Genomic DNA, 132,301 nt, shown 5'->3' with positions numbered 1-132,301 from the left:
TTAATACAGGTATCCAAAATGATTGCTTCAGTTACAGAGTGTATTCAGAAAGTATGTATGACACATACTTATCTATACCTCAAGAGACAAGAACCTCTCACCTTTCATTTCTGTTAAATAGCATTATTGTCTGGAGAGATTGTTATCTCTAGGAATTTAACGTTTTCTAAGTGAAATATTCAGAGTTAATAACTTTTATTAAATAATGTTAAATATAGTAAGTTTTAACACATTATTTTTAAAAGTAAAAGGAAGCCATAGGATCGAGTGAGCTACCTAAGATAAGAATATAAAGAAGGGATTCAAGACCTGAGCTCTGAGTAACTCTACAATTCTGAAATACGAGAGCTGGGGGATCCCCAGATGAAACTGAAGATAGATGTTCAGAAATATAGCAGGGGAACCAGGAAACTGGGTGCCAGAGATGGATCACAAAAGTCAGGTGTGAGTACTTCAAGGAGGGAACTCTATCTAACGTTGCACAGAATTCAAGTGAAATCAGAAATACTGGTTTTAGCAGCACAGAGATCTACTGACTTGGAACAGAAGAGTCTCAGTGGGGAGTCAAGAGGAGACAGTAATACATTTGGGATGGTTTGAGTTAAGGCACCAGGAGGAAGAGGGCAGACGCGCTTTCCACCAGGCTGGGTTGTGAAGAGATGAATAGAAGATGGTGCCTGGATGGGCAAAGAGTTCATTGGGAGGATGGGAGTTCGGGAGGCTTTTGTGTGTGGTGTAAGAAGAAGAGAGGAGGGGAAAGTTAAATCCTCAGATCCGATGCTGATATGTCAGTGAACAATTCCTTAAACTGAAACATCAAGGAACAAATATTTAGAGACATGGAGAGAAATATCAAAATTTAAACACTTAAATTTACCTACAAGAGAAAATCTAATGCATAAACAAAGGAATTTTAAACTACCAACGAGGAGCAATTTGCCCTATCAGATATTAATGCATTCTACAAAGTTAAAGTAGTTAAAACAGTACGTTTAGCACCAAACTTGTTAAAATATTTCACTAAAACAATAAGGACCCCAGAAAACATAGTCAGGTATATACGGGAATTGAGTATTTGATTAAAATACTATTTGCAATCAATATAGAAGGAATGCAAATTTCATAAATAATATTGGGGGAACAGTATAATTTCTTTTTTCCTTATTTTTAAATTAAATTTATTGGGATTACATTGGTTAATAAAATTATATAAGTTGCAAGTGTACATTTCTGTAATACATCATGTGTATTTTGCATTGTGTGCCCATCACCCAAAGTAAAATCTTCCTCTGTCACCATATATTTGACTCTCCCTTTACCCTTTACTATCCCTCCAACCCCCTAAATTTCAAAAAATGAGGTCCTAACCATACACCACACTCTCAAAATATCAATTAAATCCATTTGATCTGGTGTATCATTTAAAGGCACTGTCCTCCTTGTTGATTTTCTATCTGGAAGATCTATGCATTGATGCCAATAGGGTGTTAAAATTCACTGTATTTGTCAGTCTCTCTCTTTATGACCACCGAGGTTTGCTTTACATATTTAGGTGCCCCTATGTCGGTATGTAAATGTTTACTAGGGTTATATCCTCTTGTTGGATTGTTCCCTTTATCATTATGTAGTACCCTTCTTTGTCTCTTACTATAGCCTTGGTTTTCAAGTCTATTCTGTTAGATATAAGTATTGCCACCACAGCTTTTTCCCCCATTCTATTTGCATGAAATGTATTTCTCCATCCCTTTACTTTTAGTCTGTGTGTATCTTTCATTCCAAGGTGGATGTGGTTCTATCTTTTAGTTTCTAATTTAATTTGTTTCTTCTGATTATAAAATAGAGAGGGGGTTCTTGAATAAAGTCACTTAAATATGAATTTATAGACTTAAAATTTCACCTACTGAATATTCTAATAATAAATACTGTTTTGTTATAAAAGCAAGATGATAACTGATGCGAGGAGGGAAAGAAAGCGTGGCCAGATCCCACACCCCCTCAGTTTTTTTTCCTGCTTTTCAATCTTTCTGCTGCTGCCATCTAGTGTTCTGTGTGTATTATTGCATTTGATTTTTAGCATTAACTGAAACATCTCGGTATTCCTATACCGACAAAAAAAACAATGATAAAGGATCTGGATATTCCAAGACTTCCCTGTCCAATGTTCTTTCTATTGATACTTCATCACATTGGTGATAAAGCAGCATATAATAACCATAAGAGTAGCACCTATTCATGATCGTATTTGCAGTTCACAAAGTGCTTTCACGCGCATGTCATCCTAAATTGTTCCTAATAGCAGCATTTCAACGATCCAGAGATTACAAATTCTCTAAGGCAAATAATCAGAATGCCAGAGCTGAAAAGGCTATGAGAGGACAGCTAGCCCAGTGGGTTTCTGACCATGTTATTCTCTGCCCTAGGTTCCCTGGGAAGTGATTTGGAAGTAGGGATAGAAGTAATGAGATTTCTTCACCCCACCCCACCCCCACAAATGCAATGCCTCTTTTACATATAGCTTGTTTAATTGCTTTTATATGTGTTATCTCATTTTGGTTACATAGAAGATTATTTTCCATATAAGAGTTTGTCCACAGCAAGGATTCTACTCCTTAAAAGTTGAAAATCCACTTTATGGGTGAGAAAATTAAAGCTGAGAGAGGTTCAGTCACGAGTCAAAAGATCACACAGCTGTGATTAACTGTAAGTAAGAGCATTGTCTGCCTGATTCCAAGGTCCAACTTGGCTTCTCAGACTAGGAAGTTGCTTATAATAAAAAATTAAATCCAGGTAGTTAAAAAAAATGAAAGATCAGGCAAGAAAACAGGGCTTTTAAAAAATTGTGGTAAAGAATGCATAGCACAAAATTTAGTGCTTTAACCAGTTAAGTGTACAATTCAGTGTCGCTAAATACATTTACAATGTGTATCCACATTGTATTCACCACTCTGTATTTCCAGAAATTTTTCATCATCTCAAAGAGAAACTCAATACCCATTAAACAGTAATTCCCTGTTCTCTCCTCTATTCAGCCCCTGGAAACCAATATTTATTCTCTGTGTCTATAAACTTTGACTGTTCTAGGGACCTCATATAAGTAGAATCACACACTCTCTGACATTTTGTGATGGGCTTATTTCACTTAGCATAATATCTTAAGATTCATCCTTTGTTTTTAAGGCTGAATAATATTACCATTACACACACACACACACACACACACATATAATTACATTTTGTTTATCTGTTCTTCCATCAATGGACACTGGGTTGTTTCCACCTTTTCAGTACTGTTAATAATGCTGTTATAAATATGGGTGTACAAATATCTGTGAGTTGCTGCTTTCAGTTCCTTTGGGTATATACCTCAGACTGAAATTGCTGAATCATATAGCATTTCTATTTAACTTTTGGGGGAACTATCAAACTGCTTTCCACAATGAAGTCTTTTTAAAGCATTGAATTATAAATTCAGACAATAGGCTTTCCTAAAAATTTATCTCCCACTACCATACAAGATTTTCCTTCTATGCAAAAGTGGTTTTTTCCATAGATCATTGCTGTCTATAATCAAGAACACCTCATGAGGTTTTATCACTACTTATATTGTAGATTCTACTGCTCTCCACATGTTTACAATGAGTTGTTCTTACTGAGAGATAATACTGAGATTTAGATGTCCTGTGTTGCCTATTCCAAAGGCACATTTCTTTGGGATCTTTTCCTTTTTGTGTATGTTCCCTAGCCTATTTAGACAAGATCCTAATCTAACAGCAATTCTGACATTTAAGTACATTTGCCTACAAGAGGTCGAAGAATAAGACTAATTTTTCATGCTATTTTCTTGGAGTTGTTCCTGATCTATTAAATGCCTTCTTCTCAGTGTTAAGTCCTCAGTTTTACTGAAGCAAGGTTTTCAACATCTAAAATTTTCCACTTAATTAATAGATTGAACTGAATGATCAACTTATAGTATCATGTCACAATGCCTCTTTTACCTGAAGAGACTCAGTAATAAAGATAAAATGTCAGCAGTGTGAAGAGGTGGCGAGGCGACTCCTGGACTGGCCAAAGTCCACACACTGCTGCATCTCTGCATCCAGCCTGAACATCCCACCACCGTCGCCATCATGCCTTAGAAAAAGGCTGAGGGGGATGCTAAAGGAGATAAAGCCAAGGTGAAGGATGAACCACAGAGAAGATCCACCAGGTTATTGGCTAAACCTTCTCCGACAAACCCAGAGCCCAAGCCTAAAAAGGCATCTGAAAAGAAGGGAGAGAAGGTACCCAGAGGGAAAAGGGGGAAGCTGTTGCTTGCAAGGATGGGAATAACCCTGCAGAAAATGGAGATGCCAAAACAGACCCGGAGCAGAAAGCTGAAGATGCTGGAGTGTGTGTAGTTTTGATAACTGTGTATTTCTGTTGACTGTACAGTTTGAAATACTACTTTTATCAAGTTTTATAAAAATGCAGACTTTAGTTTCCCTTTTTTTTAAGCTGTGTTATTAGTACACAGAACATGTCATTGTTGTTTTGGGGGGAAGAACACAGAGGACAAATAGAATGTCTCCAAAGCTATACTGATGAGGGGAAAAAAGCCCTTTCCCTTCTAGTTTTGAGAGACTTCCTCTGGCTCCTGGGAGGAGGGAACCTGTGGCATTGGCACACATAGCCCCTCAGCACAGACACCTTGTGGTGTGGGGAAACTATTCATTTTTATGTCCTTTGTCCCTCTCCACTTTAAGCATAGACTTGACTCCCTAAAGCCCAGAGACCTGTTGGGACCTGACCCCCCAAAAATTGGTCACCACTATGTTGGGCAATCTGGGCTTTCCAGTGTCACCATGGAGATGGCATCCCTCAGAAGAGCAGAAGTTCCCTTTTTAGATTGTGGACCTACAGACTGATAATTCTGCCATTTTCATTTCATTTCCTGAAAGTTGGGGTCAGCTTGTGAAAAGTTGTTAAACCACACGCCTAATGTGAAATGTCAACCCTCACTCTAAACTCTCCCTGTTCAGAGCAGCAGATGAAGCTTTCACTGGGTTTTATAGTGGCTTTCTGATTTTGGCAGTCCATGGAAGAAGAGAGTTTGAAAGTTGTTGTAGACTGCTAATGACTGTCTGCCCACGTCCTGCCTGAAATCCATGATTGTTTATGAAAAGCACCTTTAATAAACCCGGATACAGTTTGGCTTGGAAAAAAGATAAAATGTCATCTTTATTTTTACCTCCACCACAGAATGTGAGAAGGATCCAACAGATACATAACGTGACATGAAGGTGACTTGGACTGTTCTGTTATTATTGCTGATATCAGTGAGTATGACACAAATATGCTAAGAATGAAGTATTCGTAGGTGTATTGGCTTCTAAAAGATAATATTATGAATGTACTGACAATTTCAAGAATTTAGTTAACCAAATATTACTTGCAAACCTCTATATGTCAATTCTGCTTCTAAGTTAATCAGAGAGAAGATCTATTTTCATGGAGCAACGAGACAGACAAAACACATATGCAAAAGTTAATTCAACTGGTGATAAGTACTAGATGGAAAGGGCTGTCCTTTCGATATGGTGGTAGGAAACACTCTTTCTGAAGAGGTAATGTTTGAGCTGACACCTGAATGACAAGTAGGAAGCATCCACACAAAGTCTGATCCAGGCAGCGGGAAGAGAAAGCAGAGAAGCCCGAGGTCAAAGAGGAAAGGTATTCATATACCAGATGATGTAGATGTTTCTAAGTCACAGTAAGGAGTTTAGACTTTATCCTTAGCTCAATTCATATCAATGCAGTTGACGTACCATGTATAACCTACTTTGAAAGATTCTAAGTCTTGATTCAGAATTTCACAGAATTAAGTAGCAATTCCCTCATTTCTGTAATGGAGGAATGGGCCATTGGCAGTAAATTCTATTACAGATTCAATAAGTGATCATAGCTCAGTGCCTTTTTTACTACAAATTCATGGTTGGAATAATGACCTCAGACACTACTGATAAGAAGGAAGGAAAGTGGTTCCATGGTATTATTGCACTTTTGCGATGCTTTGAAGTGCAGTATGTTGCAATAGCACAAAACAGGGAATTTGATTTTTAAGAATTTTAAAAGCATATGGTATTTGTCCCTCACCGCCTGGCTTATTTCACTTAACTGGAACATAATGAACAAAAGAAAAAAGCAAACAAAATATAACCATAGACATTGAAGTTAAGAACAATCTAACAATAGCCAGGGGGGAGTGGGGAGAGGACAGTGGGGAGAGGGGTTTACAGGAGCTACTATAAAGGACACATGGACAAAATCAAGGGGGAGGGTTGAGGTGGGGGAGGGAGATGGGTTCGGCTGGGGTGGGGTGGAGGGATGGGGAGAAAATGCAGACAACTGTAATTCAATAACAATAAAAATTTAAATAAATAACTAAAAGAATTTTGAAACCATATGCTTTATGGTTTTACGGGTCAAGTCTGAGACACTTTGGGCTAGGGGGATGTTGTAAAGCATTTATGAATTGCAATACAAACCTAAAGGCCTCACCATGTCCCAGCTAATCCTCATGCTTGGGTACAAATGAGGTTTGCAGTCCGAGAAGGGAATCTGGACAGTCACATGGGTCTTGCCATGTTCGTGGCCACTTCTCTACTCTTCCACATACTTCTGCTTCCTGTATTGCTTCTGGACAAGGATGGAACAATGAGACTTGATAGGTCAAATGTGACCTTAGAAAAGGGCCAGAGTTCCTGAGAACCAGAGGGGTTATGGAAGTGTACAGGCCTTGAGGAAATGCCACTTCCTCTGTTCGATGAGGTGCATCAGCAATCCCACATTGCCATAGTACATAATGAGAGACAAAACACACTCCTCATCCAATACTTCCAAAGGGTGGGATATAGGAGTGACCCCTCTAAGACAGCCTTGGTGTTGTTCCAGGTGATGTCCCTGATGGATTCCCCAGGAGGGTAGAGATGGCAAAGGCTCTTGTCACCACTCAGGATGACCTCCTACTCGAGAGACTAGGCCTGCATTGTACGACTAATTGATGATATCTTTGCACTAATACCTCATTCTTCAAGTCATTCTGCCCTGAATTTGAACTTGCAGGGAGAAGTCTCCTTCAAGACATTATTTGCAGTATCCAGGGTCTCATCACTATGTTATACACACCTGTCTCTGGGCACCACACACATTGCTTTCACACTGTTACTGGTGGTGGATTCAGACCTGGAGGAAGATGTGGGATTGGGGTGATAGTGGACAATTATCAGCAGGAAAGGACATTCTCCTCACTCATTTTATTTTGTTTTGAATATTCCATTTGTGAACATGAGAACAAATATTAAAAGATGCTAGAATTGTGATTTAATCCAATTAAACAAAAACACTTTAACTTAATTTTCATAAAAAATCTGATTTCAGTAGTTTATTCTCATTTAAGGCAGGAGACGTTTTTCTCAACAGCTTTTTAAGAAGTATTTTATTTCTTTATCTTTAGTGAGAGAGAAAGAGAGGGAAATATCAATGTGGAAATGAAACATTGATCATTTGCCTCTCATGCTCATCCTGACCTGGGACCGAACTCAAAACCCAGGCATGTGCTCGGACCAGGAATCAAACTGGTAACCTTTCGTTTTGCAGGACAACACCCAACCAACTGAGCCACACAGGTCAGGGCTCAACAGATTTTTTGAGATATAATTTACATATGATAGAGTTCACTGTTTTAATTACATGCATAATTGTTCACTGTACAATTCAATGGGTTTTTTTAGTGTGTGTACAGAGCTGTGCAACAATTACCATTATTCATTTTAGAGAGAGTGGGAGAGATATTGATTGGTTGCCTTCCATATGCGCCCTGACTGGGGATTGAACCCATGACCTAGGTATGCACCCCGACTGGGAATCGAACCTTCAACGTTTTGGTGTATGGGATGATGCTCCAACCAACTGAGACACACTGGCCAGAGCAAGCTATTGGTTGTTTAAGAGAGTATTGTTTAACTTCTACATAATTGTACATTTTCCAATTTCCTCCTCTTGCTGGTTTCCAGCTTCATTCCACTGTAATGGGAGAACATGCTCTGCATGATTTCAATCCTTTTACATCTATCAGAACTTGTTTTATGGCTTCGCATAGAGTACATTCTGGAGAATGTCCCATGTGCACTTAAGAATGTGTATTCTTCTGTTATTGGATAGTTTCTGTATATCTTAAGTCTAGTTGGATTATAGTGTTGTTTAAGCCTTTTATATCTTTGCTTTTTCTTCCTATTCTACCCATTATTAAAAATAGAGTATTGAGTCCCCAAACATTATTTGCTAACTGTCTTTATCCCTTCGAGTCTGTAACTTTTTGCTGTATGTATTTTGAGCTGTTCATATGTTTATAATTGTTCGTCTTCCTGAGGGATTGACCCTTATAAGGTGAACTTCATCTCTATTAACTTTTTGTCTTAAAGTCTACTTTTGCTTATATTTACTCTAACTTCACCTTTAGCCATCTGTGTAGTTTGTTTTTGTTCAGCATATCTACCTTTTTTCTTAAACCTCCCTTGAGGACATGCTTATTGACTTTACAGAGAGGGGAAGGGAGGGAGAAGGTGACATAAGTGCAAGAGGGAAATATCAATTGGTGCCTTTCACATGTGCCCCAACAGGAACCAAACCTGCAACCCAGGTGTGTGCCCTGACCAGGAATTGAACCTGCGACCTTTCAGTTCCAGGACAACGCCCAAGCAAGCCACACGGGCCAGGGCAGCATATCTACCTTCTAACTGTTTTGTTTGATGCATTCACATTCAATGCTATTTATGTGGTTGTGTTTACTTTCGCCATTTTGCCTTTTCTGGGTCTCATGACTGTTCTGCAGGAACCTTACACGTGTTAAATAATATTTTGCCACTCTGGGTACGGACCCCTCCAACCCAGGGCCTGTTACTGCTCTTTGCTTGTTTGTTTACTGTGACTGGCTGGATTATTGTAGTGAGGTCTTTCTCCCCCCTCAGGTGAAGAGTCTAATGTTGCTCCTCAGGGGGGTTCAGCTTTGGTATGCCCACTGTCACCTGGGATGACAGGTTTGGAAAGGGAACTCCGCCTCTCTCTCCCTGACTGCACCCAGCTGTGAAATCACTAATGACACACTGACTGATTGCTCAACTGTTTTCCACGGTGCTCTGTGCCATACGTTGCTCTACAAACGCAAGTTTTCGAGGCCACTGCTTGATACTCATTCTGACCTTGGGAGGGGTCCTCGCAAATGTCTTACTCACTGGCTCTGTCCTGCAAACGAGCCTGTCACGGTGCAGCCTGCTTCTCGTGTCTCCTCTGTCTTGCCTTTGACCACAGTCACCACTGTCCTTAAGAGCATTCTTAGCTCTACCACACATTCAGTTCCTTTGGGAAGAGACTAGCAGCTGCTTCTGCCAGGAACAATGGGAGCCAGTGCTCTGCAGCACGTGGTGGGGCGGAGCTCAGCACTCGGCGGAGGGAGTGGCAGCAGCCTCAGCAGCCTGAGGTCTTCTAGCTTAGAACCAACACTTTATGAATGGGGTCGACAGTGATTAGGGCCTCAGCCTTCCCGGCCCACAACACCCAAGTAGAGCCTCCATTCCATGAGAGGGGCTAGAGAAAAGAAGAGAGCCCCATCTGTCAAATTTACTCACTGGGGCTTAGCCTCAAAAATAGCCAGGGAGGCTTCCAGTCAAATGCTGACATAGGCAGACATAGCTCACCTCCTCGCACAATCGCATCAACATTACAACTTAAATATAGAACCATCACTCAGGAACATCAGAAATCGAGTTGAATGGAAATCTGACAACTACAGAATTAAAGTAACCACATCCCTCCAGACTGGTATGAGGGGGCGGAGACACAGAACGGGCTGGCCCCACACCCACATGGATAAAAATTCAGGAGGGACGTCGCAGGAATGAGGAGACCCAGACCCAAAACAAACCAGGCCCCCAGCCGAGGATTCCAGTGACAAGAAGAGAAGCCCCCACAACTTTTGGGTGCCAAAACCAGCGGGGATTAAGTCACTGGAGGAGGCTGCTGGAGCCCTAAGCAGTTCCTCTTTGGGAACCCACACATGGACTCACCTACTCTGACTCGCTCCTTCTGAGCTCCAGCACCAGGATGGCAGCTTGAAGGGCACCAGTGGTGTACGGGGAGAGCCTGAAGTGTCTGGCTTCAGGGTGAGCAGAGCCCATTGTGCCTTTGCTGAGCTCTCCCTCCACATAGCCAGTAGGCTAGTGCCCTATCTGAGACTCCATCAACCTGGCTAACACCCATATGACCCACCCTGGAGATCTCCAGAGGCTCTGCCCCACCCAATTTATGGGCCCAACCAAGCTGCTTTTCCACAATGGCCTTGGCTCCTAAATCCTATCAAACAAGCAACAGCTGGCTGGCTTCAGTGAGCCCTAGCAACAGGCAAATTAAAGTTACAGCTTGGCTTCACCTGGGAATCTGCAAACCCAGCACAAGGAGCAGCCATCTCAGATTGCTTTACAGCTCAGGCAAGGTGGCCCCTGGCAAAACACAGGTGAGGGCTGACCTTGGCCTACAGCACCTGGGAAACCCCAGAGCCTGTGCACCCAGTGGACAGCTACAGACCATGTCAGAGCACCACCACCCTGCCCCTGCGAAGCTGATCCTCCACAGAGAGCAGAGGTTGGTGGTCAGTGGTCACAGCCAGTCCTTGCAGCTGACTGGCCTGGGTAAATCCCTCCCATTGATCTAACAGCAGCAACCAAGGCTCAACTACAAGAGGAAGGTGAACTCAGCCCACACAAAGGGCTCATCTTCAGTACCCAACTTGGGTGATAGGAGAGGCTGTGCCACTGGACCCTACAGGACACCAAGCACATAAGGCCACACTACCAAGACACAGAGTCAAAGCAGCTCTACCTAATACACAGAAACAAACACAGGGAGGTTACCAAAATGAGGAGACAAAGAAACATGGCCCAAATGAAAGAACAGATCAAAACTCCAGAAAAGAACTAAACAAGATATAGACAAGCAATCTATCAGATGCAGAGTTCAAAACATTGGTGAAAAGGATGCTCAAGGAACTTAGTGGGGATCTCAGTAACATAAAAAGATCCAGTCAAAAATGAAGGATACATTAATTGAGATAAAGAACAATTTACAGGGAAACAACAGTAGAGTGGGTGAAGGTGAGAATCAAATCAATAATTTGGAACATAAGGAAGCAAAAAACAAGAAGAAGAAAAAAGAACCCCCCAAAATTAAGACAGTATAAATAGCCTCTGGGACAAGTTTAAGAGGTCCAACATTTGCCTCATAGGCCAGAAGGAGAAGAGAAAGAGCAAGAAATTGGAAGTCTATTTGAAAAAAATAGTGAAAGAAAACTTCCCTGATTGGGTGAAGGAAATAGACATGCAAGTCTAGGAAGCATAGAGAGTTCCAATTATGATGGGTGCAATGAGGCCCACTCCAAGACACATATTATTAAAAGGCCAAATGTTAAAGGTAAAGAGAGAATCTTAAAAGCAAGAGAATTTAGTTACTGGAAGGTTGCCAGATGGGAGATGGGAGAGGGAGAATGGGTGAAGAGGTGAGGGGATTAAGAAGTACAAATAGGTGGTTACTTACAGAATAGCCCTTGAGATGTAAAGTACAGTATAGGAAATGGAGCAGCCAAAGAACTTATACACAGGATCCATGGACATGAACAATGGTGGGGGGATTGCCTGAGGGAGTGGGGGGTGCTAGGTGGAGGGGGGCAAAGGCAGGAAAATCAGGACAACTGTAGTAGCATAATCAATAAAATATAACTTTTAAAAAATAATGAGAAAAAATAGCTAGGGGAAGGATTAGAAATGCTGATACCCTCCTCCACCTGCAAGAAAGCCCTTGGCCTGGGAGCTGGAGAGGGGGAGCCTGTGCTCTGGGTGGGCTGCAGCAGTTAGAGTCTCTGACTTGCTGACCTAATGCTGTATTCATCTTGGCTCAAATACCATCGATCCCTGCAGAATATTCATATGTTTCTTGAACAGATTTTTTTTCTATCTTCTGTTTTGCCTGAGGACCATTTCCAGAGCTTTTAATAGTTTTTTTTAAAATAGTTTGAAACAGTTCACTAAGACATGAGTCAGTGGAGATTCTCATTGTCACGCTAGGAATTTTTCTAATTACTTTTTTTAGCACTTCCTAAACTACATTTTGTAAGCCTTCCATAAAGCAGTTCACATAGGATCCAAATAAGTAACTTTAATCAGTACAATATAGGGTTTATACAGATTTTAAGAAATTGAGCCTCCAATGGAAGTATGTTTTAGAGATTGAGAAAATGCATGAAGAAAGGAAAATGAGAAATTTAAAAGAATAGAATAAGCATCATAGAAATAATTTAAGTGAACAATTTCAGCCTTGTACAGCTAACGACAGCTGAAACCACGTGTGATCTTGAGCAACTGTTTTTCTATACCTCAGCTATCTCATCTCCACATCGGGGGTAATATTTTCCTAATAGGGTTGATCTCTCAAGAAAAGTAACTATTATTACTAATACAGCAAATCTGACGTTAACATCCCACCATCACCACCAACAATCCCTCAAAACCTCTGTATTCCCCCAAATCAAAACTTAGGTGGGGCTTACCCTAACCTGTTTCTGAGACTGTTGTGCTTGAGGGTATGACACCCAAATCCTGGAAACTAAGGGATTTAAATTCTCATTAATTCTCCAAACCCCATTCTTCTCTGTCCTCTACTTAAGATGGATCTTAGAAAGACCTTAAGTTACCGCTTAGCTTTCCTTTCTCCGGTTACCCTCCACCGTAACCGCAGTACCTTACTCCAGGTCAGGCTGCTTCCATCTAAATACAGATTGTCAAGTAAACAGGCCAGGCCACAGAATGGCGTCTGTCCACTGCACAAAGCTCCAATTCATATTTCTAAGTTATATTCTCCTAACATGAATGAAGGATTAGTGTACTTATAATCAGTTAGCCAAACTTGACTTGTTCTGTCTAGCTCAAAAAATGAATACTCCTATTTTAAAAGTCAAAATAAGGCAGAAATGATTTACTGGAAATTAGGTAGGAACACCAGAGAAAAATAAGGAGGGTCCCCAAAACACCTGGAATTATCTTTTGGAGGGCGGGCCCCTTGTAGTACAGGCTTCCCCTGCTAGGCCAGTGTTCTAGGAACCCATCTGCATCAGTGGACCAGCTGCTGTTATTTTGAGAGGCTGCATTCACCTTCAGTGAATTTTTTTAAAGACCGTTTTTTTATTAAATTTATTTATTTATTTATTTATTTTTAGACAGAGGGAAAGGCAAGAAGAGAAGCATCAATGTGTGGTTGTCTCTTGTGCACCCCCTAGTGGGGACCTGACCCAACTCAGGCAAGTGCCCTGACTGGGAATTGAACCAGTGACCTTGTGGTTCGCAGGTCTGCGCTCAATCCACTGTGCTACACCAGCCAGTGCTTGAAGACTGTTTCAACATGTTTGTCCATTTCATGATGGGTGATTTATGAGTACACATGCCCACACCGTGCTGAGCGTTCAGCAGTTTTTGACCAAAAAACAGCATGACTCCCATGCCCCACCCTCCCTACTATCCCCATATTGCCCCCAGTGACTTTCTTTTGTTCCCTAGATGAAAGAAAGCCCTTAAAGGGAAAGGTTTTGCCGATGGGGAAGGAGTGAAACAAAAAATGGCAGAAGCGCTAAAAGTTTAGTATCAAAATCAATGAGTTCAAAAACAGTTTTGAGCAGTGGAAAAAACATCTCAATAGGTGTGTTACATCAAATGGAGAATAATTTGAAGGTGACTGCAGTTTAAACGTGTAAGAATAAACAACCTTTTATAAATAAATTCCATTTTTGTGGGTCCCCCCTCACATACTCTATTTTCTACTCCATGTCGATTTTATTTTTACATCAATTTTTGCTGACATAAGAACTCAATACCCTTATCTGTTAGAAACCAACATTTTTGTTCCTTGGATGATGATCAGAATGAGTGGGAGGTGATTTGAAGAAAAAAGATGACATTGTAAAATATGAGTAAGATCAATGTAAATACTATGAATCAAATTCGACTTGGGCAGTCCTATTGGGTTTTTAAGGCCATTTGCAGAACCTATTCCTTAAGAATAAAAAGGGGAGCCTTGCCTGGTGTGGCTCAGTGGATTGAACACTGGCCTGAGAACCAAAGGGTTGCTGGTTCGATTCCCAGTCAGAGCACATGCCTGGGTTGCAGGCCAGGTTCCCGGTGGGCTCGCTCAAGAGGCAACCACACATTGCTGTTTCTCTTCTTCTGTCTAAAAATAAATGAATGAAAAACTCTTTAAAAAGGGAAAAAAGAATAAAGAGGGTAAATCCCCCATGTAACAAACACATGATTTCTTAAATTACTTAGTGCTTCCCCCTAATTACCACACACACTGTAACAGAACTGTTATAAAATTCAAATTACCAGGGGTTGAAATTAAGGTTAACTGCATTTATCGGGTTAATCAAACCCCATCAACCACCACACCACCCCAGTCTTAATTAGGAAAAAAATCCAAATCATTAAAATGATACCAAACAAGGATTAGCATATGAAAGTTGAGACTGAGACAGTAAATGCATTCTTGTTGAAATGGTCTTATTTTCCATGGACATTTTGGATTTAGGGCAAATTTTTTAAATGAGGGTGCAAAGGAACAGTGACAAGTTAAATAACAAGTAAAACAAAGAGGAAATTCAAAGAATGATTGAAAACTTTCCAAAATAGCCCTGGCTGGTGTAGCTTAGTGGACTGAGTGCTGGCCTGTAAACCAAAGGGTTGCTGGTTCAATTCCCAGTCAGGGCACATGCCTGGGTTGTGGGCCAGGTCCCCAGTAGGGGGCACGCGAGAGGCGGCCACACTTCGATGTTTCTCTCCCTCTCATTCTCCCTCCCTTCCCCTGTCTATAAATAAATAAGTAAATAAAAACATTGTTTTTAAAAGTTCCCAAAACAAGAACCATAGACTAAATTAAACCCATGGGTTAAATCAGGAAGCCTGAGCCATTCTCTAAAAACTGTACCTGAAACCCACTGAAACTTGGAAGAGAAAAAAGTTCTAGAATTTGCAACTGGCAAGACAGCATACATAGTATGTGGAAGGTAGCAATAACTAGTAAGTTTTCTATCATGCACTGTAAGCACATTATTAGCAGAATGAATCCTCACGTAAGATAGGAGGAAATTCTCTACATTTTTCTTGGGGACTAACCCTTATGTTAGTTTGCATAAGAAATGCACTTAAGAGCTCCATTCATTTTTCTACTTCTAAGTCTGAAAACTTTAAAAAATTTAGCCCCTAACTAGAACCTCCCTAAAGTACCAAGAGGCATAAAAATACACATTTCAAAGTCTTCTTGGGGTGTCCAACCTCTTGGCGTCTCTGGGCCACACATTAAATACCATGCAACACATAATCACAAAAAAAATCTCATCATTTTTAAAGTAAATTTACAATTTTGTGATGGGCCGCATTCATAGCCATCCTGGGATGCATGCGGCCCACGCACAGGTTGGACACCAAAATGATCTTACCCAGAATCAAAAGGAAATGCGATCCTCAAAATACACATGCATGACTTTGGAGTTTCCATTTCGTGGAGAACGGGAAGGAGTAAAATGGAACCAAACATCATCACCCCATTGACAAAATATAGGAGCTAAGATCAGAAAACTACAGGCAGCTAATTCTGGATGAAATCAAGGCTTTTGTTTCCGAACTGTGTGACATACGGCAAATGAGTTGATTTCATTGAAACTCATGTTTCTGACACGAAAACTTAAAATGTACTGCTAGTGTTATTATGGTGCTTGTGAATATATGCAGTGTGAGTAGCCCTATCAACTGTAAAGCTCTTTTTAAAATTCCAGTGCTTGTCACATCGAAGGGACTTAAATTTTGAACAGATGAATACACAAATAAATAACTCTGGGATGAAATCAACTAGTCTTCCTTTAGCCATCTCTTATGACTAATATAAAAAATATATATATAGGCTAAAATTCCTGCTTGGAAACATCTTCTATGAAGGACATCCCCGTATGTATCTGAAGAGTATGACTCATTGTTTCACATTGTTCTCTGATAATCTCTGTTTGAATAATTATAAGCCAAGCCAGAAAAGGTATTTTTACAGTGTTGAAACTTGTCGCTGTATTTGCCAGTCTTATATTTTTGAGTCAAAGATGTACTTTATTATTTTTCCTTAATAACTATTTTTTTCCTTGAGAACTACTACCCACAATTATAACAAAATGACCAGCAACCCCTAAAACTGAAAGGATTACTTGGTAATATGAGAATCTCAAGGGTGCGATATTTTTTGTTCCATAGGATCAGACTAGACAAAATTAGCTTTTTTTATATAAAAATCTTGCTCTACTTTATAAATTAAAATTTAACAAAACAATTCACAACCACCAGCACGTCATTATTAATATTTTAGGTGAACAATGCCCAAGGTAACAAAAAATACCCTAAAAATGACCAAATTATACAATTTGGGCTTCAAAACTGTGATATTGTAAATTTTTTAAAAAGCAAAACAAACAAACACCTTAAGGCAGACTTATTGCCTTAAATTACTTGACAGACATGTCAATTCTACTTAGAATTGTAGCACAACAAAAATCAGGGTTTGTTTTTTTTTTCTTAATCCCTTCATCTTTGTCACCCAAATAAATTCAATAAAAGATTTAAAAAAATGAAACACAGAAACATCCCTAAGATGAGTAAATTCCACCAAATTATAATGTCCTAAATTAAGCAATTTAAAATGTTTTGACTTCATATATTTACTATGATTCTCTGTAGAGAACATAAAAGATACTGAGAAGGCAACTTAACAATTCAAAACTTGCAGATTAACGAAAGGTTATTCACTTCGGAAGGTTGCTTTTAAAAAATATCGTTTTAAAAAACGTGTAAAAAATTTAAAAATTAAAAATTAAAAAATCCAGTATCAAATTTAACTTTGTTAATAATTAATAACTTAGTTAACATTATCTATTACATGTTCATAATTTCCTGATGAGAGGTAATTTTGAGGCAACTGCCACAGCTGGCAAAGAAAAACATACTAAAGTTACAAAGAAAGGGAAGAAAAAGTTTCCTTCAAACTTTGGGAAAAGATTGACAACATAAAAAGTTCATTTTATTGAATGTTGTACTTGGTTTTTCAGTAATATGTAGCATAAAAAATCCTTTATGTATTTACATAAAAGACCTAACATATCAACTGCAAGTGTATGGGCTTATCTATCCCAGGAAAACCAACTTATAGGCTCCATACACTGGTTTCAATTTATTTTGTGCATGTTTGGAAAGTAGCTTTAAACTGTCAGGGGCGTGTAATTGAGAAAGGGAGTAGAGAGTACTTTGTTCTTACCCTTGTCGGCTGGGAAAAAAATGGATCATCTGAATACTGCTCTAATATCTGTTACAGAAGTTATTTACTTATTCTATTTTAAAAACCTAGCAGATAAAGTCGGAAGACATCAAAGCCTGCTGAGAAGGAATTTTAACATGCACTGTTCTATCTTTAAAGAGAGCTACGTTTAATCCATCATGCAACTCAATGGAAATACCAGACTGTAAACATATACCCACTTGAATTTCCAAATATTGTGAAACTTTGGGCTACTGTCATAGACAAAGGATATGCCAGAAGACAAAGGTGGTTATTTTTTTCCTAAGTAACTTCTTTCTTGGTTCTAAATACACAACACAGACAGTGTATATATAAAATATGCACTTGTCTCTGGCCAACTTACGTACCTTGAACTGAGTGAGGTTCTTGCAGTTGGGAAGGAAATTCTGTGAAACCACACAGGTGCACAGTGTGGGCACTTATACTACAAAATAAAAATGGCTGCGGTACATAACTCAGCTGTTAAAACTTATAAGCCATAAAGACATTAGAAATCTATTCATTTCAAAAAGCTCTACAAAGTGAAATGTTGACTAAAGCTTTGCAGGCTGTTATTTAATGCACCAAACAGCCCACATTTAAATTTTTTAACATATTTATTACCTAAAAGTGACCCAGAATATCTGTAATGACAAAGACAAAAAAAAAAAAAAAAGCCATAGTTTTCTTTGATAGTAGGAAGTACCTAGTTCCTCAGATGAAAAAATCATAATAAAATATTACATGACAAACAAGAATGGACCCAAGAGTTACATGTTGTAATCTCTGAAACTGGATCATGAAAAGGTAGCCCCGTTTTTCCTTCTTATTGTTAATTTCTCTCCAGTACCTGAGTTAAGGCACAAAGCAGCAAGACTGCAACTGATTCCAAACAACTTGGAATTTTATTGTAAACATCCCATAAAGAATGGCAACAAATCCAGTTTTTTTTCCTTTGAAGATAATTGCTTATAATGACTTATAACTGCCAAACAAAACATCTTTTATAAACCAAGCCATTCTAGTTTACCTTTCTGTACTGAATTTTAGTTTAATGGACATTTTGCCCATATACAACATCACATCAACTATTAACTGAATGATTTTCCATCTTAAAACTTATGGATACTAAAGAACAAACAGAAGGTACAGTTTTGTTAATACTTTGTAAGGGATTACAAAAGACAAGGATGATAAGTTACAGGACAAAGAAATAAATTACTGATTGCCATCACCACAGTATTGTTTAAAGAACTAACATTTGCAGTACTGCCTAATGTGTATCTGGTGACATGTGAAAACACATTTCCCAAATGCATTTCTAAATATTTTTGTATGTGAATTTAAAAGTCAATTACCAATGGCGACTTTAATATGTATCAATAGTCTTATTTTTTAGAAAATACTTATCATGCTTTTATATGTCAAAGTCTCATATTCTAGATTTAATTAAGATAGGAGTAACAAATGAGTATACATATAAATAAACAAACACACCTTAACTCTAAACTGCAGGGCCTTTCTACTGTACTTCTGCCATCAATGAATCATAAATTACCAGTCTCGTTGAAGTGTGCTAAATTAGGTAAAGTCTTCATTACAGAAAGAGAAGTGAGGATAAAAGAAGCAGGAGAGGAATGATGAAAAAAGAAACAATCAAGAATAAGGCATCTTAAACAAATGTCAAGAAATAAGAGGGCCATCCACATTCCCCAAAATACAGCACCATGAAAAAAAAAACTTTATATTAGAATTTAATCAAAACTTCATAAACTTGGTAAAGCAACTTCACTAAGAGGCAGAAAGCAAAAGCATGAAAATATTTTCACACTATTTTTTAAAACAAGCCTTAAAAGTGATCTTAGAATATTCTCTATTCAACAGAACTTTTACATAGCCTTATGTACCACGAAAATGTTGGGGATGGGGTTAACATTTAAAACAATGAACTTGAAGTGTCAAAAGTTTTGTTCCTTTCCTCAGAACTAAAAGGCTACCAAAAATTATACAGGATGCAAGTCTCCTTCTTGTGAATGTGAATATTCCAACTTTAAAGTACCAGTTGGTAAATGTGCATAAAATAATTTCCAAGATATATAAGCATGTTTAATACAAGGTTTTTAATTTATCACTACCACGAACATACAAATTTTGAAAAATGTTCAAAAAAGTTTTATCAAAAAGTTTGAAGTGGTATTCACATCTGTTTATCACTGTTATTGTCTGATGACAATCTACAGGATTACAAAAAAAAAAACCAACAAAAGATAAATCACTCAAATTTATTTCCAATTATTTGAAGGCTGCGTTAGATATCTGAGCACACAGTTGCACAAATGAGATTTATGCATTTTACTCTGGGAGAAACAAAGTGCTATATGGAAGAATTCCAGCACAAGTCTGATCTCTGGCAAGGGAAACAAACAAACAAGAAACAAATGAAGGGAGGGCAAATTAAATGAAAAAAATATAGGGACACATGTACACAACAAATCCTAGATTGTTTATCTAGAAGGCATAATGAAATGAATGATCAAGCAGTATATATATATACAGGCTAAGCGCTTTATAACAGAGGCAAAGAACTGGTAGACAGTGAACAGGACTGTCTTCCATACAAAATATTCTTTTTTTTTTTTGTCTGAGATAAAGTGTGCCAAGTTGGAAAAAATCTACATACACACTCGCACGCACACACACATATAAACAAATTTAGTCACTAGGCTAACAGACTAGTGAATGTTTGAGAGCATCTGATTGCTGGAAGAGATACACATAGCAAGCCATAGAAAAAAACACACAATTCAGTTTTCATAAACATATACACATGCTAAGATCTTAAAGCTGGGAATTAAAACATTATTAGCATTCATGAGAAATATTACAGTTCACTGACTATTAATATCTAGCATAGGATTAGGCCTATACATCTGAGAGCTCTCATGAACCTAAAAATAACAGTGGTTTTTCTCCTTAGCAACTCTTTTAAGATTTAGACTTTTCTCCAACCATCTTAGCCCATTTTCTACTTGCTTTGCTATGGCTGAACCCAGGTCTTATTTAGGTTTAAATGGCCTCTAAAAAATTAAAGCAATAAAATATTCCATGTGATACAAATTACATCACATTCACAGGAGGCAGCGTTACAAAAAGAGCAAAGTATAAACTGTGGGGGAAAAGTCCAGATATAAAAGTAAAAATACATCTTCCAAACTTTTATTCTCACAATTATTAAAATAATTTGCATGCAAACAGAAATGATCTGTTTGTTTTGTAATAAATGATAACTATGCTCATCTAACACACCCTGGTGACTAGCTCTTTAAATCCTAGTAACTGAAATCAACATTACAGCAAAATGCTGTCACTATTATCTTCACAGTATTTCACTACATATAAAATATGCTTAAAATGTCTTTAGCCTTGTCATCCTAAGTATCTAAACCTAGAAAATCTTGACATCTGGGGAATAAATGTGGCATTTTTTTTTCAAAATAAATTATAAATAAAGCTTCAGACAGCTAAAATCACACAGATGGTAATTCTTCTACATTTCAAGAGGTCAGCTCTTCATAGAAGAATGTCAACAAAAAATTTCACACTAAAACGATACACATGATACTATTTGGGTATATCCATGAATTTAAGTAACTTAAGTTACTTTGAATAGGGTAGGCCAGAGTGTTATTGATTCCAGGAAAACACAGGCACAAATTTAGTCTAAATGTCCAAGAGATGAATAACTAAAATAGTACATTTTAGCAAAACCCAAATGTAGACTTTCAAAACTGAACAATTTTGAATCTCTATTATGGTAAAAGTGGCAGTCGAGTTACAACCAGTAGCTTTGATTTAGTGGAGAAAAAAGATGACAAAAAAAAATCAGGTTGATCTACTTGTCCAGTGACAGAATTTAGTGCCATTAACAATTTATAAAAATACTTTCTTCAAGCCTGAACATTTCTACTGCAAGTGAAAATTGCTTAAAGATGTTAGTCCAAGAATAACCCCCACCTGACCCAACAAAAAAAGCAAAGTTATGTGTGTACTCCTTCCTCTGCACTTAAGGATTTTCAGATGCGTGAAATGATGGAAAGCGTGAGACAGACACGTCAGCTTAAGTATCCTGGGATTACTAGGCAGAACATTAAGAAATTTTCTTTATCCCCACAAGTCTGATCTAAGCGCAACAAGTCTGCTGTTACAAAAACAGACATCAATATATATTCATTCCCTCCCACCTCAAAAATCTAGGGATCTGACAAATTAGCAAATTTGCAATCTCTCAAATCTGAGGAATAAAACTGATCTGGGAACTCAAGCTCACTTACGGAACTATGTGCACTCTACTGCTGTAAACAAGGTCATAAGGGTTTAAGTTTTTTCTTCTACAACATAGTAACTCAAAATATCAGTGTGCAGTGCAATGAGGTTCTTTTCTGAAAGACTAACAGAAGAACCTTTTGGAATGGTATGAGCAGAACCTTTTGCTGTTGATTCGAAATATTAGCTAGCCAAAACATGCCAATTCAAACTAGGTGTTTTGTTACATTTTGAAATTCAAATGAAAACCAGCCACTCACAGCTGCTAAATAGTAAGTGGTAGCAGAGATACGTAAGCGGTTGTCCAAGTCTACTTACATAAATATGTTCTAAGAAAAGTCTAAAGTAGAGCATACTATGCTTATAAAAGTTTGTTAATTACAATCATTAATTTGAGAGCCAATATGATTATTAACAATCTCTCAGCTTATAACTTATGAATATTCATTCCCACCAAGCTTGTTCTATTTCTCCTTAGTCAGTAATGAATAACAGCATCTATTTTTCTTAATGTTTCCAGTAGTTGTAGTTAATAGAGGTAGCTGAGCTACTATTCAAAGAAGTTATTCTTTGTGGATGAGGATTTTTCAAATGTTTAAGTTATTCTTTAAGCTACAGAAGTTCTATTAATGCAATAAAATATAACAGGAAAGGAAAATGGATGCAAGAAACTTTTGCATTTGGCACCTTGTCTAGATTGATACCTCAAGTATTCTTTTTTAATAAAGTTAATGCACACATCAGAACACACCACAAAGATTTGCTACATATTTACAAGGCACCAACCCTTTCTCACCTTTAACATGAATTAAGCAAATCAATGAAAAGTGTATCAAGATCCCCCCACCCCCCAAAAAAAACTGTAGTATAAATATATACTTCAGTTCAGTACAATTATTGAAAGTTTGGCCTGGGAAGAGTAAAATAATCCAGATCGTTCTTATAATATAGAAACTGTAAACATTTAATAGCTGCCTTTAGGATTGGTGTATTGTGCAAAAGTTATTATTACTGGGTACAGGAATCAAAATGGCAAAAACAAACTATATAAAACTCTGTAAGAAGGTGCTATACTTCTGTGATACAAAAGCAAAAGAGGGATATTCTGTTGAGATAAAAATGTCATGCTACTCTTTAAGAAGCTGAATGCTCCTTTCATGTAGTAAATCTGTAGTGTGTCTGTGGTGTGTGTGTACGTGTGTGTGTGTGTGTGTGTATGTGTGTGTGGGCAGATTTTTTTAAATTTAAGGCCTAATGAGTAAGGCTTGTTTGAACAAATGAAGTGTGGAGATCAAAAGTCTTGAAACAAATGTATACTGGCAAAATGGAAAAGCACCAATGTGAAAGGAAACATAAGTCCCCACACAACTTGCTTTGTAGATTTCCTGGTAAATTCCCTGCAGTAGAAGGCCATTGAATTTTTAGAATTATTCTAAATTTATTAACTGTTAATAATTCCATCCCATGAGATGGCTAACCCTGGCTTTTTCGGTCATTTTACGCACTCTGCCTGATCTGGATGTACCAAGATTCAGAGGATCTTCAGTGGACACAAAATTGTCATTATCAGAATCATCATTATATAAAACGGTCCTCCTGCCTTGGTTTCTCGTTTTAATTCGAGGCAGTCTACTGAAGCGTCCTGAAAACATGGTATCAAATTCATCATCTGCAATACGTGCACGTTTGGCTCTGGTGGCTCCTCTAGAAGCACCTCTTCCTCCTCTCCCTCGCCCTCGCCCTCTAGTGCCACCTCCTCCTCTTCCTCGACCCCCTCGTCCCCTGCCTCCTCTTCCTCTGCCTCCTCTACTCCATCTACCCCATCTGCCCCATCTACCCCTTCCTCCCGTGCCTCTGGTCTTCCAGTTTCTTTTTCCATTGGCATATTGCTTTCTGAGTTTTCTTTTAGGCCTAGTTTGTATGAATTTGCTATAGTCATGGTCTCCATCTACATAATCTTGATCTGTCCTGGAAGTTGATTCAGAGTCAGAATCAGAACCACAGGAACTTTCAGAACTTAAACTGGATCCTAACTCTCCACTTTCTGAGGAAGATAAATGTGATTTCTCTTTTGTTTCTTTTTTCTCTTTCTCTTCTCTTTCCACGCTTTCATCTTCTTCCGATGCACTAAGTAGCTTTCTCTTGACTCCTGTCCGGGGCTCTCTGCCGTCATCATTTGTAAGGGGTCCATCAACGGAGTGATCTAAATCAAGATGAATGATTTTTTAAAGTTAAGCTTTGACGTTGGCAAAATGGTTATTTAGGTTTGAAAGTAACAGTAACAGTCTATAAAAAATATTTATACTCAAAGATAGATGGGGTAAAGCCATGGAGAGTCTTGGAGTATGCATTTAAAATCTGTTGGAAATAGAAGATAGTAGTTTTGATTTTCGTCTGATCACTTTTTTGGCAGGGAGGGGAGTGTAGAGGGATGGTGGAGGTGAGATAGCTGGGCAGGAATTTCAAGGGCTTGAACCCTAGGGAGAATGATCTGAGAACATGTATCTGAGTAATTTCATTCATACACTAAATGAACATTTACTGATGATCTACTATGGGCCAGCCATTTCTTGGAGCTTGAAATATGGCAATTATGAGATAAAGTCCTTGTTCTTTGAAATTCTATTTTAGTAGGAAAAGCTTGCTTGACATGACGTGAACAATTTATAATATAATTTTAAGTAATAAAATGTGCTATAAATAAAAGAGGGTAAAAAAGAGTGTGAATATATGCTTGGGGAGTACTTTATTTAAGGAAAATGTTTCCGCAGAGGTTGTACATAAGGAAAGAACTGAATGAAGTTAGATCTGGGGAAAGAACATTCCATCAGAGGATACAGAAATGCAGTGTAACTAGAGTGGAAGAGAAAAGCGGAGTAATGGGAAACAACTTCCAGCGAAGGGTTTTACAGCTGAAGAATGACGGGATCTGATTTACATTTTTAAAAGAGCACTATAGTTGCTGTAGAAAGAATAGATTATAGAAGAGATTGGAAGCAGCATTCAGTTGGGAAGCCACTGCACCATGAGGGATGGGGCAATAGAGGTGTTGAGAAATGACTGGATGTGGACTATTTCCTTCTAGAAGGAAAATCTTTACTTTTAAAGTCCCAACTGACAGGAACAGCTGATGGACTGGATGTCAAGTGTTAAGCAAAGAATGAAGATCAGCTACTAGGTTTTATAGCCTGCAACTGGGTGAAGGGTAGAGATATTTGCTGGGTTGGAGAAAACTAAAGGAGGAATAGGTTTGGGCAAGCTGGTGAGGAAAAAAAATAAAGATTCCAGTTTTAAATACTACTAGACACACAAGTAAAAACATTTAAAATAAGGAAAAGAAAAAAAAAGCAGGTGAATATATCAGTGTAGAGGTTCAGGGGAGACTTGGATAAGGCTAAAGATATCATTTTGAGAATTTTTGGTAAAGAGACGACATTTAGTGTCAAGAGAACTGAGAGAGCTCATTGAGAAAGCAAGTACCTCAGGTAGCTGAGGACTGAGACTTGGGATATTTCAACATTTAAAAAGAAAAAACAGGCAAACATAATTGAGAAGGAATAGCCAGTAGGTAGGAGGGAAACTGAAAATAGTGGAAAAAGCAAAGCCTAGGTTTGTATGCTAACCAGGGTTAGTCTAATAGTCTTGGTGTTAGGGACTAAACTGCATTACCCCAAAATAAGTATATGGAAGCCCTAACCCCCAATGTGTTTTTATTTGAGGATAGAGCCTTTAAGAAGTTCTTAATCAAAGTGAAGTCACAAGGGTGCACCCTAATGCATAAGGACTGGAATTGTTATAAGAAGAAGACACACAAATGCTCGCTTGCTCTCTCCCTGGGTGTGGATGGGACAGAGAAAAAAGCCACATAAGGACACAGCGAAAAGGTGGCTCTCACCACACACCAGCCCTGCCGGCATCCTGATCTTGGACTTTGAGCCTCCAGAACTGTTGGAAAATAGATGTCTGTTTTAAGTACATGAAAAGCTGCTCAACATCTTTATCCTTAGGGAAATGCAAAACAAAATCACAGTGAGATATCACCTCACAACTGTTATAATGGCTAGTTGCAAAAAAATAAAAGATAAGTGTTGGCAAGGATGTGGCCAAAAGGGAACACGTTTGCTGTACACATTTGGTGAGAATGTAAATTAGTACAGCCACTATGAAAATCAGTATGGAGTTTGTTCAAAAAATTAAAATAGAAGTACCATAGAATCCAGCAATTCCACTACTGGGTACATATAAAAAGGAACTGAAATCAAGAAATCTGTACTCCCTTGTTCATTGCGGCAGTATTCACAATAGCCAAGATAGGAAACAACATATATATCTATATAATATAAAATAAATTATTTAGCCTTAAAACTGAAAAAATCTTGCCATTTGTGGTAAGATAGAAGGAGCCGGAGGACATTATGCTAACTGGGCAAAATAAGCAGGATGCAGAAAAAGAAATATTGCATGATGTCACTTATATGTGTAACCTAAAATACAGTCATGTGCTGTGACAGACATATATGACGGTGGTCCCAGCACATTGTAATGGCACTGAAACATTGCTCTCTACTGCCTACTGATGTCATAGCCAGAGTAATGTCATAGAGCACACACTAGTCCCGTGTTTGTGGCGATGCTGCTGTAAACAAACCTACTGTGCTGTCAGTCATAGAAACGTGTGGCCCGTCAGTTATGCACACTACATAATCCTGGACAATAATAACCAGTGGCTATGCTACTGGTTTATGTATTCAATATACTATGCTTTTTATGGTCGTTTTATAGTGTACTGTTTACTTAAAAGACCAAAAGCTCGCTGTAAAACCCTATGCCATGTTAAGCTAGCAGCAGTCCCGTACATCCCATGTTCATTGTGTTTATTGTTATCTTTTTCTCTTGTGTTTGATTTAATCTCGCGTTGTTTTGTACAGTAGCATGCTGTACAGGTATGTAGCCTATGCCATACAGACTAGGGGTGTAGCAGGGTATACCATCTAGATTTGTGTGAGTAAATTTGATGATGTTCACATGACCAACTAGCTAAACATGTGTTCTCAGAACATCTCCCTGCCATTAAGCTCGTAGAAGCAGCGAGTGATAGAGTGGTCGCCATGCGTTGCGGAAGGGGAAACAGGGAGCTGTTGGTTAAAGGGAACCAAGATTCAGATACTCAGGATGAGTAAGTTCTAGATAGCTAACGTTCACCATGGTAACTATAGTTAACAGTACTGTATATGTGAAATTTGCTAGGATAGATCTTAAATCTCAACACACACAGTAATCATGTAGAAGTGATAGATACCTTAATTAGTTTGACAGTGGTGACCATTTCACAGTGTATGCATATATTGAAACATCAAGGTGTAACTTTAAATATGTACAATTTTTATGTCAATGATATCTCAATGAAGCCGCTCATAACAAATATTTGTTATTGAAGCCACCTACTCTGTGGTGTCTTGTTGCGAAAGCCCAAGCTGACTAATGTAGTTAAGTGACAGCAATAGAAACTGTAGATAAGAGATTTAGGTGGTATTAAAAAGTTATAGAATTCAGAAAACTGAGCAACTGACTGGATATGAGGGGCAAAAGGAGAGCCAAAGAACACTAAAATTTTAAACTGGATGACTAGGAGGAAGATGGTGGTGCCATCAACTAAAATAGTGAGGGCAGAAAAATAAGCAAGCTTGAGAATAATGAATGATAAACACCGAGTGGAAGTTATTTAGGATGAACTTGGAAGTGAGACTGGTACAAGAGAGATACTAGGGCTAGACACATGAATTCGGAGACTCATCAGCATAAAGATGATTGATGTAGCTATTAGATTCCTTTATTTGTAGAAGACAAAAGGAAAAATCCAAACCAAAACAAAACAAACAGAGAATATATGAATATACTAGAAACAGAGATACAAGAGAAGCAGTACTGGAGCTCCTTGGAGGGGGTACGCAGCAGCCTGCAGTGATGCAGACAGATCAGAGACAGAGGGACTGAGACGACGACAGTGACTGGAGATCACTGCTGAATCTGGAGAGGAAAACTTTTGTACAGTGGAGGAGGCAGAAGCCGGACTATAAAGGATAAAGGAATGTTTAGATGGAAAGAAAATAGTGGCAGGAAATATAATCTACTTTTTCTAAATGCTTGATAATGAAGGAAAGGGCAAAATGAGAAGAAAGTGCAGCTGCTGCAGAACAGAGTAAAGAGAAAAACTGGGGGAAATAAATGCAGTAACTATCTTAAAGTAACCAATTATGTAACAATATTCCTCACATCATGAATAAAAAATACATCTTCAGAAAGTCTATTTTTGGGTTATTTGATATTTCAGTAACAATGGAGAAGCTATTAAATCTTTCATTAAAATGTATATGAAATAAAAATATAGAGTCTAATAAAAATATTTCTAAAAACATGGTAACTATTCTTCACAAACGTCAAACAGATGAATATATTAGAAGTTTCTTTGAATATGTTCAAGGTCCATAACACAGGGCTAAGTATAAGAAAATCTGCATAACAATAACCTAACCTTCAAGTATTTATAATTGAAGCTCGTGACCGTGCAAAAATAAACCACATGATGATGAATGATTAGCTCAGGGATTTCTTTTTAGCCAGTGAAATTTTTTTCTACAAATAAAAGTTAGATGGAAGCTCATAAAGTGAATAATAATAAGTTGCTTTTGTTGAATGGAGAAGGCTATTCTGAGAATTCCTGAAGTAGCTCTGAATTACTGAAAAGAGGCAGAGAACACAGACTGAAAACCACTCAGTTATTGAGAATACCTAAACAAGGTGGTAGATGTAGGTGTTGATGAAAAGAAGGCTCATTAAGTCAACCAAAACCCTTTTTCTAAATTGGGATGGGCTTTTTAAAAAATGAGCCCTATTTACAGATGATTTTGGAATTTTATTTGCCTTTCTTATTAATATGGTTAATATGTGTCTAATACTCTGGTTTTTATGTGCTTGGGGAAAGAGCTCTTCATTTATTTGTTCCTCTCTATTCATTTTACATTTTATTTCATTATATTATTGAAATATTATTGAAAATCTGCTAATAGCCTGTTCTTAGTCATGGGTATGAAACCCTGTCTGAGTCAAATTCAACCATACAAAATCCTCATTAACTAGAAGGACATGCTAATTTTTACTGCATAAATACACCAGCTTTTAAATAATTCATTTGCCATTATAAAGGAACAATGAATAAATACTGTGTCCATATTTATTCCCTACCTTGTTTAACTGGCAAAACTCTATTCCGAAATGATTTGGCTTTCCCTGGGTCATGGCTATTTCCACTTCGGGTATATCCACTCAAGCTCGATGAAGACAATGGTCCATCCAGCTCATCATCAAGTAAATATACTGAAAGCCCTTCAGCAGCATCTGAAACTGACATTAAAAAGACCGTATTGTTAATATAATTATCATGCTGTTCGGAAAACTCTCTCACTCAGTTATTCTACTCTAACATTACAATTGTGCAGTGTTTGAAGGAAATATGAATATTTTGACAACAAATGTTTCATCACATTGTTAAGCTTTCAAGGACAAAATTTCAGAAAAACCTGTCCATGGAAACCACTCCCCCACACAATAAATCCTCAATTCTTCCACTGGCGAATATATTATTGTACACAGTGCTCTAAGATAGTATAGATGTTAAAAATCATGAAGTTACAGAATTTTAAAACTAAGAGGCTTTATAATTCATATAGTCTTAACACCTTCATTTAAAATACAAACACACTTAATCTTGTGGCCTGATGTGTAACCTAAGACCACACAGAGAAAATAATTGGGAATAAAACACAACTCTCTACACTTAAATCCATGGCTCTTTGTACTATAAACCATGCTGCCATTTCTATAGCCTGAATATCAGCATTAAACTGAAATATATAAAACCAAAGACAAAAGACATATTTACCAGGAGACGAGAAAGGAGAGCTGGTCCTGGCATAAGACACTGAGGTATTCTGGTCATTTTTAGGCTGCAACTTCATTTGTTTCTGTTTCCCTTTTGGACTACAAGTACAAATATATAACAATTCAGATTTTTTTCTTTCAGCAACATATTATGATAGACAGTACATACAAGATGTTTTAGGTGACCAAAAAAAGAAATGTCTGATCATTTAAGTGAAACACTTCAAATTGGTAATGTAACGAAGTTAAATTTAAAGCATTCAAATGAAAAGTTTTTGGTATAACAAAATCCACATAAACAAAGCTTTGGATTACCACCTCCATCTTTATACAGGTGCATGATTTCTTTAAAAAAAAATGTCTTGGGTCTTGGGATCCCCTCAAGCTATTCAATAAACTTTAAGGAATGAAGTAATATATACAAAGTGTTGCAACAAATACAATACTCCATCACTGTAATATACCTGGGAGCTCTGCTACTAGATAACGAACTGCTGCTGCTTCTTAAACGTTTTCTGTACCGCGGCCTTCTCCTCTTCTGACTCTGGATTGCTGACTTATATTCAGAGATGATATTTTTAATTCGACTTTCAAATAAGGCAGATAACCGTAGCGTCATGCTGTAGATCTGAAAAGGAAGAAATTGGTATTGTTTTAGCAGCTACTTCGATTATATAAAATATAAACAGTAAAAACATGCCTGGACCACTATCAGTATCATCCTTTCATACAAAATATAGACATTATATCATACATTAAAAAAATTATTCCTGAAGAATTAAAGCAAGTTACCATTTTAAACTAAAAATTAATAAAGGTTTTTAAGAGAATATCCAATGTTGGGAAGGGTAGCAAAAAGCATTCCAATATATTGCCAGTGAGGTTTTTAAACTGGAACAGTAATTCTAAAGGGCAATGTGTAATGGGATTTAATATAAAAAACTTAAAAATATCCACATCCTTTGGCTAATAATTTTACCGGTGGGAATTTATCCTAAGGAAACAGAGAATTGCGCACACAAAGTAATTCTGTTCAAGGATGTTACAGATGTTAGCCACAGCTTTATGCATGTAAAGTGAAAACCTAGAAACAGCCTAAATCTCCAGCACTAGGACACTTGTGAATAACATAAAACCACCATTTAATAAAATGCTGTGGAGACATTAAAACTTTTGTTCTCAAAGAGTAATAATGTCATGAGAAAATGCTCATAATATCTAAGTTTAAGAAAGGTTTCAAAATAATAAAACCCACTGTTTTAAAAAAAATGTCTGGAAAAAGTCCAGCCATTGTTAATATAATGAGGACAGGTTGCGTGGCATCCATGTAACCTGGCAGCCAAGGAGAGTGGACTGGAATGTGCATGTGTGAACAATGACAACTTCACTGTACTAGTCAGCTTTGAGTGAGCATGTGTACTGTGTGGCCATCACATTTAAAATGACTGACCAAGTAGAGCAGTGAATCTGCATCAAATTTTGTGTTAAGCTTGAACATTCCTCCACAGAAACTATTGGGATGATTCAGAAGGCCACAGCTATGGGCAACTGGTGATTGGCAGCTTCATCATGACAACATGCCTGCTCATGCATCACGTCTCATGCTGAGTTTTTTGGCAAAACATCAAATCCCCCAGGTTACTCAGGCCCCTACAGCCCAGATATGGTGCCCTGAGACTTCTGGCTTTTCCAAAACTACAATCACCTTTGAAAGGGAAGAGATTTCAGACCCTCAAAGAGATTCGGGAAAATACGATGGGGCAGCTAATGGCAATTGGGAGAACTGTGTGAGGTCCCAAGGTGCCTACTTGGAAGGGGACTGAGGCATCATTGTCCTAGGGACAATGTTTCTTGTATCTTCTTCAATAAATGTCTCTATTTTTCATAGTATATGGCTGGATACTTTCTGGACAGACCTCGTATAAACATATGTAAGTATAAGTGTAGTCAATAAATCAAATGTGAAAAAATTATGTCTCCATAGATTGGTGAAAATTCTTATTATATGAGTTGAAAGTGGGCAAGTTGTGTACATACTGTGCAACTTATTTAAAAGTTAATCAGATACCAGGGATCACAAAACACAAAAATTATTACTTTTTTGTTCTCAAGATATTTAAATTCTGACAAAACATAGGGAAAGTATTAAAAGTAAGTATGAATAGACAATGAGCCAGTGAATAGACATAGTGAATAGACATATGAATAGACATAGTGCCCATGCAATTCACTATTTGTTATGATAAAGGGAACATAAATATTCAGAGCTAATCCAAATATTTATATAAATTAAGTTTTACCACTTTTATTTATAAAATTATTCATAAATAAGAGACACATTAAAGTGTACTCAAATTACTACTTCTCTGTCCCTTCACCTCTCTCTAGCAGACATAAAACATTACTAAAAAGTAAAGATGAGGCAGGTAGAGGAAAGAAAGAGGTGCTTAGATTCAGAAGGACTATGCTCAATGTACTTTATGTCCTAATAACTGTCGGAGAGATACCAAGAATGAAACTTCATTAGTGATGTCAGAATTGTAGTATATACTTGTTTAGCAATTTTAAAACTGGTAAAAGAAAAAGCTGATATATGTGTAACTAAATGCTTAGATGATTAATCCACTTAACATAGGTTTCCATACCCTTGACTTTTTATTGGAGGTATAAGCTTTGGAGTTGCTGAATATTTGGCGAACGTCCTTATAAAATTCCAGAGGACTACCATAGTTTCCTGCTTCCAAAGTTTCTTTCACAGTGCTGAAGTCCATAGGAGTGTCCGTGGCACCTTGATGATCCTACAAAGAAGAATGTGTTATTAAATACGTAGGCTAGGTAAGGCTCCTACATAATACAATGAGACAAGATTTGCATCACCAAGTCACCATGAAATAAACAGACTGCTTTTCAGTCTGCTAACTGCCTTCTCCAAACAGCAATACATTTAAGAGCTGTCTTTTGGTGGCTTAGGAAAACAGCAGAGGTGTATGGGAGGGTCCTTAGCCCTCACCCTGCCATCCAGAACCATAAGAGAGTCAAGAACCAGAAAAGAAATTCCATAGCCACTGGCTTCATTCCTACAGAGTTCATAACACGAGATTGCATTGCTTGCTTAAAGGCTGAAGTAACCAATTCCTTGGCAAACTGCTCAATGCAAGTATAAGATGGGAGAATTCACATACAATTAAATAGTTCCATGTCATAAATTAGCTGCATATTTCCAAGACATTCCCAGCTATGACCACATTGTACCTAACATGTTATTAGTTGAAGGGCTAGTCAGCTTGGCCATATCTGTGCCTTTCTCCTATCATTTTGATTTTAATAAATTTGACACTTTTGCTTCATCTAAGATCTTCACTTTCATATATTAAAAATTAGTTTGATTTTACCCTGGCTGGTATGGCTCAGTGGATTGAGTGCCGGCCTGTGACCCAAAGGGTCGTGGGTTCAATTCCCAGTCAGGACACATGCCTGGGTTGCAGGCCAGGTCCCCAGTAGGGGGCGCACAAGAGGCAACCATACACTGATGTTTCCCTCTCTTTATCCCTCCCTTCCCCTCTCTCTGAAAATAAATAATCTTTTTTAAAAATTAGTTTGATTTTGATTAGAGGGAGATTTTATTTCAACCCAGATCTTTCAAATCCAGTTAAGCTATTTCTAGGGTTGTCCTACAGAAGTGCATCCGAAATGTATATATTCCTGCACATATCACAATCATGAATTAAACAAACATATTTTGGAGTAAAAGCCATTGTCAGTATTAGATCTCTCACCCTATTTAGAAGCATTAAGAATTAACATTACCACATTTCTCTCACAGGAGAAGCCAAAGAACCAGAGGAAGGGGCAGAGGAAGGAAGGATATAAAGAGAAAAATAATCCAGGTGAGCTGTGGCCAGAGCCAGGTCGTGGCCTCCCTGCCTCCAGGACAGTGCCTGCTATCCACAGTGGGACATGCGGGCACCTTCTGCAGCTGCCCGCCTGTAGGCCCGTTTTTGTCATCACAGCTGCTGGCTGTCCTCAATGTCAACTAGGGGAGGGTGGATCATGGCAAGGGGTCCCTGGAGATACCCTCAAGTGTCAGGTCATAGGAGAGAGTGAGGAGCGGCACTGCCAGGGCATAGGGAGCCCTGGCACAGAGGTTGGGGCCAGACTGGGGCTTTGGCCTCCAGGGAGAGGCTAAGGTCAGCGCAGGAAGGGAGCCAGTGGCCAGCCCTCCAAGCCCACGGGTGACAATGTCACTGAGGCCATTGGGAAGGTGACCATACCCAGGGATGCAGTGGCCCAGCCACATTCTGCAGGCAGGAACCACAGGTCCATAGGAGCTACAGGCAGCAAGGCGAGGGAGAGCTCGGTGACCTCTGGGCTCCCAGCTTGAACAGACTCTCGGGGCTTTTATTCACCGAATAGGGCAGCTGCAGGAGGACCGGGTTTATGCTAGTAAGAGGGCTTTCCTTCTGTGCCCCTGGGAGGCGCTCAGGAGATGCATGGGTGCTCACACTTGCATGGACTTGGGGAGCTTGGCGCACAGCACCGGTGTAGGAAGCACCAGCAGGAGGCATGGGGTCCAATGGGAAGCGATTCCCTAAAGGACAGGCATGAACAGAAGGGAGCCCCCGGGGAGGCATGCAGAGGTGGGGAGCAGGGGCAGAGAAGCTGGGCGAGGACTATTAGCAGGAGGAAGGTGCTCAGCCAGCAAAGTGCTGCGAGGAAAAGGTGAGGCAGGGGATTGGATGATGGAGAGCCCCTCTGATGGGCAGCCCCGGAGGTTGCTGGTGTCTTGAGCAGTTTGGGTGAGAAGCTGTGTTGCAGTGGGTGGTGGAGCAAATAGTAGCTTTTTCCCTTGAAGTAGATGAGCTGACTCTAGCATTCACATAGAGAGTGAACGAGCAAAAATAGCCAAGAAAACTGGAAGAGAATAGGGATGTTAGCCGCTGGTCCTGAGGGAAATCAAACGTGTTGTAGCACCCCTTCAGTACAGCCGTGGAGCAGGCCGCCGGACTCCCGTGGACAGAGTGAGGACAGAGCTATGGAGGAAAAGTCACCAAGGCACCATGACACGGGGGCATTGGATGCAATGATGGTTGCTTTCTAACAACAACAGTGAAGATAGACAATTTTAATAAAGTGTTGCTCATCTGAATAATAAAGTTAGAACTAAATAGATCAGCCCTGGTGGAGTGGTTCTGTGGGTTACAGCGCCATCCCAATACCCAAGGTTGCAGGTTCTATCCCCAGGGGGTCAGGACACATTCAAGAATCAACCAATGAATGCATCCATGAGTGGAACAACAAATCAGTGTTTCTCTCTCCCTCTCTCCCCAGGATCAATTAAAAAAACCCTAAATAGATCAAAGATACAAATGTAAAACAAGTCACACCATTAAGAAATGCTAGGGAAAAAAAGGTGACTGTGTTAATATTGGAGTGGAAATGCCCAGTAGGAAAATGGGCAAAAAAACACAAGAGTCAACCCAGATGAAATCCTAATGACCCATGCACATAGGAAAAGCTATTCAACCTCACTCATAATAAGAGAAATGCAAACTAAAATGATAGTTGATAAGTATCTTTTTTCTCCTGAAGAATACTTGGAAATACCATGCATTTGGGAGCACCAATAAACTGTTTAAAGCAAAAAAAAAAAGAGAGAGACAAATATTTTTCAAAGTATGAGAAACCACAATTGCTCTTAATATCTTTTTTAATTTTCTTGCTTAAATCACAAATATCAAAAGTATATTCCAACACAGCATGCTTTATGGAAACAAAAATGTTCATAGAATAAAAATGTTGGAACCTTGTGTAGCATGATGATTCCCAGTGGGAATAATCAGCTGTAATACAGACCTAATTATATTGTGTAATTGATGTTTTCTACTCTGGTACAGTAGTTTTAGATTTATAGAAACAAATAAACACCTACCATCTATGCAGACAGTACAAAGAACACTCTTTTATTAAAAATACTTTATTTATTTAATTTTAGAGAGAGGAGAAGGGAGAGATAAAGAGGGAGAGAAACATAGATGTGCAAGACAAACATCGATGGGCTGTTCTTGCACACCCTCAGCCTGGGGTGGGGGACCTGCAACCCAGGCATGTGCCCTGACTAGGATTCAAACAGGGGACCTTTCAGTTTGCGGGATGAAGTCCAACCCATTGAGCCACACTGGTCGGGGCCAAACAACCCTCTTCAGGACATGTGCTGATTTAAGAAGCAAAAACTAAACAACCAAAAAAATCAAACAAAGGTAAAAAGGGAGTGAGAGCAGAGTTGGAAAACAGCTTTGAAAATTATGAGTTTTATTTACAGTATTGAGATTTTGAAAAGTAAAACAACGTAAAACAAAACAAACAAACCAACAAACCGTATGTGTCTTTTAAGAAACTACTAGGCCTACCTCAGAAAGAGATGGATCTTCTTGTCTTTCCAGAGCCACCGACCCTGAAGGTTCTCCCTCTTGCTCTTGATGGCCCTATCAGAGTAAGGAAGATATATTGTGTTTTTAGACCACCACAAAATATCAAGAATTGTAATATAATCATTATTTAAGGTTTAAAGATCCATAAATAGGATAAATGTTTTTACTGACTGTATTGAAGATGAAGGAACTCTACATTCACCACTCCCCACTCCTATGAAAACACGAGACTAATTTATTGTACCCAAACTCTGTAGAAACAAAGTAAGCTTTGTTGAACATAATCTTGTTCACTACTTGAATAATTTTTTTCCCAAATTAAACCTGTGTAAGAGAATACTGATGTTTACTAATTTCAGAGGATGATCTCATGTATTTCTGAAATATTGCTGTACTTTTTCTCTGAATAAATTAAAACTGACTTGCTATCTATACTAAAAGATTATTCATTATATAAATAGTACTGTTCGAAAGGAATCCTTTAATGGAAATTCTCATGCTTGTATCTTTGATGAGAAGTAATAAGGTACGTTGGTTAACTAAGGGATCATACTGGATAACATAATATTTAAATTATTAATAGAAATTAAAGATAACATGAATTATGAACATAAGGCTGACATATGTTATCAAGGGTCTATAGTGTATAAAAGTGTATTAGAAGTTAGTAGAATTTATTAAACAAATATCCAAAATAAAAGCAGAAAGGTATTGCAAAGATGTTTATCTTTTAATTAAATTTATCGGGGTGACATTGGTTAATTAAATAATTCTATAACACATCATCAGCAAAGATATTTAGATTCAAATTTGGTTTACAAATGTATAATCTACATACAAAGGGCATGACAGGCATTTTAACAAGTCATAACTAATCTAATTACCCACTTTCACAATTCAAAGATAAACAAAGAAGGAAGTGGAAGGAAGTAAGAAGGGAGAGAGAAAGAAGGTAGGAAGAAAGTGGAAAAGTGGCTCTTAAGCAGGTCTTAGCAGACATTAATGGGAAAGTACATACTGGCGATTTTGTAAACAACTGTTTGCTTACCGGGTGAGAAAGATGATCAGCTGGCTGTCGAAATGGCTCCGAGTCTTCACGTTCATAAATGAGGCTCAACAGTTCTTTGCACTGCTTTCTCCAAGCATCAGGATTACACTTCAAAGATGGTCTTCTGCCTCGGCATTTGGCCTGTAGATTTTAATAGAATTATATGTAAAAGCTCTTTCCTTCACTCTTTATTGATTTTCTCCTGTTTTTCTAATGTTAATATACCTATGTGAGACAGAACAGCTGCTATTTAAAGGTTTCTTAGTTTAAATCACTCTCCCTGGAAAAATATAAACAAATAAAAACTAGGTACTATAGTTTGGAAATAGCAAGAATTCTAGTATTATGAATTTTCATTAAAAAATATAAACCTCAAAAAAAAAGAAAATATAAACCTCAAACACAGGGGAACAGATTATTTTGTTTCACAAGGTTAAAGATTTTAATGCCTTAATATTTGCTCATAGTTAAGCATACTTGATTATGGCATCATAATCCCAGAGTCTTCTCCAAATAACACTTGAAATATATATATGTAAGTCCTTTATGGTGGTGATAAATGATGGCCTTTACTATTTAATGCCTTTTTTATATGATTTCTTTCAATATTTCAAAGGAAATTTTTCCCTCATATAGAGCAAATAATTATCTAGTTATTATAGAGGGAAAGTATGAAGTACAGAGTTAACATAACAGACCTGAGGCTGCTTTCTTTAGTATGGCTCGCCTGCAAGGTTGTCCTGTGACTGGCAGCTGGGCATCTGCCACTTGAACTGTTTCCAAAATAATAAAGGTGGTCTACTCTATCTACACAGTTTTTACCAATAACGTGATCTGTGCTGATACTTTTCTTGTGCTTTCCTGCTTTCTGGGAGCCTGGAGTCTTGGCATGTGCTAGTCAGATGGTGTCTACATAACCATCTCCCAATAAATTCTTTAGGGACTGAGTCTCTAATCACACACATGTTGTTTCATTTTCATTGCTGGGGGAAGAGTGTGCTCTGTGTGGCCCTTCAAAGGAGGGAGAGAGCATGAGGAAGCCTGCACATGGATTCTTCCAGACTTTCCCTTGTGTCTTTTCCCCTGTGATCCAGCTGTGTATCTTTACTGCAATAAAATTCAACGAGTAACAACTACATACACTGCATACTGTGAGTCTCTCTAGAAACTTTTCAAACATATTGAGTAGGTCTTAGGGATCCCTGACACAAGAACCCTGAAAATTTTCATCATTTACTCACTCACCCTTCTTCCAGATGAAGTACCAGGGCCATCTGAATCTAAATCAACCATTTCTGTATCCTAAAATTAAAAGGGAAGAAGAGAGGAAGGAGACATTAAATTACAGTCAAACTCTTATAAATCAGATAAACATTTATAAGAAAAATGGCAAGTAAAATCACAATTAACTCCCTCATGGGAGCGGGCAGCAGAACAAAGGATGGAAGGAGACTCATTCCTAATACTGACTATGTGCTATATACAAGTTGGAAAATATACTGGGAGAATAAGAGCAGTTTGTCTTTAAATCAGAATAGGAAATAAGGAAGAAAGTATAGTGATTGGTGTCTGAACTGTACATAAACATAACTTACTGTATGTGACATGATAAATATATGATAACCATGAACTACTCATGATTCACCTTTTGGTATTTCAAGAAATACATTTCTTTTCTACAGGGAAAATATGAATGTGCATTAAAACCTAAGATTTAGTTTTTTAGTACACAGAGGCAAGGCCCACACACCACTATTCCCAAACACATGTCTAGGAGGATAAAAAGGAGCTCATGAGCTACTGGTACCCTTTTCTAATGAATGAAGTTGTTGAATTAAATTTTACTTTAATTTTCTCTTATAACCCAAGGAGTGCTACTCTGAGGAGATCATATCCATTCGTGACAGAAACTCTCAACAAATTAGGTTTAGAGGAGGAAACATACATCAACACAGAGGCTGTACATGACAAGCCCACCGCTATCATGGTCATCAGTGAAGAGCTGAAAGCTTTTACTCTAAGACCAGAAACAGGATAAGGATGCACACTCCGGCCACTTTTATTTAATATAGTACTGGAAGTCCTAGCTAGAGCGATTAGGCAAGAAAAGCAAAAGACATCGAAATCACAAAGGAAAAAGTAAAACTCTCTCTACTAGCAGATGACAGGATATTACATATAAACCCTAAACCCTAAAAACTGTTCCAAGAAACTGTGAGCACTAATAAAGGAAATCAGTAAAGTTGCAAGATACATAATTATACAAAGACAAGTTGGGTTTCTACACACTAACAGAGAAAACAAGAAAACAATCTCATCTAAGTTGCACTAAAAGGAATTTTTAAAAAACTTGAAATAAACTGAACCAAAGAGCTGTACACTGAAAAGTATAGGACACGGATGAAAGAAAATGAAGAAAATGCAAGTACATTGAAAGATGCTTTGTGTTGATGAGTTATACAAATTAATATTGTTAAAATGCCAATACTGCCTAAAGCAAATTACAGATCCAATGCAACTCGTATCAATTACAATGGTATTTTTCACAAAAATAGCAAAAAAAAACACTGCAAAAATTTATATGGGACCACAAAAGACTTCTAATAGCCAAAGCAATCTTGCCACAGAAAAAAAAGATGTAGGCGTCATACTTCCTGATTTCAAATTATACTGGAATTGCTATAGTAATCAAAACAGTATGGTACTAGCAAAAGAAAAACAGACACATAGATCATGGAACAGAATAGAGAGCACAGAAATAAATTCATGCATGTATAGTGAATTCATTTACAACAAAGAAGCCAAGAATATACAATGAGGAAAAAAATAGTCTGTTCAAGTAAATTATGCTGAAAAAATTAGATAACCACATGCAAAAAACTGAAACTGGACCCCTATCTTAAACTGTACATAAAACTCATCTCAAAATAAATTAAAAACTTGGATGTAAGACATAAAAACATAAAATTCCAGAAAGCACAGGGGATAAATAAGCTCCTTGACAAAGGTCTTAGAAATATTTTTTAGTATTTGACAAAAACTGAAAGGCAACAAAAGCAAAGCAAGCAAACCAAAGCAAAAATAAATAAGTGGGATTACATCAAACTAAAAAGCTTTTCTGCACAGCAAAGGAAACCATCAACAAAACGAAAGGCAATCTACTGAAAGGGAGAACATATTTGCAAATCACACATCTGATAAAGGCTTTAAAACTCATGTAACTCAAAAGCAAATAAAAATCAATTAAAAATGAGTAGAGGAACTGAATAGACATTTTTCCAAAGAAGATATCCAAATGGTCATGGTCACCAGGTCCATGAAAAGATGCTCAAAATCACTAATCATCAGAGAGATGCAAATTAAAAGCACAGTGAGATATCATGTCACACCTGTCAGAATGGCCATCATCAATAAATCTACAAACAACAACTGCTGGAGAGGATGTGAAGAAAAACAAACCCTTTAGCACTGTTCGTGGGAATGCAGACTGGTACAGCCACTGTGGAAAACAATATGGAGTTTCCTCAAAAGACTAAAAATGGAACTGCCTCTTAACCCAGTGATCTCACTTCTGGGACTACACCTAAGAATCACAGAACTTCAATTTGAAAGAATATATGCACCCCTATGTTCACAGCAGCGTTGCTTACAATAGTCAAGGTATGGCAACAGCCTAAGTGCCCATCAGTAGATGAGTAGAATAAAAAAGCTGTGGTACATTTACACAATGGAATACTACACAGCTTTAAAAAAGAAGGAAATCTTACCCTTTGCGATAGCATCGATGGACCTGGTGATTACTATGCTCAGTGAAATAAGCCAGTCAGAGAAAGACAAAGGCCATATGATCTCACTGATATGTGGAGTCTGATGAACAAAATAAACTAACTAACAAAATAGAAACAGAGGCATAGAAACATGGAACAGGTCAACAGATTTCAGAGAGGAGGGGTGGAGGTGGAACTAGATAAAAGAAGTTCAAGGGATCAGCCACAGAACACATATGCATGACCCACAGACAACAGTGTGTTGATGGCCAGAGGGAAGGGGGGGCGCTGGGGGGGGCGCGGAGGGGGGAAGGTGGGCAAAGGGTAGGAAAATGAGTACATCTGTAATAGTGCAAAAAATAAAAATAAAGTTAAAAAAATAAAAGTAAAATGAAAATAAAAAGATGTAGGTGTTCAGCCAACTTTACAACATTAGCTTCACTGCTTATCACACCTACATGTGGTATTTACTGCACTTCAAATAACAGAAAATAACATGCCTACTAATCATGCTGCAATTCTTACCTCCTCTGCATCACTGCTGTTTAGTTCTTCTGCTTTAACTTTATGGTAAGTATCCAGTATATCAGTACAGCTCTGGTCCCTACGAAATATAAGTCAAAATACATTTCAATACATAATACAAAATTATGTATTAATTCAAAATACATAATTTCAATACTACAAAATTTGAAGTCAGTTCCTAGGGAAGATAAAACTGTTTCTTACCCAATAAACCGAAGTAAGACATCAGTTACAATTTTGGCTGCTTTGACTATAGGACTGTCTGGCTCATTGAAAGTCCTGGCATTATGTTCAATGTAGCGTACCTCCCACATTAATGCTGATATTCTCCTATGAAATAAAAAATACCTTTTGTTATACCTGAAAGTAATACAAAATAATACTGAAAGTGTAATATTAAGAAAGGCAAAATATCTTCTTTTATTCTAGAAGTATACAGTATTCAATATACAACAGAACAACTAGGCACTTAATAATGTCAAATGTGTTCCAATACATGCATGTAACAATTATGTGAGTGACGGATGTGAGCTAGTAAAGGTATGTAGTTACAGTACTTGAAGCACAGCAAGAAATTAGAACTACTGGTCTGCATATTAAACCTCGGAAAAGAACTGACCCAGGACATTATGGGTAAATAGTGATTTGAACAAACACAAATAAAACAAACTCTTTAGATAAAGTGAAAAGGATGTTTAGTTTTCAAGGGGAGAGAGAGATTAAGAAGAGCAAGAAAAAAAAAACAGGTTAGAGAAAAGGACAGGTTTTTATCTAGTTTCTCTTATGATATACTCATACATTATTGAATGAAATTACAGATACTGTTATAAAATACACCCACTGGTTAAAACCAGTTCCCAGAATAACTGTGGTCAGGACACAGCGGGCTCTGGGGCGAGAGCTGTGCCACGGCCCTCCGCCACTTTCCCACAGTCACTCTACTCCCAACTAAAATCAAGGGGAAAAAATAACCTGGCTCTTTTTCTACATACATTTCAGGGCTGGTAATTAAGCCTAATTAACTGCTGCTTAATTCCCCAACAGGGTATTTAAACCTGCTCAGAGTCTCTGCAACACCTTAATCATGATGAATCCACAACTACTTAATCTGCCTGTAATAAACTAAAGTTGACTAGTTTTTATTTCACATGTGATTTGTATTACTTGTAATTTCCTCCCCACACTTCATTCCCTTCATACCCCTTCCTACCCTGGAAGAAAGAAAAATCCACTGAATGAAGGGAAATTAGCATCCCAAATTTTCAGAAGAAATTTTGGAGTGGCTCTTTCTGAATATTGCAACTATGAAAACAAAGATCTCAGTGTATCACTATGCAAACAGAAAAGCAAAAGACATAAAGCGATACACTTTATTGTAAATGGTAGAACTCAACAGACCTGTAAAAGCGATTTTCAAGTCTTCGCCTGATGGTGTTGAGGTCAGTTGGATATGCAACTACAGTACAGTACAAGGGATAGGCACTGAGATCCACGGGAACAGCAAAAGGGCTGGCAAAATCTACGACGGCACCCAAATCAAGAAAGGTAGTGATAAAGAACGTTAACATTTCATATTAACAAATACAACTCATATAAACAAGAAGGGGGGCAATAAAATGATAACTCAATTATGCAACTACTAAAGACCAATACTGTTATGTTGTTATTATTTTTATTTCTTTGGACATAACATGTAAGACTCGCATGATATAGTCATTCAAGTCACATAAAGAGAAATGTGTTTAACTTTAAATGTATGTATTTTCTGGATAAATGCCAAATATCTCAAGTGATATGTTTTAGAAAATACAGCTAGTTATGTTAGTAAAATACATTACTCGCTCATTGTCTTTACCAAAGAAACCAAACTCAGGCTCATGAGCCAAACCAGCTAGAGAGCCAAAATGACTCAAGAAAATAAAAGACATCTTTTACCTGCCTTCACTATTATAAGCCACCAGAGAACTGAAAAAGTCAGTCAGTCATTACTTTGGCCAAGCATGTAAAACTACAATCACTGTGTTTCTTGACATGCAAGTATACAGTGAAAAAATGCATTTCCTTTTGCAGAATGTAAAATTCTGATGGTTTTCCTTGCTCCCTCCCATCCTCCCAATATTCTTTCATGTTCACCATACCGAGGGAAAGAAGGTGGTTGATGCCCTGAATAACCCGTTCACATTCCTCATCTCTGGAATGAGCACCCCACTCTCCTTCCTGGGGTTTGTAGAGCAAAGCAGTCAGTTCCTCTTGGGACACAGGAACACCAGCACCAACTTCATCTGGAAAGGCAGCTATGTATAAGAGGAAAAAACAGAAACGATTAGTTTCCGATATCATGCTGTGTCATGTTTCTTTTAGAAGAATTATAATTCATTTTTGAAAACATATTTACTTCCTTCTGGAATTGGCTCCATATCCCAGGGGCTCATCTTTTCTCTCTCATTATTGTCCCAGCTATTAAGAAATAACAAGATACAAATCAAATTCACAAGATAATTACTTTTACATACTAGCATAATTTGTGTGCCTTCTTGAGGATGTAATCTAGAAAAAGGCAATACAGTTTTACTTCAAGTACAACTTTGCTTACATACAGATAATAATAAACCTCTAATAGAGAAAACACAGTCTACCAATATGAAACTTAGCAATAAGTTTTTTCTTAGTTTCACTTGGCTTTTTAAAATTTTGATCAATAACATATTCAATGTTAAGCCATGGCATAAAGTAAAAAGATCTCTTTGGAAAACCCCTTTCAGGCTGAAAAAGTGATTCAACTATTTTATCATCTCCAAATTTTTATTATTCCCTTTTGTTCTGCAATATGGAGACTAAAAATCAATAGTCATAGAATAAACATTTGTTGTCATTCTTAACTAGAACACTTCATTAATTAGTAATATTATAACTCTGGCATTTCATGAAGAATTAAAGTAAATGTTGTAGGCAAATACCACATCCAAACATAATACAGTCACTTCTGCCTAGATTTCAGGCCATTAAATAAAAGACTAGATACTAATATTCATTGCTAGATTCCAGCTGTAACAATTACTGTAAACACTGAATTAATTTCAGTATTCTTTATGAAATAACAGTTGTAATTCTTGTCTAAAATAGAATTACAAGAAAATACAGGCATAAGGGAGGTAGAAGTAAGTCTTGAGTTCCTGCTTTGTTTTATCGTGACATTTCCCTGTTTTAGCATATTGGACTACAAGGTTTTTTTCATCAAATTCCTTCTGGATAGGTGCTAGGTTACTTCCTTACAGTTATAGGTCTTATAACACAAGTCAGATGAAAACATCCCTGCTAGGGTTTATAGAAAGTGCATGCAGAACTTCAGCACTATATCGGGCATAAAAGACCATAACTGTACTTACTGAACACTGTAACACTGGAAAGAACTATCAGGATACTCTGGTTGAAAAGGCTGCTGACTCTCCACAGTCCCAAACCACCAGGCGTCATCTATTATACTGCGGAATCTATCACCTGTAATGTTTTTAGAAATTGTTACAAGGCTGCTCTTGAGAATAATAGCTCTGTTCCCACTCTAAGTTACTAGTTTTTGTTGAATACAGTAGTAGCAATGTAACTAGCATTGTTAAAGTTTTCCAGACAAGTGAATTTTCCATTTTACCCTCTTCAAGAATTTGACTTCCAGGTACTAGTTCTCATTCTGAAATAAATCACATGTGTCCATATAATTTCCAAATATAAATGCTACCACATATAAATTAACTTTGATTAATTACCCGAAATCAGCATTAGGCATACTACTTCTTTCTTTTGTATTTATGTTTTTCTTTTGTTTCTACTACTTCTTATACTGTACCCATGTTACAACAGTTGTTTCTTCTCTTTTCTGCTTTTTGCCTTGAAAAACCACTTCATACTAACTTTTCTGTTCTAAATGGCTAAAGCACTACAAAACCAAACGATTGTGGACAAAAATGTTTCTTCCAAAAACAGAAAGGGTAACTTAAAAGTACTAATAGCAAACATTTACATAGTGTTTTACTCTGTGTAAGGTACTATTTTAAGTGCTTTCTGTATATTAACTAATTTGCTGCTCACATCAACCTTATAGGTGTGGTCTCATGTGAGCCCCATTTTAAAGATAATGAAAGTGAGGCACAGAGAGGTTAAAAACTTGCCCAAGATCAAACGGCTATGAGGGGGAAGGAAGGGAGTGGGAGAGGGGAAGAGAGGGAGAAAAGAGGAAGGATAGGAGATGAAAGAGGTTGAGGGAGGGAGGGGGAGAGAGAGAGAGAAAGGGAGAGAGAGAGAGAGAGAGAGAGAGAGAGAGAGAGAGAGAGAGAGAGAAGAGAAGAGAAGAGAAGAGAAGAGAAGAGAAGAGAAGAGAAGAGAAGAGAGAAGAAAAGAGAGAGAGCATGTGCGCTATGGTGGGAGGAAGAGAGAAAGAAAGAAAACCACAATCAGTAATGGTCTATTTAAGAGCCCAAATATCACGACTCTATTTTAGGACAACTGACATTTCATACTTTTCTTTTTAATTCAGGTTTGTATTCTAATATGTTAGACATTCACACAAGGTTTAGAAGTTATATGACACACACAGTGTGCAGTAAATCACCTAAACCTAACTGAGAAGAAAAAAATTCCACTTAATTTTTCCAATTTGGCTAACAGGTTTTTCCAGCTACATATTATAGTTTCTTTCTGTTAAATCGGAATTGAAAAGTTACTTCCTCTACCCTCAACTGTTGTCATTATTAAGTGAGAATTCTATACTTACCGATCTGCCAGTTCCTTTCTTTGGCTTCATTATAAAACTGATGTAGCACAAGGAAGTCAATGACATCTGGCATGTCATGATACCTGTACAGAAAACAAAGCACCTATGAATCAACATACAGATATAATAGTATATGTTGCTAACTATCCAGGGATGCATGTTTAAAGTGGGGCCATTAAGCAAAATGTTAAAATGTACTTTTGCTATATACATACATTAAAATATATATTTGCTGTATACACACACATTCACAGCCATATACATGGCTGTTAAGTAAAAAAAAACAAAAACAAGAATTGAACATTAAATCTTGGTCTTTAAAACTCTAAAGCCTATAGTGTTACAATGTTTTCTCTCTCATTAAGTCTTGTACTCTACAGAATACAAAATGGGGATTAATACATACACAAACACACACAGAGCTACTCACTTAATGGAAAAAGACTCTCCAGTCATTTTGCCTGAAATAGGGTCCAGAAATGCAAGCTTCAAGCAGCATAGTGTAGGTGGTCCAACCTCATATTTGATTCCTACAATCTTAACAAACTCTTGTTCCTATTTATGAGAATACCAATAAACTATTACTTTCAATATAAATAATTGTCCAACATTTACATTTGATTTGATTATTATTGGAACAATTTAAAAATTATGTGAACAATCACCAAATACTAGGCATTCCACAAAGTGTTAAAGGTAGTAAGACACGGCTCTTGATCCTTAATGATAGGTAGGAGTTTAGTACAGGGCTCTAAACCAAGGATAAGGAGTAGAATTCCCTCGGGAAACTTTTTAAAATTCATGTTTCAAATCCCTACTCCTATAGAATAGAATTCAGTAGGTCTGGGGTACAGTCTCAGTCATAGATATATTTTTAAAAACTCCCCAGAGGACTCATGCTCTGCCTGGTTGAGAGTCACCACGCTAGCAGAAATGTAGTATGTAATGCAGGTGGACACATATGGGTATATTTGGAGAAACGACATACATTTGTGAACACCTACAATATTATTTTACAGTATCACCCTTATAGATTATTAGGCACTCTCAACAGATGACAAAACTGAGCATCATGGGTACAGTGATTTGTTCGACACTATGAAATAACAAGAGCTGGGACTGAAACTCGGGTCTTATTCCAAAGCCTAGGCTTTTGCACCACACATGCTGACTCCTATAATTTCCTACGACCACAGGGTTAGAATTTAAAATAAGAAATCATGTTTTATTTATTCCCCTGACTCTAAAACAACCAAGCAAACAAGGAACTCAACTTTCGCCTGATTGAGAATAGGTCGTAGCATCCCTGCCTCCCAGAAGGTGATTATGTAAAGGTTACTCGGTAAGATACTTTAGCATCTCATAACCTTAATACAATTTTTTGCAAGTGTTTAAATATTTATTTCAGTAAATGTACACATCCTCTCTTTATCCTTCTTACTAAGCACCCTCACACAACAACCCTTCATTTACCTGAAAAACCATTGTAAAATTGCCCTTTACTCTCTCGTTTTCCAAGTTATAAAACATACCCCAAAAGAATAAGATGCATGTATTTAAACCTACATAGAAATGATAGTGTATGTATCCCTATGTCTGTTTGTACATATACATATGAATGAATGAACACTTGTTTATAGGCAGAAAATCCTTCCCTAAAAATATACATACCTATTTTAGTCAATACAATATAGCTACATAGGTACTATATCAAGAGATAATCCATACAGCACCACAAAGTTCTGAGGTTCTTGTCATTTGTGATATTTACTGTATCCTAAAGCACTTCCAGGGTGTTTGTGGTCCACACAACATAGTCAGATTTTAGAGCCTCCAGAATGTACAAAGCTTTGGAGGAAAATATCCACACCAGGGAACTACTGCTTTGCTGCAATTAAACAATGTTATACACCGGAGGCCCTAAAGCTTAAAGGTGGCATACAAATTTCAGCAAATATAAAATATGACCCATATCACTCAGCTGCATAAGAGTATGGTAATCACCTTATCTTGCACACACATGCAACAGTGAGATACGCATGAAACGGAGAAAAAGCCTACAGGCAAAAGTAACTTAATTGCAAAGCTACTTCAATTGCACAGCTAATGAATTTGGCAAACTTACCCTGAGATCCATTTTATTCCATGGCTGTTTTTGTAAATTAACGCTGTATATTTTTGATTTCCTTACAGCCCGAATATAAGCTTCATGTCCTTGCCTAAAATAGATAAGCTAAAACAGAAAACATGATGTAGTAAACAGCAGTATCCTGTTGAACAACTCTATACCTCCCCATATACATTCCTACAAATGTCCTCTTCTGTTTACAACAATCGTAATTTTGAAAACTTTGTACAATAATTGTACTACTCACCATCAAATGATGTTCATTCAGTACTATGCCCATGTAGCCCCACACTAAGTACCGCACAATAAAAACACTGTACACACAGCCACTTTCCCCCAGCAGCTTCACAAATTTCTGAAGAAAAAGACTATGACAAATATACACAATCCCCTATTTTATTTTAAAACATTTATGTTAAAAATTACTCATACTTAAAAGTACTATATTTCAAATTGTCATTGACATTCTAAACCTCAACATTTCAACAGTCAATGTGAACAATGATGACTTCACTGTACTAGTCAGCAGGGGGCAGTAGATGCCATTGAGTGATATGTGTACTGGGTGTTATATCTTCTTCAGTAAGTGCCTCTATTTTTCATGTAACATGGCTAGATCCTTTCTGAACAGACAAATCCAGACACAACCAACAAATTAAAATTTTCCTTTCTTTAAAATTTGGGTCTTTTTTAAATAATGATTTTATTTATTTATTTGCAGAAAGAGAGGAAGGGAGGAAGAGAAACACCAATGTGTGGCTGCCTCTCGCACGCCCCCGACTGGGGACCTGGCCCACAACCCACGCATGTGCCCTGACTGAAAATCAAACCAGTGACCTTTAGGTTCACAGGCTAGCACTCAGTCCACTAAGCCATACCAGCCAGGGCTGTTTCTTCTTTTATTACAATGATATTATATTCCTACTAATTCGTCTTAAATTGAAAACTGTGTATAAGCATTAATCACTCAGAAATGATTAGTCAATACATCAGACTATACAAGCCAAGTAGAGCTCAAATATTACAACGCTACCATTATTTTCATAAGGAAATGAAAAATAAAAATTTTTGCCACATAGAATTTAACTCAATTTTTGAATGACCAAATCATAAGTACAGCTAGATTATTCAACCACAGGCTTGGTAGCTTGGTAGGAACGCCTTGTTTGTGAAATGATACTCCCCTAACCCTCAAGAGGAGTAATTGTTCTCTAGTATATTTTCTATCAGGGCTTCTTCTTTTTCTTATTTAAAAAAAGAGCAATATCAGAATCTGAATTAGGACTCAAATTGCCACTTAATTCTACTAAGTGGCAATTAAAATAAAAATAAAGACAATTATTTTCATGACTTCACAAGCCAATCAATTTACTTTAATGTTCACAGAGCATCCATTATACTGAAGGCTCTATGCCAGGCCCCACAAAGGGTACACATTTAAGATTCAGTCAGTGTCCACAAGAAATATATAATTGAGCAGGGCAGCTAGGACAGTGTGCACATAACTATAATAGAACTGAGAATATAACTAATGAAAGTGAGTGTTCTTAACGTTCTAAGAGAAAAGGGGTAAAGTGGTAACAGGTACCTCATCTCCCATTTGCGGGACAAATGGGGATCGTCGTGGAATAGTATCCAAGATCCACTGAGGGGCAAACCATTCTTCATTGGGCTCCCCTGCCATAGAAACCAGTCCTCCTTTCTAAAATATAATTCACAAATATATAAAATATAAATATAGGAACAGTAGAATAAAAATTAACAAGTAGAGAATGTTAAAAACATTAAGTTATAATTAAACCTAAAATACACTATTTTAAAACATTTTGCTTTACCATTAATTATGCACAATTTGTATACCAATAAAATAATCGAGTTCTTATCATATTGCTCAATTTTGTCTGACAGAACATAATAAAATACTATATACTATCTAAAACCCACAACTTTTACTCTTCATGTCTCTAGAATATCACATGAATTCAAATACAAGTCACACTAACATTTTACCAATAAAATGGTGACAAGTGAAAAGCTGATTTTGTCTATTAAAGAAATAGGCTACAAAATGTATACATAATAAATTTTTAAATTAATATTCAAAGAACTATGTGGATTAAGTCTTTACATCATCCAAATGAAGTTATAGTGGAAAAAAAGAAACCATTATCGGGGTGAAATAAAAACAGAAAAAACTGAAGAGCTCAATACATATTTACATAAACTTTTCATTTCACAAGTCGAAAATGTATAGGAAAAAATGGTGACATACCAAGAATAACACTGTTATACCATAGTGGCTTATTATTTAAAACTCTATTACACATTTTAACAAACAATTGTGAATATTTTAACAACAAAATAATAATGAAGATATTCTGGCCTCTATGTTTGATAACAGAAAATTTTCAAATATTCTTTCCATTTTAAACTCATGTAGAAGAATTTTCCCTACTTAAGTTTCTCGGATAGAATGTTTTCTTTATAGAAAAGTCAAGTGTTAATATTAAATATTCAAGTACCAAAGGTAAAATGACCTGTAAACTAACAAACCTTCTTTCTAGTCTGTTTAGGCTTCTTTTGCCCTTCTTCTAGCGACTTCAAATTCTCCTCTTCAGAGCTGCTGCATATTTTCCGTGTTGCCTGTCTGGTTTGTCTTTTTGGAGGTTGCAAATTTATTCCAGCATCTGCTGTCCAATCAGAATATTCACTTGACGAATCACTGTTAAGTAAATCAAAATTATGAATTAGTCTAGAAAAGGAATAGTTTTGCCTTAAAATTGAAACATGATCATTTGATAATCAAACAGCATTATAAATGACATGGTTTGACTCTGTTCTAACCAAAGTAAAAAATATCAGTATAGAATTTTTTTTAAGATTTTATTTATTTATTTTTAGAGAAGGGAAGGGAGGAGGAAAGAGAAACATGAATGTGTGGTTGCCTCTTACTTGCCCCCTACTGGGGACCTGGCCCACAAGCCAAGCATGTGCCCTGACTGGGAATTGAACCAGTGACCCTTTGGTTAGCAGGCTGGCACTCAATCCACTAAGCCACACCAGCCAGGGTATCAGTATAGAATTTTGATCATTATTTAAATGATTTTAGTGAAATGCTTCTTGGATAAAGTATAATGCTTAGTTTCCCATAACAGAATTTAAAATTAAAAATTCCTGTTCAAATCACAAAAGCTTCTTTAAGTACAGATGCTTCTTTTCATTGGAAATGGTTAAACATAGTTGTTTTATTTATTTATTTATTTATTTATTTGTTTATTTAAACATAGTTGTTTTAAAACTGAAATAAATACATACAGCCTGCCAAGGTATAGAACCTTGCATTTACAAAGGATCATATTTTACAGATGAGGGAACCAACAAACCCAGCGACAAGCCCAAAAAGATAATGGTAGAACCAGGATAAAAGCAGGTCTCCAGGCTTCCAACCCAGTACTCCTTCTACTATAAAATGCTATTTTAATTCTAGTCTTACCAAATTCTTATAAGAACATACTTATACATTAAAACCATCAAACAATTTTGACCAAATCAAAACCATTAAAACTACCTGGAGGAACTTTCACTTTGCCATTCAACGACAGGATCCTCTACAGAAGCATCGCTTGTGCCAACTGTTTCATCCTCCTGGAACAAAGAGGCAGCGATTGAGACACATGGTTATTAAATAGCAGATTATTAATTAGCACACACTACCTGTTGTATAACAAATTCTGTGCCTCCCAAAAGATCTAGTTAAAATGTATGTAATCATTTTCTGCCTACCAGGTAGCAAGAATTTTCTGGCATCTATTAGCTTAATGATGTAAGACATCTTTCATTATTTCAAAGACTGAATAGGTGGGACTGGCTGGGGTGGGGTGGAGGGAAGGGGAGAAAATGCAGACAATTGTAACTGAATAAAAAATAAAATAAAATAAATCAAAATTTAAAAAAAGACTGCATAGACTCAAGACTCAAATATAACCCTCTTAAATGTTAAAACAATTTAAAAAAAAATCTATACACCTCCACCTAGTTAATATACTTTCTTTCCACAAAATTTAATCATTTTATTACATAAAATTTCAAACATACCAAAGTATAGGGAATAGATAGCCCTGGGGTACACAATCTCCAGTGTAGATGATAACTGACTGTGTATTTGTTTTATCTGTATCTTTACCAACTGCCTCATATCTCAGGGATTTTGAATGAATCTAGACCAAAAACTCAGCTTAACTATATTTATTAAGATTAGGATTCTTTTTAAAAACACAAGCACAATACTATTATTACATTAAAAAGGTAACATCAGTTACTTTCTATGTGATTATTCTTTTCAGATCAAGATGTACATGGGTAGGGGAGAAGGGAACCTAAATGATAAGACTTAAGTAGGGGGTGAAGAATGAGGTACCATACATTATCAATGTAAAATTAAACCTTCATTAGTTACCTAGCAACTATAGTTAAGAGAGCAAAAGGAAAGGATTGGAGAAGAGAATAACATGAAGAAAAGTATTGCTATGCTCTTTATTCAATAAACAAGGTAGGTCACAGGAAAATCATCACTCACTAATGTCCATGATTGGTGAAGTCAACAATAACAGAAAATTTATACATTCTGCTGGTTACACAATCAACCAGTTTTGCAACTGTATTCACTGTTTATATTCCACTTCTTTGCATTTCTAGGCAGATTTAATCTCCACTTTTTCTCACTGCCCCAAAGCCAAACTTGTGCTGGCATGTTTGATACCCTCAACATTAGGTACAAATCAGAAAACATAGGTAAAAGAATTCCACATAATACTCAAATTTGCCTATTAAATGCCTTATTAATTAATTAATAAAACTTTTATAAGAAAATCTTTGAAATAATTTTTTATTAAAGGAATGGCCCTTCAAAGTAAACCCAAAGTGATAATAAAAAGTGGCAAACAAAAAATTACATTGAGTAAATAACATATCTAACCTCTGAGGAGCTGTCTGAGTCTTCTTGCACACCTGAATTTTGACATGGTGCTTGCGAATTATGCTCCATGTTGGACCGTGTTTGGTAAGTATGCTGACGCTTCCGTTGTGTCCTTCGTAAAGACCGTCCACAGCTAGGCTGATAATCATTCTATAAAACAGAAAGAAAATGGATTTAAAAAAATTAAAGGTTCAGTGAACATACATAAATGGAGATATACAGAGCAAATCAATTAGGTGGGGGTATTGCTAAGAGATAGAAATAAATCCCTCAAAAGAAAACTAAGACACACATATATATAACGTGTGTGTGTGTGTATAAGGCCTGTCCAGAAGGTATCCAGCCATGTTATATGAAACACAGAAACTCTTATTGAATAAGATACAAGATGTAAGAAACGCTGTACATAGGACAATGATGCCTCAGTCCCCTTCAAAGTAGGCACCTTGGGACCTCACACAGTTCTACCCATCACCATCAGCTGCCCTGTTGTATTTTTCCAAATCTCATCTACAGTCTGAAATCTCTTCAAAGGAGATTTTAGTTTGGGGAAAAGCCAAAAGTCACAGGGCGCCAAATCTGGGCTGTAGAGGGGCTGAATCACCTAGGTGATTTGACGTTTCTCCCCCAAATTTGCATGAGACGTGAGGCGTGAGCTATCGCATTGTTGTGATGAAGCTGCCAATCACCAGTTGCCCATAGCCACAGCCTTCTGAATCATCCCAATAGTTTGTATGGAGGAATGTTCGAACTTAACACAAAATTGGATGCATATTCGTTGCTCTACTTGCTCAGTCATTTTGAATTTGGTCTGCAAATTTTTGCAAGTAGTGTATCCCAAAGTACTGTAAAACTAAACTCACCCTTTGGGCAGCATAAGATGGCTTTTTCTTCTTTTCAACTGTATAAAGACTAATTTCTATGTCACCTTTCCCAGTTCTACATTCTTCCTGAACCCTAATAAGAAATCAAAGGGCAAAGAAATAGAAAATCATCAAAAAGCAGACCAATAGTTTAAAAGTCAGATAATAAAAATACTTCTAAATGTAAACTTTGCCAGTTTAACCATTTTTAGGTGTACAATTCAGTGGTGTTAACAAAATTTACAATGCTGTGTAACCATTGTCACTATTTCCAAAAATTTATAATCACTCCAAACAAAAAGTTTGTAACCATTAAGCAATAACGCCCTATTTCTCCTTCCACCAGGCCTATTAACCTCTAATCTACTTTATGTATCTATGAATTTGCATATTCTACATATTTCATGTACGTTTAATCACGTTACTTGTCCTTTTTTGTTCGGCTTATTTCAGTTTAGCATAATGTTTTCAAGGCTGTAGCAGGTATCAGAACTACATTCCCTTTTATGCTGAATAATATTCCACTGAATGTCTACTATTACATTTTACTTATTCATCCATCTGTTGATAGACACTTACGTTATTTCTACCATTCAGCTATTATGAATAAATGCTGCAATGAACACTGGCACGTGGTATCTATTTGAGTCCTTGCTTTCAATTCCAGTTTTAACGTTTTGAGTAAAGAATTATTTCAAATTACTCTATTGTCAGAGGGTAGCATTTAGTTCATAAATTAGCTATGTGTTCTTTTTTCTTATTATTGCTAAAGGAAGAAAAGGCAAAGGCAATTTACTTTACTACGTGTAAGCTGAGCTGCTAAAAGGGTTGTTTAAGGAGATAACAGGATTAAAATAAATTTATATGTGTTCTATGAAACGTCCTTTATCTTTTATTAATCTATTTCCAGTTGCTGTGGATTATCTGGAGTTGATATTATAGCAAATGTGAGGGTTTACATAAAAGATAGGGATTCTTTTTCATTTGTTATGCAGATTGGTGCAGCCACTGTGGAAAACAGTATGGAGTTTCCTTAGAAAGTAAAAATGGAACTGCCCTATGACCCAGCAATTCCAATACTGGAAATACATCCGAAGAAACCTGAAACACTAATTCAAAAGAATATATGCACCCCTATGTTCATGGCAGCCTTATTTACAATCGTCAAGATATGGAAGCAGCCCAAGTGCCCATCAGTAGATGAGTGGATAAAACAACTATGGGACATTTACACAATGGAATACTACAAAGCCAGAAAAAGAAGAAAATTTTACCCTGTGCATGGATGGACTTGGAGAACATTATGCTAAGTGAAATAAGCCAGTCAGAGAAAGACAAGTACCATATGATTTCACTTACATGAGGAATCTAACAAACATAAAAGATAGCGATTCTAAGTTTGAAATGTATCCTAACAAAATCCTTTCATTTTCCAAGTAAATCTACTTAAATGACATTTATAAACATCCCCTAAGCACTAGGGTCTACCACACAGCTATACTGTACTCCAAAATTGCTCCAATATCAAGTTGATTGCCTTCTCGGAATCACTGCTGAATTTTAAATCCATATAACACTGATATATTTAATCACAAATGGCCTCATGTTTTTAATTAGCAGAAATTGTATTTTTATCTTCTAACCGAGACTATAAACTCTGGAAGACAAAGATCATGATTTTCATTTTTCAGTATTTCACACGAAGCTAAGTGGAAAAACTAATGCATAATTTGGTTGCATTTAAAAAATAGTTATTAGGCTAACAGAACATTTTTATTTACCTATAAATGAAAGCTCTCAAGTTTCTTAATGAATGTTACCTTAACGACTCACCTACTAAGCCCCTGATTGAGTTCATTTACCACCACTCTCCTGCTCCATGCCATGAGGTCGCGTTCAGTGGCCATCTGGCTCCGAAGAGCATTGTTATGCATTTGCCGGACACCTTCAATTTGACCACTACGTCGGAGTCCAATATTTGGAGAAGATATGTCCATATTTGGACTTCTCAGAGCTAAAACAAAAACAAAGAGAGCACTTTCTGAGCCAAGGCACCAAACTTTTCTTGATCAGAGGTCTAAACACAATAGGAGATTCATAGTACTGCTGGACGACATTCCCACCTGTTTGTTCTGCGTTTTCTTACCCCCTTTGTGGTTTTTACAGTGTTGTGAGTGAAGCAGGCACTCAATAAATGTCTATAAAGTTTCTACAGCCCTTTCAATTTTTTTCCAAGCACTTTTACATCTCTCATCGACTAAATTCTCAGTAAATACAAAAAGTGTATTTAACATGACTTAGTAGATTCACAAATGTATATTAGTACTAGCTCTGAAAGCAGCTTTTCAATCTAAATTCTATCTTTATTTAGACCATCAAAAGGATGCTGCATAAAGCCTCAATAAGGTTTTCAAAAATAGTGAGAAAAAGTATAAACTGAAAAATTTTAACCATCAAAATTTCATTTTCAAAATTGATAGCAGTAAAAAAAAAAAGGGAAAAGGTAATAAACATTTTACTTTTCTTTTTAATCCCCTAGAAAGGTCCCTGGCTAGATTATTTTTCTTTTATTTGCAAATAAACCAAAAATGGAAAATGAAATAGTCGATTGTTAAAACAAACATCAGAAAAAACTCAAAACAAATCAACATTGGAAATAGTTGGGGTCCCTTTGACTAATGCCATTTTAAATCTATTCAAAGAAACCTAGTACAACAGTTCAATCTTCTTAGTTGCAGTTACCCATGGTCAACCATGGTCCAAAAATATTAAATGGAAAATTCCAGAAATAAATAATTCAACGTATCCATGCTGTATATGTTCCCCACCAATTAGTCAGTGACCGAGTTATCAGATCAGTTATCAGAGAGAGAGATCACAATCATGTAACTTTTTATGGTATATTGTTACAATTATTTATTTTATTATTAGTTATTGTTATTAATCTCTTACTGTGCTAAGTTTATAAATTAAACTTTATCATAGGTATATTTGTACAGGAAAAAAACCCCAGTATATATAGGGTTTGGTACTATCTGCAGTTCCAGGCATCCCCCAGGGATCTTGCAACCTATGCCGTGCAGATGGTGGGGGGTGGGGAAGGGAGGACTACTGTACATTAAAAGAAACCACCCGTATTTCTTAAAAGACACTAAGTCATTTGAGCCATAAGTGATGATGAGATTATGGCACTGTGGTATATGTGTTAGCACAACTGTAAATTAATAAAAATATTGGTTTTCTGCAACTAGAAATATATTTAAAAAATTAGTAACTATCATCTGACACAAAAAAACCCCAATCCTCCCCTAAATGCCCAAAATGTTGTTTTTATTTACAAACATGAAATGTTTCTTACATGTAATTGAAACGCATTTATCATACCTTTTACAAATACATGTCTACTTACCACCATTAGCAGAATATGATCTATTAACTGGAAAATGTGGAACATCTCCTTCATTGATTAGTCTCAGATCTTGTTCTCTCTGGAGCTCCCTGATTATTCCATCAAGAATGCTCTCATCTTGGTCATTAGTTTGTTGCCCAATTACCTGTTCTACCACCTCACCATCACCTTAATGAGACCAAAGATATAAGGCTATTAAGTTACTTACATTTTAGTATACCCTAAAGAGAATAAACTTAATAAATATCTAGATAATTAAAAACTGGATTAAAATGAAAATACAGCATGTATCAAACAAAATACTTTTAAAAGAACTTTAAAAGATGTTGGTACATCAGCTTAACCAATATCCCCAATTAGATATTATCATTAAGGCTTCCACATGTTAAAGAATAATTAGTAAATTATTAATTTAAAAATGAATTCTCTCCACAGAGTATTCTAAGCTAAAAGTTGGGAATAGAGATTTGAGTAAAGTTGAAACAAGTTCAAACACAGATACCTAAAATAGTTTGCATCTTTCTTCAGTGAGAATTTCCTTTTTGAAAGAAATCAAATTATGGTCTTTCAAGTGTTATCTCTTTTGGAATACCTCAGCGCATTGACAGTGGAGAAATTATTCTTATGATACACTGAAATTTAATGACTACTTCTGAATAAAAACTTCATTTCTATGATCTTTTTCTTTTTTAACTATATCTTATGCCTGTTCTTTTCATTTTAGCCTCTAGTCGAATGGTATCCAATAGAGTAGGCAAGTGATTGGTCTTACATGACATCAAGTGTGATGAATTACAGATTTTTAAAATTCAGATGTTTTCAGTTTTTTCTCCTACTTAATATTCGTGCTCCCCTCTCCTTGTTTAACAAATAGCATTTTCATCAAAGTAATCATTAACACATGGTAAAACCATTTCATTGTTTTATAAATCTTTATAAGATCATAAAAGGATGTGCAACATATCACTCTTATAAAGGTCAATGCAAGCCTAAATTCCCTAGTAAGGAATCATTTGCAAGTCATAAACTCACTAGCTCATACCTGGAAGAAAACCTACATGTAATGAACATATGAAGGCACTGTGCTGTGGAGGGTGGGGTGAAAGAGGCAGTATACATAAGGAAAATATGCTAACCAGAAGAGTTGCTTTGATAGAGAAAAGTCTATTTCAATGTCTTATTCTACTATCCTCCCATTATACATCGCCACTGTTCCAATATCCTCCAAGACTGAGTGTTATTGAAGCACTTACAATCCCCCTCCTCAACACTCGATAATTGTTTGCCTTTCACACATGACAATAGGTAGTCACTTCCCAGCTCATGGTTTTGAAATTTACTCTTCTTAGGTCCATTACCTATGGACTCTCAAATTAAAATACCAATACTCTGAGAAGCAGAATTTCATCTATTGTAAAAGCTTTTTTAAAAAAATTTTTATTGTTATTCAATTACAGTTGTATGCCTTTTCTCCCTATTGTAAAAGCTCGATACATTAAAGTTAGCACATGTACCCATTACTAGAAGTTAATACGATAAACAACATGATCATTCGTATGTTCAGGGCACTAAGAAAGCAGGGCATTCTCTCCTTCAGCATATTCTTGTTAGTCCTAATCCATTTAACTGTGTCCAGGTGAGATAAGCAATGTAAAAGTACTCTGGTAAGGTAAAATGTACTACATAACAGAAATTCATAGAGGTAAAATATATTATAATCTGCCACAGAGTTTCACAGGGGGCATATATCAGAGAGAACAGCAGCAAGTATAACATTTTGCAAAATGTTTTAAATTTAATTTTGGAGATAACATACCATTAGCCACATATCCCAGCTGTGGTATAAGTTGTTCATCTTTACAATTTTCCCGTCCTGGTACTAGCCTTTGGAATTTTGTAGGATGAGGATTTCCATCAACATCCACCAAGAATGGGGGAGGCATGAGGTGAGGAGCTTGTTGAGTTTGTTCATCTAATACATAGTTGTTGGCATCACGGATAAGTGGTCGATAATCCGTGTGGAAGAACATCTGATCTGGAATCTATGACAGATGTTTAACATTTGTGTGCACAGGGAATTTATAGATAAGCACATATCTTTATTCCTCAGCACCTGCATTTTTCAAATCAGGTAATTTATGCCTTCTCTAATATTCCTATTGCTCTATGTTTCCTCTAGGTAGAAGGGAATCACCTAGATTATAATGACATCTTTTCTCCACAAAACCCTACAACCTGTATTACTTTCTGCCCCTGTATCATATTTCTCCAATTAGGATAAGAAGTAAAGCAACAGAATAGATAAAATTAGGTATTTTTATTTAAGTTGCAAAAATCATATAAATGTTTATAACTACTTTTCTTACCATTTTAATCAAATAAGGATAGATGGAGTATAATATCAATGGTGAGGCAGGTAAATACCAACTGCCTAAAGACACTCAAAGGTGATACAAGTATTGAGCTGAACTCAGTGATTCTGAATTCTTTCGACTCCAAGTTTCTAAAAGCTATTGCAAATTCACAGGTAATAAAATATAAGGAACTGATGAAATCAGTTTCCAAAGTATTTTAACAATATCGACAATAGGTAAAGTAGCCAAACAAGAAAATAAATATTCAATCACCAGCTGTTTATTCCCAATTTATGATAAACAGAGGATGAAATCTGGTTAAGTTGTCCTATTATAGCTGAAACGTAGTACAGAGAATATGTCCTAAGTAGAACAATTTTCTAATAAATTTTTATATCTACATCACCCTATATATGTGTGTGTGTACACACACACACACATAAATCACTATTAAGTCTTATGTTCTGGTAGTAATGAAAATTTTTACCAAGAAAGGTGACTTTGTTAGTTTACATCTGTTAACACACAACAAGACTTATTAACTGAAGACTTCAAAAAAATTTATAAGAGATACAATCCAAAATTGAATTGTACAACAAAAATTAAACACACTAACCTTTTCATAGTATTTACTGCATCCAAACCCAAAAAGCAGCAAATGCCCGTGAGAATCTGTACAGGCAAAATGGTTTCCATCTGGTGAAAATTTACAATCAAACACTGCACCATGGCCTTGGCCTTCAATCTGAAATTCAGAGGAGTCATTTTAAGTCATCTTAAGAGGTAATTGTCAAATAGTAAGTGAGCAATAGCTTCTGTTTGCTAATATCTTAAATTCTTGATGCATTAACATTCTGTGAGCCAGAACCTTAATGAAACAGTAAGCTCTAAAAGAAAGTAGGGAGAATAAGAATGCAATGATTGGTATCAAAAATTACTAGCAATGTCGTATTTCAAAAAGTACTGAGTGACTAAGGAGACTAAAAAAGATCTAAACCCAAACAAACTGACAAAGCTGCTATCTCAGCAAAGTCAAAATATTATCTTCACATCTTAAATTGTAATGTAATTAAGCCTTAAAATAACCATCCTAAAATTAAAGTACACAAATCAATTTTATTAACAAAAACCAGAGGGTATTATCAATGCTCTGGATCTGTACACAAAGCCTACAGAAAGGAGCTCCACAGCCAACAATTTAGAAATGTGTAGTCACAACTGTTCTCCAGAGAGGGGCGCTGAATACGGACAACATAAGTAGTCCCGTCACCACAGGAAGGTGTTGCACTGGGAGAAGAGAGCTCACCAGATTTTCACGTGATTTGTATGAAATATACATGAAGATTATTCATATTCCACTCCCATGTTTGCCAAACAACTCCCTGATTACCAACTAAGCCACATGGGTTTCACTAGAGGCAGGTAAAATACAGTCAACTGGTCTGATTCATAAATTAGGATTATACTTTAAACATTAACACTTTTGTGAGTTTGGCTAGGGTTAGTTCCAAAACCTTATAAAATCTGAGTTTCTAGTTTAGGGCTGGAGACCAGAATTTGGAAAATGCTAACACCATGATAACAGTCACCCTGAAAGGTGTAATTCTCTACTGGCCTTACCCTCAGGTCGAGACATTTTTGATACTGTGTGGATTTAAACACAAATCACAAGAGGTTCCTCGGCACTGAGTATACTTTCATTACCAAGCTGTCATGAAAGAGAAGCCTGTTTTAATATGAACAAAGCACAATTTTTCTTACCATGTTAAAATAATTCCGAATCTTGGTCCCTCGGTCAAGGTCCCAAATAAAAATGTTCCCATCGTGGCCCGCTGAAAGTATGATCCTTTGATCAAATGGATGTGCTTCCAAAACAAATACTTCATCATCATGTCCCTGTGATAAAAATCAGTATTAAATGTGAAAAGCAAACCTAAGTATCTACTTTATTTGGTCAAAAGATCTCGGGAGTGTGCTATCAATTCTATTCAGATTAATTCAGGCACGCCAATTGAACAGCATTTACTACTGAGGCGGCCAAAAGGTCTGTTTAGGTTTTTTTTCTGTAAAATAAAAGACACATTTTTTCATTTTCACCAATAACTTTACTGATTTGGATATTTTGAGTATGTTGGCTACATGGTAGAATGTTGATTATTCTCAATTCATGCCTTGATTTAATTGCTATCAACTTCAACTGGTCTACCTAACCGTGGAGCATTGTCCAGTGAGAAACATCCTATGCCTTAGGATTGGGCATAGTCGCTAGATCACGGGATATAAAACCTAGTCAAATTCAGTAATGTGTTAAGATTTATTTATTAAGTATACCTCTACTTCTACCACCACCACACAAATCCAAATTATATCACGGCCCACCCTACCCTTGACTCCTACAGTATACTCAAAGTCATTCTTATCTCCATTCCGATCTACTCTCTCTACTCTGTCACTAGAATTATATGATATTTTAAATTAAATTTATTGGGGTGACATTGGTTAATAGGATCACATAGGTTTCAAGTGTGCATTTCTAATTCACATGTCATTCCTTTGCTTTTAAACTCTTTAATGATTCCCTCCCTATTAGTCTTAGGGTAGATCTCACAAGGCCTGGAAATGTCCAGACCCCGTCCACTTCTCCAGTCCTGTCTGGTGACACTCCGTTTCCGCTTTCCATGCTCTAGCCCAAAACTGGCTTTCAACTCCCCTCTACCTCAGGACATTTGTGCATGCTTTCCCCTATTTCTGAAAGGACTTTCCAATCTCTTCACATATGTATTGTAACTAATCAAACATTTATTAATCACCTACCATGTTGAGAAAGAGTATAAATAAGAAAATATCAGGTAGTGATAAACACTGTGATGAAAACAAAGCAAGATGAAGCTACTCTAGATTGCTTGATCAAGGAAGGCCTTGTCAAAAAGGTGACATTTAGGCTGAGACATGAGTAATTTCTTCCTACCTTTCAAATCTTTTATTTCTAGAGAGAGAGGTAGGGATAAAAAGAGGGAGAGAAACACTGATGTGTGAAAGGAACATCGATCAGTTGCCTCTCACACGCTCCAAACTGGGGACCTGGCCCGCAACCCAGGCGTGTGCCCTGACTGGGAATCAAATCAGTGACCTTTCAGTTTGCAGGCCAGCACTCAATCCACTGAGCCATATCAGCAACGACAAATCTTAACTCAAACTTCATTTCCTGAAGAAACTTTCTCTGACCTTCCCAGACAAGGTTTTGTCACCCTATTAGAAACTTCCATATTATTTTCCACTTTTATTTCTCAGCATTTATTTGATTACATTTTTTTTCTCCTAATAGTCTTTAAACCCATTTATTCCTAACATCTAACTCAGTGGCTGGCACACAAGAGATGCTCAAGAAGTATTTGCTGAATGGAAGAACTTTACACCCCACTAAGACCCTGATACAGAAATTGTTAACACAGAAAATATAAGTTCTTTACCAAAACTAAGTAAATTTGACTGTTATAATAACTGAAAGTAGTGTGTTCTAAAATTTCTTCAATAAAATTCACTGAAAACAGATGACCTATAAGTCAGTGCATAGGAAGAATGCAACTAAACAGAACTCTAAATTAAAGTACTTATTAAGACAGAATTTTACATGGATTCATAAAACCAATGAATACAACATGGCCTTTGATGTTATGGTTTTTAGAGATATAGTCTTGTACTGTCTAATAATATAGCTGCTAGCCACATATAGTTAGTAAGCATTTGAAATGTGGCTAGTCTGAATTGAGATATTCTTTAAGTGTAAAGCACACACTAGGATTTCAAAGGTTTAGTGTGAAAAAAGAATGCAAATATTTCATTAATAATTTTACATTAATTACATGTTGAAATGCTATTATTTTGGATACATTGGGTTGAATAAAATATATTACTAAAATGAGCCCTGGTTGGTGTGGCTCAGTGGATTGAGTACCAGTTTCCAAACCAAAGGGTCACCAGTTTGATTCCCAGTCCGGGCACATGCCTGGGTTGTAGGCCAGGTCCCCAGTAGGGGGCATGCAAGAGGAAACACACATTGATGTTTCTCTCCTTCTTTCTCCCTCCCTTCTCCTCTCTCTAAAAATCAATAAGTAAAATGTTTAAAAAATAAAAATAATTTCAATTGTTGCACTTTTCAAATTGTGGCTACTAGAAAAATTAATATTACATATATGGCTCATTTTATACAAGCATTACTATTAGAGTGTGCTGACATAGACAAACATTTCCTAATAAAGAATCGAACAAAAAATAAAGGATTTTCCACACATATTAATAGGAACTTACTTTAGGGAATAGGGAAAGCCAGAGTGAGGTCAGCATTGGTTTCCACATAAAAGGAAGAATCTAAAATTCCACTGAACACAGTGTTAGGTTTTTATTTAGGAAAAGAGGATTTGGGAGTTATATGAAAGATAAACTGGAAACGCACCCAAAATTAAACAAATCTGTAGACTTCAGAGATCTTAGATAAGATTATCTCACAAAGGAGTCAAATAAGGATCTGAACCAGAGAACACTGCAAAGAGTACTGAGTCTTGAGAATTGGTTTCTAGTCCCCATCACTTACTACTGTATTAACCAGCGATTCTCAACCCCTTTCATCTCGTGGCACACATAAACCAATGACTAAAATTCTGCAGTACACCAAAAGTATATTTTTTGCCAATCTGACAAAAAATAGGCATAATTTTGATTCATTCGTATCAGATGGCTTATTGTTGTGTTGGCTGTTGTCATTTTTTACTTGACAATCTAAGGGAAAAGAGGTCAGTGCCCCTGACTAAATAGTCAGGACTTGCGTGTTTTACACATTCTTGCGCCACCACAGTGAGCCGCAGCACAATGGTTGAAAACTGCCGTTATACACCACAGGGCGATCGCTTGCCCTTCTGCTTGCAGTATTGCACTTGTGCATCAATTATTGAATTTAACTTGAAGTCAGCCTGTACCATGATAAACTGACAAGCATAACCCAAACCCATGGAATTGCAGTTATTAATCCTATCAACTTTTCACACCACAAATATTGTAGCCCTTTACTATGGCAAATACATCCTTTTAGAAAGAGGAAAGGACACTTTTTCTCCTACTTCTTACTCATACCTCTATTTCTTGCATAAACTAACCCATGAAGGTAGAACATACAAGATATCCTTGTCAAAATAAAGTTAGTTCTACCCCTAAAAGAATAACAACAAAAAGTCCTGACTCATGCTAACAATAAAATAATTTATGTACCCTTGACTGCATATAATAATATAACAGATAACTAAATACTAGACCTGGAAAATATCTTGAAAATTTTCCTAACTGCTTTTAGCTGCTATCCCATGTGTCATCTTTGCAACTATGTCAGCAGAGGTACCTCAAATAATTACTTACCCAATGGATAGTAAGTCATAGAAAGTAAACTGGAACTTAAATTTCCTGTCTTCTAGAATGTCCTTTTAGACCATTTTAATTATTCTAAAAATATAGTACTTACGGATAAAGTGTGAAGAAGTTGCCCTGTGACTGAGTTCCACACTTTCAAAAGGAAGTTGTTCACTGCAGTAATAATTGTGGTGTCATAGCGATCCCAGGCTACCATAGTCACCTTCAGTTTAGTGACCTTATCTTCTCCAGATGGCAGGTTATTCCTAAACAAAATATTTGCAATATTCGTGCACTGTAAATTTTTAACAGAAGTGCAACTGAAATAGTAAATTATGTCAATAATCCCTCCAGGAGCATGAAAATTTCTGGAAATGAAAATCCTAAACTATACTTTAAGTACTAAAGAAATAAAATAATAAAAATACCTACACAGAGCAATACCAATAGCTTATTTTAGGCAGGAAAACAGGACATAATATGGCAAAATTAAAAGTTACACAAGAACAACAAAAATGCAAAACCATAAAGAAATCTACGAAGACCTTGAAAAATAAAATGCAAGATTATTTGGCTACCAGAAATATGAAGAAAACATATACTGGATACTTTATTCCTATACACACTAACTTTTGTAAAATTAAATAGGTCTTATAAAAGGGCAGTAAGAGATTCAGCAACTTTTAATTTAATCAAACATAACCCAGTTTCTGGCTGTAACTACAAACTCAGTTCTATATTGTTATTAATGGAAAGATAATTAATTTCAGGGTCATACAACAAAGAGATAATTATTTATGTTCAATCAACAGTGCAGATGAGGAAACCAATGGCAAGTGTACTTATAATGTTGAGTAGGAATGCTAACGATGAGAAACATTATAAAGGTACCCTTGGTAAGTTAGAGGGATAAACATATGATGACATATAATAGGGAAACCTCAAAATACAAAGTAGTGTGAGTGTGTGTGTATAAATATATACACATATATTTATATACAGGTAATTATATATATTATATACACACATATGATATATTATAATTATATATAATATGTACATGTAAATATATGTGTATATATTTATACACACACACACACGACATACAGAAAAACTAAGGCAGCGAATGACTCTGTGGACACTTGCAGAGCACAGCGACCACAGGGTCCAGAACTTTAAGTGAGTCAGCAACGTTCACATCACCCAGTATGTCAATCAACAGCAAAAGGTAATTTACTCAGAAATGGAGCACAGATGCAAATTTCACACATACCAATTAACTCTGAACTATTTACTTATCTAAAAAGATATTTTATTTTCATTATTAAGTATAACTCAATAATGTAAAATACTATACCTTCTGAGAGCCACCACTGAAACATCTAACGCCCACTCTTACCCAGTCATTTTTGTAGCCATATCTAGCACTATGCTCTTCCACTCCTGTTGCTGATACTGCCAGATTCTCGCTGTTCCATCTCTGCTTCCACTAACAAATCTTAAACTGAAAAGAAACAATAAAAATATCCTTATTACTTTCCTCCAAAGAGGAAATCACTATTTTTGCTAATCATAAAAGTAATACTTTCATCCACATATGCTACTGGGAAGAACAGAAATGGTGTATTTTAGAAAACAGTTTGGCAATTCTTCAAAAAGATAAACAGAGTTACCTCCTGACTTAGCAATTCTACTCCCAGGTATGTATCCAAAGGAAATTAAAACCTAAGTCCACACAAAAAACTGATACACAAATATTCATGGCATTATTCGTAACAGGCCCAAAAGTGGTAACAACCCAAATGTCCACACCAAATGATAAATAGATAAATTGTGGCATATCCACACAATCAAATATTATTCATCAATAAAAATGAATGAAATAATAATACATGTCACTACATTAATGAATATTGAAAATAATGATGCTAAGTGAAAGGAAGTCACAAAAGATCTCACTTATATGAAATATCCAGAAGGGAAAAATCTACAGAGACAAAAATTGAATAATGGTTGCCTGGATTTGAGGATAAGGATATAAAAAGATTGGAAATTGAGAGCTAAAAGGTATGTCATTTCTTTTGGAGATGTTGTAAATGTTCTAAAATTGATTGTGGTGAATGCTGCATGACTCTATAAATATACTAAAAACACCGAATTTTATGTTATATGGATTTTATCTCAATAAAACTGTTATAAAAATACATTCATTCACCAATAATTCTATCATTTTTCATACTTCTCTAGTCTTTGAGAACTTAATTAAAGACATACATATATATTTATGTATGCCCCCACAGGAGATAGAACTATACTATACGTAATGTTTTATGTTTTTCCCTGACTTAACTGTATTTTAGATATATTTCTATGGGGACAAATAAAAGTACCATCATTTTTAATAAGTGTTCAACTATATGGATATATCAAAGTATATTTAAACCACACCTTAATGATGAATATTTATACTATTTTCAGTCTTCACCATCATAAATAATGTGATGAACTTCAATATACATCTTTGTACAACTTTATATATATCTTTGCTGAGTCAAAGGGGTAGACATATTTTTAAAGTTTTTAAAACATACTGCCAAATTAGTTCCCTGAAAATTTTTAAACAATTTATAATCTCATCAAAAATTGTAGGAGAATATCCATTTTTCCTAAACCCATGGCAATATTGGATGTCATCATTCTTCCTTACCTTGTCATTCTGAAAGCAAAAAATTGTTACTGCTATTCTAAATTGCATTTCTCTATTAATTAGTAAAATTGTACATCTTTTGATATGCTTATAGACCACATAACCAATTAAGATGATTTCTCCTTTAAGAAAAAAAGGCAAGAATTAAAAATATTCAGATTCTTCTAACATGAAAAAGTAGTAGTTAGACAAATCTTCAAGTGTATAACTAAATATATTGCAATAAACCAACCTTAAAAATCATTTGAATATTTTTTCATTGCTAGTATAGATGCCATTCTTTGTAAACCATCATTATTTACTCTTGCACTTAAAAAAGGTGAACAAGTATCATAGTAGTCACCTACTGTCCAAAAATATTTAAATGTAAAACATGGTCACCTACACAAAGTCCTTAAAGAAGTATATGGATACAAATTATGCTAAGTGGTTACATTTTTAAGTCTATTCTAGGCCAATTTTTAGTCCAAGGAAGATTATCAGAGGATGCAAATTCCTGTATATAATTTCTGAGTTTTACAGACATAGAAAATATGTATCATATGAATAGCAGATAAAATTAATGATACAGCTGTTTAGCAGGTGGCAAGGAAGCTAAAATCTGGAGCAGTCAGGAAAGGTATCTAATAGAGCATGAAAACCTTAAAAGAAAGAGAAGACTTAGAGAAGAGACAGGAGGAAGAGAGAAAATAGAGGTAAGGAGGGTGGAATGGAGAGGGCAGATGTAAGAGGGAAAAGGAGTGAAGGGGAGGTATATGATGATATTTCTGGGTAAGAATAGTGAGGTGAAGTATAAGCAAAAGAATGGATGAGAAAATATATAACAAGAACAATGGTTAAATCAATGAGGGTAGATCCAGAGGATTTATATGGGAATAGTAGATGAATTAAGAATGTAGGTCTAAGTCAAGCTGTAGAGAGTTCTGAAGGTCAGGCTAAAACATTTGAATTCCACTGTATAAACCAAGAAGTAACATTAAAAATCTCTAAACAGACTAATGCTGATCTGGCAGAAATGGATAGGATGTGTTTAGAAGGGAGAAGAAAACTGACAGTAATGAGTCAAATAATGGAATCCTGACTATGGCAAGTGATAACAGAAATGGGGAAAGCAAAATAAACAAAAAAGAAATCATTCCGAAAGAAAGAACTAATAGCCTATCATCACTACTACTTGAATAGGAATTTAGAAGAGATGGGGTAAGGATGTTATCAAAGATAGACAAGAGCATTCAGCCTAAGTGACTGGACCGAAATAAGGTAGCTAGAGAAGAGGTAGCTGCTTCTGAGGGAACAGAGATAAAATATGTCAAACATCTGTTTACACCGATATGTACTATATAGTTACCTGTCGCCATTGTTACAGAACTGAACGGCAACAACTTTGTCCTAAGACATAAAACAGATTTTTATTAGAATTCATTTGTAAAATGAATAAAGCACTCTTCCCCTCAATTTCACATGCAAAAGCATCATGGTGTAGATTTTTTAATGCTTCAATCTTCTGAAAGAACTCAAATTGTCTTCAAAAAATTAATAAAGGCTGAAACAATATATTAACTAAGGAGGAAGGCTTAATCAGCAGTACTTTGAGACAAACCAGACATAAGCAAACCTGTTTCTAAACCATAATCTCAAGAGACAGATAGTTCTGATGAGGTATTAGTTTATTATGCTTCTCATAATAAGACATTACACTAATCTAATACCACCTTAAAAATAACTGATTTAGTAGTAGTTGAATGAAATTTCCCACTGAACTGTTTTTTAAATTTCAGAAAACAAATCAGTCATTACCTATTTCTTACATGTTTCATTTAATTATTTTACAATGGAGTTGCCTGACAGTCTTTAGATATTTTACTTTAGATTCTGTTAGTTGAATCGTCTTTTTAATATAATGTGTATTGTACTGATGAGAAAATTAAAATATAAGCCAAAATATGCATTTTCTTTCTCTTTATTCTTTGATAATAAAGCTAAAATGTACCCTCAAATGCTGTACATTTTCAAAAACCATTATTCTAATGTAATTTTTAGAAAGAAACTGAGATAGTAAATATTTTTGTATTTAATTATTTTTCATTTTTAAAAATTATTAAAATGTCTTTCTTTTTTTTTTTTTGTAAGGATAAAATGTCTTTCTATGTTCAGAGGTGTCTGTGACTCACACTGTTCCATGGCTTCACTGTAGTATTTATCTGACAGATTCTGGATTCTCACTACCAGTTGCAATAATTGGTTTTAGATGTTCTGAAAGGACATCTTATTTCCAGTGACTAACCGCCACCGATTTCAACAGGGAATGTTTTAAGTTTTCTGACTTCTTATGTTAGCTGGGCCCCCTGCAGAAACATTTCCTCTTATTTCCCCTCTTGAATCTTTCCCACTCATTTACTATCTCCTTCTAGCATTCTGAAAACAATCATATTAAGATCAACAAGTTAAATCAACTGAAAAGAATTTTTCCTAAGACATATTTAATGTATTTTAGTAAGTACATAGACATTAAAGTAACAAACAGTTTATATGATTAATGAAATACAGCAGGTGCAGAGGATTTTCATAAATTATCACTGTAATACATGTATTTTTCTTTTTCCATGCAGTCAAATAGAAATTATCTTAAATATTATAGCCATACTAAATCCAAAATTCCACTTATCTTCATTACTAAAGAGACATCCTACCATACAGGTTTCAGTTCCAATGTATATTAATTAGGGTACAGACCAGAAAAGGAAGAAAACCAACATTGCATGGCTGTTAAAAAAAGAAAGCAGATAGTTAAGTTTTTCATTTTTTTCTTACCGTGTGTGACTCTAATTCAGCAATTTTCTCAGGAGTCTCAGAACCCAAATAATATATTCTAATCACATGGTCAGTGCTCCCTGTTGTAATGAACATACCACCTGGAGAATTAAAAAGCAAACACTGTACCATTGAACTTAAAAATCCCTGATTGCTTTCTCAGCTATATGCTAACTTCCATTAACAAGAAGCCTTCAAGAAACACATGGTTGTCTTCTAATGGTTACAGATGAAGTTACACTTTAGAGAAAATTAAGTAAAATTCAAGAAAAACAAGAGAAATATTTAAAATACAGCTATATTTTTAACCCAGTAAAAATCTACCAACTATACACTAAATGCAGGACTTTGGAACATAAACATTAAAGGTCACGGCTTCGAAGAATTCTTTACATTAATTGTAAAACCATAACGTTCCAAATTATTTGTAAAATGACCTATATTTACAATTCTCTTGATAGTGCAGTGGCTACAGTGGTGTTGAGTGCAGACTCAAACACTTGGGATGATGAAAACATTCTGGATATAGATGGTGGCGGTCATGTGTACAAAATAATGTGAATATACTTAATACCACAGAAATGTACACTTTAAAATGGTTGTTGAAATAGTAAATTTCTGCCCTGGCTGGTGTGGGTCAGTGGATTGAGCGAACCCAAGAGTCGCAGGTTTGATTCCCAGTCTAGGGCACATGCCTGGGTTGCAGACCAAGTCCCCAGTAGGGGGCACGCGAGAGGCAACCACACATTGATGTTTCTCTCCCTCTCTCCCTCCCTCCCTTCCCCTAAGAATAAATAAATAAAATCTTTTTTAAAAGCAATTACAAAAAATAGTAAATTTCATATTATAATTTACCACAATGAAAAAAGGGTTAACTAGCGTGCAATTCGTAGAAGTAGGAAAGCACTGTTTACAATGTAAAAACGTCCCCTATATGCAGCTACAGTACATATTTTCTGAACACTCAGGGCAGGATTTCAGTATTGAATTGGGGGGGAAAGGTTTTGTTTTTACCAACTAAATTCTGCATCATATAAAAACATATTACTTATAAATAAGAAAAAACCTCTAAAGCTATCATATGTTAAGAGTCCATAAAGGTCTGTGTATTGTAAAATATGGTTCACATTTTTGGTGTGATTCCATTAACACTCAAACATATGCACTGTTCCACAAAATTGAAAAATATATCTTTTATAACTGGGTCATTTAGCATTTGGGGTACTCCAAACATTCAATTTTCACACATACCAGAACTGAAAGATGAACATGATATCTGAACTCCAGGTCTGGATCTCTCAGTAAATTTAACTGGGCGATCTCTAAGAGAAAACAAAGATGTTTTTACTTTTTATCATGTTTCTTTAATATGCAAGAATCTTAGCACACCGGATAGACAGACTTAGAATCTTAGCACACCGGATAGACAGACTTAGAACCAATATTATTGAAACCATAAAACTGAGTCAGTAAGTACTAATCTCATAATTCAAGTTAAAAATGCATTTAGCCTTATAATTTATATCAGTATTATTATTATTATAGCTTTACAAACAAATTACCATGTTACTTACTACTACCATTACAAGTTCAAAGTCTTCTTACCAGAAAAAGAAATCAAACAAATATGACTCATTACCATAATTTTGTATATAAATTAGTCTCTTCAATATTGGATTTATAAAAATTTTATTCTAAAATCTCTAATATCCACTTGAAGTAGGTATGAATAAGTATGCATACTTAAATACAGAGACTACTAATTATCTTGCAAAGCAATAAAGAAAATGAATGTACGTGACTTTTCACAAAATTTCTCACCCAATTGTAAACTTACCTGAACTTCATTGTTTTTACGTGCCATTGCCAGAAACAGATTGTTCCATCAGCACCAGTAGAAGTGAGGTATCTGGTTGTGCCTTTAGTTGATGGACAAAACTAAAAAATAAAAAATTCAATTAGAGTTTTTATGTTCAAAGTTAATTTAAACACAGCATGTTCTAAATTTATAATCACTTTAACAAACATACTTTTAAGCAAATTGACTTAATGATTTCAGTTTCAAGAAATTATTTAAATATCCTAAATTAATGAACACCATATAAAAAATATCCCCCAAAAATGGGAGAAAAAAAGTCAGTCACTGAATTTAGGATAAAATATTTTAGTGATAAAAGTAATTATTTTAAATTATTCAACATCACTCTTTAAGCTTATTACTTCAATACTTTTAATGGGAGAAAAAACTCACAAAGTCATTACTAGTCAAACCATTACAAATCTGCTAAATATATGCTTATATAGCAATAAATATGGAATTTTTCCTTCCATATGAATAGAGCATCAGAAATAAATCTATAATCAATTATTAGGTAGCTAACATCTAAGTATTTGAGTTTTAATTATTTTGCTTTAAACTGTAACTTCCATGAAGGACAATATCAATTTTGTCCTTTTTAAATTAAAATAATTTGTTTGTTTTTTTAATTTCTTAAATATGCCTATCAATTTTCAGAGAGAGGAAGGGGAGAGAGAGAGACATCAATGTTAGACAGAAACATAGACTGGTTGCCTCCCATATGCGCCCTGACTGGGAATTAAAACCCCCACCTTTTGGTATATGGGACAACGCTCCAACCAACTGAGCCACACCAGCCACAGCCATTTCCATTTGTTTTAATGGAAAATGTAAACTAGGTCAAATCTCTGTTCTTATCATATATCATATATTTAAGTTGCCAATTTAAAGGATGACTTGTACCCTAGACAGACCCATGAATGAAGGACCTTTATCATGTAGGATTCTCAAACTCTAAGTCTCAGTATTTTACCTGTCCTCAGGGGGAAAAAATCACCAAGGGAAGAGCTACTGGGCTCATAATGTGGATAATACACCACAATGTTAATATAGAGTTAAGTGGCAAAGAATAAATAAAGCATGTAGAATGCATGCTAAATGGTGATCACCAATATGGACAAAAGTGAATCTAAGGGAAGATTCAGAGTGCTGGTTGGGGGACAATTTACAATTTTATAGTCATAAGGTGGTCAAAGAGAAGGTCTCTCTAAGAAAGTGACATTTGCACAAATTGCTTAGAATTTGAGGGAACAAGCCATGTGAAGATCCAAGGAAGACTATCCCAGAGCCATTAAAGAGTACAACAAAGGCAGGAGTATAGCTAGAGTGGTCTAAAAAAGCAGAGACTGTAGCAGCTAAAGTGGAATGAAAAGAGGAAACAAGTGTAAGGAGGTGAATAGGTCAGGCAGCAAGGGGCTGAGAATATAAGTAAGGTCTGTGGATCACTATAAACACTTTCGCTTTGCACTTTCAGTCCAGATGTCAGCATGGGTAAACGCAATACTCACATTTTCCCACAACCACATCAAAATTACAATTAAACTACAGAAAAACCACCATTCAGAGCCACCTGAAATCTACCCAAACAGAAACCCTACAACTAAGGATATAAAGAAGAAGCCACATGAGACTGATAGGAGGAGGGGCGGAAACAGAGAATGGGCTGGTCCTACCCCCACGTGTGGCAGATAAAAATCGGGAGGGATATCTCAACCTTGGAGGTCCCCCTGAGGAGTGAGGGATCCCAGCCCCACCCAGCCCAGGATTCCAGTGCCAGGAAGAGAAGTCCCCATAAGTTCTGGCTGTAGAAATGAACTCATGGATGGAGACAACAGTATGGTGATTATCAGAGAGACAGAAGGGTGGGGGAGGTGGAGAAGGGGAAAGAGGGGATAAATGGTGACAGAAAGAAGACTTGACATGGGGTGGTGAACACACAATACAATATAGAGATGATATATTATAGAATTGTACACTTGAAACCTATATAAACTTTATTAACCAATGTCACCCCAATAAATTCAATAAATATTAAAAAGTTAAAACAAACAAACACCAGCGGGGATTGTGGCTGAGTGAGATGGAGGCTTCTGGAATCCAAGGCACTTCCTCTTAAAGAGCCCACACATGCACTTACTCAGTCTCACTCCCTCTGAGCTCCAGCACCAGGGCAGTAGGTCAAAAGGCATCAGAGACACATGGGGAAGAAATGAAGTGTCTGGCATCAAGGCGAGAGCCCAGGACAGATTTCTCCCAGAGAGAAGTGCTGTCAGAGGCCACTGTTTCTTCAAAGAGCCCTCCTTTCCTCACAGAGCTGGCAGGCAGGGCCATATCTGAGTCTCAATCAACGAGGATCATACTGTTCACCCTACCATGGTGATTCCCTGAGACACTGACCCACCCAACTTGCCACCCCACCCAAGCTGTTTCCAGTAGCTTTTCCATACAAATGGCCTCTCTTGGTCCAGCAGCATCTGGCCTTGTTATTCCCAGTACCTCTCACTAAGTGGCCCCAGACCCCAAACTAGCAGCAGCTGGCCTTGGTCCACAGCTTGGGCTCTCCTACATACCTCCAAGCCCAGAACAAATACCATCCATCTACAGATCACTCTGTAGTTCATACCAAGAGGCCTGGGGAAGAACACAGGCAGTGGCTGACCTTGGCCTGCACCTCTGAAAAGGCCAAAGAGCCACCACACCCAGTGGACAACTTCAGACCACATCAAAGCACCACTGAACCACCTCCATAGCAACACACTTAAGGGGTAGGCTCGGGGGGCACCAGAGCCCTGCTCTGTGGGGTGGAATCCTGCACAGCTGATCCTCCACAGTGATAACAGCCACTCCTTGCAGCCAATAGGACTGAGGGCAAATCCCACTCATTGATGTGTCCACAGCAATTGAGGCTCAACAACAACAGGGTGGTGTACACAGCCCACATGGTGAGGTTTGGGGGTGTACCTGGAGTGCCCAGCTTGGGTGAATGAGGAGGCTGTGCCACTGGACCCTATCCGACAGCTATTACATAAAGCCACTCTACCAAGTCCAGGAGAGAAAGCAGCTCTACCTAATACATAGAAACAAACCATAGGGAGGCTGCCAATATGAGGAGACAAAGAAATATGGCCCAAATGAAAGAACAGAACAAAATTTTACAAAAAGAGCTAAGTGAAATGGAGAGAAGCAATCTATCAGATGCAGACTTCAAAACACTGGTTTTAAGGATGCTCAAGGAACTTAGTAAGGACCTCAGCAGCATAAAAAGATCCAGTCAGCAACAAAGGATACACTAATTGAAATAAAGAACAATTTACAGGGCCCTGGCTGGTGTAGCTCAGTGGACTGAGTGTGGGCTGCAAACAAAAGAAAGGGTCGCTGGTTCAATTCCTAGTCAGGGCACATGCCTGGGTTGTGGGCCAGGTCCCCAGTAGGGGGTGTGTGAGAAGCAACCACACATTGATATTTCTCTCCCTCTCTTTTGCCTCTCTCTAAAAATAAATAAATAAAATCTTTAGAAAAAAAAAACAATTTACAGGGAATCAACAGTAGAGAAGATAAAGTCAAGAATCAAATCAACAATCTGAAGCAAAAAAAAACAACCAATCAGAACAAGAAGAAAAAAGAATACAAAAAAAAAAAAAACCACACAACAAAAAACCAAGGACAGTGTAAGGAGCCTCTGGGACAACTTCAAGCATACCAACATTTACATCATGGGGATGCCAGAAGGAGAAGAGAGTGAGCAGCAGATCAAAAACCTATTAAAAAATAATGATGGAAAACTTCCCGAACTTCGTGAAGGAAATAGACATGTAAGTCCAGGAGGTGCAGAGTCTCAAACAAGGTAAACCCAAAGAAACCCATACCAAGACACATCATAATTAAAATGCAAAAGTTTAAAGACAAGGAAAGAATCTTAAAAACATCAAGAGAAGGGACTGGCAAGAAATATTCAAAGTGATGAAAAGCAAGGAAATACAACCAAGATTACTCTACCCAGGAAAGCTATCATTTAGAATTGAATGACAGATAAAGAACTTCCAGACAAGAAAAAGCTAAAGGAGTTCAACACCACCTAAACCAGTATGAGATGAAAGGTTAAAAGGACTTCATTAACAAGAGCAGAAAATAGAAAGATAAAAAATATGAACAATAAAATGGCAATGAGTATGTATCTATCAACAACTGAAATCTAAAAAAGAACAAACAAGCAGAACAGAAACAGATTCATAGATACAGAGAACAGACTGATGGTTACCAGATAGGAAGGGGGGTTGAGGGGACTGGGTGAAACAGGCGAAGGGACTGAGAAGTACAGATTGGCAGTTCCAGAGCAGTCACGGGGATGTAAAGCACAGCGTAGGGAATGTCGTCCGTAATGTTCTAATAACTATGTTTGGTGTCAGATGGATACGAGATTTTTCAGGATGACCAGTTAGTAAGTTATATAATGTCTAATCACTAGGTCATATAACTGAAAGTAATATAATATTGTATGTCAAGTGTAATTGAAAAATAAAAAAATGGGAGGTGGGAGGGGATAATGGGGGGGAAGGGGGAAGGGTTTTCAGGAACAACTATAAAGGACACATGGACAAAACCAAGGGGGGTGGGATCAGGGGAGGGAGGTGGGGATGGCTAGGGTGGGGGGAAATGCAGACAACTGTACTTGAATAATAATAATAAAAAGTTAATAAAATGGAACAGGAAAAAGCAAAATAAATGATTTTTAAAAAGACTTGGGCTTTAACTTTGAGTTTAGAAGCTATTGAGGGTTGTGAGGGCCAATGACATGATTTAACTACCACTTTAAAATCACTCAGTCTGTTATCCAGAGGCTAGACTGGGGTGGGAAAAATGGAAGGGGAGAATGAAGAACAGTTAGAAGTCTATTTCGACAATCTAGTCATAGATAATTGAAATAGAATTGTGTGATATAGGTCATGAGAATTTGTCAGATTCTAGACATATTCCGAGGGCAGATCCAACATGATTTGCTAAGAAGTTAGATATAGAATATAAGAGGATGAAAACTGTCTGGGATGAGTATTTTGAACAATTGGAAGGATTAAAATGCCATTCGTCTGGATGTGGAAAGCTTTGGGAGGAGCAGATCTGAGGAAGGAAGACTTTGAGGTAGATATTCATGGGATGATGCCAGGTGGGTAGTTAAATATACAAGTATGGAGCTAAAAGGTAGGTCCCAAGATAGAAATATAAGTATGAGCTACATAGGTCAACAGAAGAAATTCAAAGCCATGAGACTTGATGCAATGACTAAGGAAAAAGATGTGATAGAGAAGAGGTACTGTGAATCTCTAGGGCACTCACACATGTAAATAAAATGAGAAAGAAACTAGCAAATGAAACAGTGAAGGAATGAAACAGTATCTTAGATATTTTTCAGTATAAACATGTAGTCATTTTTTATCTTGTAGAAGAGTACCTTCAAATTCCATAAATAACACTGTCAGATACAATGGTGGGAACAAAAATATCTGATAATCTTTTAAAACAAAATCCATGAAATCATTTCAACTGATCAAAAATTTGACATGAAAGTTTTTTCAAATTCCACATGCTACATTAAACCCAATCCTTGCTAGCTCTTCATAAACAGGTAATATATTATTGAAATCACACACACGCAAAATGAGTGGCATACTTATTTACAACTAAAGAACAAAGTAAATGGGAGTAGTTATCTCATCCACAAAAGTGGTCTCCTTGACCAAACTATAAAAGACCTTCTTTTCAGAAGGATTCCTCTGTTTTCCTTTCAACCCAAATACGAGGACAGAAGTTCAGCCTAGTTTGGCTAAATAAAAGTTCTTTGGTGGGGAGAAGGTACCCAGGACTTTCACTATCAGCATCTGGTAAAAAATATTATATGATCAAGCATTTAAAAGAAGTCGGTACACTTATGTCAAATACCAAGCAGAAAGAGAAAAATCAGTGAAACTAAAAATAAAAGTTTTCCTAACATTAAACATCTCCCTCTCCCTCTCCCTGTCTCTCTAAATCTGCCTGAAAAGCATCTTGGATTAAATGTTAACACAAAGTATGCTAATGTTCAAGTTAGAACCTGTTTATATCCTGACTAACAGGTATTACTATTGCTCCTCCAAGCATTTACAAGCTTCTCCCTTCTTCACAAATATGAGTGAGACAAATAAGATGTCTCACCCTGTATTTGAAAATCCTTTTTCAGTGACCTTTTTACTTATCTATAAAGGGAACAGATTTATGTGAAACAGGAACTTAAAAAACACCTGTGTACAGGGTAGGAACAAAGCCCATAAGAGATCAACAGTTTTCTGTTGGCTACTCTCTATAATATCATCTACACAATGTAACAAAAGCAAGAGTTCTCATCCTTATTTCATATGTGAGAGGTTATCTTTTCATTTTCCTCACCTGTATGGAAGTAATAGAAGCTGAATGTCCTTGAAGGACTGCAACTGGTGCACAAGTTCGAAGACACCACACTCTTACAACCTTGTCACAGCTGCCTGCGGCAATAAGAGTGTTCTCATAGTTAACAGCCATGTCAGAAATTTCAGCAGAGTGCCCTCGAAGTGTAGCGAGGAGGCGTCCATCATCTGTTGCCCAAATTTTCACCAAACAGTCATCTGAACCCTATTGTAACATGAAAAGACAGAATATTTACAATGAAACAGAAATTTCCCCTTCCCCAGAAAGCCAGAGACGAAGGGGAGATTTCGCTATTTCTACGCATTTACTTTTCAGTCTCTTCTCTCTATACAATGTGGCTCCAGTAGCAAATATAAATGATGTTCAAATGATAGCACTGACAAAGCACTGTCCAAACTCACAATGGTATTTGTGAAGAGCTCCTCAAAACTACTACCAATGCTGACAACTAAAAAAAAAAATCGGTCACCTTGAAGTAATTTAACATTAAGAATATCTGCCTTTCTGTCTTTCCTTAAGCCTGACAGCCTTTTTTCTTAATTACTTGAATTTTTTTCTACAAATACTTAAAAATTTAACCTAAAGACTATATGCATTTCTCTCAATAAACACGAGACTTTTTCTTGATAATCTCTGATGACAGTATCTTAATCTTCCTATTGAGAATTTCCAAAGAGCTTTAAAAATAGTAAAGAGCAATTTTACTCCAATTTGGAAAATAAGTTATTTAAAAATTATTTTTATAGCATGATAGCAATTATCATCCTCACTGTGATCATCGATAAACAAATACTTAGCTGATGCATTCCGAGTCTTGAAAATGTCAATGGAAGATTCTGCAATAAACTCCAAGGAGCTAATAATAACTTAAAATACAAACCACTTGGTTCATTGTAGCATAGAAATTGAAGAAGAAAATTATGCCATTACCTCCATTTCTATGTTAACTTAGTACTGAAATAATGAGACTAAGCCCCCCCCCTTTTTTTTTTTGGAAATAGTGTGCTACAATTCTGTACTGGAAATCACACAGTATGATCTGTTTAATGAAAACCCAATGTTAAAAATAGTACTAAAGTCAAAGAAAGATATATACAATAACTGTAATCTTCATTCCTAACTGTGTAATATAGTTCAGCTGTTTGACCCTAAGGATGACGTAATCATTAATTAAGCAGAACTGGGACTAATTACACTAAGTGACAAATGGAAAATGCATATTAATAAATGTTTGCTAAAATGAAAGTTAAATTGAGTGGATAAAACTTCTTTCACATAAATTAACCACCTCTAGAATACAGGTCTTCTGAAGGTTTAATTTATTAAACTAGATTTCCCTAAAGACAGAGGACAATGTAGTTCACACTCATTTACTTATACAGAATGAGAAAAGATGTTCAATTTCCATTCATCTTTCCTTACATTCACATGTCTAAAAAGGATAAACTGCTTATAAAGCATAATTCAATGCCATGAAGCATAGGTTCAATTGTTGTCAATCTCTAACGCTGTAAGCTATTACAAATTTTAAACTCACTGTAAAAATTCTTCTCCCGCTTCGGTCAAATGCTACACAGTAGACAGATGACAAGTGCCCCAGAATTCTCTTATGCATCTTAATGTGCTGGTAAGCAGATGAAGGGAAAATATGGCTGAAGCGACTGCATCCTGTTAATTGTCTGGCAGAGGTGATATTCACTGGAAAACATAAAATAAGAGATTCACTTCTTAAAACCTGAAAGTGAAATGTACTTCATTAAGTTAAATAGTGCATATTAAGATGAGATAAACAGGATACACATACCACAACAATTGTAACCTGTGAGAAGTCTAAATTCCATTATACACTTCATGATTTTATAACCTCAAGTTCACTACCATAAAGCATTAAGAACACTCTTCTTTTAAATCCCAGAAGTCTGACTTTATTTGCCTAACTATGGTTTCTCAAACATATTTCCATTTTGCCTTTCATGGCACACAATAGCCAAAGAGACTGTCACTTTAAATATATAGCTAAGTCTCACTATAACAAGAATGTTAGAATAAAAACTACATTTGGTTAAGTATAATACATCTTAAAAATTATATAGGGAATTTTTCCTGCCCTTACACCCATCCATCCCAAATACAGCTGTGCGAAAAATTCAACAGCAATATAAAGGGGTTTATACAGTAAAAAAAGAAGGAAGCTATGAAATCACATAGGTTCTCAGTAACAAATAATTCTTTCTAGGCCTGTCTATTAGGTTCTTGGCTTTTTGGTTTCTGAAACTAGTGTCTCCATCCACTTACCACTGAACTTTGAGATTTCATCTACTATGAGGTCATCTTAGATCCTGTCTCCATTTTGTTTGTTTTTTGTCTTGTAGTTAATTTTCTTAAAAAGGAGCTGGCATAAAATATAACTCTGCATAATTCTGTTTCAAATACTGCCTAGATGCTTTTCACTTCTCTCAAATGTCTCAATCCCCACATAAGGATTTACAAGCACACACTTGCTTTGTGAAATTTTTACAGTTTTCCCTTATATTTAACATTCCACACAATATATTTTAATCAAAACAGAAGGGGTCCTTATAAGTTCAAAATCATGTTGAAGCATTTTCCTTGTGCATAAATAATATAGAATAAATAATGAGTTTTGTGTGGAAGGAGGGCAAAATTAAGGCAAGAACTGAGTAGCTGGATTAGTACAATCAGAACCGTGCCACAGCAAAAAATTTTTAAAAATTTCAATGTCTCAATCTTTTCTTAAGAGCAATGAAGTCTTTTTTCAGGCAAAGGTAGATCTACTGGCCATTTTAAACTGACAAAATGACAAAAAGTGAATGATGAATAGCAAAACCCAGAAAAATTTGAATGCAAACCATGAGAATTAGAGATCTGACTATTTAATTAACACTAAGAGATGCTGAGTAAATAATGGTAGAAAATCCACAAGCACCAGTACCAGGTAAACGAATTTCTTTTTGGAAGCTATTTCCCATCCCAACCTCTAAAAATTTCCACAATTATAAGTTAGGAAGAGCATGCACCATAACTTTGGGACTTCAGTGGTCTTTGTTCTTCAAACATTTCTTACTGCTTTGAGTTCCTTGAAACAATAATCCATTAATTACTTCTGCTTTGCTTTCTTCTACACATATTTTGCAAGTACATAGAGGAAAAGTTGTGTTATTCAAGGCAGGGTTGTCAACACTGTCTTTCTCATGTATTCTCCACTTGGCCACTATTTTTCAGTACTGCTGCTTCTTGCTTTTCTTACAAATCTAGAGAGCACTTTATCACAAGCATCTTCCTCATCTGACTATAAAGACACACTTAAAGTGAGTTCACTTTTTACCAATTTTTGAGTATTTTACTAGAAAGAAGTGGATCTCATTCTTCCAGAATAAGTATTATACAGGTCCTTTGGGGGAAGGAAATGCTCAAACATTATTCCTATGAATATCTCTATCAAATGTACTATTTGAGCAAATTGTTTCTTCTATTATAAGCATAACGCAAGTTTAGAGATAAGCAATTAACTTTCACCCTAACAATGTAGAATGAAGTATTAATGAGAAACAACAAATAAAAACATCCCACAATCCTATGCTAATATGTCTACTATAATGTCATTATTGCATTGCCACTAGTAAGTCTTCTGAAATCTACAGTGCTTAAAAGGTATGTATTAAGTTTTAAAATTATAATTAATTACCAAATTTCAAAAGCACTATAATGGGTAGTGTTATCTCAGCCTCATTCACTGCTAAGGAATTTAGTGCCACAAATCACAAAAAGTGAAATGGCAAACACCAGTTAAAATAACTTAACAAAAATTTAGTCACCACAAAATGCCTGCTTTTCTACGCACTGTGGTTAAGGATTTAGCAACATTTGAAAAACTGTTATGACACCTTTCTATCTGGGGAGCTGAGATGGTTATGGTCTGGTTCCAATAATGAACTATAGAGAATTTTCTCTTGAGTAGTGATGTGAACATGCCAACATTGACATGAAATATTTTAAGAACTTCCCTTCTGAGACAAACATCTTTGATATCATAATACATTACTTTTAGTAATGTTAACAAATTCAAGTAGTTGACGAATTAGTGAAATGTATATATATACATACTAAATATTGTATTCAGAATCCATGTCTCCTAAATTGTTTTTATTAAAATTTTACAGGATAAGCTTCTACACTATTCTCTAACAAAAAGTAAGATACATGAACAAACTCAGTGATAGCACAAAATGCTTAGATTCAACAGCAGGATACAACTTACTGTGTTTCTTTACAAATTTATGAAGTCATAGATATCAATTAACAGGTATCAATGGAATAATTGTTTTTTTTTCTTTAAAACATGTTTGTTGACCACCTACTATGACCTAAGCACTGTGACAAACACTGAAAATAGAGCTTATGAACAAGTTAAACAAGATCTCTATCCTCAGGGAACATACATTACAAAGGGTAAAGCTTTCATCATTTACCTGATTTTAGGAATGAATAAGATAGTTTAATGGGGAAAATGATCTACAGAAATATATACAGCTTTTAAAATGTGTTTTTCTAATAAACTCTGCAGATGATCCTGATACTGTGCCAAGTTTGAAAACTACTAATTCTACTCCAACCTTCCTTTCCCCAAAATTATCCTTACTGTAACTTATGGGCCAGACGGCCATTCAGACTCTGCTTAAACACTGCTTCTAAAGAGATGATGATTATTTCTTAAAAAAGGCAGTTTATATGTTGAGCTGCTCTAATTTGGGGTAGACTCTACCCTTAACTGAGCTAAATCTCTCCCTGTAACTTCCAGAGAACCATACTGGTTCTGCCTTTGGTAGCTAAACTAAAAAAATAAAATAAAATCCTTTGTCATGTGGTAACCAATGAAATATTTAAAGATAGCTATCATTGTCTTAAGTCTTCTCTCAACATGTGAGGTCCCCTCTGTATTACTCACAAACACACATCTTTCCTATCATCCCGTATAGAAAAACATCCTTTCACCATAAACAGTATTGTGGTTGTTGTTTTTTTCTTGGTAACGTTGTTATTTCACCGATGTCTGAGCCTCTTAACAAGAACTGACAGTATTCCAGTGGTCTGAGCAGCAGAGTACAGTGGATTATTTCCAACTACCCTTTTATCAATGAAATTTAAGATTACAAAGAATACATTCGTTTTCCAAAACAGCTACCTTATAATAGCCATTATATTACCTATTCAAGAGGAAATAAAGTTAGCTGGCATTAGTATTTTTTGTAAGCATATCTAAGTTCCCAGTGATCACCTCTCTCTCTTCTGAGAGTACAAAAAACATGTGTTTGATAAACCTGTCTAAATTTCTGCCTGGGGTTAAAGCTAAATTCATCCATCTATTATACTTTCTAGGATCTATTCTTTGTTCACTTTTGTATACTTGCCCATGAGATAAAATGCCATTTCTCATGTCCACTCTGATTTTATAAAAAATTACCTTCAGGAGAGAACTAGTTCAGTGTACCAGGATTTATTTGGGCCTCTGATAGCAGCAAGGTACTCATGTATGTTAGGTTTTCTTTTCTTTGACCATACTTACTCCACCCTTTACAGTTTAGAAATCATTCGTTTTTTTAACTTTATTTTTATTGTTGACACTATTACAGATGTCCCCATTTCCCCCTCTCTCTCCTCCCCAAGCCCGACCCCCACCCCTTCCCTCTGGCCATCACCACACTGTTGTCTGTGTCTCTGGGTTATTCATACATGTTCTTCAGCTAATACTTTCACCTTCTTTTACCCAATTCCCCCCTCCCACCTTCCCCAACATTTGTCAGTCTGTTCCATGTATCTCATTCTCTGTGATAGAGAAGACTTAAGCAAAACATGGCTATCTATAGCTCTCACAATGTAGCTATGAATCTATACCATCTATTCCTATTCAGTAAACCTATAGATTCCTTCCCTACATGCTAATGAGAACCTAAAAGGTGTTTTGGGGTATTTATGTATGGGTAGAACCACATGAAATTTTTGATGTTCACCAATTTTCCACATACAAAACTAGTAATCTTAAATGTCTCAACATTAATAGCTATAATTGGAGTGGGAGAGTGGAGTGGGGGATATTGAACTTTAGTTTGATGTAGATATCCTGTTATTTACCTCTCACTGGGAAAGCATCATCCATACTGTCTACTCTGTAGTATAATCCCACGTACATTTCTCCCTCCTTTTATTTTTACCCACTGTTTTTCATATTATAACCACATCTTTGTCTGTGAATTTCTTAATACATTTAACATTAATATTCACCACTACTCCCCTCACTTTCCTATTAGTTCTGTTTATTTAGGACCAAGTATAGCCACTCTTCACATTTTAAGCACTAAAATTTCTAGTTCACTTTGTTGCATTAGATCTAATATTTATAAATATTTTTTGCCTAACCTAAATGTTCTACTATACTTCATCATATCATTTTTTTAAGCTGGGTAATTTTACCACAGATGCGTAACTCCTGTGAAAAACACCTCAAAGCACATCCCCTTCAAGTTTCTTCATACGTGAAAGAAAGAACATTAGTTGACCAAAAAAAGATCAGCAAGCCCATGCTGAAACATACTAAAACAATTACATAACAGGTAGAGAGAACCAAAATTGTAAAGTAGTAAAGAATTTTTAAAAGATGTTATTTATTTTTAGAGAGGGGAAGGGAGGGAGAAAGAAAGGGAGACAAACATCAATGTGTGAGAGATATATCGATCAGTTGCCCCTCACACGCCCCCAGCCAGGGACCTGGCCCGCAACTAGGCCCCGATGACCGTTCAGTTCGCACGCTGGCGCTCAATCCACTGAGCCACACCAGCCAGGGGTCAAGTAGTAAAGAATTGAAAAATTGAAGAAAGTAGAAAACCGGTAAAGGGCATTAAATATTTGTTATTTTATACTAAATTAAAGGTTTTATATTTTATATACTTAATAAAGAAGGAGACAACTATATTTGAGCAACAATTAAAAATGTAAAAAAATTAAATTAGATTTCTGAAGTATTTTAAGAGTTGTAGTTTATTAGTTAATCTATTCAAACATGCTTCCATTTTAGAATTAAAATGAGCATTTCTTATAGAATCTCACACGCCACAATATTTCTTGCTAGGACACAAGCATCAATAGCAGAATCCAAATTTAAAGTGCACTAGGGGAGTGATGTCAACACCATGGCTGATGAGTCCTTTTTCTCTTGCGTTTAATTAACAACGAAATGAACGTTAACAGCCAAACAAAAGTGTGTCTGCACATTACACCACGACATCTGGGGGGTTTATCCTCAATTGCGCATCTAAAAGTGGACAGACAGGACTTCAGTGGGGGCTACAGATCCAAGGGGGTGGGTGAATCCGCCCCACCCCATAACCTACAATGGTGGGGGTGGGGGAACAGGACCCTGGAGAGTACAAAATTAAGGGGATACCCACAGTTCATAGAGAATTTATGGAGGCCCAGCCTGCCTGAGAGGAGAATCCAGCAGGCCATCAGAATGGGAAAGAGACAAATTTGGATGCACAAGAGAGGAAATTGTCAGGGCCGCACTCACTCCTCCCCAGGGCAAAACTGTAAGGGCCTGGGGTTTTGGCAGCTGCATCAGTGCCCTCACAGGCAGAGGAAGTGGAGAGCAGCAGCTTCCAACTGTGGAATAGGTATAAATCAAAAGTATTCAGGGACTCCCTGGCTGCCCCAATTGTGCAGGTTGTGGCTGGTGCAGACTGTTTCTCAGGCAGCACCCACATTTTTTAATTCTTATTTTAATCTTTATTGTATTTTTTCCATTACCATTTAGTCCCCTTTTATTCCCCTCACCCTAGCACCCAGATTTTTGAGGATAGACCTCCTCCATTGGGGGAAGGAAGAGGAAAGGAAGGAGGCAGATAAAAATATCGAAGAGCACTGAATGAACACGATTCCTGCTATCTGCTTTGGAAATTCAGCAGGAGGTCCACCCATGGATCTCTGGGAGTTCCCCACTAGAGGACCTCCCTACTAGCCAGTGGGTACCCCCAAAGCCCCAAGTGGTAAGCCCATCCCCCCACTCTGCTGCCAGTTCCTTGTGCATGTTCCCAGTACACCTGGGAGAACCAGCTCCAGAAGAAGAAACCACACATGAGAAACCACACACTTGAGCTACTGTGCCACCTTTTGGAACAGAAAAGAAAGGTTTCTGACAGGCAGCCTGTTGAATCATAAGAACCAAAGATGACACAAAGCCTTAATAAAGGAGGTATCTGATACTTCAGATGCAGAAGCAGAAATTTATACCTTCCAATGCTATGAAAAACTAAGGAAACATGGTACCACAAAAATAAGTTCCCCAGTAAGTGAACTCAAAGGCATAGAATACTGCAATCTACCTGATAAAAACTCAAAATAGCTGTTCTGAAGAAACACAACGTGCTACAAAAAAAACTCAGGAAGGCATTTCTTTCAACTCAGGCATAAAAGTAATCAACAGAAGAGATATAAACTATAGTAAAGAAACAACTTCTGGAGATGAAAAATTCAATGAATGACTTTAAAAAGTGCAGTAAAGAGCACTGTTAACAGGACACAGTAGATGAAGACAGAATAAGTGACTTGGAGGATAGGAATAGAGAAATAATTCAATTAGAAAAGAAAAGAGAAATGAGAATTTAAAAGTGAAAAGACCCAGCCCTGGCCGGGGTGGTGCAGTTGGTTGAGCATTGTCCTGAAAAGCGCAAGGTCGCCAGTTCAATCCCCAGTCAGGGCACATGCCTGAGCTGCGGGTTCTGTCCCACGTCAGGGTGTGCACGAGAGGCAACTGATCAATGTTTTTCTCTCACATCGATGTTTATCTCCCCGCCTTCTCCCTCTCTCCCCTTTCTCTAAAAATAAACAAATAAAATCTTAAAAAATGTAAAACCCTATTAGAGTTATTAGATTTGATTAGAAAGGCAAATATAAGAATAATTGGTGTACCAGAAGCAGAAGAGCAGAAAAGTGGGTAGAGAATTTATTTAAAGTCATAAAGCTGAGAACTTCCCAATTCCTGGACATACTAGTCCACAAAGCTAATAGAACATCCTGTTATATCAGTGCAAAAAGACCTTCTCTTCAAGACACAGTATAATGAAAATGACAAAAATTGATGATAAAGAAAGACTATTAAAGGCAGCGAGGGAAAAAAAATTAAATAGCCTACAAAGAAACCTCATTAGGCTATCAACAGATTTCTCAGCAGAAACCCTTTATGCCAAGAGAGTGTAGAATGACATAAAAAAGTGTTGAAAGATAAAAATATTGCCAGCCAGGAATACTTTATTCAGCAAAGTTATCCTCTAAATAAGAAGGAAAAATAAGGCTTTCCCAGGCAAACAAAAGCTGAGGGAGTTCACCACCACTAAACCTGCCTTGCAAGAAATACTGGAAGCTCTTCAAGCTGAACTGAAAAGATGGTAATAAGCTACATGAAAACATATGAAAGTACACAACACTGTGGCAAAGGCAAAAACAGGCAGAATGAGAAAACTGTATATCAGAATGTTGTTTTAACCTATAATGTATAGATTCAAAGCAATCCCTATTAAAATCCTGATGGCATAACTCACAGAAATAGAAAAAACAATCCTAAAATTTGTATGGAACCAAAAATGACACCAAATAGCCAAAATAATCCTTAGAAAGAACAAAGGCTGAGGGTATCACACTTCCTGATTTTAAACTATAAAACTGTAATAATAAAAAGAAGATGGTATTGTATAAAAAGAAATACATATACCAAATAAAAGATATTGATGAGTGTAAGCAGTGAACTTCCCCCCTTATTTTTATGGGTACCAAGTTGTTATTGGATACAAAAGGGTAAACCATGGGAACAGATGTTTTGGTCACAGGAGTGGGGACAAAAAACGTAATAGATGGTAATCCCGTGGGAAAGCCAGACTCAGGCAAGTAGCTCAAAAGGTGGTAGAAGAGCTGGCTCTGGCTTTACCAATTCCCGCTATTTTGGCAAAATGACAGTAAAACAGCCACATAGTATTGAGGGGAAAAAATAGCCAACCTTCTTTCTTATCTATAAAATTTATAAAATTGGCATAATACCACCTATCTTGAGAATTATATGAGATGAATTTTGTAGAACATATGGCACAGAGGGTTTATTTCCTGTGAAACTTGGCTCCTATTCCTTTTCCCATTCCTGTCCTCTCTGGGATCTCAGTGCTCTCACATACCGAAATGAGTAGGGTGGGGGGAAGGGGAAAAAGACTCATGATAAATTGGACTCTGATGGATAGAGATCTCTATGTTAAAGATGATTAAATATGAACAAAAATCTTACACACTTTGCTGTCCAGAGTCGACAAAAAAAAAAAATCCCTTGTTATATAAGACCCCAAGCTAGTAAGTGGCAGAGCCAGTATTCAAGCTCAGGCATCTCTTAATTAATATTCTGTAATAGCATTTCTGAAAATAGCATTTCTAATCTAGCATTTCTTTTTCTGAGAAAAAGAAAACAAAACTACAATTTGCCTCAAAAGGTAAACTGCGCTCTAATGCCTACAGCAGGTTTCACCCCAATCCTTAACTGCTAGCCCAAGCCAACCCAGAACATAATTAAATCTGCCAAATCCACCAATCTTAGAACTGTAATATTAAAAGAACGTGATGGAATATGTTTAAAAAGACATTAAAAACTCCTAGATAGAACCCTGACTGATGTGGGATAGATGATGTGTTGTGGAATTGTGCACCTGAAACCTGTATAATTTTGTTACCAGTGTCACCCCAATAAATTCAATAAAAGGTATAAGTAAATAAGTAAATAATCACAGGGCAGCTGCTTGGTCAACAAGAGGTTCCATTATGGCAACTAGGAAATACTAGGTCTGTCCAGAAAAAGTCCAGCCATAGTTAATATAATGAGAATGGTTTGCACGACACTGATGTAACCTGGCAACCAAGGAGAGTGGACTGGAATGTGTATGCATGCACAATGATGACTTCACTGTACTAGTTCAGTGGGGATAGTAGGTGCCCCTCAGTGCTGTATGGCCATCACATTCAAAACAACTAAGCGAGTAGAGCAATGGATCTACATCCAATTTTGCATTAACCTTGAACGTTCACCCATGGAAACTGTTGGGATGATTCAGAAGGCCACAGCTATGGTCAACTGGTGATCAGCAGCTTCATCACAACTTGCCCACTCATGCGTCACATCTCGTGCAGTTTTTTGGCAAAACATCAAATTACCCAGGTGACTAAGCCCCCCTACTGCCCAGACTTGGTACCCTGACACTTCTGGCTTTTCCCAAAACTAAAATCACCTTTGAAAGGGAAGAGACTGACGATGAGTTTCAGGAAAATACAATGGGGCAGCTGATGGCGACTGGGAGAACTGTGTGAGGTCCACTTTGAAGGGGACTGAGATGTCATTGTCCTATGTAAAATGTTTCTTGTATCTGTATCTTCTGCAATAAATGTCTCTATTTTTTCATATTACATGGCTGGATACCTTCTGGACAGACCTCATACATATTATTTATTTTGCTGAGAATTTTGTGGGAGGAGCACTAAATATGAAGTGAAAGGAAAGATCTGAGACTTAAGTTTATACATGCAACCAGCACGGTTGCATGTGAGTTATATAATCTTTTCATGAAGATAACTCAAATACTAGATCTTTAATCTATGAGTCATTATCATCAATATCTCTGACCCAATATCATAATTACAAATTACATTTGTGTAACATTTTTAAGTTTATAAAGTAATTACACAGAGTTCTCATTTGATTTCACAGCAATCCTGTGAGATCGGAAGGCAAGCATTTTCTTCCATTTGTAAATGAGAAAACAAAGTTCCCCACTAAACTAAGAGTCTTGCAGACATTACAGAGCCAATAAATGGCAGGGCCTACACTGAATCCAGGTCTCCTGACAATAATACAATAGTCTTCCCACTTTTCAATGCTGTCTATTCAATGATATTATAGAAAATATAATCTGACAGCAAAAATTCTACATATATTCTTCGGTCTTTCCTCCACTTGCAAAAGACACTGAACAAAGCAGGGACCCTGGCATTTGCTGGATTGGTTTTTACTGCAAAGTTCACAAACATTTAAGAAGTATTCTAAAATGGCCACATCAGAAGTGTATGGAACTTTGAACTGCTGTCAGAAAATGTTTCTAGGATAAAACAAAACAGACGAAGGCCATCCAGAAAAGCCCCTAAATACTATTAATAACAAATTGCTGTATGTTAACCATGTGCTTTTAAAAGACTTGGTAAGACCTCATGTTGAAAGAATCAAAAAAATCTATCCGGGACCGAAAGAGTGGATATCAGCCAGGGCTGAAAAAGAAAAAGCAGCCCTGCAATTAATCAGACCGGGAGGACAGACAAGATAAAGCTGGCTCTAAAGTTAACAGGAAATATTGTTTTTCCCAAGGTCATGCAGTAGTTGTAAAATATCATAACTGCACTCTCTTTGAGTGATTACTGCTTTCTTACCAATAATGCCCCCAGACTTGCTTTGCGATTTTCATTTATTACTGGAGGAAGACACCCAATTCCTACACCACCCTACTTCATGCCAGCACCCAATCCCTAGCTAATCCCCACTTCTTTCAATCTGCCTCAGAAGCAGCCACCAATCCAGAAATAATCTTGGCTTCCTTCAAACCCTCCTTAGAAATCTTCAGTGGTAAACCAAAACCTACATTGCTTTATCAAGAGGATAGCAATTAAAGAAATCATGTTCCCTACCACTGCTGCATGAATATAATGCTCTACAATTAGCTGAAAGTATAACTCAGAAATATGAATTAATGGAGCTTAATCATAATCATGTGACATATATGCTAACGATTATTTATTTCTCAACTGGATGGCTTTCAAAAACTAGGAATTTATCATTTAATAGAACAGGCACTTCCCTCCTCCCTCTTATCCAGAAGACTCCCAAGGTTCCTCAAGAGTGTACTCCCTCACTGCGAGTCAATAAATCTAACTTTGTCAGATTATAGGCTTGATCCTGGTGGTCTGTAGCTGATGAGGCTTTAACAAGGTAACATATTTTGAATTATCCTACAGATCTAACAGTTTAATGCTGACAAAAGCCCCTCTTCCCCCCAAAAGAAACACTTCTGAGACTAAACCTTAAAATCACTAAACATGAGACCTTCACTGCTAAGAAAGATGAATAACTCACAGAATTCTATTGATTATATCACAGGAGATATCTGATCAATGATGCTAAAAGATACAGTATTTAACCAAAGCCAGGTAAGTACCATATTTGCTGGGAGAAAAAGTATATCATCAACCTGGCATCAAGCTCCACATAAAACCAGAAGTGTATGAATTGGTTATAGTATCTGCTTTTTAATGCAAATGAGTCAGATTACTCTTGAGCAATTTTATCTGTCACCTATAATCTAATTATATGTTGTACCTAGTGTTCACAAAATCCTTGTGTAAGTTTCTAACTTTTAATTTTTAAGCTTTAATATAGATTATATAAAAATAGAACAGTTCCAATTCTTCTGTAAATGGCACTGAAAGATGTAATTAATTGTTTTAACCATAGGTCAAGCTAACTTCATATTCATAAATGCTATTAAACAACCCAGAGAGTTTAAAGGTGCCCCACTGCCAATAAGATGCTTTGGAAAATAGCAGGTCTAGCTATTTTAAAGAATAACCTCAACCCAACTTTGCTAGACCAGCCTTATAATAGGGATGAAGGGCAAAGGACATTATTACTAAAATCACGTTCTATTATGATGCCTATGGATGAATAAAAAATGTTTTAAAATCTGCTAAACAACTTCAAAACAACAAAGCAAATTTTTCAACTTCTGAGAACCAGTAGCTAGCTAGACACCTACCTCAAAGATAAACCTCAGGAATGTGGGGGTAGGGTAGGGAATAATGTGGAACGGAGCAGTGCTTTCAGCAGAAGCTTAAGATTGAATCAGAAACGGTACCAGGCTCAGCCGATAACTGCTATCCAGGTAACAGTCTTAAGGCTTTATACACACAAGGCAGAAAAGACTACTGCTCACAGACCAGGTTTCTTACACACACCCAGCATCATCAATCTCATTTTCAAATACAAAGTTTTTCAGAAAACAAGCTGTATTTAAAGAGGGATAAAATAATCTTGAATTAGTCTTTTCTCTTTTTACAAAAAGGTCACTTGGCCAACATTTACAGTTTTTAATTTAATCAGAAAAATAGAATATTTGCAACCTTCTGATTGGTTAAAATGGAGTTGCCCTATAAGTAAAGAACTACTGTCACTGGAAAGTGACTCATGAAATTCGGTGTCAGTTATAGGTTTATAATGATCGGTACTATTTTCTATGTCAAGCTTGGTTCAGGGTTTCCTCAAAAAAGTTCTAACAACTAAACAAATTCATATAAAGTCTTGAAAGAAGCCAGAAAGAGCAGAAATAAATTTTAATAAAACCTGAAAACTGTAGGAAAAGCACAAGACAAAAGAAGTATTTATTTTATGAATTTGATGCTACTACTAATCAGATTATGCCTGTGAAACCTTAACTACACAAAGTAATGCTCTATAGTCTACAAGGCTGATACCATTCCCATGCGGTAACACCCATCCACAGTACAATTTAAGTAACAATATTAAGTCCTACAGGCTATTGACATTAGTGATCATTGAATGTCTTATTGCTGTAATATTAAATGAGATGTGGAAAAACACACACCAATATTTCTAATTCCATTCAGCCTTCTGGCAAAGTTCACTTAATATAATTTGAGAATAAATATTCTAAATCTTTATTTTCCTATCTTCTTCTAACCCATTTAACCTGATTTGATTATTATACACAAACATTTTAGAGTGCTGGACTTGTCCTACAGCTTCCCTTTGTAAACTGTAAGTATAAACTTCTATTTCTATAAGGTATAGAGTAAAATGTATGAAATACTAAACTATTCTTTTAGAATACTTTGGTATACATTGAAGTCAAAAGCTAAAGAAATGACAAAGAATAATGAGGAAAGAGAAAATAAAGTTTCTAATAGGATTAAAGAGAAATTCTTCATTATGTTTTACACGATGATACTAAGACTCATAATAAAATCTGTTTTCTTTCAAATTGATACACCAAAATTATTAATCCTGATATTAATACAATATTGATTTCAGAAATGAATACAAAGAGCTAGAAGCTGATGAGCTGTATAAAAACATGCAAATGCCTTTAAATGGGATGCTTCAGTTTCCATGTGGCAGCAATTATAGAGCTTCCATTCATTTAATATTTAGTGAGCACTCACAATGTAGCACATACAAAAGACTCTCAGTTTATATTCCAGTTCTAATTAGTTGCAGGTGTGACAAGAATCCCTTGCTCCTCTCCAAATACATAAAAGTTATGACTGTAGATGCAACTTGTTTCATGCACAATTATGTGAGTACAAAAAGGCGGAAGGGGGTAATGGAGGGAAACAGGCAGCACAAAGCAAGCCCTGGAAAAACTGTGGTCCATGGGCAAGAGATAAGAACTACATAAAATGAGAGAGGGAGGATGACAAATATTCCTGGCAAAAACCTGGTCACCTAAACCAAATAAAAAGTTTAAATTATATTACTTTCTTTCCATTTTCATTTGCATAATAACAAGAGGCAGGTTTCTAACCTCCAACTGAATTCTGGATTAAAGTGTGACATGTGACCCGCACTGTGGCCAATAAGTCAAGAGCCAAGCAATACTAAATGGAAGTTTATGGCAATATATAAATATTCATTTGGCTACAGAGGTTAATGCAAGCCTCAGGAGCTGTACACAGTGTAAATTATAGGCCTCCAATGTAAATTGCAGGATGGTTGTTATATGTCAAATGTACTAAAGATAAAGGGAAAAAAGCTTTAAAAACAAAGTCTTATAACATCATACCCTTGACTCTGTCGAGAAAAAACAAGCACGTGCATTTGTTCCTTAGGTTTAACGTCCGTCCCAAACGAGAATGAATAAGCCCTCCTGCTGCCATTCCTTTGGATAATTTTATGAAAATTATTTAAGACTTCTATCATGATGGATAATAACTATGATACTAGTTCTTGCAAATATTCACTTCAAACAGACATGAAACAGTTTTAAAATTACTTCTGTACTAACAAATTAGCTCAAGAGCAGAGTTGTGTCTGTGTGAAATTTTATTTTCAAATTTTAGTGTAGTTACCACAAAGTTTCCAAAACAAATACTAATATTTAAAGGGATGAAGAAATAGCAATACTTAGTTGACTACAGTACAAGATGTCAAACAATACTACAAATATTAATCACATATGCTCTGGGATTTCTTTGTGTGGCATTAGGTATTAACACTGTTTTGAATTTAGTTCATTCTCTTCCTCTGATTTAATCTTGGCACAATGCAAAACCAATTTCATTAGTCAAGCATACAGCTAACGAAATGGCATGACTGGAGCTTAGACCTGTCATAATGTTAATAGACATCTTTGCTCTTGCTGTATAGGAATTTGGAAAGTCAAACTTGATAAACTTAAGTACACATATATTTAAAGTATTACGGTAGTTAGTCTGGAGAATGGAATCTGGGAATTAACTCCCAAATTCCATCCCCATGCTCCCTCACCTCCATTTCATTAAATTACTAAGAAACATTGTTGATTAACTGCACAAAGTATGAGAACATCTGAATAAATATTCTAATATAGTGGAGAGTCCAGATAAGGTCAGAATTTTATCGTTTGTGACCAAAGACAATTATAAAACTTTCATGGGAAGGAAGTGGCACAATGTGATCTTAAAAGTGAGTTACAAAATCAAAATAGAAAAAGCCAAATGTAGCCTCTAAGTACTACATAAATTAGAAACATTCAAAGTTAAATTTGTAAAATAAATAGTCAATAGATTATTACCAAATTATACACCCATCCAGAGAGCTGCTTACTGGTTCCCGCACTGTTCTACATCAGCAATGTCCAATACAGTAGCCATTGGCTATATGTGGTTATTGCACACCAAATGACTAAAACTTCCAAAAATTAAAAATTTAGTTCCTCAGATACAATATCCACATATGGCTAGAGGATACTGTTTTGGATGTTATATCACAGGACAGAGCATCTCTAATTATTGCAAAGTTCTATTGAGTAGCCCTATTCTACATAAAATACAATTAAAATGAGGCCCAAGAAATAACTGGTATAATTCCAAATATACTTGATAAAATAAATGCAACATATCTATTTATGTTTTAAAAAGTCAATGCAAAGTTAGAATAGAAGCAGACACCCTCAAACTGATAAAAGACATCTGTGATCACAGTGAATGGTGAAAGACTGTTTTCCCCCTAAAATCAGAAAGAAGGATGTGCAGTCTCACCACTTAAACTCGCCTTTGTACTTGGGACACTAGCACTTCAACAGTACAAATACACTTGAAACCTGTATGATCTTATTATCCAGTGTCACCCCATTACACTTAATGAAAAGAAAAAATATTAAGGCAAAAACAGGCAAAAAAAGAAAAGAAGAAAAAGAACTATAAGGCAGACAAGATATTAAAGGAAAAACTTTACCTGTCTTTCTTTGTAGACAATATGATCATCTATGTAGAGAACCCGAAAGAAACACAAGAAAACAAAACAAAATAAAACAAAACCCACTATTACAGCTAGTTAATGAATTTAGCAAGGTCAATGTTGGGAAGGAAGGAAGGAAGGAAGGAAGGGAGGGAGGGAGGGAGGGAGGGAGGGAGGGAGGGAAGAAGGAAGGAGAAACAAACCTGTTTCTATTTACTATCAACAAACAACAGAAAATCGAAATTTGGGGGATTGACTACAGAAGTGGGCTGAGTGGAGGGGGGCAAAGGGGAAAAATGGGACATCTGTAATGGCATAAACAAAAAAATTGAAATTTTAAGGGACTGACTGTGGGAGTGGGGGGGACAGGGCTGGGGTGAGCAAGGGGGAAAAGGAGGGACAATTATAACTGAATGATAAATTTTTTAAAAAGAAATTGAAATTTTAAAATATATAATTTAAAATATCAAAAGACATGAAATCCTTAGAGAAGAATTTCACAATAGATGTGTAATACCTCTACACCAAAAAATATAAAATACTGCTGTGAGAAATTAAAGACCTAAATAATGTTGAATTATACTATGTTCCTAGACTGGAATGCTTGTTGTTCTTAAGATTTTAATTGTCCCCAAATTGATCTATAGATTCAATACAATCCCAAGCAAAATCTCAGTTGCTTTTTTTTGTAGAAATTGAGAAGCTTATTCTAAAATTATACATTCCAGGTGGGAATACAAAATGGGACAGCCATTTTTGAAATAATTTGGCAGGTTCTTAGAAAGTTAAACCTGCACTTACTGTATGATCCAACAATCACACTACCTAGATATTTACCCAAGAAAAATGAAAACAGACGTTCATGCCAAGGCCTGTACAAAAATGTTTATAGCAGTTTTACTTATTTATAATAGCCACTATGTGGAACCACCCAAATGTCTATCAGTTGATGAATGGACAAGCAGGCTGCAGGATATCCATACAATAGAATACTACTTGGTAATAAAAAGAAATATTCTAAAATTCCTTTAAAAAGTATGATATATGAAATAGCATGCATGAATTTAAAAAAAAACATTAGGTCTAAGTGCAATAAGACAGACACAAAGGACTACATACTGAATGATTTCATTTAGATGACGTTCTTAAGAAGACACAAGCACAGTGACAGAGATTAGTGATTTCTAGCTGTTGAGGGAGAGGTAGAGGATTGACTGCAATCAGACATGAAGGAAATTTAGGAGGTGATAGAAATGTTCTACATTTTTATTGTGCTGGTGGTTATTATGTGAATTATACCATAATATACTGGACTTGAATAATAGCAATGTGGCTAACCCTCAATCTTTGGAGCTCTACAAGTGTAAATCTGTTATACCAAGGAAGTATAGTGACGTGCAAGGCAAGCAGTATAACTTAGGCCAGTCACATACTTCTCTGGGTTTGGGGCTTTTCTGCTGTAAATAAGGGTTTACAACCCAGCTTCCCAAATCTGTGCCAGAAAAATTTCAGAGTGTTACAGGTATTCATACTCCCCATTAGGTAATTCACAATGCCATTTTAGCATATGAAAGGCTCTCAGCCTTTTCATTTTTCCCCATATTTTTAAATTCAGTATCTGCCACATATACTTGACAAAGGAACCCCTTTATCAAGAAGTAGTGGTGTTAAAGTTCTCTCTACCTCTAAGATTCTTTGATAAACTTTCAAGATTTACCTTCATGATTAAGTTTTATTTACATTGGAAGACTGTCTGAGTTGATTTTATTTTAATCCTCACCCAAGGACATGCTTATTGATTTTAGAGAGAGGAAAAGGGAGGGGGAGAGAGGGAAGGAAGGAGGGAGAGAGGGACAGAGTGGGAGGGAGGGAGAAAGATGGAGAGAGAGAAAGAGAGAGAGAGAGAGAGAGAGAAACATAGTTCAGCTGTCTCCCATGCACACCCCGACTGGGGGTCAAACTTACAACCTACGTATGTACCTTTAAAACATCACATATTAGACCCAACCCAGTAGGCTACTTTTCTAGGTGTGGAATTACCAAGAACTTCTACTTGCACTGTCATTTTTTAATATAATGTTTGGCTATTTTATAACAAGCAGGCATTATTTTCTGTAAGGACAAAAACAATAAAGGTTTAAAAATATAAAACAAAAAGTATTGTTAACAATATGCATCAAAGTATCCAACTTTCTTTAATAAACACCTATGACTCTATCAATGATTTGCCTAAATATCTTTTAAAATTATCTCTAACCAAATTTATTTAATCTCTTAGGGTAAATAAATTCTATAAGCTAGTATTCCCTTAAAAAAAGTATTCTGGGGTAGTGAACACATAATACAATATACAGATGATACATTAAAAAATGGTACACCTGAAACCTATGTAATTTTATTAACCAATGTCACCTCAATAAATTCAATGAAAAAGAAAAAAAGTATTCTTATATTTCAATTTGAATTTAAGGAATATTGTCTAGGCACTTTATAAAATAATAATTTTTTAAGAGTGAGAAAATAGGGAAGCAGACTGACAGTTACTCATCTAGTTCCTTGGTTCTGCACATCCTTTAAGAGTTAACAAGTGGTTCTGTAGCTACATCTCTTTGGGAACCACTACTAAATTTCTTCACCATAGCTGGCAGAGAAAGCTGAGAAATATTCTAAATGGGACATTGGAATTTCAATAATCTGAAAGTAGAAAGGGTAATTGCTTTTATTAATAAAGATATAAAAGTTATAACATTATTATAAGTTTGGCAAGAAGATATAGGCAGAAGGTACTCTTGTTTCCTTATGAAAGCTATATTTACACAGGTCCCTCTAAAACATTTGAGCTCAGCACACAGATATGTAAATAGACATCCATATGCTTAAAAACACGTATAGTATAATAAAAAATGCTTCTGCTAAGAAGAAAGGAAGGAAAGAAGGAAGGAAAGGAAAGAAAGGAAGGGAGAAAGAAAACAAGTAACCTTTAACAAAAAATGATTAAATTTGCTTTAGGTAAAAAGGCTTTTCAAAATCTGGACCCACCATGAGAAGCCTCAAGAATGTAAGCAGTTTGTTTATACTTCAAATTTACTTCTTGTACCTATTTTTGGCTTTAGAATGAGTTCAGGAAGGAACAAATCAAGAATATGTTTATAACTGACGGACATTACTCACCCACATTTGGAGGTTTCACATAATTTACAGGTAGTTCTGGAGGTCTGCCTCTATGCAGAGCTGCAAAAGCAGACCCGTTCCATAGTGTACTCTTACAGTCTATGCAAAAAGATTCAAAAGTTAGTCATGGAGTACAACAGTGTTTTGTTTGTTTCCTTTTTAACTGTACCTCTGAGGCAAATGCCTATTTTCAATTTCGCTTGTTAAAATACATTTTTATTACTAAAACCACAATAAAGATAATGTGCATATATTTAAATATGTTATAAACCATGTACATCATGACTGGTAAATACCAAAACAATGTAACAACAGGATATTCTATTTCTGTGCTGACCTAGAACTAATGTTTTCATTACATATACATTTGAATCATATGTAAATGTCATGGATTAATAAGGTTTTAAGTTTGCATCGGTCCTTCTTGAGCTTTAGGCTTATACGTATCTACTCACATAAAACTGTATAAGCAAGGATACAATTACATACATGTATGCCAGACAAAATTCAGAAACATGTATTCTCGGTGCATGCTCATGTTATACAGTGCCTTCCATTTGTGCTGTGACAGGTAACACTGCACGTGAGATGATAACTGATAGTAAATAGTTGTGGGTTTTGTCTGCCTTTTATGTTTATATCAAAAGATTCAAGCACGTGTGAAACAGTCTTAGCTCAATTAAGAAACAGACATATTGTACTATTCTCGTAAAACCTTCCAAACTAACCGAGATAAAGAATTTCCTCAAATTATAAAATAAGATGTTGCCTTGGCTGGCGTGGCTCAGTAGATTAAGTGCCTGCCTGAGAACTTAGAGGTCGCCAGTTCTAGTCTCAGTCAAGGCACATGTCTGGCTTCCGGGTTCGGTCCCCAGTTGGGGACATGTGAGAGGCAACCAATCGATGTTTCTCTCACACATCGATATTTCTCTCCCTCTCTTTCTCCCTCCCTTCCCCTCTCTCTAAAAATAAATAAAAATAAAATCTTTTAAAAAATAAATAAAATGTTTAATCACTGTTATCATGTTTACAACTATTTATATTTGTGTATTAGGATTTAAAAGAAATCTTAAACCCTCACCTGAGAATATGTTTATTGAATCTTTTTTTTAAAGAGAGGGAGAAAGAGAAACATCTATGTGAGAGAGAAACATCAATCGGTTGCCTCCCATACGTGCCCTGACCGAGGACGGAAGCCACAACCTAGGTATATGCCCTGACGGGGAATCAAACCCATAACCTTTTGGTATATGGGACAATACTCCAACGAACTGAGCTACCCAGCCAGGGCTATGAATTAGGATTTCAAAAAACATTATGCTAATAAAACAGAACAGAAATAAATTGGTTGTTAGTAAGTATTTATTACACTAACAGGTATCCTGAACACCTAATTTCACATTTCTATGTTTATTAAATTCTATTTCATATATTTTACATATTGGGGTTCCATGTAAAAATTTGGAAAAATCTGTAGAAAACTGAAAAAGAATGGAGGAGAGAAATTATTTTTGAACAGTCACTGATGGGTTGACATTTTTGTTTAAATATTTTCAATTACACTCTTACATATCACAATTCTCATTTATTTGTTACAAAATATTCTATGTGATTTGGATGATACCAAGACTCAAAGATTAAGAACATTAAAATGTAACTGAAACTATACTAATCAGACCAGCAATCTTTTGAGATCTCTATTCCACAGGATAACAGAGATTTCATATCCTTTGCCTCTGTGATATTCATTGTTTTACAAAAAAAGGGCTCCTTTTAAGCCTCTAAAAATTTACTTATACACTAAGCAAATAAAACAAGATTGGCAAAATAAGAAAAACTAGAAGAAAATTAGTATTTATAAAAGCATGGGAACATTTACTGAACCTAAATATATGCTGCTCTCCACTCCTTCCTCAAAAAACGGAAAATCTTACCTTTGGCATCCCGTAACAGAGACTGCCGACCAACACCTAGCAACGTCTGTACCCCAGGAACACTCTGCGGGATCTCCTTATCTAGTAAGGGACCAATCCGCTCACAGATTTTAAGGAGGTAGTCTGGAGGAATGTGTGCATTGGCTGCCACCTAAAAAGGATAAATAAAACACAGGAAAAATTTTGTTTTAAAAACATTAATCTACTCCATTACCAAACTGTTCCATCATGAAGCAAAGGACTATTTTAAAATGCAAAATCAGAAAATATTTTAAATATTTAATATGTAAACCTAATTTAAGAAACAGCTACAAAAAATTGAGTACATTTAAATAATATAGCATTGGAAGAACATGGCACTCTCTTTTACATGCCTTGATTAAATAATTTGCTTAGCTGTTAATTTTATGAAGTAAGTGCTACAAAACAGCAAAAGTGAGCATGCCTAAAATCAAAGAAGTACCAAGGTGGGTAAAGTCTATTAGTACTTGATTTATTCAGAAGTAATGAACTGATCAAGAATCAGCGGATCTAGTTTCTATTTAAATGATAAGAATGCAAACAAAAGGTATTACTTGCACCAAACTCTTACCTTAATCTCTTTAGAATTAATAGGACACACTCGCTTAATAAAGCAGAACTGTTTTCCCTAAAAAAGCTAACTAATTTCCAAAACAGCATCAACTTAATGATTTTATAAATACCATGCTCTAAGTTGTATATTCAAAATTCATTGCAACATCAACATTTTTTAAAATACACAAGTACCCAGTTGCCTAATCGATAAGGCATTGGCCTCCTAAAGTACACAAGTAAATTTCTGAAGATGGTTAACAAAGTAGATAAGGATGAAACAATAAAGAAAAATAGTCTTTCATTTTTTTAAAAAAAGATTTTATTTATTTACTTTTAGAGATAGGGGAAGAGAGGGAGAAAGAGGGAGAGAAACATCAATGTGTGGTTGCCTTACACACGCCCCCTACTGGGACCTGGCCTGCAACCCAGCCATGTGCCCTGACTGGGGATCAAACTGGCGACCCTTTGGTTCACAGGCTGGTACTCAATCCACTGAGCCACACCAGCTAGGGCAGTTTTTCATTTTTTATCTAAGCTAATGTTCAAGTCCCTGATGTGTTTCATAAATACCTAATTATTAAAATAGTAAACAGAGGAAACTAGAATATTTAAAATCCTAAGATAAAACAAACATCTACACTCTCTCATCTTGATATAAGGTCCTGAAATTTACTTCTGGCTACAACGTCAACTTTTAAGTGAGAGAGAGAGAGTGAGAGAAATATAAATAAAAAATACATGTCTACCATCAACATAGTAGATACATCAATATTATTACCACCAGGTCAAGAACCATATAACACAAAAGAATAATTTTGTAGCTCATCCCTAATGATCACCATGAGGCAAGAGATTATGCATGATCAATAAATATTTGCTCACTGAATCAATGAATGAATAAAAACCAAAGTAAAGTTTATCTATAAGCAATAGCATATGAATTCACAAAGGAAAATCCTTACATTCTCATATCAGGTTGCCTTCTTGCTTTCTTTTTTTAAATATTTTATTGTTTATGCTATTATAGTTGTCCCAATATTTCCCCCTCCACTCAGCCTGCCCTGTACTTCCACAATCAATCCCTACAGCATTGTCCACATCCACGGATCCTTCATGTATGTTCTTCGAGTAATAACCCACACCTTTCAGTCAGTCCCCACCTTCCCCTTCCCCTCTTACAGCTGTCAGTCTATTCCACGATTCCATGCATCTGGTTCTAGTTTGCTCATTAGTTTATTTTGTCGATTAGGTTCCACTTAGAGGTGAGATCATATGGTATTTGTCTTTTACTGACTGGCTTACTTCACTTAGCATAATAGTCTCCAGTTCCATCCATGCTGTCGCAAATAGTAGGCATTCTTAGGAAACAGGTTGAAGATCTACAATTCAACATGTATTCAGAATTCTTCAAATAATTGATTCTATTTTGATTTTTAAAAATTATTTCCTGCCAATTATCATTGTAAGTCCCTGCAAAAAACAATTTTAATCTACCAACATAACTGGGGCCTGGGCAACTGTCATGCTTGTATTTGTTTGGCTTCTGGACTGGGACAACGGATCAAGCAAATTCTTTTATTTATTCCTCACACCTCTAGTTTTGTTTTCCAAGCAAATAAGTACATAGAACTATCAGTGAAATATACAGATAGTATTAAAGTCAAAGCAGCTAATGATTCAATCTAAAAACCATGTCTTGGCCCCTCCTGCTGTGGCTCAGTGGACTGAGTGTGGGCCTGCTAACCAAAGGGTCACTGGTTGGTTCCCAGTCTAAGGCGTATGTCTGGGTTGCATTGCCCGCCAGGTCCCCAGTAGGTAGCGCGTAAGAGGCAATCACACATTGATGTTTCTCTCCCTTTTTCTCCCTCCCTTCCCGTCTCTCTAAAAATAAATAAAATCTTTTAAAAAATAAAATAAAAAAATAAAAACCATGTCTTGTTCTCTGTAGATATTGATATCCTAAAATCCTAGTTTGCGTAATATGTCCACATGCAAACACAGTTAGTACCCCTAAAATATATGTAGCTCAAAGAAAAAAGCTTTAAAATACTGAATATTCATGGGAGGTGGGGATGGGTGGGGCAGAGGAAAGTGGATGCGAGAAAATGGAGACAACTGTACTTGAACAACAATTAAAAAAAAACCATCAATAATAGCTTATTTCTTTCCCTCTACCCAACAGTGTCTTGGATAAACTGGCTTCTAATACCAGCGATTACTTTTTGATCAAGGAACTGCTATACAGGGTGGGGCCAAAATAGGTTTACAGTTGTGTACATGTAAAATTGTTTATCCATCTATTGTTATTTACTAACTATTGTATTATTTTCCATACCTAAAACTCTAAACCTACTTTTGTCCCACTCTGTATTAAGAGTTTACATTACATGGTAGTTGATATCTTTAATGGCATTTTTTAAATAAATTTTCTTTTCTTTATGCCATCACTATCTCAAGTTATTCATGTTACAAAAGTCTAACTAATTACTCTAGAAATAGCAATATATCTAGCAATATATAATCCAGAAAATGGGAGTTCTCAAATAGAAATGTTTAGAATTACCTCTTATTAAAAAATCTATCAGGATTTTATCCAACTGACATCTTAAGGCCTGGCTACTTCATTTTCCAGAAACAATGATGTTCAATTTACTGTTAATTATATAAAATTTTTACAATTCCTCAGTAATAATTTAAAAGCACATGATCATTAATTAAGCAACTAAAAACAAGGCTTTCTACTCCTAAATTCTCCCCCTTAAATTTTCTATTATAATTATAAGCTATCAAATAAATTTTACAACTCTGATTTTCACCCTATACAACAGAAAATTACTCAGTTTCTAAGTGGTCCCACTCAAAAGTGCATTCCTGTAAAAATGTGATTATAAAACAGGATGAGAGAAACATAGATTCTATAAACACAATGGCAATAACAACACTTTTGAGTTTGAACCTTCTAACTTCTCCATTAAACAACATTATCAAGTTTCCAAACTGTATCAGCACAGTTCTTGCAATAATAGTTTCTTGTAAAATGTACTTCCGGATTTATGTGATACTTAATGTTAACTTTAATCCATTTGTTTTAATTAAAGCTGGAAATTATTTAAGGTGATCTTTTTAACTATCCTCAGTAATTACTTTTAAAAATATTAAAATTTCCATATTTGAATTATGTAGGAATATAATATTAAAAGTATGCATTGCCCTGGCTGAGTAGCTCAGCTGGCTGGAGTGTCATGCTGATAAGCCAAGGTTGCAGGTTTGATCTCTGGTCAAGAAATATATAAGAAGCAACCAATAAATGCACAAGGGGAACAACAAATGAAAAAAATAGTCTACGAAATTTGTGGCTTAATATTATAAGTCACTCTTTTTGATTAAAGATCAAATATTCCAATGTCATTTATTTAACCACACTTCTCTCTCTGGACTATAATGGCCAACAAGTAACTTAACAAGCACTCTGAAACCTGCAGAAGTTCAGAGTTCTCTAAAAACAAAGTTCAAAAGTATAGTACAAACTTCTGTATTATTCTGTAAAACCATCCCCAGTTTTGGGAATATGCCTGGGTTGCTTGCAGGCCAGGTCCCCAGTAGGGGGCACAAGAGAGGCCATTGCACCATGATGTTTTGCTCCTTCTCTTGCTCCCTCCCTTCCCCCTGTCTAAAAATAAATAAATAAAACTTTTAAAAAATAAATCAAGTATAGGGATGCAATGGAAAGAAGATTAAACTGCTGTGCTAAGGGAACTCAGAGTCCCTGTAGTGGAAACAAACTAACAAACAGAAAAAAATCAAAACTACAAGTATCCAAAGGTTAGCACAGAGAGCTATGAAAGCAAAAAAGCACAGTGCCAATTTGTGCCTGGTAATAGGGGGTAGTTCGTGTCTAATTTCACACTTGAAGGCTAAGTAAAAGATCACAAGACAGGGAAGAGACAGCATTCCAGGCAGAAAAATGCATCCCCACCCAGTAAACTCACTGCATGGTGACTAGCACGTACTAGCTCCTCAATGTTTAAGATGTTCCTCCACAATGTTAAGTTAAACAAAAAAGGCAATAAAAACTCTACAGAGATGATCATCTGATTTTGAAGAAAAAAATACTTGTACAGCCATGGCTGGGTGGCTCAGTTGGTTGGATCATTATTCCATACAACAAAAAGGTTCGGGTTCGATTCTAGTCAGGGCATGTGCCTGATTTTCTGGTTTGATCCCAGCCTAGGCTTATACAGGAGGCAACCAACAGATGTCTCTCTTGCGTCTCTCTCTCTCCCCCCTCTTCCTCTCTCTAACCGTGTCATTTGGTTAGGATTAAAAAAAGTTAAAATTTTGTATTAAAAAAAACAAGACTGGAAGAAAACATCATTAAGATTTCCTATCACTTTCCTTCGAAAATGTTAATCATTTTTCAAAGCATTTCTTTTCATTAGTTTTAAGATATCTTCAGGAATGAGACCACCAGAGCAATCCTCCTAGGCTCAAGCGTTCTCTAGGTTACACTGCCTCAAAAAACGCACTACAGGTACTGCAACTTTGAGAGGAGATAATATCAAGACAAAAAAAATGAAACCAGCCAAGAGGCCAGTCCACATTCTAGAAATTTCTCAGTAAAGAAAGGTCTGACAAAAGAATTCAGTACCTGATAGATTTACAAAACCTACAATGAAATGCTTCTTAAAACAGTTAAGAAAACTGGGCAAATAATAATGGAGGGCCATAAAGCACCATGCTTGAAACTAAAGGGTGTTGAAAAAAACCTTCCACAATGTAATTTAAAATACAAGAAGTTAATTATCAACAGTGTATACAAAATAAATTCAGGACAAGAAGAGATCAAACAGAAGGGCAGACAATCCCTGCAATGAGACAATGGATCGATATACCTCCTACTTCTTAAAAATATATAGGGAATACTACACCCATATGATACTTAATTACTTTTCTGTAATTCATAAAAATATAACTAACACTAAATATATCTTGACCTAATTATAATATCTTATTTAACACAGATGTACCTCAAAACACTCATTTGGGGTACAATTCTGACACACACTTTTTAAATACTGCTTCTAATAGCATGTTTTTATGTCCCTCACCTTATAAAAATGTTAGGAAAATTAGATGGTAATAATTACCTAGCTAAAAAATATATAAATTCCAGAGTCATAGTTCTCCAGATTTCCATGCTAGCCATTCAGCCTCTCTGTCCTATTTTGAAAATGCAGTAACCAATTCATTTGCACAGTGCTTTCATTTAACAAAATGCATTGTTTCATATTTGACTCATTTGGTTCACACAAAAACCATGTAAAACAGGTATTGGTTTTTAATTTTATAAATAAGGAAACTGAATCCCTGAGAGGTTAAGTAACTTTCCTAGGGTCACTCAGCAAGTAAAGACTATATTCCAGGCTAAATCTTATGATTTTTTTTATACTACCCACAAAATGCTGTGTGAGAAATGTCAAACAAGGGCACAAACATTAAACTGCCTTAAAATTACTATTTTTCTCTCTACTAAAATTATTAATCAATCAGTAATCACCATCAATAAAACAAGAACAAAAACACACAAGCTAAACTAATTTCAAATTTGGCAAAAGTGCTTTCAGGACAAAATTTTATAAGGGAACAGTCACCCTCACAGCAACTCTCATCACTTTCTTAATCCTGTCTTATTTATACTGAGATACCAGTTTTCTTACAACTAATGATAAGTCTCTGAAAGGATTTTAAATCATCCACAGTATGTTGTTAAAACCCAAGTGTAAAAAAAAAAAGCTAAGGATGAATCCAGACAAGCAGCTAAAGCCAACATATTACAGAGGGCAAAACTGAACGCGTGGCTCAAGCAAATCAGTGGCGAGGAATACTAGTTTTCAGACATTCCCTGCTCTCTGCCATAATACCTATGAGCTAGCATTATATCCACCCTGGGGTTGAGCAGCACATGCTTTCTGGTTTCCCAAGATGCATTCTGTTCTTCCTAACTATGGCTGTGTGTCCACACGGCAGTTAATAAATCACACATGCTTAAATTGCTTCCACACTGAGGGATGCAATAACTCTGCTACCAGCACTCAAAGATACTGTTCTAACAGACAATTTGAGCTATTACCAGTAATTAGAGAACAAGAGCTGGGTAAGGTAAGAAAAAAATTCAGGTATGCCTGGAATTCAAATGCAGTCTTTTAAAGTAGTTGGTGAGAATCAAATTAGATGTGAAAACACTTTTAAACTTGAATATGTTATATGCAGATGCAAGTTCTTATAATGACATATCATCATACATACATGTTTTCTTTTTAAAGATAGCGAACATGTAATCTTGATAAAAGTTTTTCCAAGAGTATAAAATTGCTTCAAGACTTTTGTATATAAAATGAAGGTAGTACAATCTATGTCACTCATAATGTAAACATTAATTGGTGCTTTCAATTCTATGGATGAAAATTCTGATTAGATATAAAAATATATACCACACCTAAAGATAATTATGCCTTTGGTTCACTATTATGAGTCCCCTTAAAATGATTGAAAAATCTTAAAACTGACTTTGAAAAAGTTTCCAAGTCACCATTTCAACATATGAAATGTGTATATTTACAAAAACTGATCATTTAAGCACAACACGCCCCCCTCATTACTATGTTCATTGTTCCCAATAAAGCTCTATGGAGGAAGCAATAAAATAGCCAACAATTCAACAGGGTCACCACAAATGAAAAGACATCTGTAATTATTTAAATTAGTTACCTTAAGATGAATTGTAAGAAGCAAATCTAATTCTATTATGTTGCAAATAAGCCAGGCAGATAAAAGAAAAAGGGCCCAGATCGAACTTCAGACACCATCACCATCACCTCAAAATTCTCCCGGTATCATTACTTAGAATTGTAAAAATTAATTTAGAATGTTTTACTTTGAATGCCATATTCAAAAACCGTACAGTTCAATAGAAACTGACAAACATTTCATGTACAGACATTTTTAAGAGGCACTTCAGATCTGGATATGTCAATACTTGCCTGCCAGTACCTTTAACAAAAAAGCACCTTCCCTTATGTTCCAAGTTTTAATTAAAACATTCAATCAGAATTAAGAAATAAAAAGGGAGAATTTCTAGAATATGTAATAGGAATTGTAATAATCAACTTATTATCTTAATATTCTTCTGGATAAATCAAGTTAAGCAATAGAATAGAAGTGAAAATATACATGACAAAAAGGCAGGGTTTTTTCTAATATACAGTGTATACATGGATATGCAACCCCAATGTAGTATTTTGATATCTTTGTTTATAGCCCTTAATTCTTCATTATGCATTTGTATTCTTTACTTTTTATACCCCAGTACATCTTAAATTTGAAGTGTTGTTATATAATTTAACATATTAGATTACACTACTTATTAACACTTTGCCCTAAATTCTAATCCAAAACATGCAGCTAAATCAAAGATCATACTGTGTAAATCCATTGTTCTGATAGCACTTTAAAAAACATCTACCCCAAGAAAAAAGTCCATCTCTTCCACAATGAAGCCACTCAAACTCAGGTCAAATGTGTAATAATGTTAATCCATTAATAAACGGCTGAATCTAGAATCAATCTAACACAGACTGCCCAGTCAGTTCTCAGCCATTACACCTCTTTTCCTTCTGTTCAACTTCTCACTCAGCCATGTCCTCACTTCCCTTACAAAGAAATCTATAGGTAGAGAGCAGACAATTAACTTAAAAGAAGACCATACTATCAAAATGTAATGTCCCTAGAAAAACTGGATCCCAGTGTGTAAAAATAAAAACCTAACTGCATACAATATAAAAATTAAATTAAAAAGAAAAAAGATAGACTATCTAAGCTATAAGTAATGTTCAAACAATAGAAAAAATTTTGTGTAAATAAATGAAATATTAAAATGAATTAATAATATGTAAGTGAAAATCAAACAAAATATAGGAATACACAAGTAGATTAACAATTAAAAATAACTGGTTAAAGTTTAAGCTTCAATAACAATGCAAAAAAAGCTAACTAAATCAAGCAGGGACTAGTTTCACCAATGAAAGCTACCAAAACATGTAAAAAAATATTTAAAAATCCAATCTAAGTACCTAATGGTGACACTATAAATTAGTACAATCTTCTGGAAAGCAATCTTACAATATATAAGAAGAGCTATAAAAGTCTTTAGACCATTTGACCTGATAACTCTACATTAGGAATATAGCCCAGGAAAAGAACTCAGGAAAAAAAGGCAAAAAGCAGAAAGACCATTTCACTTTACAAAGATATTAGTGAAAAACTGGAAGTAACTAAAGTGCTCAAATGAAAGTTCTAACTGTAGCAGCTTAAACACAATTGAATCTTTTCTTACTATTAAAATAACAATGAGTACTCAAATGCAGATAAGCATATGTAAAAGTGTTAAAATAACATAAAGCATAAAATGGACACTGATTACAATTACTTAAAAATATGCCTTTACAGTATAAGAAAAGGAAGTGCAGTAGGCTGCGTTTCTTTGTGTGTGGGTGGTTAGCAGACTGTATTTTTAATTATTTGGGTGTTCATTGACTTTGTGTCACTGTCAAGTTAATGTTTAAACAGGTTTTTTCCTTTTAAGCCTTTTCTACTTACTTAAAATAGTCCACTTAAGAGATAAAAGTAAATGAAATCATTGTAAATACACCTCAGTATAAAACTTCAGTATCTTCAAAATCGCCTTAGTCATGAAGTGTTAAAATATATCCAGGTAGTCACTGTTGTTTTTGACGTTTATTGGCAGCTAATTAAGTTCAACAAAAAGTCTGACTACGAATTAAATAAATTGATAATATATGCAGTTTTTCAAAAATAATTTTTCTCCATCTGCGAATTCTTTACCATCAATAGTACTGATAGTGGAGTGTATCCTTATCACAATCATACCATTTTGTGTAATTTGAAAAAAATAAGAAAAATTAATTTTGGTAATAATTAATGTGGCTTAATTATTATAATTTAATAAAAAGAAATAGGAAATGAACAGCAAAGCAATTTACATACTGTCTTATTGCTAACAAATTTTAAATCATTTTATTTATATTTAGAGTCTACCATACCCCTGCAACTTTTTAAAACTTTGCATGATTTTTCTACATTTGGATTTTGTTTTAAAGATTACTCAATTTGGATTTCAGTAACATCACCCTTTCTTTTTTTAATTTCCTTGCAATTCACTGTGCCAGTGGCCAATACAATGTCACAGCCTCTCCAAAATTAAAGGGATTACTTTTTTGTGTGTATCAGTGCTACGTAGTAGATACATTTACACTATGAATTATATTCGTAACAGAAACAACGGTCAACCTAATGCTTTTGGTCCTTTACTAAAGTATATTCTATCATAGATTATGGCCATTGTTGTCTCCTTGTAAACCCAAAATCGTGTTTCATCAATTCTTGAAAAGGTCATAATCCATAGTTGTTATTTAGTAAAAATGTGCACAAATTTAATAATGATTTGATGAGCTATTCTCTAAAATCTGAGATATACAACGATTACGCTTTTATTCGGTACTCGAAATTTTGGAATTCGCTCGATGGTCCTTATTTTTGATTGTCGTTTTTGTCAATCCGGGTCCGACAACTCCCCTCCAGAGCCCCCCTCCCTCGTCCCCCACCCCCCAAAAAGAGTGAGCCTGGCCTTAGTTCCCGTATTTCAAGCCAGAACCAACCAGAAACCAGTTTTCTTCCACTAATCCGGAACTCCGGGCTGTTACCAACGCTCCCATTGGCTAGCGTCAGTCCCTGGTACGTGCCCCAAGATAACCCCCTGGTTTCTCTCCCTTTTCCCCCTACAATGGGTCTTTCCCGATGTTTGCAACATATTTACAATCCACAGTACGGCACATTTGATAAACAGCTCACATTCTTCAAAGTTTTGGGGTGGAAAGAAGCGAGGCAAAGGGGAGGGCAAGGTACCCTTTCTCCGACTCCGGAGGGGGAAGGGGCAGTCTCTCCGCGGCTCTACAAGGGAGCTCAAGAGCCTTGTAGGCTGAGGGGTCGAGCGGGGGCGCTTCGGGTTGGGGGAGCAAGGTGGGGAGGGAGTAGAGAAAGAGTTGGGGTAAGTTGAAATGAAAAGTTTACTCACCAGATCCTCAAAGCTTCTTCGATGCTCCTTCCCCTCCCAGTCTAAGCGGCGCGGAATCAGCTGGGGGCCGGAAAAAAGAAAGGAGGGGTTGGGGGGGCAAACGATAAAGGCCAAGCCTCGGCTCCCCGTCAACCCGAACCAGCGTGGGTCCCGCTCCTGGACCATTTGGCGTGTTTATTTCTGTTGGCCTTGTGGCTTCTTGCCCCAGAGCTAGACGAGTGGGGGGGGGGGGGGGCAGGCCGAAGGTAAGGAAATCCTGAAAATCCGCCTCCCACAGGCATAAAGAGGGGGCGAGTTGAGACCCCAGCAATATCCGCCCCTTTTGAGGGAAGAAGGAGGTTCACCCCTGTGACAAGAGCTATGAGTGCCCAGATCCAAGCCTCCCACCGGGCCCTACCCTCCGCCCGTGACCTGCTCTCCCTCCCTCCAGTCTCACCACAATCCTCCCAACCTCTTCCCGAAGGGGCTCCGTACCTGATGCTCCTCGAGCTCCTGTACTAGAACCTGAGCAAAAGGGAAACACGAATGTGAGGAGCAGCTTGGGCCATCAACCCATTCCTCCCTCCCCACTATGATCACAGCAGCTGACGGTAGGGCTAGTCAAGGCCGGCCATTCCCTCAGCGGAACCCCGCACCCCGCTGCCTCAACTTCCCCTTTGGGATCATTCCCCAGGACTCCAGGATCTCCTTCTGCCTCTCACCTGAGCGGATTTGTTGCAGGGTCCGGACTGCAAGAATCTAGCGATCAGGTAATACAGCTCTGAGAAAGACAGAAAAAAGAGGTTGAGAGAGAGGCAAAGAAGAGAAATAGAAGCTTTTTGAAAACAAACTGACATCCGTCGCGCTAAGCCCCCATCCACTTGGCCCCTGGACACAGCCACTCACCGGCTTCGATCTGGGTAGGTGCCGCCGCCATCCTTTTCCCAAGGGGATTTGGGGGCTACGATCCGGAGGACTAGCGACGGTGAGTGGGGGTGCTGATTCTATTGTGGTGAAGCCCCCATGCCCTGGAGTCCCGCCGCTTCCGCCGCACTCCTCGTCCCAGTTTCGGTCTCTCTCGGATTCATCGCATCACGTTTCGACCCATAGATATTCTAGCTCTAGAGCTGAGGAGGCGGAGGAGGAAGGAGAGGGAAAGAGAGAAGAAGAGGGAGGAGTCGGAGTGGCGGAGAAGTGGGCGGAGGCAAAGGGGGTGGAGAGAGGGGAAGGTAAAAACTGTGAGAGGTACTTGCATCACTGGTTGTTCGCCGCCAGAGGCACTACAGCAGCAACCCGGCCTCCCCTCTCCCAGACGACCGACGGTTGCCTAGCTACTGCTCCGGAAGGAGGGGGAGGCGCTAACTGGGACCGACGCTCTGGCAGCCCCTGTAGAACTCGATGGTGGCGTTCTCTTCCAGGATCTCTACGGTCCATTGCCCTTCCTGTGAGGCCAGTCGTACCCTTTCCGGTGGAGAAACCTTCCCTCTGGCGTGACCGTGAGAAACATGTGAAGTGCCGACTTTATTCATCTGCTTTTCTCGTTTTTCTCCCGGAATCGAGAAGGCTTTGGGTTTGTTTTTTTTTTTTTTTTGCTTTGTTTGTTTGTTTTGTTTTTGCTTTGTCTCTCCACCGAAGGGAGGCTAGCCACTAAAGGATCATGTCACTAAAGAAGGAAAAGGAACCCCTACTTCTTCGTCATTTGTTACTCTTTAAAACGATTTTTGTACGAGAAGAAAATGTTGTACTGATGAGTCCGGAGTGCAGCGCTGATATTGTACAGAAAAACGAGTTCTGAAACTGCCCCGATTCTAATGAATATCACGATAGCAGTTTGCTGTCAGACACGAAGCATTTTACTTTGTCCCATAATGAAAGTTTCACACATACCATATCTCTCTCATTCCTATGGGATAATTTTCAGTTCTGCCTTCAAATACTGCCAGAGCATTTTACATTAACCACGGATTTCTATGTATGCAATGTAGTTCTCTACAGGTTTCGGCAATGTTTGTTAATATACTCCCCTAAGTCTTAGCATAGTACCAACTTTCAGCATTTGATTTACTGAAATCTTAAATGATCGACGGATGTGTACGGTAATTGACACCCATAGTAAACAAAGTCTCCTTCCCTACTTTCCCTTAATATTCTGTTCCCATGTCAAGCCTTACCCAAAAGAAGTAATTGATAGAACCTGAACCTGATGAGACTAGAAATGCTGTTTAAGCTGCATGAACTATTTACATTGAAATATTCGAACGTGGGTGTTAATCTTTTTAAGCAGAAGGTTGGATTCCTCGAATTTAGTTTCCTCACTCAGAACTCAGGCATTGACCACAGTGAACCTAAAATGGCATTGTGCTAACAAACCTGACGGGTCATTGGACAGTGCTCACTATGGCCACTTTTTTACTCCTCAGGAAGAAAAAAAACCACACAATGTAATTGTGATATGATACGTGTATCTTTGGTCATGGTGCTATACTACCTGATAAAACAAATGCCATCAACTGAAAAAAGATAGATGTTGGAAACATACATAATCCCTAGACAACTCATGACAAGCAGTTCAGCAAAACATCAGACTGAATGTTTTTACAGTTCAATCATTATATATATAACATTTAACATCAAGTCATTACCATGTACTAAGTAAGCACTCTACCCAATTTACCTCATTCAATCTTTATATATAAAGACTCTAGGAGGTAGGTTCTATTCTTATCCCCATTTTACAGATGGAAAAAATGACTATATGACTTTGGACAACTCACTTAAATTCTGTGACCCTTATTCCTCATCTGTGAAGTGTAATACCACTTGCCATGCCCACTTCATAGGAATTGCTGTAAAAGTCATGTGAATATATTTGTGTTGTAATTGGATAACAATAAAAATTTAAATATATATATATATATATGTGTGTGTCATATTTCAAACCTTATAGGTCATTGTTATTCCAGTTATCACTTCAGTGTCAGTGTGGGTGCAATTAAGAAAGAAAAGGCACATAGTAATTTGAATAGAGAATGTTTAAGGAATAATGAATGATAACAGGAGATTGGAGAAATAAGGGATTACCTAGTAAGGAGTAAAGAAAACTCTAAAGAATGTAGGAATAGCAGGTATAATACATAATGTAACAGCAGATTTAATAGCCACTACTCCTACAGGTGAAATAAGAGTATTCTCAACCCCACCTCCCCAACCATGCATAAGATACAGATCTGGTTGAAGAAGACAGAGCCAGCCATGATTCATCCAATGGTACAAAAGACGCCACAATACCTTGAAGGCAGAACACTGGAATTCTTCCTTTAGAACTTTCCAGAAACCTACCCTATGAATTAGCCCTCTAGGGTGCTTAGGAAAATATGTTCACAATGAAGGTTTTAACCACAGGCAGTTTTCTAAAAAAAAAACATCAGAGGGAGAGCCATAGGTGAAGCTGCTGGGTGCTACCAAAACCCCAACAGGAGCCAGGCATTGGAGAAAGCTGCACAAGTTGTAGGAGCAGCGTACCCAGTAAGCACACCAGAAGCACGAAGTAAAACCCTTTCTCCCTGCACTGTCTTTCCAATGAACTCTACGGACAAAGCTTCAGTTCTGGCAGACAAAAGGAAAAATATTTAAATAGCCCAGATGCATTTTCATACAGTAGTCAATAAGGGAGAATTTGACATGATTAGCAGTATCAATAGACTGGCACAACTACCGTGCTGCTTTCTTGACTGTAATGGCTAGGTTGATAAAAGTTGTCAAAGTGTGTAACTTACCATAAAAAGTGTTTATTTGTTGTTCAGGATAAGCCTAATGCTTTCAATGAATTGTTTTGCTGCAACTGAAATCACCAGTTTTAAGCCTGTGCCAAAGGACTTCATTGGAAGAGGAAGAAAAATTTCATAAAATATAGCAAATATGGATTTACATTTTTAAAAAAACACTGGAATGTTTACTGGATGAGTATATTAGTTTCCCAGGGCTGCAATAACAAATTGCCACAGACAGAAATTTGTTCTGTCACAATTCTGAAGGCCAGAAATCCAAAATCAAAATGTTGCCATGGCCACACTCCCTCCAAAATCTCTAGTGGAGGATCCTTCTTTGCCTCTTCCAGTTTCTGGTGGTTCCTGGCATTCCTTGGCTCCTGGTAGCATAACTCCAATCTCTGCCTGTGTTTTCATATGGCCTCCTTCCAGGCATTTCCTTGTGTTAAATCTCCATCTCCTTTTTCTTATAAGGACACTAGTCATTGGATTTCAGGCCCACCCTAAATCCAGGATGATTTTATCTTGAGAATCTTGACTAGTTACATCTGCAAAGACCCTATATTCAAATAACCTCATATTCACAGGTATAGGGGGTAGACCATGAACATGTGTTTTAGAAGGGACACAAACCAACCCACACAATTATTTATTTTATTTTGTCTTCTTTAAAACTACATTTCTATAGAAGATAAAGGTTGAAAATTTAACAGTTCTCCTTAAGTTGGAAAAAAAAAATGTAAGGACTCCTGAAATGGAAGAACAGAAATGATACGTAACAAGGTTAGTATGACAAATTGTATAAATAAGTAGTTTCTCTCATTTCCTATATCAGTGTCTTTTAAAAATTATATAATGAATAAAGTATTTCTTGAGTTTAAACATGTTACGTAGACTATATGTTAATATATTTTAACATATTGCATAAGTGTAATATACATAACAAAAATAGGGAAAACAGAGAAAGAGGGAATAGAACTATACAGGAGTAACATCTATATATCTCAAAAGAACTAAGTTCGCATTAAAGTGAACTATATAGGACTCCTAACCCAGAGGACACAGGGTTGACTGAGGCAGGATTCAGGGGCATTCTTCCCTAACCTTTTAGGTAAAGAAGAAATAAAATGGCCTGTGCTGAATATGCCTTTTATGCACCAAGTCTAGAGGAACTTGTTGGAGTTCTGCAAAAGGGGCTAAAGGATAACTTCGCTGACGTCCAGGTCTCTGTAGTTGATTGCCCCGATTTGGCTAAGGAGCCATTTACCTTTCCTGTAATAGGCATCTGTGGGAAAACTAGAATTGCGGGAGTAGGAGGTATGCCTTACTTATTGTCTCTCGTAAATAAAAAAAAAAAGTTTATGATCTAAATAAGATTGCAAAAGAACTCAAGCTTCCTGGAGCTTTTATTCTTGGAGCAGGGGCAGGCCCATTTCAGACTCTTGGGTTCAGTTCTGAGTTTATGCCAGTTGTTCAAAGAGAAAGTGAACACAAGCCTCCTGTGAATGGAAGTTACTTTGCCTGCATTATCCTAAAGGTGGAGGGTGCCTGTTAGAGAAATACAGTGAGAAATATCATGATTTCAGGTGTGCATTACTGGCTGACCTTTTTGCCAGTGAGGGCCAACCTGGAAAGGTCATTAAGGTAAAAGCCAAAAGAAGAACTGGGAAACTTAACTTTGTAACTTGCATGAGGCATACTCTTGAAAAACATGGAGATAAGCCTGTAGGGATGGGAGGTACTTTCGTCATTCAGAAGGGAAAAGTGAAGACCCGTGTTATGCCTCCAGAATTTTCTTCCTGCCCATTGAACTCTGAAGACGAGGTGAATAAATGGTTGCATTTTTATGAGATGAAGGCACCTTTTTTAAAAAAAGTGAACTATATACTGTTAAGAGGTATATGGTAAGTGCTAGAGGAACCATTAGAGGAATAAATAAAAATATGTAGTAAATTTTTATTTAAAAAATTTAACAGCTTCACAAGAAAATATTTGCTTAGTGCAAAAGAAATCAGGAAAAGAGGAATAGGAAAAAAAGGTCATGAGACATAGAAAACAAAATTTAAATGGAAGATAGAAATCCACCTACATTAATAATAACATTACATGTGAATGAACAGGTTCCACTTTTGGTGTAACAGCAGGGAAAGTTTTACCAGCTCTTCAGGAAAACTAGTGAAAATTATAAAATATAAAATTTAAAGACGTCAGAAATGGTCCTAATGGCATAAAACAAATAAGAAATGTATTCAAGAAAATCTATTAAAACTTTAAGAAGAGTAAAAGTCTACAGTATTTGAACCAAGACCCACTCCCTCTCCCCCCACCAAGCTTATCAATATGGAAACTATTGGGCATCCTGTCCCCTTAGTTCTTAGTTGAAGGGCTATCTTTTTGCGTGGGACAGGGTATACGTATCTCATACTTCCCCCAACTACCTGTTGCTGAGGCTAAGTTCTGATTCAGTGCAGCTAAGAGATGGGGACTTCCTTTTTCACCCAGTTCCCACTTCTAGAACAAGGCTACATCTTGACATTGTGGCACTGAGAATACTGGAGCCTTGATCACCCTTATACCAGACTGAGGCAAAAGAAAAACTTGCTGAGAGAGATAAGGCAAAGAGACCTAGCCTGCCGCTCCACTCCATTCCAAGCACTCATCTTCCACATCAAAAATGTCCCAGAGAAGTGTGCCATTGTCCTGTTCCCCAGTACCAGAGCTGTAGCTCAGAGATTTTGCCCTAGTGGAGAAACAGGGCTTAGAAGAGGAATCTTTCCCCCAAAGGAATTGACTTCATCTGCAACAGAGTATGGAGAAATCCAAGCCTAAGAGCACTCTGAAAACCAGTGAAGATTGTGGGGAAAAGCAATTGGGAAGAAATTGGTACATTCATTGAAATAATAGGCTAAACTTTAGGCTGCTTAGTTTTCTTGAAAGAAAAGGAAAAAGAGAACTAAAAAGAGCCTTCCTGAGTTTCAAGCAAATCTCAAACACTGACCTAAGGAAATAGCTCCTCAAAGTGAGACAGGCCAGTAAGCCATGACAGGGATAGGGTGTTGGGACAGAGAGCTGAACAAACTGGCCCAGCAATTGACAGTCAGATACAGAAGGTCACCTCCCAGGAGATAACATCCAGGCGCCAGCTATATTTCAGCCCAAGGCCCTGAAAAGCAGCAAAACCAGGTGGATGATGCCAGGACCAGCTACAATGACTAATGGACCCCGGCCCTGTCACTGGCCAATCAGTGGAAACCATGACACTGAAAGGTTACACCTAGAAAAGTTGATGAGTATTCTGAGAACTTCCTGAAACCTCCCCTAAACGCTTAGCCTTTAAACCACCCCCCCAAAATGAAGGGGCCTTCCACGAGCACATCTCCCACACCTTTCCCTTTACCATTCCCCTTTTCTCCCCTCCACAGGCACACATCTCCTAAATTCGAAGGGACCTCATGAAACTTGCAAACAGGGGAGCAATGGGCAACAGCAGCTCATCCCAGGCTAACCCCCTGAACCTGTCTCCAAGGCCCCCTTTCCTCTGACTTTCTAGAGATCCAAAGCAGCCCTGCCTAGGCTCTCTGGTTGCTCCCTCTATCCTAAGCTCTTTCTTGTGGCACTGTCCCCAGATTTAAAAAATGTATTCTGAAAACAACCTGGATTCATGTTGCAAAACCTTTCTCACGTGAAGAACCCACATGCTACCATATGGCCCTAGGCAGATCTGCTCAAGGCCACGTCCTTTTCTGATAACAAAGACGCCAACATTGGACTAGCTAAGGCTGTGAAGGAATTTATGTCTATGTGCATTGTTGAAAACAACAGAGCAAACTGCAGGCACTTAGTAAAACTTAAGTGTTGAGAGTGGCCAACAAACGGGACAAATAGAGCCTGCCAAAATTAATGTCATACGAGGGTGACTGTGTACATACTCAAGGCCTCACCATCTGAGGGGCAACATCGGAGGCTTCACACAGTGAAGTAAACAAGCACACAACGAGAATTGGAAGGGGCAGGGACCAGTACCCAAGGTTGCTAAAATATGTTATCTAAAATGTCTAGTTTCCAACAAAAGTTGAAACATGCAAGAAGTAGGTATGAACCATACATTGAAAAAGGGGACAACAGCCCTGGCCCTGTATGGCACAGTCAGTTGGAGCATTGTCTCACAGACTGAAAGATTTCAGGTTCCATTCTAGGTCAGGGCATGTGGGAGAAGGCAGCCAATGATGTTTCTTTCTCAGATGGATGTGTGTGTGTCTCTCTCTGTCTGTCTCTCTTTGTCTCTGTCTCTCCCTAAAACCAACGCAAAAATGTGAGGACAAAACAAGGGTGTGGGCAAGAGAAACTGCCTGCGAAAAATGACCACGTGTTAGATTTAATAGAAAAAACTTCAAAGTTGCAATTCTAAATATGTTCAAAGAACTAAAGGAAGGTATGGCATCAATATTTCATCAAATAGAGAATATAAATAGAAATTCTTTTTAAATTATATTTTATTATTTATGCTATTAGTTGTCCCAATTTTTCCCCTTTGCCCCCTTCCACTCAGCCCCCCAACCCACTCCCTCAGGCAATTCCCAAACTGTTGTCAATGTCCATGGTTCCTGAATATATGTTCTTTGGCTAGTCTCTTCACCTTCTTTCATACAGTTACCCCCCACCTCCGTGACAGCTGTCAGTCTGTGCCATGTTTTTATGCCTCTGATTCTATTTTGCTCATTAGTTTATTTTGTTTATTAGATTCCACATATGAGTGAGATCATATGGTATTTGTCTTTCTCTGACCCACTTACTTCACTTACCCTAATAATCTCCAGGTCCATCCATGCTGTCACAAAGGGTAAGAGTTCCTTCTTTTTAATGACTAATTAGTATTCCATTTCGTAAATGTACCACAGCTTTTGTATCCACTCATCTACTGATGGGCACTTAAGCTGTTTCCACATCTTGGTTTTTGTAAATAATTCTAGAATGGACATAGGGGTGCATATATTCTTTTGAATTGGTGTTTCAGGGCTCTTAGGGTATAATCCCAGCAGTGGAATGGCTGGGTCAAAAGGGAGTTCCATTTTTAGTTTTCTGAGGAAATTCCATACTGTTTTCCACACTGGGTGCACCAGTCTGCATTCCCACCGACAGTGCACTAGAGTTCCCTTTTCTCCACATCCTCGCCAGCAGTTGTTTGTTGATTTATTAATGATAGACATTCTGACTGGTGTGAGGTGGTATCTCGTTGTGGTTTTAATTTGCATCAGAGATAAGTTATTTTTTAAAAAGAACCAAGTGAATATTTTTGAGTTCAAAGAAACAGTAACTGAAGTTAAAAAAAGAAACAACTTCCATAGAGGGAACAAGAGTAGACTTGAACTGGAAGAATAAAGAATTAACAAACTAAAGTAAAAATAAACAAGTGGGACTACATTAAAACTAAAAAAGCTTCTACAGAACCAAGATGGCAGCGTAGGTAGACACACTGCGCCTCCTCGCACAACCAGAACTGACAGAATATTGAATGGCAAGGGGGTCCGATACCAAGGAAATACAAAATAAACATTCATCCAGACCGGTAGGAGGGGCGGAGACGGGCACCCGGGCAGAGAGGACTCTCGTGGCTGTGGCGGGACTAGGACTGGCGGAGTGTGGGACCAACGGTGCAGGCAGTCTGACAGCTAGCAGACCCTGCGGCCCCACATTGGCGCACAGATAAACCCAGAGGGCTGGACTTAGAGTGGCGGAGAACGGGGCAGGCTGAGCAGTGGGTAGCACCCCGCAGCCCCACATTCGCGCACAGATAAACCGGGCGAACGGCTGGGAGCGAAGCAGACCTCGCAACCCAGGGCTCGAGCTCGGGGAAATAAAGCCTCAAACCTCTGATTGAAAAAGCCCATGGGGGTTGGGGCAGCAGCAGGAGAGACTCCCAGCCTCACGGGAGAGGTCGTTGGAGAGACCAACAGGGGCCTAGAGTGTGCACAGGCCCACCCACTCGGGAACCAGCACCAGAGGGGCCCAGTTTGATTGTGGGTAGCGGAGTGAAAGATTGAAATCCGGAGGAGAGTGAGGCAGGCGCAATTGCTCCCTCTTGGCCCCTCCCCCACGTACAGCGTCACAGCGCAGCCACCAGCGTTACCCCGCCCCGGTGAACACCTAAGGCTCCGTCCCTTAAAGTAACAGACGCGCAAGGAAAAAAAAAAAAAATGGCCCAAATGACAGAACACTTTAAAGCTCCAGAAAAAATACAACTAAGCGAGGAAGAGATAGCCAACCTATCGGATGCACAGTTCAAAACACTGGTTATCAAGATGCTCACAGAATTGGTTGAATCTATTCGAAAACCAGATGAAAAAATGGAGCCTATGCTAAGAGAAACAAAGGAAAACGTACAGGGAACCAATAGTGATGCGAAGGAAACTGGGACTCAAATCAACGGTGTGGACCAGAAGGAAGAAAGAAACATCCAACCAGAAAAGAATGAAGAAACAAGAACTCAGAAAAATGAGGAGAGGCTTAGGAACCTCCAGGACATCTCGAAACGTTCCAACATCCGAATTATAGGGGTGCCAGAAGGAGAAGAGGAAGAACAAAAAACTGAAAACTTATTTGAGGAAATAATGAAGGAGAACTTCCCTAATCTGGCAAAGGAAATAGACTTCCAGGAAGTCCAGGAAGCTCAGAGAGTCCCAAAGAAGCTGGACCCAAGGAGGAACACACCAAGGCACATCATCATTACATTACCCAAGATTAAACGCAAGGACCTACATCCAAGATTACTGTATCCAGCAAAGCTATCATTTAGAATGAAAGGGAAGATAAAGTGCTTCTCAGATAAGGTCAAGTTAAAGAAGTTCATCATCACCAAGCCCTTATTATATGAAATGTTAAAGGGAGTTACCTAAGAAAAAGAAGATAAAAAATAGGAACAGTAAAAATGACAGCAAACTCACAGTTATTAACGACCACACCTAAAACAAAAACAAGAGCAAACTAGGCAAACAACTAGAACAGGAACAGAACCATAGAGATGGAGATCACATGGAGGGTTGTCAATAGGGGAGAGGGAGGAGGAGAGGGGGGGAAAGGTACAGAGAATAAGTAGCATAGATGATAGGTGGAAAATAGACAGGGGGAGGGTAAGAATAGTGTAGGAAATGTAGAAGCCAAAGAACTTATAAGTATGACCCATGGACATGAACTATAGGGGGGAATGTGGGAGGGAGGGGGTGGGTAGGATGGAGTGGAGTGGGGGGGAATGGGACAACTGTAATAGCATAATCAATAAATATATTAAAAATAAAAAAATAAACATTAAAAAAAGCTTCTACGCAGCAGGAAACCATCAAAAAATGAAAACACAACCTATTAAATGGGAGCAGATATTTGGGAATCATATATCTGATAAGGGATTAATATCCAAAATATATAAAGACCATACAAGTCAATAGCAAAATAAACAAACAAATAAATAAACCAGAAAATAAATAAATAATCCAATTTTTAAATGGGCAGTGTATCAGAATAGACATTTTCCAAAAAACACATAAAGAAGTTTGACAGGTACATGAAATGAAGGTCGACATCACTCATCATCAGTAAAATACAATCCAAAACTTCATTGGGTTATCACTTTGTACCTGTCAGAATGGTTATTATCAAAAGGTCAAAAAATAATCCTGGCTGGTGTGGCTCAGTGGATTGAGCTCCGACCTGTGAACCAAAGGGTCACCAGTTCGATTCCCAGTCAGGGTACATGCCTGGCTTGCAGGACAGGTCCCTCCAGTTGGGCGTGAACAAGAGGCAGCTAATCGATGTTTCTCTCACACACTGATGTTTCTCTCCCTCTCTTTCTCCCTCCCTTCTCTCTCTAAAAATAAATAAATACAATATTTTTAAAAGGTAAAAAGTAAGTGTTGGCAAAAATATAAAGCAAAGGGAACCCTTGTTCACTGTAGCTGAGATTGTAAATGGTGCAGTCACAATGGAAAACTGTGTGGAGCTTCCTAAAAAAAATTAAAAATAGAACTTCTATATGACCTAGCAATTCCACTTACTGATATTTATCCAAAGAAAACAAAAATTTAATTGAAAAAGATCTCTGCACTTTCATGTTCATTGCAGCATTATTTACAATAACTAAGACATGGAAACAACCTAAGTGTCCAATGATAAAAGTATATTGTACACACTTATGATGGTATATTATTCACCCATAAAAACAAACACTGCCATTTGTGAGAAGATAGATGGAGCTTGAGGACATTATACTAAGGGAAATAAGTCAGATGGAGAAAGACCAATACCATATCATCTCATTTACATGTGGAATCTAAGAAATAATAATAATAGCCCTGGCTGGTTTGGCTCAGTGGATTGGGTACCAGCCTGTGAACAGAAAGGTTGCTGATTTGATTCTCAGTCAAGGCACATGGCTCGGTTGTGGACTCGGTCCCCAGTTAGAGGCATGCAAGAGGTAACTGATGGATGTTTCTCCGGCACATCAATGCTTCTCTCCCTCTCTTCATTCCTTCCTTCTTGTCTCTCTAAAAATAAATAAATAAATAATATTAAAAATAAAATTAAATTTAAAAAACTAAAAAAATAATAATAAACAACAAAAAATAAGCGCATCAATGCAAAAAACAGATTGGTGGAGTTGCCAGAAGCATGGGCTGCAGAATGGGTAAAATGGGTCATGTGGTCAAAGGATACAAATTTCTAGTTAAAAAATAAGTGTCGTGAAGACATTATGTACAGCATGGTTACTATAGTTATAATACTGTTTTGCATACCTGAAAATTGTTAAGAGGATAAATCTTAAAAGTTCTCATCCTGAGGGGAAATAAATTTGTATCCATGTATGGTGACAGATGTTCACTACGTAGTTTTTTCTTTATTTTTTCCTCTGTATTTTACATTGTACAATTTCCTTTCCTATGACTTTGAGGTCACTAGTCTTTTATTTTTCGATCTGTAGTCAATTCCGTATAGTGTATTTCTCTTGTTTTTGTCTGTTTCTTTGTTTGTTTTTGTGCTTCATTGTATCTTCTGCTTCTTGGCTGAGACATTCTATATCTCCATTCATTTCAAGGCAATTGGAACAGGTAAACTGAGACAGATAGTTAAAGGGCCAAGCAGTTTACAAGCACCTAGTAAATCACTGTTCACTACATTTATTGTGGTGACCATCTCACAATATACACAAATTCCAAGTCATTACATTGTACACATGAAACTAATATAATTTTATATGTCAATTTTACCTGAATTTTAAAAATTAGCCAACTTGAAATTTGATAGAAATTATAAACTCTGAAGAACAGAGAGAAAAAAGAATAATGAAAAATAAACAAAACCACAGAGAAATGTGGGACAATATGAGTACCAATGTATATGTAATGGGATTATTAGAAGGAAGGGAGAGTAAGGAAAGCAGGAGAAAAATATTGAAGAAATGATGGCTGAAAACTTCTCAAACTTATTGAAAAATATTAAATATGCAGGAAGCAGTGTACTGCAAATAGGAAAAATGCGAAGGGATCCACAAGTAATCCTAGTAAAACTTCTGAAAGCCAATGATAAAGAGAAAATCTTGAAAAGAGCAAAATAAAAAGGATTTCTACCTTACAAAGGGGGACTAAGAGCTGATTTCTTAGCAGAAACAATGGAGGCCAGAAGGCAGCAGGATAACATATTCCCTGTGCTCAAAGAAAGTGAAAATATCAAATGAGAATTCAATATCCAAGAAAGCTATTTTCTAATGATGGTGAAATAAAGACATTGTTAGATAAGCAAAAATAAGACAATTTGTTGCTAACAGACTCACATTTACAAGAAATTTGAGAGGAAGTTATTTAGGCTGAAAGCAACTGAATCCAGAGGATAATTCAACTTCACACAACAAACAAAGAGCAATGGTAAAGGTAATTATGTAATTAACTCTCAAAAAAAGAGAGTAAAAATATGTATTTCTCCTCCTTTCTTAATTTTATAATTGTATGAAGCAATGTGTATGTAATGTATTATTTGGCCTATGACATCGATAAAAGCAAAAAGAAGGTGAGTGGGAACAAAGCTGTACTGGGCTAAGGATGTGATACCATATGGTAACAAATCTATAGGAACAAATGCAGAGGGCAAGAAATGACCAATAATCAGGTTAACATAACAAAATATTTTGATATAAATATATACTAGCTCTTATTTCTTCTCTTACTGTCTTAAAAACATTAAACAATATAATATAATGATTATAATATATTGTTTGGATTAAAACATTTATAGATCATTTATAGAGGTAATATGTTTAATACACCACAAAAGGGTGACAATATAGAAGTAGCATTTCCATATCACAGCAGGATTAAGTTAGTATAAATCTGAAGCTGATTCTGATGGGTTACAGTGTACATAGTAAGCTCCAGACAACCACTAAACAAAAATATAGTGAACAAATCACTTAAAAATTCAAATGCTGCATTAAATAAGATTCTCTTAATGCAAAAGAAAGCAGTAAAGGACAAATAAAAGAAAAAGAAGGGCAACACGCAAAAGGAAAATAAAAAGCAAAATGACAGAACTGTTGGTGGGAACGTAAATTTTCCCTATTGAAAACAGTATGGAGGTTCCTTTAAAAATTAAAAATAGACTACCTATGACCCAGGAATCTCACAGCCAGATATATGTGTGAAGGAGAAGAAATCACCGTCTCATACATAAATCTGCAACTTGATGTTCATAGCAGCATTATTAACAGTTGCCAACGCATGGAACAACGTACGTGTCCATTGGCCAATGAACGGATAAAGAAAATATGCACACACAAACACAACAGGATATCATTTAGCCAAAATAAGAAAATTCTGCCAATTGCAACAACATGGATAAAACTTGAGGACATTTTGCTAAGAGGAGACAGTAAGGCATACAGAGAAAGATGAATACTGTGTGATCTCACTTACCTGTGGAGTCTAAAAAAGCCAAACTCACAAAACCATAGGGTAAAAGAGTGGCTGCTAAGGGCTGAGGAGTGGGGGACATGGGGAGGGTGTTGGTCAAAGGGCTACAAATTTCTACTTTTAAGAGAAATTAGTTCTGGGAGCCTAATAGTTGTTAATTTGTTGAATTATTATATATAAAGTAGAGCCCCGGGATGTTGGATGGTGAGCCTTGGTTCAACTGATATCCGTGAGGGGGGGATTAAATAGAGACCTTTCTTACTCATAAGTCCTAGAAGAGGTGCACAGCATTCCTCAGGGGGACAGTGTGGGAAGGTCAAGGCAGTGCACTGGCAGAGAGAGACCAGCAGGTGCTGGAACAAATGCCTTTATTAGAGTCTAAGTGTGGGGTGCTTTGGGGTTCCTGGGTTAAAGCTGGATTAGTCAGTTCAGACTAAAAAGAGCAGGTGTTTGTTCAGCTTTGCAGGGGTTTTGTCTAAGGACTACACAAGGGGAAAGCCTTGGGAGGCAGTGGAGATTGTTTATCACAGAAGCCTTTGGTAGAGTCATATTAGGAGTTACAATTACTTGTGACTGTACAGGCTGTTATGTAGGGCATGCACTGCTGGGAGGAGCTAGTTTCAGTTCAAGGGCACTGCAGGCCACTTTGCCATCCAAACTGGATGGCAAGGCAGCAGCATTGTGGAGTAGTTTAGCTAAACTCTGAACACTAGTGTACAACATGGTGATTATAGTTAACAATAATGCATTGTACACTTGCAAGTTGCTAAGGTTCTTACCATCAGAACAAAATAGTGATTATGTGAGGTGAAGGATGTGTTAACTAACCTTGTATGATAATCATTTGTATCAAATCATCACATTATACATGTTAAACTTACACAATGTTATGTGTCAATTACATGGCAAAAACTTGGGGGAAAAGTAGAATGACAAATATCAATTCAAATATATCAACAATACCATTACATATGAATGAGTTAATCTGGTGAAAAGCAAATTACATGCAGTCTGTAGGGGAGACAGTTTTGGTTCGAAGATGTAAATACATTAAAATTAAATTGACGAAAAAACATATATCATGCAAACAACAACCACAAGAAGGCAGGAGTTTCTCTACTAACAGTAGAACAAATAAAATTAAAAACAAAAATATTATTAGAGATAAACATGGACATTTTATGATAAGAGTTTCAACACATCAGGAAGAGGTATAACAATTATAAGCATACAGGTACTGAACTGCAGAGTACCAAAATGCAGGAAGCAAAAACTGACAGAAACAAAGGTAGAAACAGACAACTCAATGATAATAGCTGGGAAATTCAATATTCTATTTTCAGTAATGGATGAAACAACTGTGCAGCTACAGACACTCCACCCAACAACAACAAAGCACCAACAATATTCTCAAGTACACATGGAACATTCTCCATGATAGACCATAATCTAAGAGAAAACAAACCTTGATAATTTTAAAAGGATATAAATGATACAAATTATGTTTTCTGACCACAATGGAATGAAATTAGAAGTCAATACCAAAGAAAATTGGGAAACTAACAAATACATGGAAATTAAACAGCATACTCCTAAATAACCAAAGAAGAAGAAATCAAAGGAAAATTGTAAAAGACTATTAGATGAATTACAATGAAGAAAGACCATAAAACTAATGAGATGCATCTAAACAGTGCTTAGAGGGAAATTTGAAGGTATAAATGTCTATATTAAAAAGAAAAATCCAAAATCAATAACCTAACCTTTCACCATAATACACTATCCAAATAAGAGCAAATGAGGCTTCTCTGCCTGTGGAGTAGCCACTCTCAGTCTCAGTGTTTCGCCAATAAACTCTCTTTCGCTTTAAACTCTAAAAAATATTTCAAAAAACAACAACTTAATGAACTAGAACAATTTAATGAACTAGAGAATAGAAAATGATTTTTAAAATCAATGAAAGCAAAAGATAATGTAAAACAATCAACAAAACTAGACAGGCAGACCAAGATAAAAAATAAGGGACACTCAAGTTACTAAAACCAGGAATGAAAGACATTATTACTGCTGTGCTCACAGAAACAAAAAGTAATCAAAAAACTTATTTAAAAAACAAACAAAAAAGCAGATTTTTTAAAAAGTAATCAAAAAACTTCCAAAAAAAAATTCAGGTCCAGTTGGCTTTACTGGTAAATTCTAGCAAACTTTTAAAAATTTAACGGCAATTCTCCACAAACTCCTCCAAAAAAGAAATTCATTCTATGGGGCATTACTGTGGGAGAACAGGGGCCACACATTAGCCTGACAAGCTCAGGGAAGGCGTGTGAGGCAGCCTTACAAACCCAGAGATGGAAAGTAACCACAAAGGATGGTCTAAAATTAAACCTTACTAACTAAAAATAGTTATGTCAGGTAGTCATGCCTTAGGTTCAAATCTTCCCTGACAAAAGTCAATCTTTATATTAATTGAGCCTGACTATTGTCTTTTTGCATCTATGACAATATACCTCTGGAATGTAAGCCCACCCAGAATCACCCTGCAGACCTGAACCCAGTGCTAGGATCCAGCACAGGGCCCATTGAGTCTGGCCAGCTCCCTGCCAAAATGGGTGGACTTGATTGGGCGAGTGGGTGAGTTGTCTCTTGGATTCAGGACCTTCCCTTGCTTGTGTCAGAGGGTCTGACTTCATTTGAGCTGTCTTTACAAAATCCTCAAGGAGACACTAGGTCAAGTGTTGACATAAATCAGGCAAAGGTATACTAGAGGAAAAAAAGGGTGGTTTATTTTACTTTTGGTTTTTCATTTGGAATACTTTAACTGCAAGTCTAAACAAGGTGTTCTGTTGAAATGAGTGGTTGAACTCATTTGGCTACAAAGATAAGGGACACTTCGACTCTCCAGCCTGAATCTTGGGTGTTCTTAGGTGACTATCTTTGTGGAGGTGTCAGGAGGCATCCCCTATGATGTGTAGGGCCCCCATCAGGAATTCTCACTCTTCTCACTCAACTATAATTGACTTGTCCAGGGATGCATACAAAGGTTGGTCACCTACCACTCCAAGTCCTCATGGCTGTATGAAACAGCTGCGGAGAGAAACGGAGGCATGTAAGAGGGGTTCTGCGTCTTGAGGGATGAGAGCCTTGCGGAGCTCAACCCCTAAGCAGTACACTTTGACCTACTACACAAATACCTGGAAAATTTTGTTCAGATTGCAGATATCCAAAGAAAGACTAAAATTAAACTGGGAATTTGTTCCTTCAAGGCTGGAAACTCCCAGACCCCAGCCCTTATTAATACCCCTGGTAGGAAGCTTATACTTGCAAGTGATTTATAGAAACAGAAAGATTTATCTAGACATGATATCAACTTAAAATGGCCAAAATGCAGTCTTCTTTTGGCACCTAAATTAAGTTTTTGCATGTAAAATTAGAAAAAATGCTGGCTCTAAAATTAAACTAAATGAATGGGAAGCGTATCTTGATTTGGAAATTAGAAGCTTTTGGAAGAAGCACAGATGAATTCTTTTGAAAAAAGAAGTTAATAATAACTTTGAGAGACTGTCTCTGAACTAGAGAAGGCTTCTAAAGCTAAAGTTTGTCTTTGAAATGCAAATACACTATGTCCAAGAACTCTTATCTGGACAGTATATATTTTTCTTTTTACTTTTTTTTTACTTTTCTTTTTTACTTTTTAAAATTTATTTATTTATTTTTTTACTTAATGTTTCCTGCATGGTTTGTCTCCTCAGTCATTGTCCAAAGGACTCTGAGAAGCTGTAGGAATATGCAGGCACAGACTCAAGGCCTGGCTTTCTCTCCAATGTTGTGGAAAGGGACTGTACATTACAGGGCAGAGCTGGACCATATATTTTTTAATTTATTTATTTTCAGAGAGAGAGGAAGGTATGGAAAAAGAGAGGGAGAGAAACATCAATAACATTGCCTCTCACATGCCCCGATCTGGGAACTTGGCCCACAACCCAGGCATGTGCCCTGACCAGGAATTGAACCTGCAACATTTCAGTTTGCAGGCTGGCACTCAGCCCACTGAGCCACACTGGCCAGTGCCTGGACCATATTTTATTTTATTTTTTAAAAATTTTTATTTATTTTTTGATAGGGGGAGGGAGAAAGAAAGGGAGAGAAACTTCAATGTGTAGCTGCCTCCCGTGCAGCCCCTACTGGGGACCTGGCCTACAACCCAGGCATGTGCCCTCACTGGGAATCGAACCAGCAACCCTTTGCTTTGCAATCCAGTGCTCAATCCACTGAGCCACACCAGCCAGGGCTGGACCATATTTTAAAATGCAATTTTTTTGGAAGGTAAATTTTACCAAAAGGGCTGAAAAACCTTAGCCATATATGAGTAAATCAATCTAACTTATTTCAACAACTGGTAAATTTGATTAAAGTTATTGAATATCTACAAATTTTGAAATAAAAACCTGAAACATTGATTGCTAAACAAGCCTGGGGTTCACCTGCTTTTGGCTTTTGTTGCAGAGAGGCTGCAGAGTGGATTTGGAGCTGTTAATGAATGTCTTGTGCTTTATTAGAGGTGTGTTACTTCAAAGGTGTATTTGCCAATAGAGGAACCTATGTTTCTAAAGGTTATGAAATGTGTTTATAAAAATCAATTTTAGGAGTGCTTTTTCCTTATTTTTTGGTTATCATTGGAAATTGAGGTTTTTTTAAGAGTTAGAAATTCTAATTAAGTGGGAAAGTATTTATGTGATTTTGGTAATAGAAGGCATAAAGTATAAAGGACAAGGATGGAAAATGAGTTATTCTAAGGCTGGTTATTTCTGAATGGGTAAAAAGGTCTGTGAAAATATGAAAATTGTAAAACAGTTTGTAAAAGGTTGTGAAGGTCATAGAAATGTGAAAATTTTAAGTTGGTAAAGAAAAAAACCCAGCTGTGTTCTCTCCTGTGGCTTAATTTCTTAGATTGATTTCCTTTATTCCCACCTCTCATTTACAGCCCTGGAAGCTTTCAATGAAAGGCTCAACAG

At 36.8% G+C, this 132,301-nt stretch overlaps 1 protein-coding gene and 2 pseudogenes across 1 annotated transcript; 1 reads left to right on the top strand and 2 right to left on the bottom strand.

Moving 5' to 3' along the window:
• Window positions 1–19,707: 19,707 nt before the first annotated feature.
• On the bottom strand, window positions 19,708–113,754 carry BRWD3 (bromodomain and WD repeat domain containing 3). Its single transcript, XM_024574975.3, has 41 exons — window positions 113,480–113,754; window positions 113,296–113,354; window positions 113,069–113,098; window positions 112,595–112,654; window positions 101,869–102,019; window positions 99,935–100,033; window positions 80,708–80,868; window positions 79,153–79,374; window positions 72,715–72,815; window positions 72,129–72,199; window positions 70,878–70,978; window positions 69,415–69,455; window positions 66,759–66,863; window positions 65,472–65,625; window positions 61,724–61,858; window positions 60,579–60,707; window positions 59,425–59,650; window positions 57,609–57,776; window positions 56,033–56,213; window positions 54,200–54,293; window positions 53,337–53,486; window positions 51,930–52,006; window positions 50,915–51,083; window positions 49,950–50,063; window positions 48,359–48,466; window positions 46,664–46,788; window positions 46,234–46,316; window positions 44,855–44,966; window positions 43,864–43,925; window positions 43,607–43,762; window positions 42,867–42,987; window positions 41,673–41,798; window positions 41,469–41,547; window positions 38,422–38,478; window positions 37,177–37,317; window positions 36,108–36,182; window positions 32,346–32,498; window positions 30,165–30,328; window positions 29,702–29,799; window positions 29,005–29,163; window positions 19,708–23,965 (listed from the first exon to the last, which is right to left on the bottom strand). Exons 1-41 carry the CDS (start codon window positions 113,508–113,510, stop codon window positions 23,211–23,213), a joined length of 5,403 nt encoding a protein of 1,800 aa, XP_024430743.2. The 5' UTR covers window positions 113,511–113,754; the 3' UTR covers window positions 19,708–23,210.
• A 3,713-nt stretch (window positions 113,755–117,467) lies between these two features.
• Window positions 117,468–118,248, top strand: LOC112317942 (ester hydrolase C11orf54 pseudogene; annotated as a pseudogene).
• Window positions 118,249–131,008: 12,760 nt separating this feature from the next.
• On the bottom strand, window positions 131,009–131,232 carry LOC112317964 (small nucleolar RNA SNORA73 family; annotated as a pseudogene).
• Window positions 131,233–132,301: the final 1,069 nt, after the last annotated feature.

The sequence above is a fragment of the Desmodus rotundus genome, chromosome X (assembly GCF_022682495.2).
Source record: "Desmodus rotundus isolate HL8 chromosome X, HLdesRot8A.1, whole genome shotgun sequence".
In the NCBI taxonomy this organism is placed as follows: domain Eukaryota; kingdom Metazoa; phylum Chordata; class Mammalia; order Chiroptera; family Phyllostomidae; genus Desmodus; species Desmodus rotundus.
The sequence above is the reverse complement of the archived record's forward strand: the minus strand, read 5'-3'. Positions and strand labels throughout refer to the sequence as shown.

What these genes read in the sequence shown, in the direction of transcription:
- BRWD3 (XM_024574975.3), bottom strand. Translation starts at nt 113,510, where the DNA reads ATGGCGGCGGCACCTACCCAGATCGAAGCCG. An exon ending in ATCATATTCTGCTAATGGTG is followed by an intron (nt 56,214 to 57,608) that starts GTAAGTAGACAT and finishes TTTTTGTTTTAG; the next exon opens with CTCTGAGAAGTCCAAATATG. An exon ending in AGAAAGGAACTGGCAGATCG is followed by an intron (nt 44,967 to 46,233) that starts GTAAGTATAGAA and finishes AAAACATTACAG; the next exon opens with GTGATAGATTCCGCAGTATA.